General features: G+C 32.8%; 18 protein-coding genes across 18 annotated transcripts; 10 read left to right on the forward strand and 8 right to left on the reverse strand.

Annotated features, from left to right (window-relative positions):
- Positions 1–10,820: 10,820 nt before the first annotated feature.
- Positions 10,821–11,627, forward strand: TRIADDRAFT_56855 (uncharacterized protein; the record flags this gene model as incomplete). The annotated part of the gene is made up of 1 exon (XM_002112603.1): positions 10,821–11,627. The coding sequence occupies one exon, from the start codon at positions 10,821–10,823 to the stop codon at positions 11,625–11,627; it is 807 nt and encodes a 268-aa protein (XP_002112639.1).
- Positions 11,628–16,053: 4,426 nt separating this feature from the next.
- On the forward strand, positions 16,054–18,714 carry TRIADDRAFT_56856 (uncharacterized protein; the record flags this gene model as incomplete). The annotated part of the gene is made up of 2 exons (XM_002112604.1): positions 16,054–16,711; positions 16,952–18,714. 2 exons carry the CDS (start codon positions 16,054–16,056, stop codon positions 18,712–18,714), a joined length of 2,421 nt encoding a protein of 806 aa, XP_002112640.1.
- Positions 18,715–21,763: 3,049 nt separating this feature from the next.
- TRIADDRAFT_24833 (uncharacterized protein) lies at positions 21,764–23,870 on the forward strand (the record flags this gene model as incomplete). The annotated part of the gene is made up of 7 exons (XM_002112605.1): positions 21,764–21,872; positions 22,395–22,546; positions 22,630–22,738; positions 22,876–23,027; positions 23,193–23,312; positions 23,429–23,556; positions 23,681–23,870. 7 exons carry the CDS (start codon positions 21,764–21,766, stop codon positions 23,868–23,870), a joined length of 960 nt encoding a protein of 319 aa, XP_002112641.1.
- A 1,381-nt stretch (positions 23,871–25,251) lies between these two features.
- On the reverse strand, positions 25,252–28,443 carry TRIADDRAFT_26030 (uncharacterized protein; the record flags this gene model as incomplete). The annotated part of the gene is made up of 16 exons (XM_002113030.1): positions 25,252–25,411; positions 25,527–25,615; positions 25,716–25,803; positions 25,883–25,920; positions 26,001–26,064; positions 26,143–26,227; positions 26,308–26,470; positions 26,554–26,658; positions 26,741–26,803; positions 26,881–26,914; positions 27,037–27,151; positions 27,247–27,367; positions 27,513–27,590; positions 27,688–27,768; positions 27,896–28,026; positions 28,383–28,443. Coding segments are annotated over 16 exons (1,476 nt in total), but the record flags the coding sequence as incomplete, so codon positions are not given.
- Positions 28,444–30,326: 1,883 nt separating this feature from the next.
- TRIADDRAFT_56859 (uncharacterized protein) lies at positions 30,327–33,240 on the forward strand (the record flags this gene model as incomplete). Its single annotated transcript, XM_002112606.1, has 2 exons — positions 30,327–32,221; positions 33,213–33,240. 2 exons carry the CDS (start codon positions 30,327–30,329, stop codon positions 33,238–33,240), a joined length of 1,923 nt encoding a protein of 640 aa, XP_002112642.1.
- A 7,419-nt stretch (positions 33,241–40,659) lies between these two features.
- Positions 40,660–44,608, forward strand: TRIADDRAFT_56860 (uncharacterized protein; the record flags this gene model as incomplete). Its single annotated transcript, XM_002112607.1, has 6 exons — positions 40,660–42,018; positions 42,117–42,296; positions 42,552–43,669; positions 44,038–44,201; positions 44,303–44,348; positions 44,551–44,608. 6 exons carry the CDS (start codon positions 40,660–40,662, stop codon positions 44,606–44,608), a joined length of 2,925 nt encoding a protein of 974 aa, XP_002112643.1.
- A 1,509-nt stretch (positions 44,609–46,117) lies between these two features.
- Positions 46,118–49,669, reverse strand: TRIADDRAFT_56861 (uncharacterized protein; the record flags this gene model as incomplete). The annotated part of the gene is made up of 6 exons (XM_002113031.1): positions 46,118–46,554; positions 46,758–46,833; positions 47,284–47,382; positions 47,467–47,510; positions 48,259–48,532; positions 49,559–49,669. The coding sequence occupies 6 exons, from the start codon at positions 49,667–49,669 to the stop codon at positions 46,118–46,120; spliced, it is 1,041 nt and encodes a 346-aa protein (XP_002113067.1).
- Positions 49,670–53,455: 3,786 nt separating this feature from the next.
- Positions 53,456–55,199, reverse strand: TRIADDRAFT_56862 (uncharacterized protein; the record flags this gene model as incomplete). The annotated part of the gene is made up of 5 exons (XM_002113032.1): positions 53,456–53,551; positions 53,736–53,873; positions 53,996–54,118; positions 54,352–54,493; positions 55,120–55,199. 5 exons carry the CDS (start codon positions 55,197–55,199, stop codon positions 53,456–53,458), a joined length of 579 nt encoding a protein of 192 aa, XP_002113068.1.
- Positions 55,200–56,880: 1,681 nt separating this feature from the next.
- Positions 56,881–58,363, forward strand: TRIADDRAFT_17057 (uncharacterized protein; the record flags this gene model as incomplete). The annotated part of the gene is made up of 3 exons (XM_002112608.1): positions 56,881–56,960; positions 57,774–57,903; positions 58,172–58,363. Coding segments are annotated over 3 exons (402 nt in total), but the record flags the coding sequence as incomplete, so codon positions are not given.
- Positions 58,364–66,158: 7,795 nt separating this feature from the next.
- TRIADDRAFT_24969 (uncharacterized protein) lies at positions 66,159–67,085 on the reverse strand (the record flags this gene model as incomplete). The annotated part of the gene is made up of 4 exons (XM_002113033.1): positions 66,159–66,413; positions 66,509–66,597; positions 66,681–66,915; positions 67,020–67,085. Coding segments are annotated over 4 exons (645 nt in total), but the record flags the coding sequence as incomplete, so codon positions are not given.
- Positions 67,086–76,317: 9,232 nt separating this feature from the next.
- TRIADDRAFT_56865 (uncharacterized protein) lies at positions 76,318–80,265 on the forward strand (the record flags this gene model as incomplete). Its single annotated transcript, XM_002112609.1, has 8 exons — positions 76,318–76,479; positions 77,418–77,719; positions 77,914–78,009; positions 78,078–78,322; positions 78,427–78,544; positions 78,649–78,697; positions 78,990–79,064; positions 80,101–80,265. The coding sequence occupies 8 exons, from the start codon at positions 76,318–76,320 to the stop codon at positions 80,263–80,265; spliced, it is 1,212 nt and encodes a 403-aa protein (XP_002112645.1).
- A 14,866-nt stretch (positions 80,266–95,131) lies between these two features.
- Positions 95,132–96,031, forward strand: TRIADDRAFT_56866 (uncharacterized protein; the record flags this gene model as incomplete). Its single annotated transcript, XM_002112610.1, has 1 exon — positions 95,132–96,031. The coding sequence occupies one exon, from the start codon at positions 95,132–95,134 to the stop codon at positions 96,029–96,031; it is 900 nt and encodes a 299-aa protein (XP_002112646.1).
- A 6,823-nt stretch (positions 96,032–102,854) lies between these two features.
- On the reverse strand, positions 102,855–104,069 carry TRIADDRAFT_56867 (uncharacterized protein; the record flags this gene model as incomplete). The annotated part of the gene is made up of 1 exon (XM_002113034.1): positions 102,855–104,069. One exon carries the CDS (start codon positions 104,067–104,069, stop codon positions 102,855–102,857), a length of 1,215 nt encoding a protein of 404 aa, XP_002113070.1.
- Positions 104,070–106,440: 2,371 nt separating this feature from the next.
- On the forward strand, positions 106,441–108,583 carry TRIADDRAFT_56868 (uncharacterized protein; the record flags this gene model as incomplete). Its single annotated transcript, XM_002112611.1, has 10 exons — positions 106,441–106,466; positions 106,603–106,735; positions 106,976–107,013; positions 107,155–107,194; positions 107,354–107,435; positions 107,554–107,630; positions 107,715–107,814; positions 107,928–108,030; positions 108,148–108,292; positions 108,404–108,583. The coding sequence occupies 10 exons, from the start codon at positions 106,441–106,443 to the stop codon at positions 108,581–108,583; spliced, it is 924 nt and encodes a 307-aa protein (XP_002112647.1).
- A 1,283-nt stretch (positions 108,584–109,866) lies between these two features.
- On the reverse strand, positions 109,867–113,311 carry TRIADDRAFT_26010 (uncharacterized protein; the record flags this gene model as incomplete). Its single annotated transcript, XM_002113035.1, has 10 exons — positions 109,867–110,017; positions 110,102–110,227; positions 110,612–110,722; positions 110,853–110,922; positions 111,082–111,181; positions 111,391–111,575; positions 111,657–111,760; positions 111,922–112,033; positions 112,175–112,304; positions 113,189–113,311. 10 exons carry the CDS (start codon positions 113,309–113,311, stop codon positions 109,867–109,869), a joined length of 1,212 nt encoding a protein of 403 aa, XP_002113071.1.
- Positions 113,312–115,287: 1,976 nt separating this feature from the next.
- Positions 115,288–116,941, reverse strand: TRIADDRAFT_56870 (uncharacterized protein; the record flags this gene model as incomplete). The annotated part of the gene is made up of 3 exons (XM_002113036.1): positions 115,288–115,965; positions 116,203–116,783; positions 116,926–116,941. 3 exons carry the CDS (start codon positions 116,939–116,941, stop codon positions 115,288–115,290), a joined length of 1,275 nt encoding a protein of 424 aa, XP_002113072.1.
- A 2,120-nt stretch (positions 116,942–119,061) lies between these two features.
- Positions 119,062–121,155, forward strand: TRIADDRAFT_25641 (uncharacterized protein; the record flags this gene model as incomplete). The annotated part of the gene is made up of 4 exons (XM_002112612.1): positions 119,062–119,168; positions 119,388–120,486; positions 120,690–120,870; positions 121,043–121,155. Coding segments are annotated over 4 exons (1,500 nt in total), but the record flags the coding sequence as incomplete, so codon positions are not given.
- A 1,206-nt stretch (positions 121,156–122,361) lies between these two features.
- On the reverse strand, positions 122,362–125,238 carry TRIADDRAFT_25447 (uncharacterized protein; the record flags this gene model as incomplete). The annotated part of the gene is made up of 6 exons (XM_002113037.1): positions 122,362–122,473; positions 122,636–122,845; positions 122,947–123,072; positions 123,242–123,380; positions 123,552–123,937; positions 124,985–125,238. 6 exons carry the CDS (start codon positions 125,236–125,238, stop codon positions 122,362–122,364), a joined length of 1,227 nt encoding a protein of 408 aa, XP_002113073.1.
- Positions 125,239–144,179: the final 18,941 nt, after the last annotated feature.

The following is a 144,179-nucleotide window of genomic DNA, read 5'->3' on the forward strand; positions in this document are numbered from 1 at the left end:
AGTTTTGGCTATATTAAATAGCTTATGTCCTATATTACAATTAATAGGGTATTGAATGCTATGGAATGATTAAGAAATGTCTATTGATAATATACTTTATCTATTTTACTTTAGAAATAAATTTCTGCTTGACTAATAGACAATGGGCTCTATACAAATTCCATGATAACTAGGGATATAATACGGAATGATGATCAAGCGCCAATCCCAAAGCTTTACCATTTTACACCATTAACAGCAAATCGATTGCTATTATAATACATACCCTTTCACTCATTCCCGTGTATAAATTAGCCGACAGATGCAGATCGCTCTAAATGATTAAAAGCCATCAGTAAACTCCATTATAATCATATCGAACGCATGATAACGTGGCTACAACTTTATAAATGTTGAAGTTATTCCACTACTACATAAGAATCAATTGATATTAAATGAAATAAAAAAATTTTTAATGATCACGTAGTTCAAAATTAGCAACTGTTCTGTATAAAGCCTCTAAAGTAGACTATTATTATATATTGTCCTCTTGACTGCGATAAATTACCAGCTGGTAGGTGGTGCATTGATATAATTTACGCTAGGGATTTTTTCAGTTATTGTCATCTTAGAGGACATCACGCAAGAGAAAACTAATTTCGTGCCTGACTTTAGTTGCATGCATACTGTAAAACAACTTCAATTTATTTAAAGTCAATGATAGATTTACTGTGCATTTATTTGTCGTCCCACATCTCTTTAGCCTTTTTTGTATCATATGGTGATAATTGATAACATAGAAATAAAGAAAGCTAAGTTAATTTAAATAATTTCCGAGCTTTATTCACTGTCCTTTTCACTTTGAATCGAAAAATTTTAGTTGGTATTTTTCTCATTTTTATATTTCAGCAGGACAGTTAGAGCAGCAAGTATGTAGAAAGTAAATTAGTTCTTATCATATTCATGCCAGTATGCAGTTACAGAAGAATGATGATGGAAACAAAATTAACTTCCATATTAGCTTGTTATTACTGCCTTAGATCACGTACTGGTACGGCAATAAAAAATGAAAGCTTTATTGTCAATTTTAACGTTGAGAATCAAGTTCTTGCTACTTGAATTGTTATTTTTTCCTGGGATTAGATTTGATATAATATAGTAAATGGAATACCCAATTTATGAGAAAGAGACCTCAGTGTTTTCAAATCTTCATGCCAGCACCTAATTTTTGGAAAATATATTAATGACAATTCTTCATATATCACGTAATTATTAAGATGCGACTTTATATAACATTAAGAAAATAAAACTTTTACTAAATGTAAATGCGATTGCCATTATTTCATACAGATACCATGCAATAATGTCTAGGTAACAGGATTTGGAATATGATATATATCGTTAATATGCAAATGTGTTCGTCTTAAAATGTATAAAATTGACATATTACTATACAAAGCAATGAAAATACCTAGATAATAGACTTTCAAGTATGGAAAAAAGGATACAAATATCTGAACTGTTCCATCTTAGAACAGATGGTGAAGGAGTTGATCTTTGTGAATATAATCGCGCTCTATCAGTAGGATTTCACGTATGAAAAACTTGGCGTAAATAATTAAATCACACTTTGAAATATATAATAATAGAATTGATGTAGACAGAAATGTCGCAATTATGCTTGAAATAACAGACTTTCGTTATAAATAAATTCGTGTTAATATCTAAATGCGATTGCCTGGAAAATATGATGATGGAATTAATCGACTGCGGATGTAAGGCAATTATACTTAAATAAATTAGTGCTAATATCTGAATGCGATCGAGGTGGAAAACATATGGCAATTATACCTCAATGAATTAGCGCTAATATCTTAATGCTAATATTTAAAGGCGATCGCCTAGAAAATATGATGATGAAATTGATCTACTACGGATACATGTGAATTATACCTCAATAAATTAGTACTTATATCTGAATGCGATCGTCCCAGAAAACATGATGAAATTGGTTTATACGGATACAAGGCAGTATGCTAAACTTCGAATGTTTAAGGATATAATTGATCTATTTGGATAATAGACTAACATGCTTAAATAGAAATTCTATCGCTATGAGTGCAATGGAGTTAATATCGAAGTAATCTTATCCTAGAATACTTGGTGATAAAATTGATCTAGGCGGATACGGAAGTCAGGCAATCACGCCCAAAACAGACTCAATTCACTATAAAGAAATTGATATTGATCTAACTGAAAGAATTCTGACCAAATCAATGGGAAATGCTCTTTTAATGTCACAGCAGATAAAAGAAATACTACAATTTCTATTGCGTTCCGGAGAACCTTGACCTTTACCTTCTTATTCTGGCCTAGATAGCCTAAACGATTCTATTCAGTAATAGTAACTAATATCAGGTAGAAACATCGGTGTAGGCTAAGCTATATTGCATTATCTTAAGCGCAAATTTCGATATTGACAGATAGCACTTACTATCCACAAAGTCTTATTCATGAGGAATTCTTCGCATAAATAATAAAATTTTGATATTATACTTATATGACTTTAGTTTCGATCGTAGTAGAAATAAGTCGATCTTTAAGGGTAAATAGAATTCTTAACTTCTTACTTTGCCTCATTAAATCTAAGTGTTCCTTAATGATTTATCCTATTTCAGCTTCAGAAATAAATGAATAAACTAAATAGAATCAATCCACATGATCTTATCGAATTAAGTGGATTAGAAGGACATAAACGATATTGTGATAGTTTTTGTGAATAAAAATTTACGAAGAATCTCTTCATCTCTTCTTGGTTTTCTAGTCCAGGATCTATATCCTACAACATCCGCTCTAGCAGCTTTTTTCACCTTAACGTATTTATACCCCGGTTAAATTTATTAGCGGCTGAGCACTCTAGAATAAGCGCTATTCCACATCATTTTAACGATGGTGATTATTTGACATTAATAGCATAGCAGTCTATAACTACATTAATCTTAAAGAGTAAATCTGATTCAATTTAGCTTATCATCAGATTATTATAAACATTTCATATCGATGCTGGCTTATTCACTGTTGATCTTTTGACGACAATATCCTAGCGTGTCATGGATTAATCTGGGAGTAATCTCAATATTTCACTTCATCATATATTTATTTAGTTGCCATATTTCAGAATGAATAATTCTACATATAAGCTTTTCACCACTTCGATTTAGTATTGCTATCCATGAAAATCCAAACAAAACAGTTGTATTAGCCGCTTCATGGGTAACTGATTTCAATTCATAGAGATGTTAGGTGTATAAATCTTGACTAAGAGCCCCTTTCATCGCTCTATACTTTATTTATTTCTGGAAATAATCCGTAAAGTCACAAGATACTTATTCTTGCAGGCTGCTCTCTTAATTTATGTAGTATGGCTATTTCTTAGATATGCAAGAATTGATCTTATTATGGTATTGTACAAGATGGATCCTTTCTAATACGAGAAACTAGAAATTTTTCAATCTGATTAGATTTTTTTGCCGTTTTAAAAGTTTATTATCTTAATAGTTACGATTTATGATAGAAAGATACCATGAAATTAACTATTTCTAGATAGTTACAGCAGAATAATCTATATTATCTAAAGGTATAAATATGAATATTCCCTGTAGACAATTTTGACTTTATATAATCTTAAATTGTAATAAGTCTCATTTTTATGCATAAGATAAGTAACAATTATGCCATAGCATACTGTGAAATCTTAAATAATAGTTGAAATCATGGTATTTTTTCATAATTATACAATCTGTAACTATGAACATGCTGCACAATTTAGAACATGGGTCATGTTTTAAACTGTAAACATCAGAATGATAATAATATCTATAGCTATTATTAGACTTTCCCTTCTCTTTGAGTATTAATTTGCCTTGTCATTTGATGCGGGCGGTTATTTACTATACAACTCAAAAATGAAACGCTAAATTCTAAAGATAATAATGTCATTTGCACAAGCCATCGGACAAGTTGAATGGATTACGCAGATATTACGTCGAAGATTAAATGATGCAGTTCAAATTTAATGCAATAATGTTTCTCTTATAACTTGTTTATTATTAGCAACAGCAATAAGTTGGAAATAAAGTTTCCGTTAGTTCATCATCAAAAGCCTTTATCATCATAGTGTGTAAATTATAAAGAATAGCATCCGTCATATTATAACAATCAGTGATGAACAACGCCTCATTCTGTCCTTCAATAATCCCAATATTCAGCAAGCATTTATTTCCAAATATCGAAGAGTTAGTATCAATGGCTGCATATATCTAATATTTACAGGAAAAAGTATGAACGCTATTCCAGGCATATAGAGCTTCCGCTAAAATCAATTTTCAACGCTGAATGTTTCATCTTCCCATACTCCAAGTATAGGATAATAGCTGAAAGAAGTCGATCAAGTGGTATCATATGATCAGACTATAAGAAAATAACTCAGAAATTGTTCATTTCTTAACGTAGTTCTTCTTAATTCAAATATAAATTATTGTATTTTACAAGATCGAAAGCGAATAATCTTAATAAATTTGATCGATATCAAGCCTAATGATCGTGATAATCATCTGCTTGGATTATACTTTATTCATTCCCTTCAGTACAAAGTATTTTTCACCTACTATCGATTTATTGAAATAGTTCCTTATGCATCTGGGCTGTGAAAGAATGATTGGCTTTATTAATTTTAAAATATCATATTACGACTGTAAGATATTAGGAAATGGTTGTGTTACATCAATTCAAAGTTATCTTGTTGTTTCCAGCTATGTCCAATTCTAGACGCTAGTTCTCTGTAATGATAGATGAAATTTTTATAGCCTTAATTTAAATCATCACTATCGTTGTTGACCGTACGAACAGGAAATTGAAGTACAAATTGAACATCCTGCTGTTAATTTACGGCTTAATTTTAGACGATTACTTTCTACAAATGATGGATGAAAAGATTTAATCTTGATTCCAACCGCGAATTTCAATCAAGACTGTCCTCATTGATAGTCCAGTTCAGAAATGATGGTAAGGTATAAACTTAAAGTATCATGTTCTTTCTTCACAGCTTAAAATCTAAACGATTATTTTTAATAAAGATAGATCAAATTTTTACTCTTCCATAGAATGAGACTATCCAGATGGATAGTACTATTAAGAAATTAGTGTATCAATTCAACGTATTTTTGCTATTTCTCTACGGCTCCAATTCGAGATAATTACTTTGCACGTACATGGATAAAATTTTAATCTTTATGAAAGTCATGACTATTCACAATAATACAACTAGCAATCTTGCTATTTTTTAGCGAGAATTTCTCACCAGTAAATCAATGCTTTCCCTGCCGTCATCGAATAGCAATCGACAGAAATAAATTTTATAGAAATGAGAAAACATCGTTTCAATAGCTAATTACTTTTGTACTCCTATTGCGTATCAATTATTTTTGATAGGCCAAAATATCCCTAGTTTAAGTTAATCAGTGATAGATTTATTGAATTGAATTGATGTATCTGAAAAAATAATACAGTGATGACGAGTTTTACTCCATTGCGATTTATTAGAACCCTTTCAAGCTTGCAACGCCTCTATAAATCAATGGATTGATGATATACCTTTTACATTGATGATGACCTTATTCCGGCTTCATTTTCATCTATGCAATAGTATTATAAATTACTTGACAAAAATGAAATAATATTTGTCTGTCAATGAACTCTAGCATGTACAAAGATCTTTGACGATTTGATTGAAAGCTGTAAACGAGAGTAAAATAAAAAAGGCCCGACAAAAAAAATACTGTATCGAAAATTGATACATCTTTTAACTGGTTTTTAACCTTGCTTTTCTTCCCTAATTCAATAGGTAATTTCTATTCATTTCCTTGAACAATAACGCTTGAAAAAAAGACTGGCTGTTATTATTTTGAAAAACTAGCTGGAATGATGATGTCATGAATGATAGTAATATCCATTGCTTGGCCACTGTTATTATTTGTTCGTCATTTGCGCATTTAATGTAATGAACTCCTTCCTATTCCGGCGCTTACTCATGGTTTGCTTAATTTCTTAATTTTCCAATATAATAAAAATCACATCGCAGACGCATTGTCTGCAAAAATCAAACATTACTTTGTTATTATTGTCGAAAGGATGCCAATTTACATTTGACCTATATAAATTAACCTCAACATGAATCACTTCATTAGTTAGTATTGTATAGCGCAGCAGTTGCTAGTCCGTTTAAAAATTTTATTCTCTATTCCATTGGAAATTGAGGAGGTAAGTAAAAATAAAATTTTATCTTATCGTTTGATCTAAATGATTGAAATTGAGAACATGACAGTATGTCGATTCCTTTCTCAACATTTGGATTAATTTTTCAAGACATAATTTAGCTCTATTCCAATAATATTGATTTACAGTATATGAGAGATGTACATTCACTATACTAAAGACGAGAAAAAGACTACGGTACATGTGAAGATTGAGTACTGTATCATTTTTTTCATTAGCTATTGATTGAAAGAAAGAAAAGAAAAAACATTGGCTTGCTCTATTAATATCATTTTTTCGACTGTTATTACGCGATCAACGTTGAAGTTATTCAAGTTAGGTAAAGTAATACATCCAGCAATTAATTGGATATATTTTAATACTTTAAAGTAGGTGTAAAAATAGCAAAATATACGGTAGATTGCTTTTATAATTCCTATTCAAAATTTTTATTAACGATTCATAAAATTGACATATTCATTTGAATGTAATTGAGCCATTCATTGTAGACACATCGATAATTAAAGGAGTTGTTCTTTACTTTGTTCAGTTATTCCTTGGAAATTTTGCAAAGTGAAGTAGAAGAAGAATATTCAATTTTGTCTTAGGTCATCATTCCAAGCCACCATTTCATTACCAACACCATCTTTAGGTCAGTAAACTATATTAGAATGACGAAGTAATATGAGAGAATTCAATTTTTAGCACTACTTCATCTTGCATATCGTGACCTTATTTCATATTGGTGTCAAATTAATATTAAAGATCGAATAGTATGATTTATTTTTATCAAGCTATTGTCATTATCAAGCTGTCAGAAGATTTTAGAACTAAATTTTGCTTCCGTCGATATATTTACGTTTTAAAGGAAGAAAAACTGATAGGAAGTTAAATATTATCCAGAAATTTCGTTCTAAAGTCTCAATTACACTGTCATTATCCGGATTCTACGCAAGCAGGTAACGTAGTCTAAGCAATAAATATATCTAGACAGTTCCACGGGCAAAGGCTGGTACCTGCTAGAATACTCATATCTATCTATTTACTTAAGAATACTGGTAGCATTTATAGGCTCAACCGATATCATTTTTGCCTAGAATCTTGGTATTGCCTTAAAAAAATTGAAAACCTAAAAGTCAAGATCTGGCTCACTTTAAATTTACTTGTTATTAAATTTTGGATCAGCCATTTATGGTATAACATATGAATGTTAATAGTTCAGTGAAATAGGCAATTTAATACCGTTATATCGGCAATTTGAACATCTTTTATATAACTTTTGAAGCAAATGTAATAAATAGTATAAAACCAATTTGAAATATATTTTAGTACTGATAGATAAGATAGTATTTCGAACAGGTTTTCATCATACATAAGTTGTTAAACATGGTAAATTTATACTCATGATAAATCCAATCCTATTTTTGAATTAAGTTTAGCTTCCAAAATTGTTGAGGAAATCAGCCTTTCGATACTATCATTATATATTCAAGCTTTTCAAAGGTAGAAAATTACTAAAAGATACTTTTACCTTTTTGACCTTTTCTTGGCCATAAGACAACAAGTACGTTGCTCATTTCTACTTAACGTCCATATAAGCCTAACTAATTAACAATGATTAATAATCAAATAAATGACAGCAATTTTATAATTCCAAAGCTCACTCAAAAATTTAATATTAGAATTATTTCTGACAGTTCTAAATCCATATGATTATATTGCTAATATTAGAGATATAGATAATCAAAGTATGAATTATCAATTACGATTTTTCGCATAAACCGATTAAAATTGAGCAATAACTTCCCGTATTTCCAATCGATGAGAAAGAGCCATGCTAGGATAACAATAACAATATAATTATTAATATTCTACTATCCAGTCAAAACTTCAATAGGTTATTTATAACACCTTATTATACATAATAATCAACTGTAAAACTATAAATTTATAAAAAGCATCTATAAACCTTCATGAAATATCATTCAAATGTAAAAGGGCAAATCATTATCGTAGTGCACTATAATTATTCACCGTAATGAATTCAAAATTATACAGCTATGCCGCATTTTATTTAATGTAGCAAGTGGAAATATAAATAGCAGTTCCTTATACAAGAGATAGAAGATGCGATACCAGCTTGTTTATGATTATGTAATAAAGTGTTATTTTTTCCTTACTGCATGAGAAACTTTTATTTTATATCCATACAGAAATTTATTTACATCAGTGATGGTCTAAGGTTGAAATTAAATCAGTATAATTATGTATTAAGATTGACTGGGATTTGTTTTATTCCCATCTCATGGTCTTAAAGAGGATTATATCAATTATTACATCGATCATAGCCTAAAGTATAACCATAACAAGATAGATATTTACTCATCAACAGTGTTTTCATTCATTTCCTATCTTCAAGGAATATCGTATCATAAGAATTATATGCATTGATGATAGCTCAAAGTATAACTTCAACAGTATAGATATTTAACGATCGACAGAGTTTTCATTCTATTTCATATCATTAAGAAATACCTTATCATAGGGATGATATATATCGCTGATAGCCTAAAATATAATTATAGTAGTAGATTCTTTCACTAATCGATAATGTTTTATTTCTAGAAAATTCAGCCATGCTTAGGTATTCAAGACGCCCTCCGAATTCGTTAAACGATACATCTTACTTAACAGAATACATAGCTTTAACCATTACTATTATTCTACCACTTATATTTGTGATTGGATGCCTTACTGCTACATTAGTTGGAATACATGTGATTCGAACGACATGGAAGAAACCGTTACTTGTGGATAGACTAATATTGAATTTAGTCGTTATAGATGAGCTATTTCTATTTACAAGGTAAGACATTTAAAATCAGATATGACATAGGGAAAAAGTTTATTCTTGTGTATAAAAATCGAGTTAACTTAAATTTAAAAAAATCAACAACATATCAAGATTTTTTGTTGTACTCAGACGTTTTTTATCTTATTATAAATTAAAGTCATCCTGCAGGTATAATTGATGTAATTAATTTTAATTAGCTTTACATATAAAAGAGGTATCATACTAATTATGCTTATTATAAATTTGATTAATTTGATTAGTATAAATTAGTGTATATGGTGATATAATAATAATCAGGAGGAGCTTAATAAAATTGGCGACTATTCCTTTTCATTACTTTATTTGTATATCATGATGCAATATCGAAAATAACCTAATACTGACGATAATTAGTAATTGGTGCAGAATAACAAATTTTAGTAACCACAAAAGTAGAATAATAACTAATAATAATCAAGGAATACCAGCAGCAAATGATAAGGATACCAATATTAGTGCAAGTTTAAGAAAAATCCTGATTGGCAATGCTATAACATTAATGCCGCTAGTAAACAAATTTGAGAATAGTTTCTTTTTCATCGATATTGTAATTTAGAATACAAAACAAAAGCCGCTATTGTAGAACATGACTAAAGTCAAAATTTAGCTAAAAAAGTCATTTTTTTCATTAAAGCTAGAAGATAGTTAAAATGAAATCTATGATGAGAAGTTGTTGCAGTCAGTTAATGTCCTTTTACATTCATATTGCAAGATCCAATTGATGAAATTTAGATTGTATAAAAGGATTTGTACAAGGGATACCAGATATTCATCGATAGTCGTTATTGACCTTACTTTAAATCATTTCATGATCAATATATAATCCTAGCTACTGTCTGATAAACTACTCAACTTGTTTACAACATCAGAAAAACCCCTTTCTCTTTATCACCTACGTGCAATTGTTAAAATTGATACGCATTGACTATCGGCAATTATATTCCTTTCTCTATTCATTATCAGCTGCAGTTAGGAACATTGATTCCAATTTATTTACGTCGCTAGTATCTGATTTTCTAATAATAATGCCGTATTAATGCTATTATTGTACAAAATGGGATATTCCAAAGCGAGTATAATTCTTCTATATGAGTCTATAGTCTAGAACTTGTTACAGATGATGGTGTACAATTGTGCTCAAATAAATGAGATTTGCTTAATACTATTAAAGCACAATATTCATGCTTCAAATTTGCCTCATCATTTCGTTCTATCTATTTTTCAGTAAATTTAGTTAAAACTTTCAAATTATTGTGAGCAAGTCTAGACAATTATTTAGGGGTTATACCAAAATTTCTTTTCTTTTAGGATGTCTATTATATCAATTGGATAATTTGATGTATAAATTTCGGTTAAATACGAGTTAATTTGAATCCCCAGTAAATGGATCAGTATGTTATTAAGCCTTGATATCGAGTTATATTCGAGTCCACGTGGCTCAGTCATATTACCCTTATTTTCTCTCATTGTGATATTATACAGTAAAAGTAATATTTGCCCATATCTTAAATTTCGCTTTTATATTTTCTATCTCATTTCCATAAAAATAATTGTTGCTTAAAATATTATCCATCTTTTTGGCTCTAATTAACAGCTATCTTATGACTACTTCAGCTTTATAGCAATCTTTCCAACCATGGTTAAGCTCCATCTTCGCCAAGTTCCAATCCATTCATCAAATACATTTTGGTGCCGACTGCAATTTGGTTGGATCATGTACTTACATATAATTATTGTATATAATATGCTCGCTCTATCAGTAACACGTTATTATGTGGTGGCTAAATCCAATCAATTGCCACATTTCATCAAAAATCATCCCAACTGGAGTATATTCATATTCATCTGGTTAGTACCACTGCTCTTTGCTTCACCACCTGTCATTGGATATTGGGGCAAATACACCTATGCTCAAGTTGTTGGATTATGCTATCCAGATTACCATTATCAGCAGAATATCTACCATATCCTCTATTTTGTGACCTATTTTCTATTTGTACCCATCTTAAGCCTTATCGTTATATCTGTTAGTTATCGTATGATCTTAAATGAAACAAGAGAGAAACGCCGCAAAATTAATGAGCAAACACGCGAAAATGCAGTCCGAAGTTACATTGTGGCCAATATATTTCATACATCTGAAGAGGAATTTATCCATTTCAGTCGTGAGAAACATGAAAAATTATTGGCTAAACATTTAATAAACATTTGTTTTACCTGTATATGTTCTATTTTACCTCTTAACATCTTTATGGTAATTCATTTCATTGTTGGAACACCGATAACTCGAAAACTAATTATAATAGGAATCATTTTCACCCAAGTTGCAAACATTATCAACAACTTCTTTTACTATTTACGCAATCGGGAAAATTTCTTCTCATTTTTAACTGGAAATATCAGTAAATCAAACAAGGTAACCTGTGAAAGTGATTTAACTTAAAGCTATCACAGCATAATTAAAGGGATTTTTCTGGCTGCGTATGAAATGCCTTTGTTATAGACAATCAGTAAGTTGCAAAAAATTACTGAGATTACTAAATGGGTTATAGGTTTGGATATTTCAAGCGTAGATTGTCATGGTAGTTCAATTCTTATATTCTTAACGGCATTGGATGAATACTTAAAAATCACGCCAGGATTAATTTTTGAATAATTTTTTCAATTATGTTGTAAAGTATCTATATAGACGTAATTTGATGATTTTTCCATTTTAATAAATTAGTTTGGAATCATTCCATCGTCAAATAGATTAAATATCTGTTATATATTTACGGTATACGAGTCATTATTATTACAAAAGAGAGCAGATAACAAATTTTAAAAATTTTTATCCTCTCTATTAAGCTTAGATCATTTTCTTGATCTAACAGCTTTATTTTGAGGCTAACGCCTTAAAAATGCGGTATAGTTTTGGATTAAATTTATCATATTATTATTGATTAGTTTGAAATAATATGTCTTGCTAGCTTAAATTAATCTTGCTTTGGCATAAAATGGTTCATGATAAATTAAGAAAAGATTAAATCATTATAAATACTAGGCTATTTAATTCTGGTAATTTGTGCCTATCCATTTTCTGAGATTACGCATGTAATCTTATTTTGAATTTTGTCTTAAGTTGATGTCAACACTATCAGTGACCTAGACCTATTTCCTTATTCTTATGCTGAATCTCGTCGTAATTAAACTTTACCTATAGCATCTTGCCTGGAAATTAAGAACAAATCAAATAAATTAGCTCAAAATGAATAATAAGTATTCGCATTGAAGTACTCTAATCCTTGGGGCGAAATATTAAACAGTATGATTTAAGTTATCATAAACGATATTCAGCAGCTACCGTGGCCAATAATCATGCATGTTTATATTGCACTTATTCGAAACTTTATTTAAGCTGTAACTATTAGAAACATGCAGTATAATGCTGATGTCAACTAATGATAGATACGGAGTATCAAAGTACGTGTGCAAGCATAAATTCCTTTAAACACCGAGCTAATGGCTAGTATATCGTTTATAAAGTTACAATACGTTAATTTATATAAAAGTGATAAACTCGGCTTAACTACTACCTAAAACTATTAACTGTACATGATAGACATCGATAAGGCTAGGATAGGGAAATAGTAGAGATACAAATACTCCCTCCTTGGATTAGTTAAATGAATATCACAAAAGCTGTCAATTACTATTAATTGTCGATAGCATAAAGAAATCTCCTCATGTTTGACCTCCCAAGCGGATTGCGAATTTAGTGCCTTCTTTGCCATTAATTGTGCGCAGTACTCTATAAATTGTGAATACAATTTATCGAAGTAGCTTTTAGCTGATTAAAATAGACTCTGTAATGGATACGGGTCGATAAAGATACTAGAACTCGCTTAAATGCTGCTCACCATGCATCTTGCTACCAAGAAGAATATCGCAAGTAATGATAGACCTAAATTCGAAAAAATGTATTGGCAGAGAATCTATAACTGTTGCCTTCGAAATTTAATTTATTCCCATATCAAGGGATAGGCCTTATTTTGTAGAACTACTAATATTTGTATAGCGAATTGTTACACAGTCAAGCTATAGAAAAAGTTACTAGATAAATAGAATACATACAATTGCTGTAAATTTTTCAATTCTTGATGGTGGGTAAATTATCAGCTTTCAAGTGCATTGCAGAATATTTCAGGGAGCAATGTCCAAGAAAATTATATGAGATTATAGATTCGCTTTATCGACCTTGCTCCAAATTTTGGCTTGTAACCTAATGCTATTCTAATCTTTCTATATAGTTCGTGTTTATTAAGTGACTAATATATATTATTGTAAATAATTGATTTAGTCAATCGAAATCCACTAAAACGAAAAATAGTTACCGCACAAATTTCTAGTTGCGTAAAATCTATAATCTAGTTTTGTCTACATTTAAAATAAAACCTATACATCAACGTCTATGATTTTATATCAGATAGTGTCAATCGATTAGCTTAATAATGGTAATTATGTAGTTGGCTAAAGTGAAAAATGGACTGAAAATACCGCTCTAAGAGATCTGTATTTCTGTCATAAACTATGCACATACGTACGCTTTCACGAGTGTTGTTTATGGTAAGTTTTATGCTGAAATAATTAGATTATGAAAAATTAAGCCTTTAATGAAACATAACATGATCTCCATATGGCATGGCAGTAAGAATTTAATAATTCGAATTAAATCAAATTCGACAAATAGCACATCCACAAAACTTAAATAGTTTAAATAAAATTAAGGAAATGATTGACGTTTTCGTGTCGTTGATAAACCTTCAAGTCAAATAAATTGTAATAGACAGCTGCATAGCAGTATGGGTGCCCTTCATGGTTGTAATTTAATTTTAGCTGGACTTTTACAAACTATATGGGAATTTAAAGTCAATTTATCCTCTTTTCAAGCAAATAGAACTAAGTGAATTTAGTAGGTCTTGCCTAGTTATTGATACTTGTTATGAAATTATTCAAAGGTTACAAACTCAGCTTTACAAATTGGCAATAAGTAGCTATTCTCAAAGGTTATTTCCAAAATTGAATTAAAATACTGTTATACCGACTGATTTACTTTCAATCTTGATAACTTTACGTGCAATATTAGGAGCTAAATCCAAGAAGTGAAACATATAGAACTTCTAGTGGAATCAATAGATTTCAAGTTTTAATAATGATTTATGATAGCTATGAAAGAATTTAAAGATATAAATTAGAATCGTTCCTCTATTTTACTGGGCTTTATTATGATATACTTTAATTAATTCTCGAATTTACATTTCTGGTAAAGCCACTCTAAGCAGACCTGAAAAAGGTTCAGTGTGGCTCAATGCTTTTGCTTGTTATACGATTTTAATTTAGAAACTAGCCTTAGGCATTTATTATGTGCTACGAATTTAAATAGACGAGAAGCGAAAAGTTTTGATGCAATTTAATTCTCAACGAAAATTCTAGGAATATTTGCCTATGCCAAATATTACTAATCCTCGTAAGATGTAAATAAAATTTTTGTATCAATCTCCAATTTGAATTTTAAATAATTTTGCATATAAAAATAAGCGTTAAACATTATTAGTTGAGTAGATTTTACATTGAGCTCTATCATCGAATCGTAGTGAAATTTTAGAACGTGTAGTTTTCAGGGTTGATAAATATATCAAGTAATACTATTAATTAATTCAAATCGATCAGACGCAGAAGGTTCATGTGGTAGTAGGTGCTGGACTGGATAATTTACAGGGTTAAAGCATCAGCCAAATCAAGGCAAAGCTGTAATGAAATTGCTAGCGATATCTATATCACTAGTATAAAGAGTCCTGAATCGCGAATAACTCAACAGTTTAAAGGACTCTCGACAAATTTGAAAGCACTAAACTGCTTTAGCTTTCGCTAATCGTGAATTTATTAACCTTGAACGAAAATACTGAAGAAGAAATCGCAACTAGATCAAATTAAGTTACCATATGTTTGTGTTCTTGTAAACGAGATATATGACGCAAATATGCTATTATGTACTTTCACCTTGCCGTTAGATAGCATACCGAGAGAGATTAATTAATGTCTGAGCTATACCAGTTAATGAACGCTATTTTATAATCAAATTAGTTTATTGCTGCTAGATACCAATCGTCCTGTACAACATTGCAGTTACACCTACTATGTTATTATTTAAATCTAGTGGAGAGGAATCATAAACCATACTTATCATAAATTGTTTTCACGAGAAAATGTTTTCATAATAAATGGCAAGTGATTAGCATTATAACATCATCAATTTATAGAAAATTATTTAGAAAGCTATCAGACAAATCTTCTTTTGAATCTTTCGAGCTTCTAAATCTTCATATACGAATATCAAGGACTCTGTAATGATGGCCTCAAGCGGACTCTAACTATAGCATATTTTTATGCCATATTCTCGATCAAAATATACCCTATTAGAATGGGTATAAAGACTCTTTTATAAATATTTTGAAAGAGATTCATTGGCTTACTACTATAATTTTACCATTTGAGGCAGGATTGTAATTTTACTATCATCAACCATCCCTCTTACAGATCAGGTTTGCCGATTATTTTAAATACGACTAAATTTGAAAAAAAATCCTTTCCTGTAGTCGTAGTTTTGATTTATTATCGATTCTATTTGATCAAAATTCATCGTTAATTGACTATCGAAACAGCATCGATTGCTCTAGACAAAAGCTAGCCGCAAATGTAAGTAAAATCTTATAAATGTTTTTAACTATTATTGGATTTCGTCAATGCTACCAGGAATAATGCAAATACCGACAAGCTTTGTTCTACATAAGAAAATTTGTTTGGTTCCGTTTTGGATAACATTTCATATCATGGCTATAGCGGTTAGCAGCCATCAAAAACTAAGCCACTTGAGTTCTATAACCTTACCAGGAGATATTATTTTAGGAGGTCTTTTTGATATCCATCTGAAATATCATGATTTAACTGGTCAATGCCATGAGATCAGTGGCCAAGGTCTGCAGTTAGCTCAGGCTATGATTTATGCTATACAAAAGATTAATAGCGATTCAAAATTATTACCAAATGTAACTTTAGGCTATAAAATTAGCGATTCTTGTAATAGTGTCGATGCCACACTTACTCAAGCATTAGCATTCATTAACGATAGACGAGATCCACTTTATTCCTATGTTCCTTCTTTATCGTTGTGTCCTTTGCATTGCCGATGTAATTCTAAGAACACTGAAAATGAAACGGCAACCAGCAATTTAATCAAACATCCTGTAACAGCTGTGATTGGAACGAATGGAAATGAGCAATCTATAGCTACAGCAACATTGTTTAGCACATTTAATATAGCACAAATTAGTTATGCTTCAACAATAGATAAGCTAAGTAATCGATTAGATTATAAGACATTTTTTAGAACGGTTCCTTCCGATAGCCATCAAGCAGCGGCACTTTTTGATATTATCCGTTATTTCAATTGGACTTATGTTGCTTTAATTGCTATTGATGATGGTTATGGTAATAATTTGCGCAATGAATTTTTAAAGTTGACCAATGCAAATGCGATTTGTGTCCCTATCGTGTTGGATATACCTATTAAATTAACAGCAGAGCAAGCCAAAGGAGTTATTGACGATGTGGAAGAACAAGAACGAATTACTACTATTATTACTATTGCATATAAATATCAAGCTCAACAATTGCTACAAGAAGCACAAAATAGAAATTTAACAGGTAAAGTATTTATTGGTGCAACAGGATGGGGTAATGCATTATCTATCGTTCAAGATATTCAACCATCCATTCTCGAAGGTGGATATGTTATTTCATTGGAAAATAATTATGATCCTCAATTTTATTCTTATTTAACGACTCTGACTTCTGAAAACGATATATTTAACGCACGGTTTGAAATAAATTGCAGTAATAGAACTGGAAATTCCACGCTTAGCGATATGTTAACATGTCATAACGAAGATTTATTCTATCAGAATGATGGTAAAGCAGGATATGTCATTACAGCAGTCCAAGCTGTAGCTCATGCATTACATGCCATACTGAATTGTACTGATAAAAGCTGCGATGATATAAATTTCAATCTATTTCCAGCAGATAAATTGATCCCCTATTTGTATAGAGTTTATCTTCAAAATAGTTCATCACCCATTTTTAACAGCTATGGTAATGGAATTCCATATTACGTGATTAAAAATTTTCAACGAAGTCATCAAGGTGATCAATTAAAACTACTTGATGTCGGTTACTGGAATGGATTATCCGAGGAATGCAATAAAAATAAACAGAGTAAATTGATCTGTCAGAGTCCAAAATTAGTTATTAATAAGGAAAAAATTGCATGGTTTAGTAATACTGCTAAGCCAGCCATACCGTTATCCAAATGCAGCTTTGATTGCCTTGCAGGTACTCGACGAGTTTATGATCTCGGAAATGTTTGCTGTTGGAATTGTGTAGCCTGTGATGTAAATCAAATTTCGAATAAAACGAATGCTGATGTCTGTTTTGATTGCTCAAAAACGGAAGAGCCTAATCCTGATAGTACAAGTTGTATTGCTAAACCAGTTACTCATGTTCAACCGAAAGATGTTTTGGGTATTGCAATCATCGCTTATTGCGGTTTGACAGTATTCATTCTTCTATGCATTTGGATTATTATTATTATCTATCGCTCAGAAATGATTTCCAAAACTTGCACTACATACTATATTTTAGATAATTTCTTATTAATTAGTATTTTAGCTGTTATTAGTAACACCATCACGATGATGCAACCCATTACTGTTAATTCATGCAATGGGGTATATTTCCTATTATTCTTGAGTATAGCATTTTTAACCGTTGTCCTTATGACAAGAATACTACTTTTATGTCGTTTATCACTAGTAAAATCCACTTGGTGTCAGTTATTGAATGATAATTCAGTTGCTATTTGGTTGATGATTATGCTGGCTCTATTAGCTCTGCAAGCTATTATATTCTTTATGATCCAACAGTTTCTCCCAGTCAGTGTTTCCAAATTTGTTGCTTCCCCTCAAATAATTTATAACTACTGCTCTAATAGGCATATCATACGGTTTGCTGTTGCTTTTGCAGTACTAGGTGTATTGATAATAATAGCAATAGTATTAGCTAAGAAAGCTCCAAAGATGGCCGAAGAATTTATAGAATTACGATGGACCTTTAATGCGCTAGTTGTCATCATGTTAATATGCATTGGAATGATGCCTCCTTATTTAGTTTTACGAGGTCCTATGCAAGTTTGTGCAATATCTTTAGGCACGACCACAATGGCATTGATTACACTTGTTATTAATTTTGCTTATAAAATATATCATTTAATAAGAAATTTTAAGAAATCAGTTACCGTTAGAATCAAGCCTAGTGTACTGAACAATCAGCAAAATCACGCAGCCAAATTGAATAGGAATAGCAATATGGGTATCGATAATCACATATTTGTCGTCAATACTCAATCTATCGATTCAGCCACTACTGATTTATAGTATCTATTGACACCAGTAGAATCAAGTAATTGTATGGATAAATGTTTTCCTTGTCTTGAATTAATTCATGTTTAGTAAAAACTAGGCATACCTTTGGCATAGTGGTCGTGATAAAGAGTATTCACGGTATACTTGAAGAACTATTCTTTGTAAGTTATAAATTGAACTTAGCTTATTGCAATGCCATTATTGTCTATATTATTACCTGTGATCTGAGGAACGCTTAAAAATTGATTTCGTCTTGAATTAGCAGGTATGAATGACTATTATATGTCACTGGAATTCTTCTTCTACCATAAAAATGTATTCTGAGATAGCGTAATTTAATTGATCGATTTCAAAATATTAGATTTTATTATTGTATGATAGCAAGTTGCTTTTATGATTTCAATTTGATGATGTATAATTGATATGGAATCAGATTATTTAATATTTTAGTTCAATTTTATATTTTATAATTGTAATTTTTTATGAAATGAGCTTGTTTAGCATCTTATTTAATCTAAAGTTGTTGAAGAAGAAATAATACAGTATATTATACTCTCTAACTATGCAAATATACATCAATATGCGTAGGATAATAAAGAGTGTGCCAGTTATTAATAGACTTTGTAGCCTCCTATCAAATATACCGAAATTGATTCGAAATTTAGTCGGTTAGCTACGGATACAACTTGGTAGAATTCATCGATAAGAGGATTGATTAATATGTACTAAATAGATGATCAATGAGTGCTTAAAGTATTAGGTTTAGGGTTTTAAAGTATCACTTAAATATCTGCATCTTCTTATAATTTCTCTTCCTGTACAGCCTGTTATATCCAATCATGGTACGCGATATAAAACAAACAAAACTTTTACTACAGTATAATTTAGTCATAAATCCTATATAGAGTTATGCCAATAAGTAATAAGCCATCTGCTGTCGATGATTAGACGACGTAAACAGTATATACCGTTGAATATGTCTCCTAAAGTAGTTCCTTCCTGATATTTTATACTATCCTAATTTTCGATAGCAGATAAGATTGCGTGATATACCCTTGATGTTTTTCACTTTTGGTAGCGCTATCGTCAGAGTCTAACTCTTCACTCTGCTCACAAAATTCTACTGAGAGAGCCGAGATACAAGCAAATCTTCTAAGGAAATTCCTTTTTTAAGTATTATGATGTATTCTTATCTATTATAGGAGAGAAATAATGTAGTTATCGTTGTAATTATAGCAAGGCATAATTCAACCAATACGAATGCGGTCATTTCCTATATTTCTAGTACACTATATCACAGCTCTAGTAGGTAATATCGTAGTACTATAACAGTATACCAAGAAAGCAATTTATCAACGACAGTATACTACTACAACTATAGGCAATATTGAATGGTCATAGGGAAATAATTATATGCACATGTTAGCGAATTATTCTATTAAATGGATAAAAGAGCCCATTGCGAAACAATCCTAAAGAACCTTGACTTGGATAATCTATGGGCTTATTATAACTCGTATTGAATATGACTCAATGACACCATATCAGAGATGTACTACTTTAGCTTTGACGAAATATAGCCATTAGTAGAAGTAGAGAGTAGCCAATAAGGCCTCCAACTGTTTGAATAAATAAGAAATAAATTAGCATGCATGAATATGCAAACGAGTAGCTTGGGATTGGCCAGCCATTCCAGCTAGCCTTGTAATCACGCTATTCGAGATCGTATAGTGTGTCATAGAAGGTATCGCACACTTTGATACACTATAGTGCTTTTGTATGCACTGCCGCCACCACCCTCCATTCCATGGCCACGGACGCTGAAAGAGGGTAGAGTACAACCTCGCTGTATGACAGTATAATGTCTTGCTCATGAGGTAATCAATAAGCAATTTGTATCCATTTTGTGATCGGTATCCATGTGGACAGGATGAGATTTAGCTCAGTGCAAGCAAGCAGAATTTATTGCACACAGCTTTGCAAAGGTACCTCAGAAATGGATTGCTATGAGCATTTTCTTCGATTGTATTAACCAATTTGAAAGATAGATATTGTATTATGCGATATTATTAATTGAAATCTTATAATGATACTTTATTTTGTCAATTTTTTTAGCTCTTAAAGTCATCCACTTGCTCAATTGACGTGATAGCATTGATCACCTCTTACAAGGCGTTCAACACTACATAATCCAACTTCTCGGACGTGTATGCAAATCATTTTGGATTGAAAGGCAACGTTATATTAGTGGGCAAGGTATAAGAGGCTCATTTTAAAACCATCCTAGGGTATGGTAAGTCTAATAAGTATCCTGTTATATTTACTATGATCAAAAGTGATCAAATAGAGTATCGACTACTAGCCTATTTGCAAAACGGAGAGTGAGATGCTTCTACCGAGCTTGCAGCCTTCTGTCAGCTTAGTACTTATTTCTCTTGACTATCATATGGATATCTAGGCTGCTACGTACGACTTAAGTTGATAGCTATCCATTAGACATCAAAGTCATTCTATAATTAGTTAATTGTAGTCAGTCGTTTGTAATATAAACTGGTGGCAAATCGTCCATCCTAATGCTGTACCACTCATCAATCGATGGAGTACAGCTGAAGCATTCGTAAATATGACTGCATGAATTTTACTATGGTATAATCCAAGTTACATCTAGAAAACAATGTCTAGCCCAGGCTATTTTAAATTTAGTGAACATACTGTGAGTTAGTTACCTTCAGGATGATGCTGCAATAAATTCTTTAGCCATACTTTAACCATTGGAGAATTTTGCGTGTAGTATGCTGACTTGTACAACTTTTGGTCAGTCAGGAGCAGCTGTCTGCTTATAAACGGGCACAACAGCCATGAAGTTATACGAGTAATCATCATCATCGTCTTTAGAGACGCATTAATTTAAATACTAACCAGTTCTGTTTGCTGCTGTCTTTATAAGTAAATATACTAACGTAAATGCGCTAACAACCATTAAGATAGAATTGTCACCTTCAGAAAGCTATAAATTGAAATGCTGATAATATCTATTTTACAATTATAATGATAGGCATCGATGATACGACTTCCACCCTTACCTACTATTCGCGATCTCATAAAGTTGCATAATTTATCTGCAAGTAAACAATTAAGCCAGAATTTCTTACTCAACTCCAATATAACCAGTAAGTGGATTGCATCATTTCTCATACTCGCCTACATTCAGTTTATGCTTTTTCATTATATAATTTCAACATCCAGAAAGTTTGAATGTCACCTTGTAAGTAACTTAAATAACAGTAGATGTACGTATGGTACAAAATAGTAGAGCAATACATAATCTGAATCTGCCATCTCACTTGAAACATGCCGAAAACTTCACTCTTAATTTCGGTAGCTATTCTGCGGTAGACAGTGGGTTACTGATACTCGTAATTCATTTAGGCGCAGTCTATGACTCGCTATACTCTGCCATTGCAAAATCATAACACTTTAGTATCGGCCATTGCAATTTGTCGTTCATGTGCATAATGTAATTGGCTATCTTAGAGCAGTGCGTTTGCTATATTGAGCTGTAGTAGTACGCAAATACCCTCTTCCGTTTGATATTAAACTAACCTGATGCTTTTACCTGCAGCAATTCATCAGGAATTACCTTATTACCCATTAAACTGAGCTTAATAATTGAATATTGTAATTTCATTTAGATAAGATCGTACTGCTAGATGGAGGAGTAGAGAATCATCAAGTATGTGAGGTTGGTGCTGGTCCTGGATGCCTCACCCGATCAATAATAGCTGGCGGAGCTTCTAAGATCGTTGCTGTAGAAAAAGATCGCCGATTTCTTCCAGCTCTTGATGTAATAATTTCATTCATGTTGCATTTTGATTGGTGATATACCGGAAATGCTAATAATTCTAAGAGTATTCCCATCACTTACAGATTTTAGCAAACGCCGTAGATGGTCGTATGGTTATTGTATACGCAGATATTTTAAATTATGAAATGATAAAAGCTTTTGATCCCGTCGATAAGAAAGCATGGAATGATGGTATGTTAAAAGCAAGCAATGACAAATGATATGAATTACAGCATAATTACTGTAACAACAGAAGGATTAATACTGTAAGACAGCAATCAATGGAATCCATAATTTTTATCCTGACTGCGGTGTTTAATTTTTGATAGAATCTCCAAAGATGAAAATTATTGGAAATTTGCCTTTTAGCATTTCTACGCCTTTATTAATTCAGTGGCTGAATCTAATCAGTCAAAATGCTGGACCTTTCTCTTTAGGCAGAATTAAAATGACACTTACCTTCCAGGAAGAAGTAGCTCAGGTATCGATGTTCATATAAGACAGTCATAGCGATGACATTAATTTTGATTATACCATTATCTAAGTTGTGTTCTGGTAATTTTTCACAGCTATAGCTTAATGTGTATTTATTTTGTCATGATCTATATCAATATTTGATCCGTTTGGATATGATGTAACGAAATAGAGAATACTTGCGGAACCGAAAACATCACAGCGCAGTCGATTGTCCATCATGACCCAAAATTATTGCCATGTTAAACCGGGTTTTCTTATCAAAGGGTCTTCGTTTGTGCCTGCACCTAAGGTAATCTATTTGACATGCTACTTCAAAGAATTCTTGACGCTCGTGTACTGAAGCATTTTACAGAATTTATGCTTAATGAAAGACGATAAGAGATAGAGCTTTTTACCAAACCTTAGGTGAACTCCGTTGTACTCACTTTTACGCCGAGAATTACCCCATTAATTGACATAGACTTTACCACGCTCGAAGTTATTGCAAAATCTTTATTTAGACATCGTAGAAAATTTGTAATCAAAGGCACTAAGTAAGTCAAACTTTATGCTCACGTATTTTCTCATAACGAATATATGTATGTACAATTTACGACGGCTAATTCGATACAGAACGGCATATCAATGAGATTTTTTTACTCGAAAATAAATCAATAGGTACTTATTTCCAACTGATGTAGACCTTTCTCTGAAATTATTTGAAGAGGCAGATGTGGATTGGAAATTGCGGCCACAGCAACTGAGTACGGAAGAAATTCAGAGACTTTGTGCTGCATATAAAAAAGTTCTATTGGATCATCAACTCGATCTGAGCGACGCCATGATTGTAAAAGAAACCAATAAATAGATTATGCGTAGCATGTATTATAAATATACAAGGGCAATATTTATATAATCATATTTTAAAGTTTTTGGCTACAGTTTTATCATTTGAAGTATATTCCGAGATGTAATGTAACATATACATGTGAATAAATCGGCTATTGCCCGGGCACAAATTGAAAGATTAGCAATTTTCGACTTTATTTCTTAGAATGTAATAAATGTAAAGCTAATGCTTCATCATCAGCTAGATTATCGTTCCATAACTCGGCATCTGATTTTATTTTTCGTTTCTTGCTTCGATGGCTAAAGCAGAAGTTAGATATATCAGAAGAAGAGAGTATTTACTTGGCTAGCAACAAAATTTATAACAGAATATGACAAAGTAAAAATAATTTAAACCATTATTTGATAAATATGTAACGATTGTAAAGTAGTTCTTGCCTGGTTTCTTCAACTTCTTCATCATTTGGTGAGCTCTCGTAATTTGGTGATAATGTATCAGGGTCATTAATTACACCTGTTGACAGGGTCGCTGGTTGATTCTAGTTATAACAGGATGAAGGATTAATAATAATTATTATTTAAATTAAGAATTAATGACGAGATTTATATACCTGTCCAAGACGTCGCTCATTTTTTTCTTTTAGTCTTTTTTTCTGTTTTAAATTAATTATCAAATGCGCAGTTTTAATAACGGCATGCATCTGGTATAAATGTGTAAATTAATCATTTATGTTAAACCCTTACACGATGTTTTTCTCGAATCTTTTCTCGGTAACTTTTTTTATCTTGTGAGTCAGCCATTTTAATCATAGCTTTAGATTCCTTCAAATCTATGCCTCCGACTTCTTCAGGTACATTCTTCAAATCGTTGGCAGGTATAATATTGGCTTCTGTAGAATCCACGGTATTCTCCGATGTCTGCATTACTCCAGAAACATGGACAGCCTATATAATAGATCAGCATCAATTAATTTTAACGCGCAAACAGCCACGCGTTATAATACTGTGAAACGTAAATGTATTTGTTACGCACTTCTCCATCGTCATCAAAAATGATCTTCGAGTTCGATTTGATGTTCTTGCGTAAAATTTTCTTTGCAATAGCAGCTTTAGTCTTTACTTTCTGTACTTTAGATTCCTCTTCATCCAGCACATTCTTTTTAAAAATTGATCAAAAGTAAGTTTATTATAAACTATATAAATCTACAATAACAACAATTACAATTATATGCAATTAACGTACTATTTCGGCATGCGTCACATGATGACCGGTTTTTTTTTTGACGAGAAGGTCATCATGTTCTTCTATGTCACTTTCATCCTCATCCTCAAAGTCTGCTATTTTAACTTTATTCGTACTTTCGAAATCGAGCGATGCCTTGTCTGCATTTTTGTTATTATTAGAAGGACCAATCTTCTTTTCCAGTCTCTAAATATTTTAAGACATGTTCATGATGATAGCAATTCGTATTGGATAGACAGTTTATTGAATTAGTATGGTATATTAGCTCCCAAACCTTCATAAAACGTATCCTGGGAGGATTCATCAAACCCAGCGATCTGTGTAATTTGTCGAATATGAAGCTTTTAAGTCTTACATAAAGTTACCTAATATGGATTTCAACACACACTATAAAATCTATCACAGTTGCAAGTAAGACATCAACTAGTTGACCTTGCAAATTCCTCCATAGGTAGCTTGTGCACATCAAAGACATCTTTATTGCCTTGCAGGAAAACGGAGCGAGCATACGAAATACAGCACTAGAAGGGATTTAAAATGGTAAAGTTATAGTTCATACGTTAATCCTTTGATAGCATCAAAAAATTTAACATCGAAATTCTAATTAATAGTTAAATTTACTTTTTGAGCCCAGTGCTTAATTTCGACATCCTTCACGCACAATGCTTCTAACTTTTTACCAATCGACATCAGCTTGCTTGGATTTACACTAACGTGGGAATAAACGAGTAATACTTAGCGTTAGCGCGACAATTTATTGACCGAAAGCATGTCATTATAAATCCAACCGAATAGATGTTAAATTTAATTTTTTCTTTTTCAATTCCTGTAACGACAATAGAAGGTAATTTTAGCATCTCATAAAGCGCTATAAAATTCTCCTATTGCAGTTATTTGTTCATTTACCTCAAGCATACCCTCTTCTTCTGATGGGAGCAAAACAAGTAATGCTTGACCATCTTTTTGGTATCTGTGATATAACAGGAATGTGATTTAGACAAGAAATACAGTAGTGCCGTACAGGAGAAGTATCGGCTTTAAGACAAACCTCGCAGTTCTTCCAGCTCTATGAATATATGTATTTGCATCCTCCGGGCAATCGAGCTGCACAACCCAGTCTACAGCTGGGAAGTCTAGTTACGGTGTTTAAGATTGGAATAGATTTAGTAATATAATTACGTGCCTCCGCTAGCCTTATAATTTAATCATTTACCTAGGCCTCTTGCGGCAATATCTGTTGCGAATAATACAGCTTCAGATCTTCGACAGAATTCGTTGTAAATAGCCATTCGTTTCAGTTGCTTCTGTTTGCCATACAGCGCTAACAGTGGTATACCAGGACGCAATCGCCGGAAAGCTTCATAAACAAATTTTACCTAACAGGAATGGAAATAAAATTATGATAGCTGATATGTAATAGGTATTTAATTGAATTGAAAATTTATTATTGTGATCCTACCTGTTTACAGCTAGACATAAATATTAAAATTTTACTTTTTATATGATTTCTTATGAAAGAAAACAGCAAGTTCATTTTGTCTTGTAACTCACAGACCATATAACTCTATACGAATTATGACCAATTCAAATATAGATAATTTAGGATTTCATATATATATAAAGTTACAACGTTTCATAGAGCTTACCTGCTTTAATCTGCTCGGTGTGCTTGATGTAGAATTCTCATGCACAGATACGTACGCTGGCTCCTATTATTGTAAAGTCGTTATCATTAGTATTACAATTTTTGAATCTCCTGCATGTACTGGGTAATAAGGATACTTACGTTTAAGCTCAACCTTGCTAAATCCTTCACAGATCTATTGTGAAATTATAAACACAGTAAATAGTGGTAATTGTAAAAATTTCTTAACGCTGATTCGATCTAGGACAGAATTAAAATTGATCATTCTAATTTATTGCGAGCAATTAGTAAACTAACTTAGTTTGCGTTGCCGAGAATAATAAAGTTTGACGTTCATCAGGAATATTTTCAAGGATAGCATTCATAGTATCCGCGAATCCCATATCTAATATTCTATCAGCTTCATCCAGCACTATTAATCCGAACGTATTTAAACATATAGCGATACAATGTTAAATATAATATAACTTGTTTACTTATTAAATGATGTCATTGCAAGATTTCTACCTAATAATTGTAAGTTATTGCAATCAAAGTTCGGTGTTTCATCCATGTGCTGCAGTAGGCGACCAGGTGTGGAAACAATAATGTTAGTAGCTATTATGCTACGTTGTTCTTCTTCCATACTCTTTATGAAGTAATAAATTGTTTTGAATATAATTTAATAACTATAAACTCTTAAGGTTATTGAAATTAAGCTACAGCGACTTTTAATACAGTCGATCAGGTGAAAATAATAGATGATATGCCAGCTAGCAAAATCTAATTCTAACCTTTCCACCTATGACTAAGCCAGCAGACATGTCATGTTTTTTACCAATTTTTCGTAAAACCTCGAATGTCTGATAGGCCTATTCACATTTATTAAAATAATAATAATAATAACAATATAAATAACTCTTTTTCAAATACGACTGTTTTACCTATCATCTATAAAGATCTACAAACCAATTCTCGCGTTGGGGAAATGATTATAGCACCAATTCCATCCATAGAAGACCATTTCTGCTGCCACAATAATTCTAGTATCTAGTACAATTAGGGATGATATATTAAATATCATAACATTGAATATACATTGCACGAATTTCACTGTTAACTGGACTATATTTCTTATTGTTTGTATTATTATGATGAGAATTTTTCTATAGCTCACAGGTATGATAAAGGCTAAAGTTTTGCCAGAACCAGTTTTCGCAGCTCCTAACACATCACGACCAGATAAAGCAATAGGTATTGATTCTTTCTGAATTTTTGTTGGAATCTCGTACTTTGCTTCTTTCAAGGCTAGGTATAATAACAGAATAAATACATGAATAGATGACATCGGTTAATTCTATCTTTTGTATAGTTCTTCCTAAGCAACGTTCTATATAGACTATGTAGTTTTTTCGATTTAATTCATATATAATATTTGTGGTAAACTGAAATAGTATGGCCTACTTGAAGCAATTTTCTACTAGGACAGTGCCGTCGTATAGTAAGCAAACTGTGAGGGAATTGCAGCAACGCCATACCATGGTTTTAGTTAGTGAGTAATATATGGTATGTATAACTTTTTCAACTTATTTAAGACGGTAATGTAGCACATTAATGTATACGACATTTGATCTAATAATCCAAGTAGTGAAGGTATTCCATACCAATTTGAGTTCGTGATGAAAGAGGAAAGTCTGTGAATTCTTGAGGATTTTCCACCGAAATCTACAATGGGGAGTAATAGATGTAAAATGATTTATATGAGTTAATGAGAATAACTTAAGATATCATGTTCCATTGATACTGCACCAATGATTGAGATCAAATAAATTTGTGTCTATCTGACATGGACAGATTAGCAAATCCTTACAAACGATAAATATACTGGAGTATCACCACGTTATACAAGTCAATCAGTTTGGAACCAGTAGCATACATGCAAACCCGTCAGAATATTGCTATCATTACTACTGGGGTTAGCTTGCGCTACAGCAGCTACTCCATACTATGGCATCAACTTCGTTTCAATATACAGTTTATTCATTATTATCAACTAGCAATTGATATTATACTGTCCTAGCTAATATCCATTTCACTGCTAATCATTGCAGTAGCTCGTAACATTATCAAATTTAGGAGTTCCATACAGCAGAGATACAGTATTCCTATCTTGCAAAATAATGCCTGTACTCCGTCTAATGGCGTCATTAATGAGGTAGTGATATAACTTTATGTAATACTTGTTAACTTATGGAAATTTGGCTATTGATGATACCTGGAAGTAACAACCTAATTATACGACGTGGTGTTCTACGTGTACAGTAGTTCATTTATGGTTGTATCAATTGGACATGGCAATGCTTGGAGACAACTTCAAAGTTGGGTCATCATTCCAAGACTGTAATCTTGTCCAATATGAATATATTAAATGTACTCGTTAACACGCATTTTGTAACGAATTCATATTACACCAGCTATGATGGAGGAGAAATGCCTTGCTTAACAATTATCTGCATAGCTTTTGCTTATTTAAGCTATATAGCTCGACAAGGGACAATTCTGCATCAAAGTCTAATCATGGATCAAATTGTTTGCATACTTGTGCAATACACTCGTCTAAGATCAGTTTTGCCTTTCTATATCACTATTAGACTTACATTTTTACACAGTTGCGTATATTTTTCGATCTCTTCATCGTCAGCGAATCCCTTTTTCTTCTTGGAGTCCTTCTTAGAAGCCATTGTGGACAAATTAGGTATGCTGCCGAGCCACTTTGCAGGCTGGAAGCCTTGGTGATGCCGGGAGGTTATAGAATACTGTATTGCATGTGCTTCCTGTCCATACAATTCCAACAAGGTGCTAAACTACGAGTCAATACTGTATTGGCTGAACTCATGAATAGGCTACTATATTGGAAAGCGTCGTATACAGACAGCCCGGACACAGGGATGCCTCGACAGGATCGCATGCAGTCTAGTACAGTCAACTTAAAGTGTTGTTAAAGTACAGTAATACATTGGGCCACAAGTACGTGTATCGTACACTACACTGTGGTTAAAGGGATCGCAAACTCGAGGTTGTACCGTAGATGTCATACGACCCCAAGTGAAACGACTATCGCACGAAGCACTGGTAGAAATTACTATGGTCCTCAAGTACAGGTCGAGGTTCTATAGTAAAGCAGTCAAAGCGAACGGGCTGTATGAGCTGCAGAAGACACCCTTGCAAATGACGACAATGCTCGTGCGCAGATCGAGCACTCGAGCATGACAACCGAAGTGAGATGTACAGTACAGTATGAAGCACTGGTGGGTGTCGCTCTGGTCGAGCTGACGCATTTCTTAGCAACCTTGCATCGATTAATCGCTGCAAAGCAAACCGGCGACAAGCTTAAATCCATCATGCGCTCCCTAATCCTGTAAACGCATATTAGATACAGCATTGAGTGTAATCTATGCTCTAAAGATTACTAGGAAATCGTTACCAAGATCGCAAGACTTTGCTGCGAGAAGGGAAGCCGTTATTGCTTCTGGCGGATAGTGAATTGGATTGATGCAAGACGTGCAAAGTAGCTAGCCAGCTCGCTCGCTCGCTCGCTCAGCTCAGTAATGCCAAGGTGTGCGATATGTGATAGCCAATCATTCGAGGTAGTCGACGGATATCACTACTGTGACCTATGTGGAACACAATCTCAGGCTGTTTTTGAATCAGCTACTGGTGATGAAGGCGCTACAGTACTTCTTGGACGAGCAGTAAGTCGAAGTAGAAGATCTCTGGGTGGTATGCCAAGAAAAGTTGTAGATAAAGGTGTGATATGGTATACTAGCGAAGGCTTCACTTTTGTTATCAAAGCACAAGTTGAACAACTTATTAAGTTAGGTGCTGATCCAAAGTTACAACATGTCGTACGACAGCTATGGTTTGGATACTTGAAAAAAATTGGAATTGCATTCCAAGAATCGACCTCAAAGGCTCAACAAGAAACGATTCGTGAATTATATTGCAGAACGAATCGAGATGTCATTCAAGTTACCAAAGACAATCCTATTCCGTTAAAAACTCGAAAAAGAAAACGCAAACCTGCTAAACTCGATGTAATTGATTCAGCTTTTCTGAATTCTCAACTAACTTCGGACGATTTCTATCCGGAAGATGATCCATTTAACGAACCAACAGCGGGTAGTCCAGATAAATCGTATATCAGTAGTGATTCTGATGATGATAACCAAAATGATCCACAAATTAGCATGCCCGATCCGTCCATTATTTCTGGATCAGTCAGTGATTTATTTATGTCAGGAAGTATGCCTAAAGGTAAACTTGCAATGATTTTGCAGATGAAGCAGTGCTATACTATTGTGTTTTGCTGCTTAGGCTTGCGTTGGATAAATGAGCTAATATTGCCGAGTGACGTTATTAATTGGATAGAAGACGGAGCTGTCTCTTATCTCGATGTATCTGATATTCTACCAGCATCTATGAAATTTTCCTCTTCCGATCACTTAACATTTTGTAAACAGTATTTACCTTCGACCACTCTGATTGAAAATTACATGAAGGACCTTGCTCGTGCTCTTGAGTTACCTCCGTTTCCTATTCCTGATTTACAATTGCTGACTGGAAGATTTATATTAGATTTGCAGTTACCTCCAGTCTTTCATCGTTTAGTGAACATCATTATATCCAAGTGTGATATCTTTAAAACAAATAAAAGTAGCAACATGGTTACCATTACCTTTTGCATCAGCACTGCAGCCATGGCGATTGTAATTCTTGTAGTAAAATCAATTTATGTATTGGATGATAATCAAGAGCATTTATTAGCTAAATACAGTGAGAGCGTGGCTGACAATGGTAATCTCAGCGATAGTGTTTGGGTGTGGGAAGAATGGATCAATTTTATTGAAGCTAGAATTTTCAGTAATGCTACAGCTAGTTTACCCTGGTCATTAGATAGTTTAAAATATTTCAAGGATTGGGATCGCTACATTGCATATTGTCGAGAAAAGGTTTTCGGTAGTTGGAAACCAAGAGTGGCCTATAACCGTGACAGAAAGATCATTAATGCTGAAAATATTGAAGCTTTATTATCGGATTCTTCCCGACACTCAGACGACGAACATCTTGATTTAGATTCTAGGAAATATCGATCAAAACTATCCACTTTTCCTGTATCAGGTGGTTCTAATGATCAAAATGCATTTAAGCCAGTTCGACACATACCGCTGTCGAAACTTGATGTTTTGCTTTCGTCAGAGAATGAGGACGGATTTTGGAATTATTACGTTCAATATTGTAGTTTTGATGAGATTTATAAAGTTCGCCCCTTTAAGAATTATAAAAAGGATGTAGTTATTGACCAAAATGATGCGATGACATTTCATAAGTCCTATAATCTTTTATTAAATATTTGTTCTAGGATAATTAAAGTTACTCCTTTAGATTTGCACCGCAGAGTCGCTTATTTCGAGCGATATTTATTTTCGTTATCTGGAAGAAGGTGGTAAATCTTATGCGTAGGTGTTTATAGCAATTTTTGTGACTTGATCTGACGTATTCTATAGATTACTCAATTGAATTTATTTACTGGCAGTAGCTGATAGCTATATGCACTAACTATATTATTAGCTTGTCCATTACTGTGTCCCTTGTATATGTCTTTGTTAATATCGCTGAAAGTAATTAGACTTCAAGTCTCATCATGTTTAATGATGCCTGAATGCAAGGAAAATGTTTATTTTGAAGTACTAACATGAGCATTTCCTGTCGTGTAATAACCCCTATGGATACACTTAGAGAACGTTGGATGTATACAGAAATTAATTCGTCATAAGAATGCACTCGTTAATATTTGTACCCTTTATAATTTCAGTTTAAACTAGCCTAATTTACCTTCAGTGAAACAGCAGGATAATCGAGTGCCGGCAGATTTAAAACTGTGATTATGCAACTTACGTAATGACGTAATGACGTTTTGATCAAGTGATAAATCTTAAGAGTTTTCATTATTCTCGTAATCCATGTCAAATGACGTGCAAGGCTGCTGTGATACTACTGTAAATTGATTGCTGGTCAATCCGTAAAATTTTATTATTATGCAATACCTTACTTTCTAGATGTAAATAACAATTCTTTTGAACTTGCTCTTACGAATCTACAATATGCCAGTTATGAGCTACATAAAGAGCTTTATCAGTATTAAGGTATCTAATTGTATGTATATGCTGTGCAAATATGCAATATATACTAATTAATATGTACGATTGCTATCCATTTTGAAATATCAATGAATGCAGAGTTTCGATTTCTATATCGTTAAATTATTATCTTCAATTTAGATATGAGCTTGCGACTATTCAACATGAACTACTAGCAAGAGATTTATTAGTAGCCCAGGGCATATTGTATATCAGGAATTATATGATTGTCATTAATCTATAAAATACTAGCATATAACGTCGTGTCTTATTCTTTGTGTATAATTGATTCTTCAGTTTACTTACTGGTGTCGAAGTACCATGAATTGCTGGAATGGAACTGACTACTTTATGATGCTTATGTACAGACCTCCTAATGATCATGATGATTATCAATAAAAATAAATATAAATAACACTTCAACGTTCCATCATTTTGCGTAAGAGTCCATGTCTAACATATATTGGAAAGGGAAAGATAATCACTTATAGACTGTAATATCTTCATCTACATATCTAAAGTACTATTTGTAATTCTTATGAATTCCCTCGAGATAGCGACATAAAATTTCATTATTCTGTATAATGTGTGCATGAAGTCTTTACCTGCCATGATCTAGACTAGAAAGGTCTTAGTAATCTACATTATAATACTTATTTAGAACATCGATGATTATCAACTTTGAATAGCATTTAAAGACCCCTTACTAGATGGAAGGCCTTTATATCTGCTTAATTTGTAGTTTGGACTAGGAAGAGAAAGAGATTAATTATTACGTTAGTAATCCTTCCTCAGTTTTTTTAGATTGGAAGAAATTGTAATGAAGTAAACTTTACTACTTATGGCACTTTGGAATTCTTTTATTAGCTATCACAGTTCAATTTTATTGAAAAGATTGACTTGTCTATAGTACTGCTACATAAACATCAATTATGTATGATCGTATCTTAGAAATGATTATTTAAATAGGCATCTATCTAATACAGATATATAAAACATAGTCGATGAAACCGTTTTCTGTAAATTGCAATTAAAGGTCATCTAATGATAATTAAGTTACCGCTGTTATGTAAAAGTTACTTCGTAACAGTAACATTCTATTATTATTCTTTTTTAATGTACGACTCTATGCTGAGCCTTCATTCTCTTATACAGTATATTTTTCCTGATTATCTTACTCATTTAAGGCAATTTTGATCATTCATATATTCCCAGTTATCTAGGATACATTTTTCATTTCAAGTGATGCCATTTGTACTTGCAGGATCCAAGATCACCGGCAACCGATCCTGGCTCTCTATTTGCATATGGTAATTTCGATCATTTTTATATCTTAAATTACTTTGGATGGATTTTAAATAATTTTATTTGCACTTAATGAGCGTTGGACTGCAAAACTAGTAGAGGAGAAGCTCAGCTATCACGTGATTGGCGCCGCGTCTTCTTGAACTTGCCGATATCAAGTCACTTAGGAGTAGAAATAAAACGCATTCAATATTTGACCCTTATACTTGAGTAAGTTATCACTAGAGCGTCTAGATTGCTCTATTAGCGTCTTTTTTATCCAATCTAACCAATGTCAACATTGGCAATAGAAAGATAAGCTATACTATGGTCAGTTTTAATATCCATGATTGCAACATTGATCTATTGGAGAACTTATGGGCAGAATACAATAGATTATTAAATTTACTATTCTTCTTCATCATAGAAGGCGTTGCTATCTGATGTCTCTATTGAATAAGATATAATTCAAATTCAAGCTATTTTATCAATTATAAATGATTAAATCAATCAATCATCGATTATTTCCAATCTATTATTATTTGATTAAATCATCACCCAGTGATAGAGACTAGTGTTGTCAAATGATACAAGTGGAATACTTTGATTGACCGACGATGATGTTATAGGATAAACAACGCGATCTAGTTGATCTAGGATGATCATCAAGGCAGCATTTCCATCAATCTTCTTAATGGTAGTCGACTTTGACTTGGGGCGTTATTCTATTGTTTTCCAAGTTATTATACAGTTGTTGCACTTGATAATCTTTATCCTAGTCATCAACACACTATCTCATGTTTCATCTTGTAATCGCCATTCTTTTTTCTCAATCGAGAAATGTTATTGACTAATATAGAATTCAATCATTACAATTACTCCTAAGAAGAACTGTTATGTTACAAATTCATCGTACTCATCACTTCCATTCCTATACTATCTGCACAGTTAATGATTTGACCTTGTTTGTATTTTTACACTCTTACTCTCCGATCATCAATTCATTGATAATATCCTTCTTGATCAATCTATTTCCAACAACAAGTTAACAAGTAAAGCTTAATCTCCACCATAGTAACTTTATCATTGGATGATCAATTTAGATTGAAACGTTGCACAGCCAAGGTAAACAACTTATTAAAACAAAATACTTGAGAGTAGCATAACGAATAGCTTCTATTTAACGAATAATATCGTTTAAATTAATTTATTCATATTGACAGTCCAACTCTAAAATTAAAATTTTATACGCAATTTGGTCAGATAGTTAGATAGCAAGATCATTGGATAGCATCATTATTTTAGCCCGATCAAATACATACTTTTCAACGTAAAATTATTCTTGTAACACTTTATCCAACCATAGTATCGCTTACGTATTTAGATTATCCTACAACTTTCTATTAGCGTTTTCATCGTCATCACGTACAGTAGATTAATGGCTATTGAAGAAATTTCGCGTAGTAGTCTGAGTTGTATGCTGAGTAATCCATTTAAGATAGGCCCATCGACAGTGCTAGAATCGTCTATACAATAATCTTATCATGTCCATCGGTGATTATCCATTCGGATATTGACTCGAACAGTAAATTAACTAAAATAATAACTATCGATAGTATCCTACATGGCAAATTATAAACATTAATTATCACCTTTGTCTGCAGCTAATCAAGCGATACATTTATACTAAAATAACTTTGGCTACAAACTTGTGAACAATAACGATAATCGTTTCTTACTCCATCATTATCGACTGGATAACTTGTCATCAAAAGTAAAAATTGGTAAGTTCAAGGTACCGGTAGTTTATAGGAATAAATCGTTTTCAGCTTGTTCCTACCGAAATATGCTGTCATGTTCAATTAGAGGAGTAATTTAAAAAATTAACTGCATCGGATCGCGGACTAACTGCCTTGATTAATCGGACTGATTGGATGAGATGAAGATTGGAGTAAATCGATTTAAATTTTATATCAATTTCTTTCCGTCTTGATACCATCTTGACCACGAAATGACACGTTGAAAGTATCATTTGGGAAAATTCCCTTTTCGACTTCATTTGTAATTAGTAGAAAGAGAACAGAAGAGCCATGGTGTATTGTTCCATCATGACAAAAAGCACTCCATAAGGGAATTTTAGACAGGTTGTGGTTTGAGTCGAGGCATGGCTACTTTTTCGTTATTTTCGAATCGATTTTCCTTACGATAATTCGTATAAGCGTGAAATTTTTGACATAATGGGATAAAGTTAAAGCAAAAGTTATCTGTTTGATTAAAGATTGACGTTGAATAGCACTAAAATTTGTTTAAATTCTATAAACCTATAATGCAATTAGACGTAACTGAGTTAGACAAATACGTTTACGCGATGGGCGGCCATCCATCTCGGCATGGAGGACGATCTATTACCGTAATTATTTGATTTATTGACTTTTTGTTGTACGCAGTATAGGTAAACGATGAAAATTTAAATTGAACTAAATCGATCTCATTAGCAATCTTGAGTGTTGTGCTTTAGAAGTATCGCGAGCGATTAGAGTAACTTGTATCACAGTTCATTACGGTAGTAAATAAATGGATCGGTTAAGATCCGGTTATGTTTAAAGCGAATCTTCTCTAACAACCAGGATCATTCAAAGGGGAAGAAGGATAGATGTGGTCGCTTTCTTAACACCTTAGCATTGGTTAGTCACTCTTAAAACAGGCTTAGATTGACTACATGGAGTGTCTATCCCTAAGCATTCGTAAAAATATTTGCCATTTTGACATAAACGTATCGCATATTCACTTTACGTTGGACTATTAGTATAGCATGAATCAATTCTGCCTTAGAGTTTGAGTAATAATTTTAATTTCCTTATATCCGATTGTCAAGGGTTTCTTTCATAACTGTTTGTGGTTAAACAACCCTTCTATAGATTCTCTAACTTGATTATGAGGCAGTATTGAAGAGAGATGTTATTAAATCTATTCTTGTAAATAAAAATTTACTTGATCATTTTTGGATACGCTCCCCTACTTTATTTTTAAAATTCTACAGTTATATTTCAAGCGACTGTCATGATTAGAATAGGAATAACTAATTGAATAGCCATATAAATTCGGCTGACTATCATAGTAAATGTAAGCAATTTAGCCATTCCATGAAGATATGGTACAGCTTTGATTCACAAATGTTCCCAAGCTACTTTGATTTGTTGTACTATCGGTTTATTCGGATACTTTTAGATATAAAGTCGATCGCTTCATTTTATCATCTTTATCTCTTATTTTATGGATAATCCTACATGATAGACTGAAATTAAATTATTGCAAGGTGTTTTATTGCTATTTTATTACTTAGATGAGGCCGTATTTGTAACTTCTTTACTCAAATTACTTTGATTTGTTGTCTAAACAGCTTATTCGGTTACTTTTAGATAAGCAATCGATCATTCCCTTCCATCATTTCCTTCCTTATTTTAGGGATCATTCAACATGATAAATTGTAGCCAAGTCGCTATCAGCCATGACATAATGATAGAGATCTCCATATTTTCAAACTGTGTTCATTACCTTGTGTTCTTCCGGGAAAGCGTAAAGTTTCGAATAGAACAGTGAACTTTATTTATAAGATCTAAATGGTTCCCTTTAGTTTTCTATACATAAGCATAATTCAATTAAAAATCAAGTCAACTCGATAATTTGTGATTATATAATAATGACAGGACGGGTTAACATCTCTTTTATCCCATGCAGAAGAATTATTTAGTCAAGACTTATTTATTTACTTACAGATTAATTGTAGATTAAGTTAAAGTATCATTCCCCGTAAACTGCTAAATCGGAACAGAGTTAGCAAGCTTTGAAGCAATAATGACACTCATCTTTCAACTTCAATGAGTCCAATTTGTAGTATATTTAAAGGCGTAGAATTTATATCCACAAGTCTACATAGACGCAAATTAAAGTGACTAATATGTTCATTGTATAATTACGCCATATATGGCTATTTAATAAGCCTCATTTCATATTTTATCGCTTTAAAGGGCAAAAAATTTGTCAAAGTCTCCGTAAAATTATTGAACGATATTTCATATCAACACTTTTTCTCAGTATCACTTAATTTTGTTTTACTGTGAACACGTTTTAATCCAGTTTAATTTTGAGAATAACACATTCATGAATTGCTTGTTATTTTATACGGTAGTATTGCTATCTAGAAAATTTAACGTCATGAAAAATTAAAATATTGTCGGGATTAGCGTAAGACTTTCTTCCTCTTAACATATTGCTATGCAAAAACTGTTAGAAATGGATTAGATATTATAAAATTGGATTTGTATACCATCATTTCATTTCAATAAGGGCCTTAATAATTAATTAATACTGGTGATTCTCTACTAGACATTCTTCCGCTAACCTTGCTTTATAAAATTTGTTAGAAAAAGTATAGATGTATTTAATCATTCCTGAGCCCGTATTTCATTTCGACTTGAGCTTGGCTAATATTAGTTAGTCTTTGCTAGACTTTCGACAACTCTACTATGTAAAACTGTTAGAAATCGGAGTAATATCAAAATCTATGTTGTAATGAGTAGACTCTCATTTAGTTTCTAAAAGGATTTAATTAATAATAAACAGTCTTTACAAGACTGTTTATGGCAACTTTGTAATTTGAAACTATTAGAAATCGAGATAATATTAAAAAATCCATTTAGTTGTCCATAGACCTTCATCTGCTTTCTTGAAAGAATTTTAATTAATATCAGACAGCTCTAGGAAGATTTTCTTTGGACAATTTTGTCATATAAAACTGTTAGAAATCGAGATAAATTTAGAGATGTATTTGTGTATCCGTATTTTAATTTCAAGATGACTTTAATTCATATTGGATAGTCTTTCCATCGCCTATATTGATTAATCGCCTTAAAGTTAAACTTAAGTCTTTGATAAGCAAGATGGATGGACTATTTAGTCACTTGATTCATCAAATTTAAAGTCATTTATCTGATCATGTATAGCTGCTTTCTACTCCTTTAATTCACTTTAACGGTAGAAATAATAATTGAAGAAACGGCATAGAAATAACTGTTTAATTATAGATTACATTAAAGTGATTATCTGAACGCATTATAAGTTCCACACTCCGATCTGAAAAGTCTTTGCTGTTATTGGCTAAAACTAATTAAAATATAAATTAATTCCAGCTGTGACCAACTTTTAAATCTCTGTTGCTCTTGCCTAATTAATTGCAGCTTAAGTGTTCATTATTCAACAAGATTTCTTTCCTGACAGCATTGAATGTTTCATTTTATTAACGTATTGAACATTGTAATACTCGTAATTAATTAAAAAATAGCCTACAATAAATCGTGTTATTTTTAACTTTAAAATATTAGTTTTCTGCTCATCTGTGGCCTTACATGGAAAGTAGAGAGACATGAAAGTATTTTAATTTAATGCTTGGACTCTTTCCGTAACCGTTAAATTAAAGCGCTGTCCCGAAATTCTTATATTAAAGGTTTTGGTAATGCAATTTAGCCAACTGGCGAAGCTATAGTATTGACCGTTTATTATATATAAATTTCCATCATAAGTTGTTCTATATCTATCCTTAGCCAATCAGAATAAATTTCGGTCAATATTGCACTTATTTCAATTGGCTGTAAATTGGTAACTTGAAGGGACTAAATCATGCGAATATTTAATCTTTGCTGATGTACTCATGCGATTATTACAATATATTATTTCAGTCAAGTTATCTCGGCTTCTCTATAGTTAGTGGGATAAAGTTCAAGTTTATATCTATCTATTCAGCCCCTTTTATTCTCTATTTTCCTATTTATACTAAGCGGATTTCAATGCGTAAATCAAATAACCTAACAAGTATTTTTCGAAAATTGTACTGCTATCGTCAAATTATCCTTAACGACCGATATTAACTCGAATAGAGCTAGAAATACGAGTATAGCCTTTACTAAATATCTAAGTATTCTACTTCAAAATACGACTGAAACATCTCATAAAAAGTAGCGAAAAATCGAATTTCGCCGGTGATTGCAATAAAGAATGCGCCATCCATATACTGATTCTGATCGATTTCTCATCCGAAGTGATAATAATTTTATATTGCAATGAATATTATTTATAACAATTCTGTTATTTCCATGCAGAGTCGGAAAGATTAAACGCCCTTGAAACCTTTCTACTTACTGAAAAGTCAAGAAGAAAGCGGTAAGATATTCTTTATGGTAAATATTCTATATAAACATATGTTGGTATGCTTGCATCCTGAAGTATCTGTATTTTGCAATCTTAATGGATCACAGATTTTGTTGGCTATAATTAAATGTGCTTCTCTTTTAAATATGACAACGAAACACGATCGCTGTATACTTTAAAATTAGAAAAATCAATTCAAAAGTTCTCTATCCTTTCAGTAAACTAGAATGAGCTATTTTATTGTCATTGTAGAAAAATGTCCTCCGGTGACAACGTTGATATTAGTGAAATTTCACCATCTTATAATCCATCTAATGGCGACGTTAAACAAATGAAAGAGAAGAGCACCATTAAAGTGTATAAGAAAACGACTTCAGCTAGCAATCCATTCCTAAAGCAAGCTCGTTATCGTCGAAGTACTGCTTCTGCCAGCGATACTTCGAGCACAGATGATTTATCACCGACTGCTTGTGATCCACCTATGATTACCAATCGATTTATTGGACGTCCACGCCATGTAACTCCCTATAGAGTAGAAAATGAGACATCCAATGGCAATTATGGCCATCAAATCTATGTCAGACAAATCAATAATAGGAAAAAGGAAACGATATCGCCTTATTCGGGCAATTCAGAAAGCAATACCAATTCATTATCGCCGTCTCGACATAGCTCATTTTCATCCTTTAGTACTACAAGTACGGATAATGCTGAAAATAAATTATCCGGCCATACGTTAAATAGTCCTGTTAGTGACAAGAGTGGTTATTCACCATCAAGTGAAGGCTTTAATGATGATTGGAAAGATAATCTTACAGCAACATCAGTGACTCCATGTCAAGTTGACGAAGCATTAGCATTGGAAACCGACAGCAATCATACATTAAGTAACGATTTATCAGAGTCTCATCATTATAGTAATGGCTATACCGATCCAGAGCCATCAATTACTGTCAATGGTAATAGTATTGATAGTATGAACGGCAGTTCTTATTTAATTGAAGATACTCTTGTTAACGGTAGCCAAGAAGTAGTAGAAAATGGCCAACATCATGATCATCCTAATGCGAATTATCACGATCTTGGCAATCATCGTGATGAAAAACATGATGTTATTGAGAATGATAGCCATGGAATAGATTCCGATGATGAATATGAAAATAAAACTATTGTTGAGGCAGAAACGATGGAAACAATTGTTGATTTGAATGGTGATCAAAATCATCAAGATAATCCAGCCCCTGATCAATTGATAGGAATAATACAAGATCCTGCTGAAATAGTTGAGACACAACGACAAGATCAAGAATTAAATCAACAAACCGCAATCGAAGATCAACAGGAGAACATGAATAGAGATTCTTTACTGTCTTCTATCAGCCATGGCGAAGATATGATAAGCAAAGGTGACCATGATGAAAGTAATGCCGAAAATTATCCATCTACTATTATAGATCAAGTGGAAGAGACTACAAAGAACGATGATAATTCTACAGAAGTTCATGTGGAAGCCAGCGAAGGCGATAATTCTTCTGTTGTCAAAGTGGATGTTAGTTCAGATGCTATATTTACTGATCGGAATAGTTCACCATTGCTGCAAGATCTTAACAAAGAGGTTTGTCCTAATCGATGGACTAATATATTGCTGCACGTGAAAAGTGTTTTTGAATTGCACTGATTAATTTTATTCTTGATGATGTTTATGATTGATAGTTCGATCCATTGACTAAAATTGATCGCCCAAATAGCCTGACTGCAACCGAAGATATAACACCAGTTTCCGATCTGATTTCGTATCGTTATCATCCAACAGAATCAATACTTCAACAAATTTATGATTTAGAACAAAAAATAATGGATGTTGCTGTAGAGGAAGAGCAAGAATTGCTACCGGTAAATAACTATTAGCCACTATCAATAGATAATGAAAGTGTTGTCAGTGTAGATTGGATTTTTAATTTTAAACAACATCGGATTATCACTACTCTACGTCTTTGCATCAATTGCTGAATCATGAATTACTAAATTACCATTTGGTTTTTAGTATTCCTCAGTAGAAAATTAAAGGATGGTTTACATTGTTCTCTAACGGATCAATGCTTAAATTTATAACTAACATCATAAAATTATCCCTAATTTCTGTTATAGAATGAACAAGACGATTCTGATATGCAAAATTCTACAGCACCTGAAAGCATGAACGAAGCCTTACTCCAAATTAACAAATTGAATCAACAAAATCGTGAACTACGTCGAAGAAACAACGCTCTTGCTGGCCATATTAAAAATAGAAACGCTCAGCTACATCTAATTAGACGAGAAAATCTATTACTACTTGCTGAACGTAAAAAAATGATCGGTCGGTCGTCTAATGTAGGCATTGATATCCATTTAGCATTGGAAAGAACAGCCGAGGCTTCTCAGCTGAAATATACTAAAGATGAAATTAATCGCATGAATGATGAAGGTATATTTCAAGATCATGCCCATAAGAATCGATGCCTTGAGTCTGCTGAAGCTTCGAATGTTGATAAATTGATAAATAGGTCGTTTTCAAATGAGCAAATATTAATGTATCAGGATAATGAGCTGCTGAAGAAAGATTCTAAAATAGATCAAAAATCGAACACAGATAGAGTTGTGCCAAATTCCGTGGAAAGTTTTGATCACAAAAGCATAGTTTCATCGGCTATGAATTCTTATGGTTTAGAGGATTTAAAATTTGATAATAACAATTGGCGTACCGCAATAGATGTTAGCAGAACCGTCAATTCTTTAGAGAGTCATAATCAGGATGATGTCGGTAAACCAATAAAATTTCACGAAGATAATCGTCTTCATTCTAACCAAATTATGGGTTCGAAATCATCATTTCATCGATACTATACAGATTCATCAAAATTTATGCAATCTTCAATCGGAAATAGTTCAACAACATCTGTTTCCAGTAACATTTTTGATACAAGCTCTAATATTGACGAAAAATATTTCAAAGCATTAGCAAATGATAACTTAAGCTATACTTCATCTAAAAGGGACGAGAGAATAAAGTTAGCGGAGGATAAGGATATACTTCTCCCCAAATCCTCTAATATTGGGAAATTTACCGATGATGATGAATTTAATATAGATCTTAGTGGTAGTTTACACAGGACTGATTATAGCACCTATGAATCACCTCGGTACCGCGACAGATCAAGTTATTCGTCTCCTCGATCATTAAAAGTTGGAGAAATAACATCCAGTGCTAACACTGATTGCCCAAGGTAAAAATTACTCCTACTTCAATAGACTAGCGTAATATATGATTATTATGTAACTATTTTAATAGCATTAAGCATTTTCTCAAGCCAAAATATGCGAGATTTACGATAGATAGCATACGTAGCATTAAGCAATTTGTCAGCAATGAAGGATATGAATATTTAGAATAAATAGAATAAAACATAAAGCTTTTTATCCTTCTTAATTCTCAAGTATATTTTGATAACTAAGAGTTCTTCTTTTAGACAAATAGCCTATTTAGTAATGCCTACAGCAAACGATTACATCATCTATGTGAAATACATTTATCATGTAACCTTAAATGATATCCTGTGCTGCTATAATATATCAGTCGTTTCAATACTTACAGAGGCTGGCCTAGCAGTCCGATGAATGAAGGTGAGATCAGGGTTGGATCCGTTGTTAGGATTAATTCCGTTACAACAAGAAAATCAGTGGTTGGAACTGTAAAATATAAAGGCAGTATAGGTGGGAAGGCTGGTGTACATTTTGGAATTTTATTAGATACTCAAGGTTAGTACATGGCTATAACGTTAGTAGATTCATTTAGTTGAATACTTAGACATGGAATAATAATGATCTACTACTTTATTATCAAACTCTTCTTAATGTAGATGGAAACAGCGACGGCAAACATGATGGCAAAAGATACTTTTACTGGTAGGTGAAATACTTATTTATCTTTCATTAGATAGTATACTTTCATAATGCATTATATTTTGTTGCTTCTTCTGGCTATACTATCAATGCTGTCTTTTCAGCTATTGGTTTTATATGCATAAGATTGATCTATCTTCTTTGAGTTTCAGATAAATGATTATGATTTTTCTTCAATAATTGTATCATTTCTTACTGTTTTCAGTAAATCTGGCTATGGCATTTTTGTACCTTTTGGCAAGATCGTCATGGTTTTCAAATAACTATCGTAATTATCTCACGTTTTTTAACACAACTCAAAACCAATCTTCTATTGAAATGTAATTAAACTGCGTTTTATCAGGATTTACTTTGATATATATGTACATTCAAGGATATATTTATACTTGTATCTTTTTAAACTTATTATCCAGCTGTTTATTTAAATCTGATTGAAGATTTTATATTGTTTCTAATGAAGTTTGATGGAGAATTGTGTTGCGTAACTAACGACATCGTATAAAATCAATTTGTTTAGATTCGACTAAAGATGTTTATTTATTATTACCTATCATATGTAAAAGTATACACTGTTACGCTCAGATCAATTCTACATGAGTGATCGTACTCATGTCGCATAGATACTATAACTAACTTTCACTATTGTGATATATTACAATCTTAGACCAATTCAGTAACTGTAATTTCTCATTTGCTTAACTATTTACAATTATTCTTATTTTATGTATTTGCATATTAGTACATCTATTTATGTGTACTATGTATAAAAGAACGAAGTAACTACAGATGATGTACCATCATTTACTATGCTGTTACCATTTGTTAAATATGAGAAATTAGTCAACTTTTTATAGCATTAATAACCGTTAGCAGTGGTTAATATCTGAACTATCGATTCTTTCGTATTTTTTTTAGAAGTTTTGCTTTACACGTAGATATTACATATATATGCAAAGTACACTTGTGCCATGGTAGCTGCATTAATAATGATTATCATGCAAAACAAATTACGTAGCATATTTATAGATAAAAAGTCGCAAATAATCATTCCTCAAATGATTGTCAGTATCACAAAGATTTATATATCCGCCAAGTATCATAACAAGAGGCTTAGACGTTAACATACCGTTACACAGTAGTCGGTTACAACATTTTTTGAAGCATAGAATAGACCATAGCTAAATATATCACATCGGCGCAAGCACGTTCTCATACTCAAATTCTTGTTGATTTTTAACAAGGATCATATGCTATATTTCAGTAATTTTAATAAATAACTTGTGCTGATGCTAAGTAGCCTTACAATCATTAATAAGTGCAGAATTTCATAGTAAACTGTACACACGATATACGGTATACATAAATGCATCAATTACACCGTATATTGCTACAAACGCAAATAAAAAATCATTTTTAAAACAATCTTAAAAAACTTGGTTATATTACATTACAAAGGTTCAGCAATCCTGACGGATAAAATGTATGTAAATCGATATTATTGATCACTGCTTCCATTTCAAAAGAAGCTATATTTACAATTTAAAGTACTTTACAGGTGTCCAATCTGCAACTTATAGAATCTGTATAAAATCTTTTTATACTAAAAGTATCAAAATGATTTAAGTTTAGTTGAGTATCAGTTATAAACATTCCTTATCTAACAAAAAGTAGGCCTTCGAGTCAGATCATGCCTATGACTGCAGATTGGAACTTTATATTTTAAGTGCGATTCTTTGCAAAAAATTTAATACGCTGACATCACCCTAATGCAATCACCTAGTTTCATGGAACGAATTAGCCCGTTGATATTGGGATCCGTACGTATAGCTAGCTGAAGAATTACTTCTTCCATAGTTTGCAGGGCGATGAGATTGATTATTTTGAAGTGTACTTTCAGAAATAGATTGATGTGTAAAAAAATTTCTCGAGTTTCCTTGATGATTAAATTCGGTCCCTTCAGCCGAATTGGCTGGAATAAGTGGAGCACATGTAGGTGGCGGCGGACTAGGAGGAGTATAGAATTGCCGTTCTTGATAGGGATAATGTGGTTTATCCGAAATTTGCGGCCTTGGCGGCCTAGGTGGTGGTGTTGACGGGATTGTTGTACTAGTCTCGTCTTCGGGATGGCGCGGCTGCTCACACATTTCGCACTTTACCAAACTATAATCATTTAAGTATGTACACCTGCTGCATTTCCATTGTGGAGTAGCTAACGGATAAGAAACAGATATACCAATATTATACGAAAGGGAATCAAAAATTGGCATCAATTACTTACTATACAAGCTATTCCTATGTATGAATGGGTATATATATAATCTAAATGTTAATATTAGTATCGCAGCGCCAGTAAATTGCCGTTACCATCAATACCCTAGAATTGTTTAATAAATAGCGAAATTTTAAACATACTTGGCCTATCACTTAATAATCTAATTGATCGCTGCAGAGAATCGATGTCTTCTTTCAATATGTCAATATTCTTTGCCTGAAAATTAAATAAGACAGCAAATAGAAGAAAGTTAATATCCTACTTAAAGACTTAGTCGTACTAGATCATCCAGATTTATGACAGACTAGATGAAGGCAAAATACGTTATCCAGCAGACTTTTATACAGTACCACACATTATACATGAATTGAAATGTTCAAATAATTTCAGTCAATACACTGAATAAGATCAATGTCAGAATTAATTATAGTTCCAATCAACACATTTATCGTTATGACTATATGTATCGTTACATATGAAATTTTTCTTTTTTGTGATAAAGCATAATAACAATATTTGCCGTAAAGTACACTATAAATATTGACAGACATACAGTGCAACATATTAAAATCATAAATCTTAGGCATTATTCAAGTAAAGATGGATTCCTATTACTTATTGATAAATAACTTAAAGAGATTGATGAAGGAAAATAGAAATTCTTACTAGAGCCTTAGCTCTTTCATTCGATAATTGGAGTTTTTGCTGTTTTTCTTCAATAGCAATTTTCAGTTGTTGTAATTCTTCTTCCTTCCTTTCGATGCGCTGTTGTATAATGAACAGTCGTTAGTAAAACAAACCTAAACTAAATCTCATACTAAGTATGCCATCGATGTAGACATTACTCACCTTTTTGGTAACATTTAAGCTAAAGAGCTGGTCTCTGATTCTATCTGTATATCAAATAATGAAAAATTTTACTCAATCTTTAATATCATTATCAAGGCAGGCAGTATCAATGTCTAATTATGATATGAAATAACATTGCTTGTTTATTCTACTGACACAGGCATCTAGATCCTAATGTCTACAGCTGTTGTTTTGAAGTACGACTGATTACTGAAAAACAGTTACTTCAATGACGTTATCTGTACCGGTATAAATAAAGTAATGTAATCTAAAAATTACGCTGTCTTCATACTACCACGAAAACATATTAGCTAATTTATCAATATCGATATGCTCTTGTGATCGTGTCATGATTGCGAAATGATGATAGTATATGTTCTTGCAGGATTTAACTTATAGCTTCAATGTAATTTCCAGAGCAGCTACCGAAGCGCTACTTGTGAAACTAACTCTTATAAGCATCAATAACTATATTTCATTACACTTACGAACAACGCTAATTATCAAAATTCAAAGGTCAGGACATGGTTTACAGGTATATATTGATTACTCTACTACCAACGGTATACTTTCGTTGCAATAATGCTAGTTGGTGATAATTTCTATTGAGATTAAATACATTAAGATAATCTATTTATATCGAAGCAATTGATTTGTAAATCTGTAAAGTATTCTTTAAAACTACTATCCATTGAGAGATAATTCCAATGTTGTAGTATTACTGTATAAGACTAAATTGAAATCTCGTTGCTAAGGAGTAAACTAAAAGCTTAAGATGAATAGGCTACCTACTTTGCGACTGAGCATTCAATGTACCCGATTCGTCTTCACTGGTAGTGCCAGATGTTGCGTTACTCCAAGGACTTCCGTCATCGAAAGGAGATACAGATGGGATAGGGCGCATCGTATCCGATGGTGTCGGTGTTGAGGGTGGTGAACTGATTATCAAAGAATGAGAGAAACTGATATGTAATCTATCAGGCCGAGGAGTTTCAGGATTTGGTGTTGGATCACTTTCATGATCTCCGCTTAAAATTTGACGGCATAATGCTAAATTGTTACCGCTCTGTTTAGTCAAAAAGTTCCAAAAATTAGTGATTACGAAAGCAGTTCTTTGGATAACTTAATATGTTGTTTACAGATGACACAACTATGGGAACTAGTGCATAATATCAATTTTGCCTATTGCATTTTTGCGGCTACATCAAGAATAATGTGAAAGACGAAGCAAGCGCCATTTTATCTAGGATTTCATGGTAGAAGGCGTCAGAACCAGTCAGCCATGCACTACAAAGTACTTACTATCGACTATATTTAGAGTATCGCTAAATGATTCTAATTCTAAAGTTATGTAGCAGCACAAATTGGCATTTATTGTTAATGCAGCATTCAAAACGTGTTTATGTATTCAACTTAAAAAGTTTCTGTCACTTGATATCGTTGTACACTCTTTTAAATATATAGTGTAACTACTATTTACAGCAAATCACTACGTAATAAAAACATATCATTCTGAAGTTCTATATATGCACATATGTAAGGCATAGGCTTCAATTTTATATCTCTATCATAACAAGAAGACGTTCGCTTTTTGTACTATTTCATCGTCATAAATATCTGCACCCAGGGAAAAATATTACAAAAGTATAAAAAGCAGCAATAACTTTTACAGGTTGCATGTCAATCTTGACACTCTGAAATAATTATTTAGTAATTAATCAGCATAACGACATCATGTCCGTCTGTCCACGACTAGACACGGTCCGATTGAGGACATAATCATTTGGGGGGCATCGTATCGCACGATACTGTGAAAGCCATACTAAACTATGGAAAGAAATCTTGCAATAATGAATTCTACGGCGCTTCGAGATTAGAGAAAAAAAGGGATTTTACCATTTTACCATAGAGGAAATATTTTGAAAAGCAATCTTCAAGTATTCCTTCGTGTTTTTACTTTTAAGCTATATTAGTGCTTTTAATTTTATAGCCCAAAACAACCAGACATGCTACTCGATACTACGTAGGCTCAACCGACTGACGTAAAAAATAAAAATAGCAGTTACACAAGGTTTAAGTTATTGATATTTACCTGCTCGTAACAGGCCAAAATCGTTGCTGGATCGACATTAGGAAATTCTTTAATTAGTTGATCGGTTGGGGACAACTCTATCTTCTCGTTTTGCGTATTCTCGCTCGCCATGAAAATAATGTTAATTCAAACAGCACTGTAGTAAACCACAGGACACGAATGGCGTTTGCCCTATATAAGTTATATTCATTATCTCAGTAAAGGTGATAACTCAACATGAGTTGTATGACTGAAGCAGTTGATACTGGAAATTGGAACTGCTAATCGATTCCATTTTGGTAGCTATTATTGTAGTGGTCAATATGCATAGCTAGAGATTTATACTCTATTGCATAGAGCATGAGAAAACATGATTTTGTGACATTCCATGGTTAAACGTATGTGAAATGAGCATGTTTATAAAGTTGTTTTGCTCTTACCTGTGAGTAAATGTTAACACAGCACAAGTGCACTTTGGGTCAGAAAGAGAAGTTGGGAAATTATTCTATATTCACGTTACCACTGCAACAAGTTAGTGGTAGGAGTATGACGGTGTTCAACCAGGCTACTGAAATAGATTGAGGACAAACAGTCTTATGATTGCACGACAGCAAGATCAGTGAGCCTATATAATAGCAAAAAATTCACTTGATTAAAAAACGGTGCTATAGAGTCTATTGGGCAGCTGAAGACACTACTGCTTGTGGTGGTGAAAGTAACGTTCAACATGTTTCTACGGCGTTATGGCGTTATAGAATAGTAAGAACAAACTCAAAGCAGTCGATACAATCGTCAAGAAAGTTTCAAAAGGCGAGCAAACAGATATGACAGTTTGCTATCATGGAACTCACAGTCAGACCATGCATACAAGGAGAGATGACTAACGTTGTATCATAATACTATCAATACGTATGTTTTTGCATCTCGTAGTGGTATTTTCCAACCCTGTTACTGAATTGCATACTGTCCACTAAAGCAAGTACATTTAGCCGTACCTTCCAATTGACTTTGTCGAGACAACAGATAATCCTTGTCGGCAATTTCTTGCAAGAAATTTCAAGGCCCAACTAGTAGAATAAACGCTTGTCCCTAGCTGTAGACGACCACCTTCTCCACACTGATTAATTGATTAAATTATCGATTGAATCATTTATTGAAAAGATTTCCGTGGCTAGTTACAAAAATAAAATCCAATTGCCTACACTACTATGACCCAATTGAGATTGCTTACGGCATAAAACGGGATAATACTGTCAAAAAGTGGAAGACCAGCAATGGGATAGTCTTGAATATAGTACTGTAATTGGGATTTTTTTTCAATAACAAGTGTAAATTTTTCTTTGAAACTCTTTGAAAGTGCAGCTTTTCCTTGTTCACTGCTGGCCCCGAATGGCTATTGTGTTTTTGCTTGTGACGATCGACGGAGATTGTGTTTGGTGGTACGTACACTTGTACAATGTATAGTACGACGATTTGACCACGTCCAGCACCGTATCACGTGACTACTGTTGAGTACGACAGTACAGCATTGCACAATGTACTGTTACTGCACGTCTCGTTTGCGTTCGGTTGTACAGTATGACGCTTCAACCACGTACTACAGTACTAGTATGACGTGAGTCACGTGACTGCGACACTACAGTACAGTATGGCACAGTGCATCTCGTTTTGGATGACGGCGGTACTGGTTGTACAGTATAGTACTGTAAGTGGGTCAGAGATTCAATTGTACAGTACTGTAGTGCCGGTTGGGTGGGTTGACAGTTGATCTGGGCTGTGACGTGCGGTCATTTTTCAGCCACTTTTTGATAACCTTTCCTTCTAGAGTGCTATACACTGTACACTGTACTGTACAGTGGAATCTACGCATTGTACTGTACTGTGGAACAAATACCTTGTAATGATGACATCATGCGTAAAAATAGCTACTAGAAGTTCCACGTTTAAATAACGGAATACTCCTGCAAATAGCATGCTCGATGGATTTGCATTACCCTAAGAAAACTTTAAAAAATGATAAATACGAGCGACAGGCCATTGTTTATACAATAGCATAGGAGTATTGTATGGCTGCTCAAATTATGACAAATATACATATTTTACTGCAGTAGAATGTAACGATCTTATCATAGCTTGTCCCGCAGCCCAACTCTTTCCATGATGAATAACTCTACCTATTGCGCTATGAATTCCATAAGCATCAAGTGATTTTGTACCCATGCCGTTTACATGGGCTATCTTTCGAGTTATCATCCAATGGTACGCCGTAGTAGCAATTTACAAATGAGATACCACATTGGAATGAAAGTTAAATTGATTCACGCTGTGTAATACTCCTAATTCATTACTACAGTACTGTGTTGCCAGCTAGCTTAGCACGCGCACTAGCAGACCGGCTTACATCTCGCACATAGCATCATATAATCATACTGAGATTCGATTTATTTAAGGCTTTATTGATGTCTATGGAACAAATGTATTGCTTTATTCTAATGCTACAGTATAACTGTATAACAAATACCGCTATAGGATCAATACTTGGACAGTTTCCTCATACATACAATAGTACGATATTGTTTGCAATCGAGGTAATGGCGGGTGGATGCAAGTATGTAACTCTACGACTACAGTGTTGCATACTAACATCAATAGGGGACAATTTCTCGACAGAAAGCTCACGCTCAAGACAGCATCATTACATTACATTAAAACAGCGACTAGAGCATAGCCGCTACATTTACTCATACGAGTCATTACCGAAAGATTGTAAATACCTTAAACCATACGAATGTTGCATATTGTACAAATGAATACGTATATTCGCGTATAATCCTACATGAAAATATTCCTTTTGGAGGTGTCAGTACAACCCATGCTAATAAATTTTCATTGTCAATAGAAGAAGATTCGGTATACTGTACTAGTTAGAAAATTTATCTATACAATTTTTACTCTATTCTTTCCTAAATTACTATACGTACATTATCTTGCACAGATTTTTAGTCTAATGAAAACGTAAAATAAGCGTATCAATAAAAGATATCAAAGTGTTTTTAATCCATTTTGTACACATATCTTGTATAATATTTATGCCTTAAATAATTTTCAAATGATACAGTAGGATCATATCTTATAAATGATCCATTCCGGCGCTAATTAGAGATTAATTGATCTTGTAATCACTGTAGAAAAGTACATTGTATGCCTTTATGAGTTGATTCTCCTGCAAAAGAAAAGCGTTAGGGTCACCTAAAATATTAACCCGAGCGATTAAGTTACATCGATTATAATGAAACTTACCCAATAGAGGTATTTATAGGTTATAGAACGATCGCAAAGTTATTTCGTGATTTTCCTGTTCTTACATTGGTTTTAGGGAAACTACATTCATAATAGGATCGATCATAACGGTGACTATTAAACTTTTGAATTAAACTTGTAGAAAATGAAATACCTGCTACATTTCGGGTTTTCAACTTGTAGTTGAAATACTTTATAGCTTAACTTTCGGCTAGAATGGCTAAATAAATTGATAAATCCCAAAGATTCGAATATCTGATGTAGCAATTTATCATCTAAATATCTTGAATTGGTCACACACGCTACAGGGACAATAAACTGGACCAAAATAATCCGCCAATGTATTAGAACCAAATCATGTTATGTTGTGATATTTATGTTGAAATTACAGATAACAGTTATAATATTGTACTACTATAAAAAAAATAAATTTGACAGAATAACTAGAATTCAATTTAAAGATCTTACAAAGACATAGCCACCGAGCCTGCACAGTTTACGGCACTTTTTTAACATATTTCCTAGTAAGATTTCAAATGTTAAACAGGAATGATCATATACCCATCATAATGTTTAATAGTTAGGTACTAACAAGGGACAAACAATCTTTCTAAAATCTCACTTAAAAGTAATCTGTTGGATACCTCTTTCTGCAGCATTACCAATAAAATTTATAACCAGGCTTAGTATAATCACCTCGAATTTCTTACTTTCCTAAATGTTATAACATTGAGTCATGAATGGCTTAGTGATTGTTGTATGAATAGTAGAGGTCAGTACTAAGTTTCTGTAGTAACACTGTAGAGTTAAACGAAGATGTTACTCTAATGCTGCAATCAATTACAAAGGTTAGGAAATCTATTAGAAATTTAATTGTTATACTGGCATTAAAAATCACCGTAAATGTTAGGAAATCAGCTTTCTGAACAGACTGATCACAGGGATTTATGTCAATGGCTGTGCAGTCTATCCAAGACTTTTGATTAACATAATTATCTTGCAAAGCACCAACATCGAGCAGCTTTAGACGTTCGTCCTGATGATAAATTAATAGTTCATTGTAATCAAACAATGTAGTAGCCAAGAAAAGAAGATGCATGATGCAATGTAAAGTAATCTCATCGCTAGTTTATATTCACAGCATTGTTATATATTGACCTTTGTAGATGGACGTATTGTTAGTTTATTCATTTGCTTTAGAATCCATTTAGAGGTATTTTGTTGGCCGTGGTGTTCTTCTCCTAATTTTGAGGCAGTCTGATAGGCCTGAAATCCGCCACACTAATAGTATTAATGGCATAGTAAGGACGAAGTGAGTCAATGAATATGAGCTGCATCAATGATAAACCAGTAAACAAGGTCCCAAATTTGTTGGTAAATCATTATCAACATATTTAAAAACAATATAATTTGAAATCGTTCATCCAATGAATATAGCACCGGCAATAATTGCCTACTGGATACAAAGTAAGGCTAGTCAATATAGCAGCATTAAACCAGTTAAGTAGAACTACCTCAATAAGCGTTTTCTTCAGATCGCTCAACTTCGTTCTTTGCTCTGCGCTACTGATGCTGGTATCGCTCTTGACTTTATCCATCATTTTCATTAAATTATGAATTTTTGATATTAACTGGCCATCTTTTCGAATTTGGTAGCTAAGAGAATGGTAAACAATAGAATAGCTTAGCTATTACAACATTATACTGCAAATTTATTAATTTGTTTTTCTACAAATCAAGAACTGAAACAATCATAACATTGAGATTTTGTAAAGATTCAATTGGCCAATACTCCGTTCTGTACAGTACAGATACTGTACACTTGTGCAGTGAAGTCATTTTATTGACTTTATTTTTCCAAATTCTCTCACGAGCTAATGAGAAAACTTGAGCATGCTGCAGTCAGGTCCATACAAAGCAGTTGCATTTACTCTACTGGTAGAGTGAAGTACTACCAAAGCAGTTAGTAAACGAAGGGATAATTTCTGTACAGAAATACCTATATTAATCACTATTTAATCAGGGACTACTAAAAGGAGAGACATCACCAATTTGCTCTTGAACGGTCGATTTCTGTCTCTCTCTTATAGAGTAATCCCTGATTTAATAATCATGCTGATAGACCAAGCGTTGCTGTAAGGCAGTAGACTACTAGCTAGCATATCAACTATGCGAATGGAACCATTGCAGCTGCACAATTCCGCAATGAGGTATCTGCATCAACTCCTGCATCACCATATCAGGCCAATAGTACAAGAGCTCAAAAAAAGGTCATAACCAACCTAGATTCGGTAATAGGTCTTGCATTCTTTTTCTTTTTTCTCTTTTTCCATTTCTTCTTCTTATTATTGGTAGTATCCATGGCTGGTGCTTTCATCCACACCTTCAACCACGAAATCAGGCTGACGTTATTTGGCTCTACAGTACAGTACTTTGATGTAATCATCGAGTAGTCTTAGTACTGTAGACTGTAGACTGTTGGCCGTACTGCACAGTGTACTGTACAGTACAGCACTTACAATGCATAGTACCGTATTGTAGAGTGCACTGTACTCTACTGTGCTGTACAGTGTACAGTGTACAGTACAGTCAATGAACTCAGATATACTGTACACTGTACACTGTACCAGAATGTGTACTGAACACTGGAAAGTAGAGTAGGCCCATAAAAATCGATCTACTGTACTGTCTGTATTGCGTTACTGTGCTATATTTTAAGCCAGTAACGCAAAAGAACATCGATCTGTCAATGCTCCAAAAGCAATACATAAAAATGAAAAGAAATCAGGCAAATAGAATAAAGTGATTACGACAACAGAACTAAAACAACGGTCCCACAATTACCTACTACAGTTACAGTCTAGTATATTGCAGTAATTGCACCGAGGGTTGCACCAGGGGCTACTCAAAATTCCACTCTAGAGGCAGAGGTGAAATCTTACGTTTTGGACTGACGGACATCAGTCTGAACAGGCTCTAGTTCTGACAATACTCATCTGCTATTAAAGGTATCTAGAAATTGATGACACTGTTCCGAGCGCAGCACTCACTAGAGATCTGCCAGGGATTACTCGAGTAGTCTCTGGATCAGCTGACGATTACTAAATAAAGCTGAAAGATATTCTTAGTGCATGGAGTAGGAGAATAAGAAGACTTTGACTTTCTATCATAGCAGCCTTCATTAAAGAATGGCGAGATCTTAGTGTACACTGTACAGTATCAAGTGTACACTATTGTATCAGTATCAACACAGCGAATAAACCAAGACAGAGAAAAGCACCCTGAGTTCGCAATCGAGCTAAATATAAATGGTGATAGGTTGCCATAGCGACCAAGACAATATTGATTGTTCTCAGAATGGATCGGCGAACATGGCTAGAGATGAGCTCGAACAACGTTGATTTTAATATGGATAACTATCGAGAAGTTGAGGAGGATATAGGTGAGCGTATATTAAAGGCTGATGATCCCATTTATATTGATAGAGAATCACTATCATCAGTCATTATACTTGCAGTCAGTAAAGCAAAACGTGAAGGGCAAAATCTTCCAACTCTGATAAGATAATATTATTATAGAATATCATCATCAAGCTGGTTGGCTAATTATCGAATAAAGTAATCCTGATAGTAGTCTACTTGAGAGGTAAACACCGCAATCGCTAAACCTATGCCAAAGACAGCGATGACAGAAATTTTTACAAGTTGTTTGCCGTGCCTTGGTAGGAGTAATGGATCCAATAAGAAAAGGTAAGGCGCAATAGATGATCGCTATTTAAAATCATCGAAGGAATGGAACAATACTGCCGTTGACAAACTGACGCTATACTTTTACCATCATATCATACTAAATTAAGCCTACATGATCATATCCACTTGATGAGTATAGCAGCATCCAAATAAATAAATTATCCGAGTGAATAGATGATACTTCTTTCACAAATGGTTATCTTATAAATTGGACAATATCCTCTTTGGATAATATATTCATTACTGCAGTGATACTCTTTCAAAGCTAATGTTACGATTAATATTGCCATCATTTCTAGTGAAATCACTCTGCTAACGGTAGGACTAGATGGTGCTGGTAAATCAACTATTCTACGATGCTTGCAAGGAGGTATGTGTGTGATCGTATATTTTTGGCAAATTCAAATATACATAAAAGGCGTACACTTTTACATGTCTACTTGATTTCAATAATGTAAAATTATCTATTCTACTTTAGTAATAAGATATTTAATTCTGTACCCAGTTTTAAATTGATTTGAAATTGAATCGGAAAAGAGGCTATATCAAAATTACTTTTTTTGAAGCACGTATCTATTTATCATGTCATTGCTATCAACATAATTGCGTAGTGCATCGATGTCGAGGTGGAATATGCGATAGTGCTGTAGTAAATAGCACGAGAAAGTATGTCTTAAATTAGATTATTTTTATGTATACATCCCTGGCTATTAATTAAGATAGAGTAACAATACGTTATGAGACGGTATGCGACATCGATGATTGGTAATAAGAAGATGAAAGGAATACAGCTATATCATAAGTATATAAAAACTGTCTTTCCCACGATCGCATTGTTGAGCAGTAAAATTAGATGAAACTACAATGTTTCCATTAACACTATAAATCGTTGATTTGGATTTAGACATTTTGCTATCAAGAAGAGCGTGATAGCTTTCATCTGATATAAATGAAAGTCATGCGAAATAAACTCCCATAGACTAGTGTCCTGTTATACATATTTTTAGAATGTCAGCATAGAAACAATTTAATTTCGATCGTATCATTACAAATAGACCTGTAATCTCTATTCTCAAGCAGTAGATTTTTCGTGACTGCCGCATGATATTTATCAGTTAATAAACAGAAATTGTTATTATTTAGCACATCATCTTATTTTTTTATGTTTAAAATTATTCTTTAGAAAGCATTGAAGGAGTTTCTACCACAGTAGGATTTAATAACTTTTCACTGCAATTGTATGGACGTAAAATTATAACTTATGACGTCGGCGGTGGGCCGAGAATTCGTGGTATCTGGAAGAATTACTATCATGATGTAAGTAAATCAATTTATTTTCAGAACTTTATTGGCTAGTAAAGCAGTAATTGATAAAAAGCTTAAAAAAAGCATATATTTACTGTAGAATTAATCTATATTTATTACTAGAGAAAAAAATCTGAAGGTAAATACGTACTAGCGACTCAATTTTTTTGTCATTTACGACCAAAACGTTTATATAATGCTATTAATACAGTACAATCGACTGTAATATATTGTTATAGAGATAAATAGCGTTTTTATTTCTTATAATTATATATTCTAGGTTCATGGTATCATTTATGTAGTCGATGCAAGTGATCATAACAAATTAGAAGAAAATCTAGAAGTACTAGAAGAAGTTGTCAAACATGATAAATCAAAAGGAAAACCCATCTTGGTGTTAGCTAATAAACAAGATATACCCAATGCTATAGACAAGGAAAGATTAGTCAAACAGCTACAACTTCATTCGTTACTAACAAATAACCAAAATCCATATCGAGTGGTGAGTCAAAATCTCCTCGCATTTCTAGCTTTATATCGATGCTCTTTACAAAATTGTGTGCAGTTTTTGTAATGAATTCATTAATGGCAAACTTTAAACTAGAATTTTCCGAAATTGCAACTTAATAAAGATTACCGTAATGTTTTTGTTGTATGAAGATTGATTTCCGTTGCTCTTGCAGGGCTATAGAAATAATTACGTTTTTCATATCCATATTATGATTTTACCGCTATTGTACCGTAGGCAGTCATCGCATTCTAAATCTTTTATTGTAAATATCTATTGCAATAATATCCAATAGCAAAATTTACTGTTTTAATATGAAGAAGTGTGTTCCGGTTATTGATGTCAGACTTGAAAGAGTGTATAGATTGTCGGTTTATTGTCAAATTAATATAGAGTCTAACATATTCTAATCGTCTATAGATGAGTTGATCATCAAACTCTGCTATACATTACTATACTGCAAACCAGATGGAGTAGAAGTAGCCTAGAGAATAAATGATATACATGATACAATAGCTTTCATATTGTAGCAAGTTTTTACGTAATGCATATATTAACACTTAGTCTTTGCGATATTATTATAATTTCGCTTATTTATATTCAAGATCGCACTTGCTGTAAAATTGATTTTTGGAAATTTAGTCTACACCTTATTAATAAGTATTTAGAAAAATTCAATTGAAACAACTCCTTTCGCCATGTTAGTATGTGGCATCAGTGAAATGTTAAAAAATACGCTGATAGTTTACTCATTCGGTCTAAATTCACGTACTTTCCTCTATCCCTTTTCCAAAACAAATTTCTAGGAAGGATGTATAGCTCATAAGGGAACTGGATCTAAGACGGATAAATCTATTAAAATAGGTAAGTACTATTACAGCCAACATCATTTACTACTAATATCCTATAAGGAAGAAAAGGGAAAGTTACAGTAGTGGACAAAAGAGACTGATAGTGCAGCTGTTATCTGCCAATTAATTTAATAATCTATGGTATTAGTTGAGGATAAATTAAAAGTCTATAACGTACTGTGAGTACGCTTGCTCTGTCTTTAAATGCTGTTTTTCATACTATTTTCTATCCATGAATTTCTTATAGGATTTAAATGGTTAATTGATACCATCGGTAAGAGTGATGCCTTAATGAAAAGAGTAGCAAAAGATATTGCTAATCAAGTAAGTAAAGAATGACTTTAACAAAATTTGATCTAATCTTTAAAATTTAAGACGTTTTAGTACTATATCAAAATTTGGACTATTCATTATGATATATAGTTTTAATTTGCTTCCAATTTTTTTGCTTGAAAGCTTTTTCTCAATTGACAAATATCCTACACTGGGATTGAAATACGTACCCTAATTACAATATCCTAATTATAGTACTAGATCTACATAATTTATAATCCTTCACAAAACATCCTCAAAAGCTTACCTTGTGATAAAAAGCGTATTTGAATTAATAGATTAGGTTGTTCTCAATCAATTAGTACGACATTCCGTTTATAATTTCCTTGGGAATTATTAGTAACCATTACCATTTACATTATTTCCGCTGGAGTAAATTGCCGTACTTTCTATATAAAGATTTTTAGTAGATTTACTAACTCTGAAAAAAGCACATACCAATCTTTCTTTCGTAGCCACTGTTTGAACTTTAATCATGATTCTACTGTAGCAGCAGTGAAAAGACTAATTATTCCAGCGTTGTTAGAGTATTCTTTATTATGTCAGTTTGAAATTTAGATTTGGTTCAGAGATAGTTACTATATAGCTACCGTCATAACTACATATACATCAATGTTGATAAGATAGCGGCAAACATGCAATTACCCGTAATCGTAGAGGATATATGTCAAACTTTTGTCCTAGGTTAAAGTTTGTGCCTTGTTACAAGAGCACTAGTAACATACGACTTGGGCCACTTATTTCTAGCCCATTCGACAAAAGCTTAGCCAATTAAATTTTAAACATGTCGGTAAAACACTTGATAAATATAACAGCTTATGCAATGTTATTTACGTAATTGCTATTAGAAAGAGATTGATGATCGAGAAAATAAGGAAAGACGAGCTAGAGCAAGAGCACGCCGAGAAAAAGAGTAAGTTTTTATCTAGTGTTGTACTATATTTATGGAAATGGGGTTCAAGAATAAATCTTAGCAATATACAATATATATATATATATAATACTATATTATAGCTTACATTGCACTTTAATACTAAATACTATGTTATGATTGTATTTTCTCTAATAGGGAACGTGAGAGTCAAAATCGCGATCAAGTTGATGTAACACAATCTGGCGATCCATTTAAGCGCGTTGTGGTCACAGGAGTGAGTTGATTAATAATTATAATAGGACATTTCATTTCCAGAAAACCTTCATTTTTTGCGTTCTTTTTGCAATTATTGAGGACAGATGAATGACTTTAAATTATTTATTGCTATCAGAACGAAATGTATATCGGCGATGATAAAATTGAAGGTAAAAAAGGGAAAAAGAGTAAGAAAAGCAATAGAGTGTCTGCAGATCCGGAATCACCATCGAATAATCGTCACATTAATAGCCACAGGTTTAGAAATAACAGCGACGACGACGATGATGAAGATGATGATCTTGTTATAACGGGAAACAGTAGTAAAAATATCCGTAATAATAATATTAACGTACAGCCACCAAGGGGAGCAACAAACAGAAAGGAAAAAGCAGACTATTCCGATAGTGATTCAGATGATGATACCATAGCAGTTGGAAAGGTACATCAACAATATAATTTAACTCATATTGTAGTTGTATTCACATTTTCTGAACTATATTAGCAGCTAATTAAGCAAATGTGTATTTTATTAATGTTAAATAATTACAATTGCTAACGATTATATATGCTTTTCGAAATAAAAATTGATAGAGCTATCATACACGTCAAGAAGTGACAACAAAGAAGGCTAAAAGTAGCATCCGTCGATCATATGGTGGAAGTGAAAGTAGCGATGAAGAAGTTGATAGCGATGTCCATATTAATAATAATAGATCATATAAAAAAATAGAAGAAAGGAAAGTAGATAGAGAAAGACTAACGGGAGACAGACTGAATAAATTAACACGATCTGATGAAATTGATGAAGATGATGATGACGACGATATTGTTACTACAAGGAAACATATTTCTTCTAAACATCGACATGATAATAATGATGGTATTGCACGTGATAATCAAGTAAATATTAAAAAGAATGGTAAAAATCGCAACAAGCAAAAAAAGAAAGGAAAAGGAAATAAAATTGCGCCTATTGGTTCTGACTTGTATCAAGACGAGACTCACAGTATGTTATCCGAAGGTAATCCATGGAATAAGTCCGTCGATTCAGCTCTCAGCGATTCTAGGCCAAGAAGGCTGAAACCTTTAGATTTATCTGGTGGTAATAAATCAAGAGCATTTCGTGGTCAGCCAACAAATACAAACACATCTGTTGGAGATGAGGTAAAATAGTAGTTACCGCACTATTATAATTGGTCAAGCAAATATCCATTTGCTCGAGTAGTCTATTTAAGGGGTATTGATATTAATCAAGTATACTTTTCATTTATAGATGGATCTTACATCGAATTGGAGAACTAAGCCTAATGCAGAAGAAGATGATATTGTTATGTAATGCAAGACGTACTATCATACCTAGATGAAATGCTTGTATTTCTAACATGCACATAAGAATCAATATTATATAAAAAAGAAACAGTCGATATTAATCTCATAATATCGAAAATTTTTTAATAAGAATTTATTATACGAATATCATGCCACCTTTAAATATTTTGATCATCATGTATATTTCATTATTCCGCTGACTTTTTTAAACATTTCCTGAGTAGTATAGACAGATCTGATGAACAAGGATTACCATTGTCTTAACTATAATTCAATTTTATTTATAACGTTATTTAATAAGTACTCAGGCTCATGTTTTAATTATGGACTAAAGTTCACTCTTTATGAGTTAGAATTAGTTAGCTAATAATATAGCAATGAAAAAGCCGTATTCGTTTCAACTTTTTTTATTTTATACTTTCTTTTGAATGTGGTGCAAATGCAATGGATATAAAAGATGTTGAACTGATCAACAACATTTTTTCGTGAAGATAAAGTTATACATTATCTTAATTACTTATCTTGATCATACCTTCTATTGCTCATACACTAGTTGCAATTGCTAAAACCGACAGTGCCATAATGAATGATCAAACAAATATCAATGTTCAGTTAGTAACAAAATTCAGACAAGATTATCCATTCAAATATTATTTGAAGAAATAATCACTATGATAACTTATAATCAGATTTTCTTTTATTATCCATGTGTTGTGGGATATGCTACATGTAGCCAGCAATTTGTAAACTCCCACTATTATTTTGACGACACTTGCGCATGTATTATACTGCACGAAAAATTTTAAAATTTATAAACTTTTAATACTGGATTATTATTTCATCGCTAAAAGTTATGCCTATGTATTATACTTGTACGTTCCTAACTGTATATAAGATCTTTTCAAAGGATGTATTTGTACAGGGTTTTCTATAGTAATATGCAAACTGTCTGTCGATATTACCAAAGTTAGTGTCAACCAATTCAGTGCGATATATTGCACGTACAAGAACGCTCTGATGTGAAAATAAAATATATAAAATTATCGTCATACGCGTATGATCATTGATAGTGCTTGACGTGAATCTGCTTTAATCATTACGAATAAGCATCATTGCTTACGTGTCATTTAAAATTTACGGACTCTTCAGTGCATGTTGAAAGAAAAGGCGAAAATTTTTTGGAAAGTTGCTCTTTATTCCAAAAGTTATTTAGCGACATTACATCTATTCCGTTTATGACAGTAAAATAACTGTCAAAAGTGATTATACTACACCAAGATACGTCACTTCCAGCACATTGAATGAAATCATGATGAAATGAACTTAAAATAATTATGTTCGTTCGAGGTGTAAACTCGTATATATATATATTTAGCGATGATTACCAAAAATTAAGATGATACTGTTCATATCATATTTAAATTATACAATTGTGAATTCAGTAAATCAGTTCGGTACCTAATGAAATACTTCCATCATATGACAATGATAAAACTAAAACTGCAGTTGTAACGGACATTACCTATCAGCGTATGTATAAATTATATAATTTATTCCATCATCACGTTATCGCTTTGTTGCTTTCGTTCAGGACTAATGACAATTAAAATGCTAAAAACGAATTGGGATGTACAATTTGAAAGAATTCGACATACTTTAATAGTTATGTTTAGTAAAAACTATCAGCAAATAATAATAATATATTTATTTAGCACGCATTTTAATCCCACACGCTCTATTAGTAACAAATATTATTTAAAGATAATTGATGCCAATCCATTTGTCGATTATGGGCACTGGCTAATAAAACATGGAACTCATTATAAATATCCAAAAGGAATCGTAGTTGCTTTATCTCTCATGTTATTCTTTGTTGATGTTTGCAGAATAACAACTACGTTTGAAATCCACGTAATAAGCCGTATGAATAACATAATAAAAGCGAATGATTACCAAGACTAATTCGAGTCATATTATACAAATTCTACTATGCGAGATTAAAACTTGCGCAAATTCTAGAAAATAGTCTAAAATACTGTATTACGTGCATATTTCGGTTTAAATCTTAGCTCAAGGTCAATGCCAATGATGCATTTTTTTCAAATACATGATTGGCAGTTTCTACCAATCGTTTAAAACCTACACATAAAGTGGATTTAAAGTCCAGATGATTTGATAAATTTGATAATATGGTACAATTTTAGCGCCGGACCTAACTTTAATCCCATGTAATTCATTAATATTTCCCGCTCCAAAAGCAGCAAAGCTTTCCCATCAATTTCCTAGAAAAATTAAGATATGAGGTTATGTCCTCATACTGTGAGACGTAGACAACATAATGTTAACTATAACAAATAGTAGCTCACGTTATCGGAGAATAAACGAGCATAGTCCAACATTTCGGTTTGGATTATAAAATTAGCAACATCTTGAACACTCCAGTTGCAGACTGTGCCATGAATATTGCAATACTCTTCTAACATTATCCTTAAAGGCTTTCGAGATGAGAACGAACTTGACATACTAGTAAAGTTAAGCGATCCTACGTGATTTGGTGGTTGAGTCGATCCTTGACTTTGAGAAGCTATACTTCTAGGTGGTGGATTTTTTTCAGTTAATGACATAGTTGGTGCTATTTGAATGTTTTCTTTTTCTTTTTTTGGGACGACAGGTTGGCGTACTTTTTGAGTTAAAAATGCTAAAGTAAAGATTAGAGAACAATTTATAGCTATTGCAAACCTTGCTTCATATTTTTATTCCATAGAGTTAAGTAGTAATTACTCAGCACATCTTACAATAATTTTAAGTAATGTAAGACCATAATAAAAATTGCCGTTTTACCTGGCATCCGTAAATCGGGTCTAAAGTCAGTAGTTGTTCTAGGTGGAGTGGGCTGTAATTGTTTGTTGGACGTAGCTACGGTACTACTTTCTGATGTGATGGAAAAATAATACTTTAGGTTTTGTAATGTTCTCAGTCATCAACTATCACTAATATATCAAATGAAAGCCTTTGAAATCGTAGCAGATCATAAAACATTACCTGCTTCCATTGTATTGAATACTCTTTTAGAATCATCTATTACGGATTCAACATAAGAAAAGCTATAAATAATGCCTTTACAGTACCGTACGAGCATTTTTTTAAATTATTTCAATTACCTTCGTTGGATGAATCGCTATCCATTCCTCTTTTTAACGAAGCACGAATTCGCAATAAATCAGGGCAGTGAAGTTTATCTTGTAGATTTAATATAACTGATTGCAAAGAGGCTACAGTATTTACTGTGGGAAGGCTACAGCGAAAGCTAATATCACTAGTAATTCTAAATTTACAGACTTCATGACTATCATCTTCTTTAATAAGATTTATTATTTTCATCGGATTTGTAGCAATGCTAACAAAGCCCTGCACAATTTGATGTAAAACTTGTTGAGCATCAGCAGGCCCAAACTGGGATGTTAACAAGTCTAGTTTATTTTTCGGTAATAAAGGCCCAGGATCACAATCGCGATTTAAATATACTATAACTATTTTAAAGAAATATAGCATTATTTCGTTAACAGGAAGCAGTAAACTATCAAAATTATAAGGATTACAAGTTAAATAAGAATATAGTTTGTACCTTTATCACTATGCTTAGTTTCATCTTCATTGTTGATCTTACTCACAACTTGATCATTTGATTCTATGTTACAAGAGTTGGATGATTACTCAAAAGATAACATTGTAACGTAATAATTTTTTTTAATATTCTCAAAATGGTAGACTTTACCGTTATCATCATCACTCTGTTTTGTCGATTCAAGATTTTTAGGGGATCTATCAAAAAATTTTTCTTCTATTTCAGGACCCTTGTCATATCTAAAAGAAATGTAAGGTATGAAGCATGCAATATAATATCAATTTGAACGCGAATGATATTAGTAGTCTATGGATACATGCTAAATTTAGGCATTGTACTACATACCTATCAAGTGGTGATGATTGTGACAAAGGAACTACAATAGTACAAAAACACATCATGTTACATGGAATGCTAATAACATACGCGTATCATGCGTATTACAATCTACTAAGGACGAATTGCATTTAAATTCGTAGCATAAATTTTTCACATAATGTACATACCCTTAGCTGTCTGTAAGGGGTGTTTACTCTTTTTACACCAACCAACAGGAAATATATCCCTCGATAAATAACTACACCAATAGTCACTGGTGTTATTCCAGCCATCGAAACTAATTTTAATTTTGTCTTTGTCAACGTTAGCTACAGTTGCCACACAAATACATTGGGGATTTTTATTGTCAACAGCTTCAAGTTTCATACCAACTTCAAACATATTCTTTTCTGGTGGTGTTGGAGGCTACATTAATGGAGAAATAGTACAGTAATAGCATAGATGCGTTATTCTTGTGTACTAAGTACTGTTAACAATAAGACTAACGCAATACTATGTACCGTCAAAAATAGCTCCGACGTCGATAAATCTGCTTTATTTAACGTTTTCTTGACAAACTCGCTCCAATTAGAGGGGTTTTTCAAACAATCTGGAAGTAAAAATATGAGAAGTTGTTATTAACCGACACTTGAAGTAATTGATTGTACACGTATTATAGACGGTTGTAAGTACTCAATGGAGGCTGGATCATTTCTGAATTTGATTCACACCATCCGATTGGATGTATATCTGCCGAATCGACTTGACGCCAAAAGTCATTCTGGTTATCACATCCATCTAATCGGAGACGTATTCTACTTCCCAATGTATCTACAACGGTCGCTAGACAGGTACATGCAGGACTACGTGGATCTGCAGATTCTAGCTTTAAGCCGATTCTAAATTTATTTACAGGAGGCTCTTCCGGCTAAATAAAAGTTATATTGCTCAATAAGTTGTAATCAAATAAATAGAAAAAAAACAATTATAGAATAATTCGATAATCAATGATCAGGTAGAAGTTATAGCAACCTGATTGAAAAGGTCTGGTGGTGCAGCGATCGATCCAGTTTTTTCAAGGTAATCTTCCCATTCGAATAAAGGATCGACTATCGTGCATAGATTGTTATGTGATTATTAGTTGTGAGCACTACAACATATGCAGTGCCTTCAATTAACTTTCATTTCTACTTTACTTACCTGACTGAACAAACCATCCTTTTCTGGGTTTACGTCGTTTATTTTTATGGTAGGAATTATCACTGAGAACACTTGCTTTATCGGAATCACTTATATTTGACAGTAATTGTAAAGAATTGCTAGAGTCATCTACAGCACTTAACAATTCCATTGATGATGTTGGCTTAAAATCGGCAATTAATGAGGAATCCAGCGTATCCAACTTTCGCTTTAAATTAGTTTCTCCTAATAATTAATTGAAGCAGCAATAACATGAAGATTAAGTATTTGTAAAATTATTGATGGATCGCCTCTGTTAATTGTCGATAACCTAGCAAGATAGAATAAATTATAAATATTACCTAGTAATGGCTGACCATGTCTATCGGAAGATTCAGTCAATTCATTGCCATTTGTGATAGATTTATAATTACCGATAAGAGGAGAATTTGTTAAATTAAGTTTACTAGCATCCAGTTGCGGAGGAAATGTTAGTAAATTATGACTACATTTTGAACATTGTGGTAACACTTCTTCCCATAATAAATCGTAGATAGGTTTGCGAAAACATGGGTAATATTTTGGAGATAATAATCGATATATGCCATCAGCAGTTTTATGATCATCAAGATGGCAGTTACGTATTAGTTCTACCATTTCATGACGAGTTTTGCATTCCAAAGGAGATTTATTAGTTGCATGCTCTGCTTTAAAGTAAAGCTTATTGTCGGAAGAGTTGAATTGAAAATAATTGATAATTTCCTGGTAATCTTCCATTTGCAATCCATTTACCCTTTCCGATATATAGGATAATAAATCTGAAGGCGTTAAAGAAGGATCTTGTACTTTCCTTCTACAGACCAACAGTATCACGTCATAATTGTTCCAAAATTTTTGTGAATTAGTAGCAAATGATCCTTCCACTGTACTAAATGTAATGACATTATTAGGACTCAAAGGCGATGGCCCTTGTAACGTTGGTTCTATGCTGACATTTTGTTTAGCTTCATCATCTACATATGAATTATAAATAATGAATGTTGAGAGGATGCCCAAGTCAAGAGTTGTCCTTAATTACAGTAATAGTTTTTGTAATTCTACTTACCTCTATTATCGTCAACAGATGGAGTAACTTGCACTAGCGATGTATTCTGTAGTTTAGACAAATTAGCTATTTATTAGCTTTACATGAGTATGTAGACGTATTAACGTTACAACGTCAAGTGGATACAAAACATTCCTTTAAGAATTGTAGTTTGCAATAACACGAATCTAAACTAATTTCGTATCCAATTGAGTAAAAATTATTGATGCATTGGTTGGTCCAAATAAGAGCAAAGTAACGAGGGAACTGTTGTTTTGCAGGTGATAATATGAAATTTTGTATTGCACAGTACTACGCACATAAGCTAAGCTAATTGTTATACTGTACAGGATGATGAAATTGCTTTAGTGTCGATAGAATAACTGGAGGGAATGTCATCTAAATCGGTTTCTTGACATTGTGTACTACTTTGCCAATAACGTGCAGTGATGTGTTGATGCAATTTGTACTAAGGAATGCTTGCTTCATTATTATTTGTAGGCAGCTTATAGAAGCTATCATGAATCATACTACGACACTACTAGATACTGTATGATTGGATGGAAATGTAGTAGAATGGAACCAATATGTTGCAAATATAGCAATACTGGTATGAAAGCATAGAGTAAGCATCTACGTTCAATCTTGATCCTAAAGTAGAGTAGATTTACCAATGTACTAATTAAGAGTATTGTATTTGTCCAAAGTTGTGTATAGGATAATACATCAAATTATTTGTAAGCCAATTAGTCATTCACAAGTAAAGTAAAATACAACTGTGGTACAGAAATGGTTCACTTCTTTAAAATTAGATTAAGATTGAGCTTATCATGAGCATTCTCTAACAAAATAAAAATTAGCTGGACTTGGCTATAAATCAATCCCATAGTTATCTTTCCTAATTGCAAAGACAGTATCAAAGCAATGGTTTATCAAGATGTCTTGATGTTGTAAGCTACGAATAATATCGATCCGATCGTGTCAGATTTGTATTACGGGGTATGATTTCGTCCAGCACTGATTTCGACGTACTGAAATAGGGATTCTTTATGCTATCTTGAAAGTTGTATTAAACTCCATTTACAAGTACTATCGCGATGAAACATGAACCGTAATTAGTGATTCTTGAAATGAATCCATTGAAAACTTGTATTTAATCAGGAATACTGCTCATTCATGCTAATCTAACAACTACTATCCATAGAGTACAAAGCTGTTGTTACGTAAAATAGAGTTCATTGATGTATGAGGCTGGCTATACTATTTTTTAGATCAGTCTATTGCAATATATCTATCGATATCTGTGATCAGTGACGATGACTAGGTCAGGATAATCGACCGTGGTGGATAAGAGAGTCATTGAATGAACAAAGCTTACGCACAGGAATTGGAGCAATCTTGTCTTGTACTTTACTCGGAGGAGCTTTGATATCATATCGGTCACCAGTTTTAATCAAGTTTAGCTTGAGAGTGCCTTTCTCCATGTTGAATCGTTGAAGTCGATTCTATAACAAGGTGATGATGATGGATTATTTACTTTGTTGAAAATATTCAAGTAGACTATTGTCACAAGGCTACTATGCATCATGTTGTACAAGGTGTTATTTGACTTTGGAGTGTAGAAATGAACATTTCAAGATGAGACTAGATCTACCAGTAGAGAGAAATAGTTTAAATCACATTTTATTGATAGGACTAGGTGAGAAATTGGATAGGTAGTCTCATGGTTCTCATCCATGGTAGCTAGAAAGTGCCATACTCTATTGCCATCCAAATGGACATCATCTGGCACGCATTTCCAATTTTTTTTTTGGGGGGGGGGATCTCGTTTGTATATGGTGTTATCCATATTGTATATCGGTCTATACAGTCTATACAGGCTTGGATTTGAATGGATGCCTACCATGGTTGTTGTAGATACTGTATAGAGCAAGGCTGTCGATTGTACTTTTGCTTACACCATGGACGAGAAAGTACATTATCCAAGCGAGACTATTCCTTAGATTGGCAATCCACAACGCTATCCTATTTGACTAGCTGGATTTTACACTGATATCAACTCCACTCTCCTTACCGTATCAATGGCTAGTCCAAGATTGAGTAATAACGCGCCAAGAGTGTCCAAAGTCAAATGCTCCACTGTGAGGGTCTACTTACCAATACAATTGTCTGCCTGTATTGGAAATTAAAGCACAACTGGTCTCAAAATCAAAGGCATGACATCGATGCAGGCCTCAATCAATTCCCTTTTGGTCATCAATCAATTTCCTTTTGGCCATCAATCAATTCCCTTTTAGGCATCTATCAATTCCCTTTTGGGCATCTAATCAATTACCTTTTGGTTCAATGCGATTTCACTGTCTACCAGTGAAATTGGAAACTCATTGGTGATTGCATTTTCAATGGCGATGCAGCTGTGTCGAGCGTTGTGATGGAGGACGTCGTTGGTGATTGACGCTAGTGGTTGATTGAAGCGTAGGCAAGAGTGATGTTTCAAAGGATGACGAGTGGCATCAACACCACGGTAGGGGACGATTGCCGACAACCCGGTCAAAGTACTGTATTCTATGGGCTGGAGTGGAGGACGCTCGCTTGCGACTGAAGCAACTTTGGCGTCAAAGCGCGCGGACGTACTCTACAGTAAAACGAGTGCAGTTGCAGGCTTGACCGACTGCCAGTGGCCACGGACGTTTTGAGCAACCGTGTGGATAGACAGAGGATATCCGAGACAATCGCACAACAATGATAACTGCAGTTATCAATGTACAGTACTGTGACTCTTTTGTACCGCAGTAGCGTACAGTGTAGACTACAGTGTTGTACTGTACACTGTACACTGTGCAAGGGACCTGGAAAAGCTTTTTCTTTCTTTTCTTCCATTTTCAGCTTTGCTGTACTCCTGAGCAGTGTGTAGTGAGTACAGTACACTGCTGTGCCTCACTGTACAGTATACAGTGTACAGTACTGTACACTGTGAAATACAGTATACTGTACTGTACTGTACTGTACTGATTTCACAGTATACAGTACTGTAGTTGGAAAAACTTTTTCTTTCTTTTCTTTCATTTTTAGCTTTCCTGTAGTGAGTACAGTACACTGCTGTGCCTCACTGTACAGTACAGTAAGTTGAAAAAGCTTTTTCTTTCTTTTCTTCCATTTTTAGCTTTCCTGTACTCCTGAGCAGTACAGTGGGTACAGTGTACTGTACTGTACAGTACAACTCTCTACAGTACTGTACAGTACAGTACAGTACTTCAAACAACAACACTACTGTACAGTACAGTACTGCAAATGCTCTGTTAAGGTCTTCAAAGGAAGGTACTGTACACTGTACAGTATTGTTTACCTTGGTCCAAAGCATCGACTGAGAGTGCGTAGATCGCGTCATGACTCAGGGTTCTACAGTACAGTACAGTATTTTGAAGTGTGTTTTATTGTACTGTACTCCTGCTTGATTTGAAATCTTGACAGTGGTAATATTCAAAATAATAAATAAACTCCTAGCATGTGCTATACTAGTGTATCTAATATTTTAAATACTCAAGTCTGTCCTTATGATACAATGACTCGTGGAAGATTGAAGAAAATCACCCTGCAATTAGTCATGATCCATTCTTAAGCGGAGTAATCCTTCGATAAAAAGTGACGATGAGGATTAGTCTACAGTACACTTGTACAGTAGTCAGTGTCTGACCACTGCATTTTGGGAATTTCTACGGTACTTCGTACTTAAGCACTAGATAACTAGCTGTGCAATACAGTACTGCACTGTACACCGTACAGTATGACAGATCGAAGATGTGGATGGAACTACACTACACTATTTACAGTACTTTTATCGCACTGTACTGTACACTCTACACCTACAGTACTTGCAACACACAGCGTACTCTACCCAATACGGTACTTGTGCAGCGCAGTTGGTGTTATACTGTACTGTACAACACAACGAGTGCGTTGGACAAACCTACTGTATAGCATTACCTTCTCCAGTGCCATACACTATAGTCTACTGCAAAAATGGCTACTGCGCAGAATCCGAACGTCTTCCGTATGTTTTGCAAAAACGCTCCATCCAAATTTCTACATTTCAAGTTGGATCTTTCCTCCATACCATAGTTGAATTCTGAACTAGAGAATCATGTCTTCCCCAAGAAGGCCAGAAAGTTATGCCGGCATAATTGTAAGGAATAAGCCTTGTGTATACATACGTACAATAATTCAGAACGAAATAAATACTAAAAACTCCACTGTTAATTGAAATGATGTCAAAAATTATACGGACTGGATGCTCATAACGCTCTCGTAAAACATGCTCAAGTTTGACTTTTGCATACTGTACAGCTAAAACAATTGTGCGTGTAGCAAGTACTTTCATGCTCCATGAAATTGGGATAAGTTGACCAAAGTTGAACTATGGACAATATAACTTCATAGACAATACATTTAAAAACCCTTTCTGAACCGTCAATCACAAATCTTGTAACGATGGGTACTTGAACTACTTGTAGTTACTGTAGTATTTGTTGTACTGCACTGCTACCAGTATGGATAAAGAACGGATGGTGTGAAGGACATTAAGTTGATAGGATTGAAACTACACTTGCAGTCACTAATTCAATAATAGCAATACATTATGTCTTATAGATGAGAGATTTGCTATGTACATGTACTATCGATGAAGAGGACTTACTACAAAATGACGCTATTTTCATTCTCTGTCGGTACCCGTATCCTTTGCGATAGACACATACTGTTAACTCCAGTCAAAGCTTTTACTGTGCTCAGTGTATAAGTGCTAGATAATTGACGTTTTGGGCCATTGTAATCTTTGCTCTTCCTAACGTTACACTGATGATGTAATAATGCTCAATTGAGCTCTTGTTAGAATTATTTCCACCAATTTCTGCAACTCCTTTGATGTCAATCTCCACTAATATTGGTCAATCTTTTTTCAATACGATAGCGCTCGGATGCTATAGATCGATGGGGTCACTATCGTGAAAACACGTACCATTTATTTAAAGTTAATACTAGAACGATCACCACTCTACTGATATTTGGAATTGGCATTCCTGGTGCCCTTTATTACTATACCTCGAAAATTCAAGTTAGTATACAACTGTTTCTATCTGTAATGTACTCATGGCGTATCTCTACCGCATAACCATCAATGGAATTTCATAATCAATTCTCCTGGTCAATGTACAGTACATGATAATCATGAATGGATATGATTGTGACTTTTCTAGTATACTGTATATAGCTTGGCTTGTCTATTACCGTTAGGCTTATCCTGTAGTGTTATCAACACTGTAGCCCATGTTGATGTACAGTTGTCTACTTCATGTAGAGCTTTGCTACAGCTTTTAAAATTGTAATATATGATAGTTTGAAATGCATCCAATAATTATTCGTGTATAACCGGTAAGAATCAAAAGTAATATCAATATGATCGTATATCAATTTGCAGGCTAAGCATGAACGAATGGTTGCCGATAAAATTGCAAAAGCAGCTGCGAATAGAAACTAGCAAGGATGATGAGACAACAACGATGAGAAGATGCGTTTGTGACAGACAATTTGCAATCAATTCATTTTAAAACAAGTAACAATTTCTTGAAAAGAGTAATATGAACTAGCTCATGAAGAAAGAGATCGTAATATGGACAAAAACTTGTCCTTTGCTTATTTGAATCGCATGATTTATAACCTACTGTAAGTAAAAAGGCTATTTTTGGCGGGCCATGTATCTTATTAATTCTTGTATAAAGTGCGGTTACTTTTATGACTGTGCTGCTTGAAAGTATTTCAATAAAAAATTTGAATGCGATATTTCAATGGCGAGTTTTTCCAATTGATTGTATGTCAAAAATTGGGACAACAGTACACCTATCATCATACAATCATTTTTTATTCCTACTCTGCTTTCATGGTATTATTTGGCGTAATCTCTATTTGGCTGGTTCTATTCTCTAGATATATTGCCACCAGATACAGTAATAACATCGTAATCATGTCTAACTTTGTCTACTTTCTATTTTGTAGAAGTATTTTATTCTCCTATTTAGGGAATCTACAGTTATGCAGTGGAAGTTACACTCAGTAATGCATATCTTGTAGCCCTTTACGGTACAAAGCGTATATATCCTAGGGCCTATTATTATATTATTTGAGGCATTTACAACATTGTGAATGATGACCGTTATTTCTCCAATCATTTTGAATCGCCGCCACTCTTCACTACTAGAGGTATTACTACTACACGAGTCTGTTGTTGTTGTACGACAAGTGTCGTTCTGTAGTTTACTGTTCCTACAACAAATTTCTATGAAGTTAATACTAAACCTACTTACTGTTCATACAGAAAAGCAGATACCTATATGCTGTATGTACAAAGTATTGATATAGCTATCTGCATTTTATATCTGCGTCGACATGTTGCCTACTGTATATCTTTATCTGGAATCATTCTACTGTACTGTGTGTATCTAAGCAGAGGCTTTAGAAGTCCCTGATCTGAGGCTGGTCTGCCTCAATTTCTATGTCGAGTCACAAGTGGGTACAAGGGCAATATGCAACTGCATCCTGATTGGAATATTGGATTATAGATCAGAAATTGATTGTAATTTGTAGTACAGTCTACTGGATTAGGATTGAGTATAGTATACCAATCGCACTTTTGGTCTTGAACTTAATCTCATGATCACATCTGCTCGAGCTAGACTGCTAGTGTAGCGGTGTGTTTATTTTGTTTTGAGATTGCTTAAAGCCTTCTGGAGATACTTTAAATAATAAAATGATCTGTAAATTTCATACCAGTGTGTAGTATACTGTATAAATTGTCCATTCTATATATTGAAGTAAAATTTCATTTCATAGAATTTCGAAGTCGTAATATCGCAATAAATCGGACGTTTGGCTACAGTACAAATTCAAATTTACGAAGCATTTATTTTCAATGTTGGATATTTTATTCCCATCAATTATCATAATGGTTCCATTTAGCAAAGCATTGCCTACGGGTACATCTAATATTTACTATGACTACTACTTAATATAGTCTGTTCAATTTATTTATGAATAAGATTCTGAAAGCAAAATAACATGGCTGAGTGATCCACTTTATGCGCATACTCGGATGGCCTTCTCCAGTACTGTACAGCGCATACTCGCATGGCCTTCTCCAGTACTGTACACTGTACACTGCGTACACTATACTGTACACTACAGTACAGTGTACACTAGACAAATCATTTGTGATTTGAATTCAAGGACCATGAGGCAGAGGCTGGGCCTGGACCTCATGCTAACAGATTTGTTTGGTACATTCATACTGTAGACTCACAGTACTCAGTACAGTACAGTACAGTAGCCCCTTTGACCCACTTATGAGGCTCATGAGGTAAACCAAATTCCATACTGTACCGTGAGAGTCCATAATCACTGACATGGTAGCGACGGGAGTTTGCACTAGTCTATTTTATATAATCGGTATTTCATGCCAGCATGGCTAGATTATGATCACTGACAAGGGACTACAGTACTCAACTGTACAGTACAGTACACTGTACTGTAATTTTCTGCAAATGGTGAGGCAAAAATTGACTTGACTACAATACTTTACACTGTAACGTGATGAGGCTCATGAGGTCCAAAAAAATTCCATACTGTACTGTACCATGAGAGTCCATGCTGACTGACACAGGACTACAGTACTCAACTGTACAGTACTGTAATTTTCTGCAAATGGTAAGGCAAAAATTGACTTGACTACAATACTTTGCACTGTAAAGTGATGAGGTTCATGAGGTCAAAAAATTCCATACTCTACCATGAAAAGAGTCCATGACCATTGACTACCTGGCATGGGACTACAGTACTCAACTCGACTGTACTGAAAGTGGACTTCAATTTTCTGCAAATGGTAAGGCAAAAGAACCTTAACTACAATACTTTACACTGTAAAACACGCTCGACGGAGCAACCGTTAATTTAACATTTCCAACGCGGTTTGGCTTTGCTCCAGTGTCTCTTTGTTGTAGCTGAAGGAGAAGTGTTGCTCACATGGCGTCGTCAATTAATTCCAGTGGCCATTACCGTTGTCGATTATTTGTTGGCAATTTGGCCGATTGCGATGAAAATGAAGTCCGCCAACTATTTCAGCAATACGGCCAAGTCCTTGAATGTTCAGCAAGCAAGGAAAAGAGTTATGCCTTTGTTAAAATGGTAAGGTCGATCAATTGAGTTGCATTTTTTTTCTTGGATGAATTGACGCTATTTTCGACTTGTGCTACTCAATCACCAATCATGATAGCATACTGTCCCTGTTGAAAACGTGGACCGATAGGTTTCTACCTTGCATGAAAACCTCCTCACAAAACGACTATCCATTCTTTGTCTTTTTGCTATTTTGAAAAAGTCGATTAAGTTAAATGGATGTTCAATCAGAATAGAAGGAACAAAATTAAATTGAAAACGATTTGATAGTCTAGTCATACCGAGTACTGCACCCTATCGGTATCCGTCAACCGCCTTGCTGACGCCATTGAAACCATTTGCCATCTTGGCCAGTCCTGCAGCATGGCTTGAAAAATTCCCTTACCTAGCTTGGGTAGTTGTTCCTTTTCACCCGTCTAAGACAGTTTTCTTACAAATGGCTTTCTCATAGCGATAAATCTTGTTAACAACGTATGATTGTGGGAAAATTGATGAATTGGATCATGATACAGTTGGGTCTACCTGTATATCTAGGTTTGAACGACGAAAACAAATTTTCGCCAGTCTGTGACCCTTCTTTGTAGCCCTGCACAAAGAAGACGATTTTCCATCTTGCTTAATGCACGATATACTTTTCAGTAGCATGTAGAGTACGCTATGACTGAATAGCGGCTTTGTATGCGTTCGTCGTTATCCACACTAACCATTAATCTAGATAATAACGCATGATTGGTAGAAAAATCGATTAACCTGGTCATGGCTCTACCATAGAGTGTTCTGTATGGACAACGTTCAACCGTACAGTGCACGACACTAATATAGGCAACTTTGCTGAATCGATTCGAAATAGAATGTAGAATAATAGCAATCTTCAAATGATTCATGCTAGAATGAATAAGAAATATGTGATTCGCTTCGTTCTTCTCATTGATATTATATTCCAAAAGGACACTACTGAAAACGCTAACCGTGCTAAACTTGAATTGGACGGTAAAAAAGTGAAAAATCGACTTCTTCGTGTCCGCTTTGCTTCATCCAATTCAACGATTGTTGTCAGCAATTTAAATCAATACGTTACCAATGAACTATTACGACAAGGTTTTGAAAAATTTGGTAAAATCCATCGAGCCGTCGTTATTGTCGATATGCGTGGAAAGTCGTCAGGTCGCGGTCTAGTCGAATTTTCACATAAAAAAGAATCCATGGCTGCTATTAAAGAATGTACAGAAAATGCCCTATTACTCACTAGGTACGTCAAGATAATATAGTAATCTTTACTATTACAGTGGAACCTTGATAACCATCAATTAGGAGGTATCACTGTACATCTATATTTAACGAACACGTGGATAATTTGCATAAAATATTTTGAAACATTCTAATACACCTAGATGGCCGCAATATCAATTTAAAGGATGCATCTTTTTTTCTTAAAAAACGTAGATCTATGAGGCCTGTAACTGTAAGAAGCCTCGAGGCTGAAGACGATGAAGATGGATTACCAGAAAGAGTCGTTCGCAATAATGCTGCTTATCAAAAGTAAGGCTGTGATAGCGGAATTGATCGACCATTACAATTCATAATTAACCAATTTCGATGGATAATAGGGAATGGAGTGTTTCACCTAGAATTGTAAAGCGTAACTCTCGAGAGTGGGAATTTATACAACGATGGAAGGATTTAGATAAAGATCTTAAAGAACAAAGACAAGCTGTCGATACTAAAATGAAAACGATGGAACAACAACTTGAGCAAGAAATCGATGAAATTCTAGCGAAAGAAAGTTATGAACTTCAACAACAACAAAAATTACGAGAAGAACAATTACAGCAACAAATGCAACAACGCTTCGGTAACGATCGTATATGTCATTCTCTTAGAAAGACAATTGTGCCACCAATCTAATTAGAAGTAAGTTATATATTATTAATACTCGGCAATATTATAATTTATTAGTTCCTCCTCATCCGGGCATGCGTATGGGCCATCCTCCAGAAATGCCTCTCATGCCCAAACCAGATATGTACCACGGTGGCGGATCGCCAATAATGAGAGGAAGAGTTCCACCGGCAAGGTTTGCTTGAATAATGTCATTATTCTTACTTGGATCAAAATACGTTATTTCAATCATCAAGTGATTCGAGTGAAATCAATATGTGTAAAATTGTTTCTTATTAGAATGCCTTTTAGAAGTGAACATGAGGAAATGCCTAATCAGCCAATGATGGTAAGACCTTTATTACTGTACCCGTACGGATAAGTTGATTTCTTAGTATATCTCATAAGTTCTACGTTATATTACTAAAATGGCTGTTAATTGCTCTCAGGATAATCCAAGGCCTCGGTATCGAATGGCTGGACCAGACCCTTATTATGTATGATAATGACATCAACATACAAATCGTATTTATCATCATCATTAGTTTTAACTCGATAAATAATCTGCTATTAAAAAAGACGCATCGATCAATCTTGACTATACTAGATTTTCGTTTATTAAGCTCTGATTTAATTGATAGGCTGATATGTGGAATAGTGGAGCCCCTATGATGGATCAGAGGGTTCCTCCCCATCCTTATCCTGATCACCAGCAGGTATGACATAATGTCAAGCATTATTACGTCAAAAACTTAATGACAATTGACTGATCCATATTACAGCTATATAAACAACTGGAGACTAGGTGATTCTTGTCACTTCAACTATTAACATTTTATTTCGTTTGTGAGTTGAAGGAGTTAACCTCCGCAACTATCGAGCTTACAGAAATTTTATAACTTGCAAAAGTTTAAAATTATATCAGTACATTTAGACAATCGGATTATAGTTTACCTTTTTACTTTTGCTAAAGATTGTAACGTATACTCTCGGAAGTAGATATTAAATCTATTTTAATGTATACAGTCTTATCGTTATAATAATATACGGTAGCATTTGAAGTAGAAATTAACGTAAAAAGGCTTAGCATGATTCTAGTCCAAGATAGAATGAAATAGTTTGTTAATAAATATACCGTATACCGTATGGTGTGGCATCAATTCTAGCAATAAGTTTCCATGTACCATATATGACGTCATTACGACTACTTTGACATGCATATGTATTGTTATCAATCCCATTTTTTATCAGAATGGTGTAAACGTAGAGGTAGTACAGTGTTTGCTGAGTTTGTTGTTATTATTATTTTGTAAATTAATAGCTATAGATTTGATGCTAATATAGGTATTCAAATCAATTGAAAGATAACAGCAAATAATCTATAAATTAGTCAGTTTTAATTTCGCACGTTCGTAGGAAATTGCTGTTTAGAGATTGATTATACTTATAGTCATTAGTATACTATACTTGTCCTTTATATTTAATTCGAAAAATATGAACGCTAAGTAATGCACTGAAACACACTTTTGAAAACGAGATATTTTTTATCATGTCAACGTTGATCATGGCTCACTTTTTCGTGCTTTTCTTTTGTACTAATTATATTGATACAGGTATATCTGTATGTATATACTGTATATATGTGTACATAATTAATTATACAGATACATATCTTGGTGATTCTAACATGTAATATGTTCATTTTTTATTCTGGACTTTAAATTGTATGAATAACTATTACGTTTACTGTAGAACATAGTAGGCAGTCGACAATCATCACGAGATAATACTCCAAGAGATGACAGGAAAAGAGAGGCTTCGGGCTTTAGTAAGGGTCCTGCAGCTAATGCGTATGACTATTATCCTAACAACGAACACGATCCAATGTTTAATCCAAAACGATTCCGCAGAATGTGATTTTAATTGTTAATGCAAGCCAATAAGCATTTGCTATTATATTAAAGTAACTAGAAAAGTACCGTATTACTTAATATACTAGTGATATATTGAATTAGCATCTATATTATAATTAACTAATGTGAAATAGTAATATGAGACCTTTAGCTTTTAACAATAAGAAACGATCTGCTTATCTGCACATTTTAAGCGGAATCGAAGACGTTTTGAAGACTGTCATATAAGTATTATTAATAATTAATGGTTCCCTCTAGATATCCGCTTCTGTTTATCTGTGCGTGTTATAGTTCTCATTTCGACAGATTTACTCGGATAGTTACGTGGATATTAACACTTTTAAAAAACAAAACATTTCTTATTATAAAAATTGCTGTTTTACTTCCTATCGTGTACTTAAAGTAAAATTACACGCAGTGTTCAGTAAGTCAACATGCAATCATTATTTTAATTAGGAATAGAATTCTTAATTTGTTCACATTCGTATATAATAATAATAATAATATTAATGATAAAAAACATTCCTTCTAAATTGTTGAAAAAGTAAACTGACTTTAACCTATTGATCGCGTTTTACATCGCAACCGCAATTCTTAGCGAGAATAGGTCATATTAAACGTTAATGTTTGTTGAGAAGTAGCTACAGATTAATTTTAATCCATTGATTAATGACTGTTGCGGCAGTCTTGGCTAAAGTAAAACTTCATGTAAATGTTACTAGATATGTAATTGTTAACTATTAAAAAAGTACGTGTTGAAGAAGTTGCTGATGACATTGTTATTGGGGAGCTGCATTACGTTTAATTCTATCTACTTAGAATTAAACAACTAATACAGTTAAACCTTGCCTAAGTGAACGAAACCGTGTGTAAGTAACTTTCATAACATATGGACAACATACTAATTAGAAAGTTTAATTAAAAGAGTGAAGACATTAAAAATTTTAAAATACTTGAATCCAACATTTACATCATCTCTTATTGTCACATATAAAAATGATAATGTAATTTGAATGTGTGTTAGAGAAGTGTTCGCCAATGATGTTAAATGGTAGTCCTAGGAAATATTATTATAACTTTTATTCTGTTAGTTGTGTTAGTTTGCACCTGTCCTAATTAAAACGCGTATTGCTCGTAAAACACGGCAAGGCAAAAGTTGTCTGAAATTTTATGGCATAAATGTATGCTAAAATGATCATTAATTAAACATATATAATAGATGTGAGACAGAATACGTTATCAAGTAATATCGCTATTTGAGTTAACAACTAAATAAAAATATAGTAAAAGAATTATATGATATGGACAATAATAGTATGAATGATAAACCAATTGCAATGATACATTTTGTCACACATCAATAATATTGTAAATTGCTATTCGTAACTCTCATTATACTTGTACGGTTATTGCACTGAGAGCATTGACAGACACGTTCGTTGCATAACTGAAGAGTGTGATATAGATATTACTATAGTAGTAAGGATTGTATGATCAGCAACCTTTGCAAGCATGCTAAACGTGCAACACTTTGTAAAATAATGGGATTTTTAATCACTCCTTTCAACTGGGCATTATCTCATTTAGATCGTTTTTATTATAGGTATACTAACAATATAACATTGTCTGTTAGCCCTTGCTACCTGATGGATTAAAAGTGATGTGAGTTTTTACCTCTGCCCAGAGAATGGCTATGTTAATATAAACACTGGTTTTAGTATTGTGATGAAATACTTTTAAAAGAAGTTGGAATTACCGGATGATGCTAATTCGCTGCATATGCTTAGAACCTCTTATTCTGATTTAATCAGTGTTGAAGCTTGATTTGTGTTAGCAATATTACCATTACAGAAAGTAATATAATTATGTTTATCCTTTTCGATGTTTAGGTGTATAATTTTAGTCGGTTGCAGGTAATGATTACTCTCAATACTCAATATGCTTTTGGAAAGGGACTTGTATGTTGAAGGTAAGCTTTTACTATCATTTGAAGAAATACAAATGACTGAAGGTATATTGTGATGATCTCATTGTATCATGACGGTAATATCTGTAGTAGATCCAGAACATGGATGAACCCACTATTACGATATTACTGGAAATGATAAAAGTCTGCAGTAATGCTGTCTGAATGCCCAATCTTAAATTGTATGAAGACATTTACTGTTATGACTGCTTATAATGACATAATTTTTTAATTTTACTAATTAGGCAATGGTTAAGGACTGCGCCTGTCTAGTTCCCAAATGACGATTCTAATGATAGAGCTTTACCTGCATTCCCGATAAAAGACTTATTCATAGCAATGGTCGGCCTTCAACATCTGGATAATATAATAATGTTATCACCAATTACCATTTCTGGGACACGTATTTATTTAGGAGATGTACATAATTATTGATTGCCAATCAGTATTATATGTTAAATGTTTATTTGTACTGTATGTACATTACCACACCTTTACAGAATTCTTGTACAAATATTGAATACTTTTTGAGTTTCTATGATGTGATTGCGTTATAACATACTTCTTACATTGACTTTAAAAATAAAGCCCTTGTTCAAAATTCTTTTCTTCTTGCTTAAATTGCAACACTTGTAATAATTTTCAAAAGCTGAAAACCGAGAAGGCACTATTTATTTTACTTTTATTGTCCTGTTTACGACGTTCTTTACAAGCTAGTAGTTACGATGCAGCCCGCAAGTAGATTTGTGATCTAGCTTGATACTGCAGAATTATTGCAAGGCTATCGTCATAATTGATCAGTACATTAATATTTTACAATTTGGGAAAGTATTTCACCATTTTGATTGTAGAAAACTTAAGAATTGAGTGTCACATATCAAAACATCAGTTATAGTGCTGTGTGAACACTTCACCTATAACGCATTTGCTGTTTGCGGAGAGAAAGAAGGAAATTTCGGAAAAAGTAGCGTAATTGTAGGACTGCAGTATCATCACGATTTTTCATAATTTGAAGATAACTTTAAGTTGCTAAAAGTATCGTATGTTTTGACATCGAAAAATTGAATAGCAATGCAATACTGTTCATAATTCATGGAAAATTTGAAGAATATGAATACTTGAAAATGAGGTTAGTGGTATCTTTATCAGTAATTCACAGAAAACTGATGCAATCTAATAGCTTTCTCGTGAAGTTTGCGTCTATACTGAGAATAGAGGATATATACGATCGGTTGGAACAATTTTAAAATCATTAGTAAATATAATAAGCAATGTAATGCTATTGTATTGACTAGAAAAAATACAAATATAAAATCTACTATAGTGTTTACAGCAGATAAAATTATTGAAGGATGCAAGTCAACAGATTACGCATTGACAGCACCGTAGCTTTTGTTTATAGTATTAAATATCAGCATTGTTGCTACTGAGTGCGTGATCGATAGTATATTAAGCACTATTGTTACCATAGGAATAAGAAATAATCGTAATAGTGCTAATGGTTTGAAAGAAGTTAATATACTCGTAATATTGACGATGATGATGCAGGTGGATTGTAATCTCTCGTTTTAGGACAATTAATATTGCATATCACGAAACTAGATAAGGTTATTATTCAATATTACAGAATAATTTAATAATAAATATTTTAGGTAAAAAAATATAAGAAAATGATTTATTTTTTAGCCTTTGTAAAATAGTAGTACAGGTGTGAATTCAACGATATTTATAAATTAATTAATATGGATTGTAAATATTGAGAGATTGATATTTGCAACAATATTGAAAATAGCTAACTTTAAATACACCCCATATGAATATTTTTGCAAGATGGCGCCCTAAGGTTATCGAATTATATAAGTCATTTACATACGAGTATAACATACGATTACTATTTACAGAATTTTCTGGTAGATTTTCAGACTTGGATATAATGAAATTTTTATTCCAGAATATATCGTACGCCATAGTTGATAAGCTTTATCGCAGTAATTAATTTAGATAGTTTACAACTATCTAACTAGTGAAATATCCCAGTCAGTAAACAAGTATGCGAAATATCGCGAACAGTAGATTCTATTAGAAAATATTGATAAAACAAACTTTTAACATGCCTGTTTAATTATCATTCATAATTACCTTTGGTTGCCTAAACATATAAAATATTTAACAACAAAAGGTCGATCGTTTTTTATTTTTAATTCGTTACTGTTTATGTAGAATAAATGTTCATGCCAAGCAATCTTAGCATTATCAAATATCAGCATACAATAGCAGTTATACTTGGTTAGTATTATTCAACTGGGATTCCCGTATAAGCAATTACATTGTTGCCTTGCACGATATTGTTACAAGCATCATTTTTCTAGACTACAGTAAATTTCCATTGGCGGCATAAAATTTGTGGACTGTAATAACATTCTATAAATGTCAATAGCAACGACAACAAAATCGGATGTTTAATATTTAGAACTACAATTTTGTTCTGCAAATTAAATTAACAAAAACTGTAGAATATTTAGTCATGAAAAGTATTTATCATTCGTGCTTTTTGTATCTTTATAAAAATACTTATACTATAGGAAATGAATTAATCCTTATATCAAACAATATCCTTAGCGTAACGGTCAGTGCAGATAGGAGGCAGAAAGTTATAGGTAATTGCTGATACGTATCTCTTATAATTGCTTACATACAATTTCAAAAAATTTTCTTGCTGTACATCAGCAATAGCATTATCCTAAAACTGTTCTTATCGATAAAGAAGTGGATATATAATTTTGGATATATAGGCATCGTTTGTAATTATATTGGCTAAAAGTACATAGAGTATGGAGCAAAGAACTTGTTTTGAATTTTTTACTACCACCTAATTAATATACGAGCCTCATTACTATAATACGCATTTAGATAAAATTAATTAATCTTGATAGTAACCAGTGCTACTTTTTTAGACACTCGCAAATAGCCACTTTTTGGAGTGTATGATCATGGAAACATCTGGGGTAACTTACGTACAGCATCAAAATATTTCGGTTAATGTAAAATTCATATAAATCTATCGGCGTTAACATAGCCTTGTAGTCCTATATTGTCAGGAAACTGTAGTTAAAATCGATAAAGGATTGGACATTTGCCACAGTATCTATACCATAATTAATTAACAGTTAGAATTAGCGCAGCTACATTTGTAGCCTGTTTTGCAATAAATAAAGTTTCTTTCATTCTCATTCGTATAAATTTATTATACACGTAACAGAAACTTAAGTAATCATGATGATAACAAAGCTACTGTCTTCAAAATATTGAAAATTACGCTAGAATTTTGGTGAAATCATCATAAATATTCTATGTTAATTAATGTTGTCCTAACACCGATGAAGAAATCGCTATTTACCAATATGGGATATATTATTATCAATTTTAATCAATTTAACTATTCATAAAGAAGGTCTAGCATAGAGCCGCTCTTTTTATTCCTATTTATAGATAGAATATACAATATGCTATACTCAAAATTAGTTAATCTCCTTTCTAAATGAATTTATTGTCATCAAGTAGCAATCTATGATACGCGAGTAAAGTAGTAGTAACATTAAGTAATTCCTAATACAGGAGAAAATAGAAAAGTATTGGCATAATAGAAGGACTACACCATGTGCATAGTCTGCATATGAATACCTCATCCTTTCATTACATTCATATCACAAAGTATAATAAAATTTTTTTACTTCTAGTCATAATCTATTTATTGATATCAAAGATGTCCTATTACTATCATCAGTATTGATGAAGAAAATAGATATTTATTAACACTAAATCATTACTATTAGCGTAACTCAATGTATACTTTCTAAATATAATCGATATAGTCTATATCATGTATACGCAAAATTAATTAAATCTTTATACTTAGTAATTGGCCGTCATTGAATATTAGCGTATACCACGATCGAAATCTCAATAGATTTGGATGACAGATTCCGAATTTTCATATATATATATCTACTATTTTATTCACTATGATATAAACGTATCTCAATATTCATCCGTGATACAATTACAGTAGTAGTATGCCTTGAAGTTTATTTCATTCTTATATGTTTGGTACGTACTTCGTCTACACAATATTAATTATCCACCACGTTAAACGATGCTACAATCATTTTGTATTAGTCAGTCATAGGATAGAAACCGTCACAAATTAGCTGAATAGTAGCCAGATTTTATGTAGCGAATTATATCACTTTCACATGATCTTATTTCCTTCTATGTTACTGTGACTAGGGAAATCATGATAAAATTTTATAGAAGCATAGTCATATATATCTACATCTGGTTTATATCATTGTTCCCATAAAAAGTAGATGCTCGTATTTAATCAATGGTCACGATTCCTTAAGATCGATTTGGCTGTAGGTAAAGAATAACGCGGGAAAAATGGTTCTCAAAGATCATTCTTATTTTCGCATGCAAAAATACTCCGTATATATACCAAAATTAAATTAACTTTCATATTAATTAAAGTAGTGCACACATGCTTTTTTATATAACATAGACATTGTCTCTATCAATCAATAAAATTATATCGTAGGATGGAAATCCCGTAAATTATTACGATACAAGCCAAATTAGTACGGGTAAATATCATTTCTTCTTATAATACTACCTTAGATTAGCTATCCTTCTATGCTGCAATAAATCATGCAATAAAAATCTCTTTCGAGGATTATCCATATTTTTACGTATTGTTAAAATACTTGTTACACGTATATATCAAAATTAAATTAATTTTTATATTAAACTGGTGTATCAAAACATTTTATGTAATATAGATATTGTCCCTATCATTTTTAATACCAGTATATCGTAAGATAGAAGTGCCATAAATTATTACACTACCGGCTAAATTTGTAAGGGTCAATATCATTCCTTTATATGATATCACCTTAAATTAGTTATCCTTCGATAATGCAATAAATGATGGAAATCATCATGAAATTCTCTTTGTACGCAGCTATATCCATGGATATCCAATACATCATAACCTTTATACTATAAACGGGTTACTAAATCATGACCAAATTTTTCTTAACAAACAGTTATATTTATGGATATCTAATTTATGTTATCATTGTCATCAACATCAGCTAAGAAATAGATATTAAACATAGGATCGCTATTCTGTATAATTCATCTGATATTATTAATAGAGTCCTGAGGAATAATAATTCCTTTCAGTCGCTTCTATTTATTCTTGCCCCTTTATGTTACAATGAATACTTTGAACAGATATAAAATTAACTAGTCTAGATATTAAAAAATGTTATCATTCTGAATATAATACACTACGACGTAGAATGCAAATTGACAAAGGCAATTATCTTTTCATAATATCGATCCTGATAGTTCATCCTTCCATACTATAATTAGTTCAACACTACTTAACAAGAGAATTTATCATTATACCTATCTGGTAATATCAATATTTATCCGTATTTTGTCGTTCACATAGATAAAGAAATGGATACTGAATACAGGATAGACTGTTATTATTTACAATTGGCTTGATGCAACGGCTAGAGTAGCTAGCATAGGAAAATATCTTTTTATCTTTTGTGTACGTACTGCATATAGAATTAATTAGTCCTCATATTGAGTAATTTCATTATCGTTCAACATCGATCGATACTATGATAGAAATGAAGGTAAATAAACATTTTCTGAGCCGTGAACTACTATACTAGATCGACTTAGTGGACCACCTAGTAGTCCATGTCTAAGTATGATGGAGATGGACAGCTAAAGTCATAAAAATTTAAGTTAAGCGATTTATGATAGGCATTTCATTCTCTTCTATCCAAGTTTGCGGGATAGAATACCCTGTAATTGTTTATATCGGCAACAATGTCCATTATATTGACGAAAATAGAGAGTATTTATAAAAGACTGAAAGTAGTAATCGTCATTAAAATAGGATATTAATCATTTAATAGTTAGTTATGACTGGATAGAATGTCCGCAGTTTACGCCCTCAACTCCCTCATTCTATTGATCCACTTTTTTTTCGTTGATTGAGATTTAATATTAGCTATACCATGATGGCTGATTTAGCATTGTATTCTAGCTATTTGGGTTAGAAATAGCCTTGATTTTGTGCAAAAAACGTCCAATAAATTCTATCGTCTATTATCATCGAGAAAGGATAGTATTTATTTTTCGCTTCCATTGATCATCCTCTCTATTAGAATACTTTACGTAAGCTTGATGAACGATAGAGAAGGCCAAGAAAGAAGCTAATAGACCAGCCTATCAAGTATACAGGTGCTAAAAAACAATACTAGCCCTCTATCATGACAAAGAAATTCTAATACTCCATTTAGGCCATAAATAAAGATGGACCAGTTATCAATGGAAATCAATAACAATCAATAATTCAACTTCAATCAAAGGTGAAATGAACAAAAAACAATTCGGATGATGGAGGAAAATGCAATCCATCTATTGTTGCAATCATAGATAGCTCTTTATTCCCATTGCATAGACATAGTTAATCACGATTAATGAGTTTAATAACTGTAACTATATAATCGAATATGCAGAAAGTGAGAGAAAGAAAAGAGAAGAGAGAGAAAAAAACAAAATATAAAGATTCTGATCATTGTACTCTTTCAAAACAAAAGTACATCTCCTACTAGTAATTTTGTTGTCGAGATTGTTCAAAAATAGTGGTAACATCGTCATCATTAAGTTATTTTTTCAGATCCTATTTGTCTGCCGGTATGATTCTTGCCTAGCTTAGTGATTTGGAAGCAAGCTCTACCTCGATAGAATAAAGAAAACGACGTTACAAGATTAAGGTGAAGAGTTATTATTTTTTGTAATAAGATGGTAGATTGAGAAAATTATAACATGATCATTCGATTTTGGATTAAAGTGGTGGGTAAGATAGTTGGAGGATTGTGATCTTGGATTGAGAATTCTACTGTTTTATTGCTACTCTTACTTTGCAATATGGGTAGGCGTTTCTTCTTCTATCCATTATCACTATTGTGTTGATTTACAACACCATTTTATATCTACTATCTTACACCTTTGTATCTTTGCCTGTAAGAAGAAGAAACACTTTTTTCTTATCCATTTATCTTGGTTAAATATTCACCTCTATGAGGATACGATTACATGATTGTAAAATATTAATATTCTACAACCTTGTAGTAACGTTGTCAAGAGTAGTGAATCAACGCCATGACTTTTAAATACTGTCAAAGCGATCATCGATCTTTAAGCACTTCTCGTGAATTAATCGCCTTATTTTAGTTTATCGAGATAATTTGTTACATGAATCCACTTAGACTCTTATTTAAGCCAAGTCTTTTTTTCATAACGAGTCGATGTTGGAAGATGATACTTGTCGATTTTCAACTTGATGGCAATGCTATTTTTACAGGATCGAAAACTGAAACTCCTAATGATGATCTGTTATCATTCATAGCCAAACCGTTCTCGAAAGTCTAATTTTAGTTTATCCAGTTGATTTGTATAAATTCTGTGATACTCTTTATTTAAGCCAAGTAGCTTTTACATGATCTATCTAGACGCACGAGGATTGGAAAACGATAATTCCTCCAAATTTTCAACTCCTTTACTATCCTATTATTGGCACGGAATCAAAAACTACAGTTCCCAATCGTGATCATGTTAAAGCAAGCATCAATCGTGAAGCAATTCTTGGTAGTAAAGATCTTGAGAGGATAATTTCAGTTGATTGAATTAATTTATAAAAATCTAGTTATGCGCTTATCTAAGCTAAGCAACTTTTACGTGATCTATCCACATTTACGAGAGTTGGAAAATGATAATCTCTCCAAATTTTTATCTTGGTAGCGATGCAAATACATAAGTGAAAACTACAATTCCCAATCGTGATCTTGTTAAAGTAACCATTCATTTTTAAGTAGTTCTTGAGGGTATAAATTCAATTGATTAAGGTGATTTATATAAATCCAGTGATACTCTAATCTGAGCCAAACTGCTTTTGCATGATCTACCTGCACTTACCAGAGTTGAAAAAAGGATAATCTCTCCTAATTTTAATTCAGTGGCGATGCTATTTACTGAATCAAATGCTACAATATCTAATCGTGATCCTGTGATCCTGCTAAAAAAATATCAATCATTAAGCAATTGCTGGTACTAAATATCTTATGAGAATAACTTTAGCTGATCGAGTTGGTTTGTATAAATCTAGTGATGCTCTAACCTAAGTCAGGTAGCGTTTACGTGATGAATCCATGTAAACAAGAGTTGGTCTAAAGTAAGCCAAGCTGCTTCTACATGATCATTCTACATAAATCAGTGTGTCAAAGTGATGGCATCCGTGAATTTCCAACTCAATGGGAGTGCTACTACCAGTTCAAAATCTACAATACCCAATCATTAGTTGTTAAAGTAACCATCTCTGGTTAAGCACTTCTTGATGCAATTCTTTAGATCATTGAGCTGATTTACTAGGATTTATTTAGGCTCATTTTGTGTGTCAAATATTTATTACCAGTACATTATAAATCTGTGCCCAAAAATGAGGACACTACCTACAAATTTTCGACTCGATGGTGGCGCTATTACATAATTGTAAACTAGGATACCTAATCGTTTTGAGTTCAAGCCATTAGCCGTCAGAGTGGATTTTGCGATAGAGAAACTTTGTAGAATAAGTTTTAACGTCAACCTCTACTTCTACTTTAGCTAACTGGTTCTTAAAATGACAATACCTTTCTAATTCGATTTTATAATGATGCTTTTACGTTATCATAAACTATAAATCTACAAAGTATTGAAACTATTAGTCATCCATCGGTAAGAATTTCTGAATAATTTAATTTTCTTGTCTGGATTGGTTAATATGGATTGATCTGTGCTCTAGCTTATTGCATTTCATGATGAATCCACGTTTTCGAAGGATGTTCACTACAGATCTCAACTCAGTAGCAATATCCCTACAAGATTGTAATTGATCAAAGCCCATTCTTTATAATTTGGCGTAGGACAAGACATAATCAGTTTTATATTTCCCGTCTGTAGGGTCAATTCGATCTCTGATTCTGCTTCGCCAGCTTTATAATACGATCATTTTACCTTGGAAAAGTACCTTCAATATTCTATGTTTTAGCTGTATTGGATTTGATGATGAATCCATGCTTTTAAAGTATGTTCATGATTGACTTCAACTCTGTAGCGATATCCTACATGATTATAATTATACCCGTATAATCAATCATAGCATATTCATTGTAACTTGGATTGGAATTAGGCATGATCAATTTCATATATTCCGTCTGATCTTTTATTCTGCTTAGCTAGCTTTAGTATGATCATTTTATCTGGGAAAAGGATGCCTTAAATATTTAGCACAGTAAAGATGCTTCATTATAATGCCATGCTAAACGATATTAGTATACTTTAATCTCAGATGGGTTTAAAAATTTAAATTCTAAGATCATCGTACCGAATTATAGTGCAGTACATGGAATAATTTCTCTCTTCTTCTACCTACATCGCCATCACTTTTCATAGTCAGCTTGATTTCGAAAATAACACCATCCATCTCTCTATCATCAACTTGGATAAATTATCATGGATCTGTATCAGCCAGAAAAGAATATAATTTACCCTCACACGATGAAATTGTCTTTATAAATGATAAATCATCAATCCGTAAAAATTTGTGGATATAGGTGGCATATTGCCACAATGGATTAATACATTTAATATAACTTATCTGATTCTCTCTGTCGTTAAATGAGTGGATAATATTGATATTTTGATTCGTCTAACAAGAAATCGGATTGATTATCCCATGAAGAAATTGAAACTCTAAACATTGAATCATAAATTCGTGAAAAATTCTAGATATCACCCACTTAGAATAGAGATTGCTTGATACATTTACTCTTACCTATCTTAATCCATTCCGCCGTCGAAGCAAATACCTAACGTTAATATTTTGATTTACCTAAGGAGAAAATAATTGGATTGGCTATCCCATGATTTAAATTCTGTCGGTACTGTAAACAGCGAATTATTAATCCGTAATAATTTCTTGATCTACCCAGTTATAGCCGAAATCGATCAATACTTGTGCCCTTAACCTATCCTATTTGTTTCTACCATCCAATCTTGGTAGATATCATTACTACTTGAAATTTTATTCGTAATGAGTAATTCATTAACCCAAGAAAAATTTTTAGTACTGTTAAATTAGAATAATTGACTATACCGCGTGCTTTCTAGTTTTGCCTATGCTCGTTGATTAGATTATCATATGAAATAGTTATGATCAATATTTTATTTGGAGAGAAATAATAGGATTGGCTATCACACAATATCGTTCAGGTTCCAAGGAGTAAATCAGTAATCCATGAAAATTTCTTCACATCGTTGGCTTATAATTGAGATCGTTCTAAGCATTTACTTTAGATTAGTCTTGACCGTTTTCATCATCAGTTTCAATAGATAATGATAAAGCTTTGGTTTTCTTGGTGAGCAAGTAATAGAATTATAAATAAATCTTGAGTAGTATTACCAGATTTATGTTTCAAATTTCATCCAAGGTGAAAAATAATCATCCAGCTTAATGCTTCCAATTATATTTATACCATTTAACTACTCACGAATGGTGTGTGGGTTGACATAATTCAGGGTTAAATTACAGGTAGTGATGGGTCTTACTTTCGTCTTTAGCTATACTGTAGTATTTTAAAGCATCCATTTGAATTGGCAATACGTATATATACAGCTAAAACTTTTGTGAAATGAATAAACTTTTATACCATTATAAAATATGGAAATTGACTCTATAGTAGCATTGCTTACGGTTATAAACAGGGGTTCGTTATTCCGTAATCGGTTCATGACATGATCAATCAGAGAAAATCTTGGGGTTTCATTACCACTGGAAGGTAGATAAACTGATTAATGCTCTTACTTTGAGGTATGAATATCTTTCTATCATCATTCATTTTGGATGGATATAAATATTTAGCTTTATCATCATGGAGTGGATACAAATTAATTTCCTATAGCATTATCTAACCTAGTCGATGTGGATGTAGATATTTAGCTCAATCGTAATGATATTACGGGTGCAAAATGCAGCCATTTCCAATAGAATTGTCCAGCAGAGTAGATGATTACCTTTACAATTTCTAGTGATCCAATCTTGTACATCTTAGTACATCATTGCCTTTTTGCTCTTTTTCTTCTAAATTGTTACCGATATTATGATTCAGAAGTTCAATATTATATATGTATATCATACATATATGGGGTTTTGTGATATTATGATTCAAGGATGCAATAATATCCTATATTTTGCTTGCGTTCCTAGATTTTGACTCATACTGCAATTGCTTTAGTAGTAAAATATCCAAATTTATTTCACTCTTTAGCTTTTATGTTCACAGTTTTAGGGATTCAATAATAAATATCTTCTGCCCACAAATAAAAATATTAATTCCTTTTATTGATTTTCTCGTACAGAAACTTTTGCTACCATTGCATTACTGTACTCTGATTCTCGAAGAAAGCTACAGTATGATTTAGTAATTGAATAAAATTATTACCATAGAGAGAAATAAAGTAACGGGCCTTTACAAGCATTCCTACGCTAAATTTATGCTGCAATTGCTGTTATATTTATTCTAGAACTGACTACCTTCCTTCCATTCCTTTTGCTGTTATGTTTACAGTTTACAAGATTCATTCATTAATATTTTCTATAGTAAAGACTTGGTTTAATAATATTAGTTCCCGTATATACGCATTCTTGGCTTGAAAGTTTCTATTGCTATTATACTTATAGTAGAAGTGATTGAATTAATTCCACAAGTTCAGACTTTATAGTCGAGATTTTAATAGCTTATATCCATAATTCGACAATGAAATCTTTCCAAATCCATTTTTTTAGACGTGTATTCATTTCTCACCCTCGTTGAACTATATTCATTTTTATTAGTACCAGCATTGCATTCATGTCAAAAGCATTATAGGTAATGTCGACATTTTCTTGCATTTTTAAATTGTTTTTGTTGTTGTTCTTTACTCTAGAATCATAGTTTTCGTCTACTTTACCTCCTTAATTCAATCACTGTGTTATTATCGATGGATAATTTTCTTCCCTCTTATCTACTACCCACACCTTTCTATTCTCTGCCAAATGCCCCCTTTTATGTGGATGATTCATCGACAATAGCTTAATTTAAGTTAGGCTAGATCAGCTTGGCTCTATCTCATGCTATATCGATACTTTCTTCTATCGATTAATTAATAATATGATATTGTATACAAAATAGGAGTATTGTTCAACATTGAAACAAGAAGAGGAGGCATTTTAAAAAGAGTTCTACATTCAATTCAAGGAGAATCAAGAGCATATGCCGGAACAAGCATATTGAAGGAAAAATAATACTGTGTCATGGTTGATTTTTTACTTTTTTCAATTGGTATTTCTCTTTATTCCAATCTTTATTGAAGTTGATATAATCTTGTCTGGTTATAGAACTCTTTTGTATATTCCTTTCCCAGTTGTATTCTTTCCTAATTTAAGGAAATTACCCAATTGGATTATCGTAGCAAAGGAAGTAGAGAGTAAAAGAGAATAGGAATATGATGACATTATTGAGCAATTTATGTTACTTTATTACTTATTCAATTCCTCTTACTCTCTAACTTATTGTTGAATTTATAACGTCTACTTCCAAGATTAACCATTTGACTATTAGCAGATCAAGAACGTGATCTATTGATTCGTTGGATTCTTATTTAAATCGATTTATTTAAGTCTATTCAAGTGATTCTATTCAACCACTGTGTAAATCAATACTAATCAGGAAAAATATCCAAGATGAGCCGAAGAACAAATGTGGCCATGAAGACTAGAATAGTCAACGGAGCTGCTGATAAATTACTACAGCTTAAAGTGGATAAATTAGAATTAGAGCAAACTAATTCATTAGATGTCTTGAAGAAACAACAGCGACAGATTAAAGATGAATTATGTCGTGCATTAAGGATTAATAAATCGCCTCAGACGAGTATGACTTTACCCGTTCATAAGCAAAATATTAATCGTCGTCGAAGTGCATCAGCTATCGTGCTCTCATCAGATATGGAAGAATTTCATCATAGTCAAGCTGAACAAGCTAATCCACACCATAGCGGAAATCGATCTCGTGCTGAAAGTATGAAACCAATCTTAGCTTCTTCCATCTCGGTACCTGATCATCGATTATTCAGTTGTACAAATGAAACAGCTAGCCATCAAGAACCAACAACAACTCCAACTTCAAGATCAGCATCATGCTCATCATGGTATGGGCAAATCGATGATGATGATGATGATATCGAAGAGGAAGACCATCATCATCATGGTTGTAGCCATTCTCCAAAAGGGATAAAAGGCAATGCACGTAAATTACCTAAGCCAAATGTTAAGATTTCGTTAGAACTCGATGGCGGCAAGATTGGAAATCGTGCTACTCATCATCATTCATCTTCTCATAAAACTTCAAGTCAACGATTAGAACCTTTATTTAATAATAAAAATTCATTTTTATCCGTGGAATTATCAACACAAGTCATGACTAACGGTAAAAAAGGTGGAAAGCAAAGTCGATCTCTCACCACAGTGGACGGTAGAAAGTCCCTTGACCGTCAACAACATCAACAGCAATTAAGCCTTCCACCTATGAGGAAAGCATTGTCAAGCGGGTCTATTAATTTAATTTCCAATAACAACAACTAGAGAAAACGTAATGGATAGCTACAAGATTGAGTCTTTGTCTCCTAAACATTGTTAGTGTAAGAATACTTTTCCAAATTCTACTATTACAGTACTCCTATAGCCCGCACAGAGAATTTTTGAACCAAAAATTTGGGAGGAAGCTTAGCCATACTTTATGTTAACAAATATCAATCGCAAATCATAGCAAATTGATGCGAAAGAATACCACAAAAAAGAGAAGATCAAGGCTTTATTACAGCCGATACATAAAGATGCAGAATCCATGATTAAATTGTAACAGTTTCATAGCTACTCATATAAATAGTTAGGAATAGTCCTCATAAAGTTGTATATACATATACCCGTGCATGCCATGGATATAAGATGGAATATAAAGTTATTCCTATTATAATGAAAAATCACGTTTGAATGTTTACAAATGATATTTGTTTACTGGCGGATCAACTCGATTTATTGCAGTAATCCATCATCTATAATGTCAATATTAACGGACGATGGCGGATAGAATTGGATGGAAACCTGTATCAAGATTTAGAAATTGATTTCGTGATCAATTCTCTGACAGCCAGTTCAAAGTGCATCATTATATGAAATAAGAATTCTACAGAAAGAAGAGAATCAAAAAAGGCTTTTGGAGCCATTTATTCCCTACTCTTTAGTACAAATCCAGCGTCGTTATGTATCTCGCACATCCGTTTACTTATGGGCATTTATCATTGATCACAGAATAGCGGATAGAATTGGACAGATGGCCTTATCAGGATTTAGAAATTTATATTACATTAAAAACAAGGCCCTATTAAAATTGATTAACTCAATATTGAGATTCTTCTGCACCATACGTATTTGACAGCCAGTTCAAGATGGAATAAAAATCCTGCAAAAAGAAGAAAATCAATAAGGTTTTTAGGATCATTCCTTCTCTGCGCTGTAGTGCATATCCGACATCATTATGTGTCTTGGTTGTGAATTTATTTATGTGTATTTGTCATTGATTATAGATGCATGGTACTAAAATAATATAAGATGTTATAAACAAGTCGATTCTATAGTCTATTGTCCAAGAAATGAAGATTTTGGAAGAAGATAGAATTAGATAAAAAGCCCTATATCTTATTGATTATACATTTTTAGACAGTGGTCATAGAATTACAGATGCAGATGTTGTGATATTGAAATCTCGCGACGGAGAATTTCTGTATTGTTATACATCGATTGATTCAATCAAAATCAAGTCAAGTTTACAGCTTATTTCCTATCAAATCAATATTCTACAAACCAGATAAAATTGGATATAAGCTCAATAACTTTTTGCATATATATTCATATACTGGTATCGCAAAATGAAAGATGAAAATACGATAGATTAAAACGTGTAACGATAGAGCATTTAGCAACTACTATACATGGAATTGTTCATATTTGGAGTAGCCATTTTTGTAGTCTATTGCCCATCTTGGTAATACTTTAGAACCATAGATAAAATTGAATACATACCATATCTTCTAACTTATACAAGAGCATAAAGGTTACTACGAGCTTATGGATGCTGATATTGCAGTATAAATTACTAGAATGGAGCATTTCGCTACTAAGATACGTCGATTTATACACTAGTGATCAAGCCAATTTTATTGTCTATTACCCATCATAACATCAGTCTAAAGCCTAGTCAGTATCTAGAATTCTATAGTAACAGTAAAATTCTTTGTTTTACTTCAACGTCCAAAATAAAACCAGTCCTGTCCGTATATTATCGTATTAGACCACTGACTCTATTCTAACGATATAATCTAATGGCATGTATCTAGAAAGAGAAAATGGAAATTCTGATTTTGATATTTAATTCAATTATTAAGGCATTCATTTGATAACAAGACCTCCTTTTCGTACTAATATTCGTGGGTAATTATCTCAAAAATTACAATTGTAAGATAGAAAAAGTACGTAATTATAAAGGTTTGACCAGATGCTTATTTTAACTCACGTTAACTTAAAGAATTGATGGCCATATAACAAGGTTAATTAATTATGGATATCAGGGTGAATTTGGATAAATATTCTGTAAAGATACAGAACTTATTGTTTAATCTGGATTTTATACTTTTCCAATACCATATCTTTTCCATAATGAAAGCCTATTCAAATTAGTGACATGCCTTTGCATTGACTGTCAATATATGGCTACAATGCCACAGAATATAAAACTATATGATAAAGAAAATGATTATAATGATTGTTTGTTCGTATCAAGAAAAAATATACATCATTTTTTTATTGGATAGTAGAGGACAAAACTTTTAGTAAAAGTTAAAGACTTTAATATATCATTATAAATTATAGTAGATAAAGATTATATGAACTAAAATTATTATGCTATACCTCCACGATGGGCATTATTATTGTATGTTTTTGCGCAGAAAATCGATCATACAGAAAGAAATACGTGAATATGTATAGGTAAATTTACCAGTCCCATGCTTACATACGTATGGCCGGATCCATTTATCTACAGACTAAAATTTACTGCTCTGTGACATATAAAAATTCCTAAAGACAGCCAATACAACATCTCATTTATGGAATAATAAATACTACCAACGTAAAGAAAAAATGTCAAAGTTGAATAAGCATTAAGTATTGGATCTTGAAATGATTATGCCTCCACGAATTTCAATTTTAAAAGTATCAATCAATCATATTTAATGAATCATAAGGATATTCTACAAGTATTATAAGAGACCTGAGATAATGTTTAAAGTTTTGATCCGTAGGAAACTATTTGCATAAATATTCATATTTGATCCTCGATAGCTTTTTAATTTATTAAAAATAATTCTTGCAAGACTACTGTGCAGAGCATCTACATTAAAAATTTAGTTGAAAATTTCCCTTTAGAAGGATACTAAGGTTTTAAGATTTTATGCATAAACTATAGAAATTAATGGTTTAATTAAGCAAATAGCAAATAGTAACTAGCCAGCAGAGTGCAATCCTTAATTTTATCTAAAGGTTTAAATGCTAATACCGCCAATTTAGAATTTTATAATATGACTCTACTATTTTATACGTATTTGATCAGGGTATATATCCCAAATTTATAATTTAAAATGATCTACTATTTTGGTCGCTACAAAGCCTAATGATATTATAAATGATTCTTTTTCAATTATCATTTTTGACATCATTTTGTCCATTATCAGTATTATCAGAGGGCGACTACTAACATAACTTATAATAATAACATAGTTGGCTAGATTGTTATCTATAATTAAATCTAAATCATTTTCAGTCCTTGGTGTAATTTTGTCCCGTTGCCTACAACAATTTTTACTTTACTTCATTGGGTAATAATAATGCAAATTGCAATTTCAATGAGTAAATCATACTGTATCTGTTTATCTGACACTCTTCGTAACGCACATAATTAATTTAAATATCGGTTAAAGAATAGGTAAAGATATGTAAGAAAATCAAAATGCTAAAAATACATTACTTATTTGATCTTGCCACTAGATATCTATCAATGTAGATCAAATTTTTTTTATTTCTTCCTATTTACTACGAAGTTGATATTTCATGGCCGCATGATCTCTTTTTGGTAAGAAAAGAATGTATAGAATTAGCTTGTTACCTTGCAAAGAAATTTAATTTATAATTTGGTGTTGAAAGAAAATGGTTGCATAGCAATCTGAAACAAATAGAACGCATCATAAAATTAGTTTAATTATTTCTATGTCTATATCATACTTTCAATATAATAATTTATATAATTTATCACTTTAAAAGTATCTAGCAGCATTAATATTTTAAAAATTAAAAATTTGATTATGAAATGTTTAATGGTAGCACAATATAAATAATAGAAATTCTCTAATATGTTATCCATCACCAGTAGATTAAATCATATATCCTGACACAGTAATTTGCTGCAATTAGCCTTAAAGAATAACAAATTTAACGGTAATATTCTAATTTTTCATGTCAATATTTATATCATTAAGATTGATTAAATGGTAAAATATTAACGCGTTATTGGAATAAAGCTATGGATATCTCGGATATTTAAATGTCTATTTTTGAGTATTTAAACTTAGTATTTAAATTTTATGGAAAGAAATCGAATTTGATATAGGCATAAAAAACTGTAACTGCAATTACTTAATAATTTTTTATTTACAAGTAAATTTATTATGTTCTCTATTAGCTTATATTAGGAATACTATCATTAAATCCGTTCTAAAAATGGACGCTGACAAAATAGGGTACTTTAGTAATACTGCATTAGCTTACTTCGTAGTATTTTATCCAATTTTAGTCGACAGTAATTGATTAACCCTGACTCAAATCCCCTAACTCCCACCTTAACTCGTATTAGGAAGTTCTACTTGGTTACCATGGTAAGGGATCTGAAACAAGATCTAACCTGTGATTTTCATACAGAGAATATTATTCTTATAGAAGATGTTATGTACTAATCCGGTATAATTAGAACTACATTAGAGCATACTTTTGAGATAGCAACTTGAGATAATAATGAAAATATATTAATATAATCTTTCCTTTTTTAGTGTCTTATTGCAGCTTTCGGTGATTCTCCTACACTTAATATTTCGAATAGTAACTAAGGAAGAATGCCTGTCAATAAAAATCATCTATAATTTACTCATATCTTGTTTGCAGCTATTGTGCTGTACTGTAATGATTTCAATTTTACTGAAATATTTCCAACACCAAAGGAGGTCAGGCGTTAAGCTTTTTGCTTTGCCCGTATTTATTAAAGATTGCTACTATAATTGAGCACGAATATACAGTAGATTTATAACACCTGCGTAGGCACAAGGAAGAATCTTTGTTCGAAGGTTCTATCAATACGATAGCTATAACACATCAAATAGAAGATAATTGATAGCTCATTTTTAATTATTAATTAATAATACAGATTATTGACTGGAAGCGCTGTTTTTTTCTCGCTAGATCAAGATACTTACACCGTGATCATAATACTGTTTTTTAACATAACGGACCTTAACCGATGGCAATTTTTTACTTTCTAGTTATCTCTAGTGGCAATAGCTGTTATCATCAACTGTCATATATTCTGGTCCGTAGCAATTTCACTCTGAAAAGTTACTTCCTCTAGCTTTAGTATTATTTCTAAATTTATGATTTACACGGCTAGGATTAGGGTTTTGCGGGTATAGTAGATCACCGACATTGATCCTGTATATTGATATATACACAGTTTATAGTAAAATTTACCTCCTTGATTTGAGAATTAGAATTCAACTTTGTGAGCATTCCTTTACGTTCTTAGCTTTACAAATGTTTCTTCATCGTTAGCAGATAGTGCTTTGTACATTTGTAAAAGTTTGTCGTTGTATCATTTCTAAGAAATTTTACTTAGAAATGATACAACGATATTTTGCAGTGGTAAAGTATAGCTTGATAATTTGTAAATGAGTTAAAATTACACAACGAGTATATTATGTATTAGACAGTTCACTAATCTTATTTTCAGTCATTGAATACGCCCATAATTTAAAGGAGTTTTATTCGAACATTGTCGTGTTTATGTCCATAATCAATCGCATTTTATTCTTGGTTTGCTAAATTTGACGATGTCAATTCGATTTCAATTTCTTGCAAAGAACGTTAGAACTCTTAGAAGTATAATTTTGATAATTACGTGCATGATAAGTAAGTAAGGTCGTATAATGGCAATAATGAATAATTTGATAGTTTTATGATCGATAATGCTATATATTAAGAACAGGGAATGAATATGGTGGATATAAATTGGTAAATACCGTAAGGGAATCAATTGCTACTATAAATATTTTCACCACTTGCATATGTATAATCTTACAACTATTTTATCATATTTGCTCCTCAATAAAACAGCAACAATAAAGCAATTCTACATGAATGTCAGAATCGCTAAAGGCAGTACTAGGTACTCTAGGAGAAATAATTAACTCCAGCATTTCAATATTTATCTTAAGGCTTATATCAACTGATGCTATTCAAACGGTTATAATGGTATTTCTATCATGATGTTAACAAACACTATCAATATGATAGCATTCACACAACTGTCTTTATTATCGTCAACAGTTGTCAGTTTCTATGTACAAATATAAAGTGTAAAATATATTATACGAGGAGCCGCTATTATAACGGAATCATAAACTCATTTTTCATCGACCAGTCGATAAAATGTGCGCAAGTCTGTCGTTTTTTGGAATCAGAAATCTTTTCAGCTATGCCATTTAACTTATAAAAATTTAGTTTCCCATTATAAGGCAAGTACCAAAAATAGAGTACATCAATTTCGATTATGATTATTTCAATTCTATTTACAGAATCTAGTAGATTAAAATTTATAAATTTACGAATTCTGCTAGAAGATGCAAGCATTACAGGTTACTATCTTAAACTACAGTATTGCTTAAGTGATTAGTCATAATTATAATCGATCAATGCAGTTAATGTCCTTCAACCTTGGCAGAAGGAATTTGTTATTCTACAATAATCAACAAGCACTTGAATAAATTAATAAAATAAAAATGAGAGAAACGCCTTAAGGATATCCACTTTTCGCAAAGAGTTTCACTGGAAGTTGAATACCGTGGCTCATTTTATACGGCTTTGAATGAAATTAACAGATAGAAATGATAGTAACGATTACAGATGGCTGAAATATCAATAACGCCATGCTTGACATACAGGTTTATTAGAACCACCGATGAATGTAAGTGTAGCTTTGCTCATCTGTCGTTGAGGGAGAACAGATGCAAGTGATGTATTTTATTACTCCTTATCACCACAGCGATAATGATCGTTTCAAGACCGACCAAACACTATTGGATAATTGCGATTGCACCTTTTTATCGGCTACTACTTCTTGACATACATGCTTGCCTAATTCAATGGATTGATGCGATACCACATCAGATGCAATGACATCCCTTAGTCCAAGGGCAACAAAATCCTTAGTTTGTTGACTTCCAATGACATTGTTCAAAACACGTTGTAGTGTTGCTTGTGTATTAGCATCTTTCATCAGCATTTCCATATAACTTAATAGTTTGTTTTTTGTAACTTCATCTTGCATTAACTGATCCAGCACTTTCTTTGACAATATTGTCAGTTGTTGTAATGTGTGAGGATCGTTGATGACATAGATTAATAATCTTTGTAGAGCTATTTTTGTCTCTTGTTGCTCTGCTAACTGAGTAATAAATTTAATAGCGGCATTTTGTGTTTGCTCATCATTCAAGATATCTTGTATCAATGTTTTGGAGATGATATTGGCCTGATTGACTACCTGAACGTCGCTTAACGATCGACTGGCCACATCGGCCACTTCATCAGCCATATTTTCACGTATATATTCGCGAAAGATGTAGACTGTTAGAAACAAAAACATGGTAATGCCAATGGTTAATTTAAATGCCGCATTTCCATGAGATCGTATGAAATTTTCGATATCATGTCGACTAAGGACGATTGTAGTATGTTGGCTATGGCTAGAAGATTGTGACATATTGACTTTCTTATCTGGTTTGGCCATCGTACTGAAGGAAACGTTTGATTTGAAGCGATTTAATATTGAACTGTTGAAGATTAGTGGCTGTTTCAACCCGCCATGACCGTATCGATCAGAATTGAAAGTGAACCACTGTTGGCTCCCTTTTGGACTATGTATCATCATCATCGTTCTCCGAAGTAGAAGTGAACCTAATGGAGGTGGAACGATCAACGATTGTGCTCGTATGGAAGACGGGAATAGTAATCTTGTTTGCATGATGATTGCAGATTGATTTGCTGTAGGTAGAAAAGATGGATTAGCAGTTCTTGCTGCTGTACATGGAACGATACACGATTTTACGACTGACTGGGATAGAAATGTTGTTTGCATGGTGGCCATAAGTTGATTGCTTGTTGCAACAAGAGATCGATTACCCAATGTTGCAGCTCCCCATGAATTCAAAAAGCATGGTTTATATAATTGAGACAGTAATCTTGCCCACATGGTGATTTGTGATGGATGAGATCTACAACCTTATTAATGATACATCGATAACCTTTTTCCGATCCAGTACTAGTTTGTGTTTCCAAAGTAGGAAATCATCATTGAGTTATAGACAATGACGATTGATCCGTTGTAAGATTCTGTTGTCGTTTTTAATGGTTTTTTTCCTTTTTCAATCCTCTGATAGAAGATAGGGTGAGGACTATGGAGGAGAGCGGAGTGATCATCCGTATTCCTTGATAGACCTTCCAATGAATCGCGGAGAAGTTTTCTACTCCAACGAGCAGAAAATGACGCAATCGAATGTCACTATTTTGCTATCAATCAATTATGAATGGTTGAAAAGTAATTTCATCGACTAGAACATCGATAAGGTAATCTTGGATAGCAACGAAATGGTGATCATAACATAGTCAATATGGAGTTGAACAGAGGCAAAAGATTTGTTCTTCTTTTCGATGATTTGCCATCGCACTTTCAGATAAACATCATGGCTAGAAGCCTAGAACTTAGAAGTGATTCCGTGATTCCTGCAAGGATGGACAGACCGAAAGGATCGCTTCGCCGGCTATGGTACCGTACCGCTTGCAGCTGGAGTACTGTACACTGTAGCCAGTGTACTGTAATGTTTGGAGCCGAATACTGTACTGTACAGTATAATGACTACAGTATAGAGAGAGAGAGAGAGTTTATTTCATACAGAAAGAGTAGAATGATTGGAAAATCCTAGCAGAAGAAACAGAGAGAGTCAGCATGATATCGATAGCCTCCGTTGGTACTGTATAACGTGGACAGGACCTTTTCTAGCCTTTCAAAGGTCAGGTATTCAATGGGTTTAGTCTAGTGTGACAGACAGGCGGACATTTGTACATTACTGTATTGTGCAATTTACTGTATTGTACAGTACTGTACACTCAGTGTACTGTACACTGTACACTGTACAGAAAAGGAAATGGTACCGTTTTTACCGTTATATAGGACTACAGTAGAGAGAGAGAGAGAGCTTATTTCATACAGAATGAGTAGGATGATTGGAAAATCCTAGCAGAAGAAAGAGAGAGAGTCAGAGAGTAGCAATCATATCGATAGCCCGTTGGTGTAACGTGGACAGGACCTTTTCTAGCCTTTCAAAGGTCAGGTATTCATTTGGTTTCATTTGGACATGACAGACAGGCGGACACCCTGTGCGTCATCATGTACAGTGTACAGTACATTTTACAGTACTGTACACTTCGTGTACTGTACACTGTACAGAAAAAGGAAATGATACCCCTAGAATGGTACTAGTAACACTGGTGATGACGACTTGGCAGAACTAGCAGGGACTACTGAAGGCCGTCTTCAGTTCGACTTGAATACTTTTCTTCATGACTGTACAGTCTCGATGAGGGTATAGTGAACTGCAGTTACTCATAACGTACCATGTACTAGTACTAATGTAGCCATCGGCGATGCCTCTTCGTCATCTACACTGTCTACGATTCGCTTCCTTGAGTACTCCTTTACTTACAGTACGATACAGTGTACAGTGTACAGTACACTGAATGTACACTGTACTGTACACTGTACAGTACACTCAGGTCTAGACTACAGTACAATACAGTACTGTACAGTATGTACAATACACTACTATTATATTATACTGTACGCTATCGTTGTTCGATTGTGCCAATGTACAGTAATACCGTACTACTGTATAAACTTGTAATGATCATGCGCTGTCAGTGTGAACGGCGTACGTATATACTGTACTGTATAGAAGCCGCCGCTTTTCAATGCTATCAAGAGAGAGCACAGTGAGTAGTTAGTTTGGCAATACCTCCAACGACGTCTTCAATTTCTTGTCTGTATGCTAAGTGAGAGTAGTACCAACTTTCAATACAGCTATCGTGATACACAACTACTACAGTATATGGTACTGTAAGATGGAGTACTGTACACTGTACAAGTACAGTACTGTACAGTACTCCATGACACCGACACTTTACAGTGTACAGTACACTGCACCAACAGCAATACACTGTACACTGTACATTGCACTGGACTGACAGCAGGAGGACAAGAACCTGGCTGCGCAGTGCGTACTGTGCGCAGCCAGCGTGATTAAGCAAGCAATCATTGAAAGTAATCCTGCTCAATTAGCCTTGCAAGCTCTTGCAACTTATTCATCATTGATACAGTGGGTGCTTAAAAGACTTCTTTTACTTATTACAGTGGTAAACCATTGCATTAGCCAGCTATTGCGTACTTGTAATTCATCTGGATTACGGATAGTTGCCAATCAAGTGGCTAATAATAAGCTTGACTAGCTTCTCTTTCAATCCATACTGTGCAATATTCGTGTCCATTGTGCAACGTTGAAGGAACCGTCATGGTCAAATCTTCAGATGATATTGTGTAAGTCGATGCCGTTCCGTGTGCTATAGGACGTATTTTGCATTGGATTGCTACAGCAATAAGAAATGCTTTTCCAAAGAGGATTGTAGCCAATAGAGTGACTGACCTAATTCATCGTGTATCATCTTTTCCTTAGCAAACCCAAAACCAAGCGAGGCAAACGAGCCTTGGAACAACGAGAAGCTAAAATCAATGAAAATGCAAAGAAAGCTTTATTTCTACGCGGTACAAAAACAAGTGAAGTCGTCTCGCAAGCCATGAAAGATTGGGTAGGTCTTGTGGACTATTTCCAAAGCAGCCGTATGAAATAATGAAATTATTACATTGTATGATAGGCTAACCACTCGGATAAGCATGTACAGTCATAGTACTAGTACGATACAATACTGCACAATCAAAATATCCTGTATAAAAATGGAAGGCGCCCGAGTAGCGACTTGCTGTAATCTTGAGCACTCAATAGCTAATAACTATACTATCCTTTTTATTCATTACAATTGAATCTGCAGTTACAACTGAAAAAACCCTTTGCTATATCTTATCAAAAGTAAGTTTACAGGTTGTACATTTGCATATCTTGGCACAGCGATTGCTTCTTGATTAATCTTACCTTCAATCGATGTTATCCCCAAGGAAATGACTGTTGTTAATATTGTATCCATTTTTTTGGACTACTGTATCTTCACAGGAGAAATGAAATTAGACCTTTTGAAGACCAAACATCTCTGGTATGTCTTGTTCATTTATTCTACTTCATATTTTCCATGGCTGCCATGGACTTCATTAACGTATCAACATTCTAGCAATGAGACACAATGCAATGTAGCAAGACCTCTCAATGGCAAAGTATTAATATTTAATTTCTTTCCGATCTCCTCTGTCCATAGGAATTCTTCTCCAAAAAGTCAGACGCTTCATTATTCGTATTTGGTAATCATACTAAAAAACGCCCGCATAATTTAATCTTAGGTATGCCATTTTCCTCCATTTCATGATCAAAATGCAATCTATCAATCAATCAATAATTATTATAAACGTAAATTCTGGTAATTTCTATCTTGAATACTGGTATATGTCAAAACTATAGGAAGAATGTATGATTACCACCTATTAGACATGTTTGAATTGGGCATTACACAGTTTCAAGCTCTGCGAAATTTTAAGGTATATTCTATAGACTACGAGACCTTTGTGATATTGAGTACATTCAAAAATAATCATTCAATGTCTCTCTACCCTTTCATACAGGGTATTAAGTCAACCCTTGGATGCAAACCATGCTTAATTTTTGCTGGTGAAGCTTTTGAAACTCAAACTGATTATATACGTCTTAAACATATGCTTCTTGGTTGGTTGAATTCCAGTCACTCTATTTTAATAATAATGAATTATTTCGTATTCATTCTAGTGTTTCAACTCTCTCAATTTCAATGATCGTAACTTGTCGTATATATCTCGTAGACTTTTTTCGAGGCCCAAAGGTTGACAATATTCGGTTAAATGGTTTAGAACACGTTATTCACATCACAGCTTTGAAGGAAAAGATTCTGTTTCGATGTTATAAGTGAGTTTTACTCATTTTGTAATCAATACTAAGTTGACTTGAGCTAGCTGCTCGGCCATTGCCCTTGCAACATAATTTCTAAGTTAATTACACGTTATTACCCTTTCTTGTGGTTAGAGTTTTGCTTAAAAAGTCAGGTACTAAGACACCGCGTGTCGAATTACAAGAAATGGGACCTAGCATCGATTTTGAACTTAGAAGAACAAAATTAGGTTCAGAAGAACTACTAAAGGAAGCCAGAAAAGTACCCAGAGTCCTAAAGGTATAGTACTGCATAGAATAGAGACCTGTATACAAGAATTGAACACCTTTGATGATTGTTCATCTATCGAGAGGCTTACCATTTTCTTTCAATTGAATTCTATTAACTTAGCCGAAAAAAGAGAAAAATATTTCTCATGATACATTTGGAGCGAAACTTGGCCGTGTACATATCCAATCACAAAATTTAAGTTCTATTCAAACTCGTAAAATGAAGGCATTAAAGCGTAAGAAAGAAAAGGATGTTGCTAGTGTAGACGCAAAGAAGGCCAAAAGTGCAGCAACAGAATGAATAAGCACCAATGCAGTTTTAGATAACATTTTTTATTACTGATAACACTGAGGCCTGGCCTGCAAGGTGAAAATAAAGTTTTGTTACTTTATACTTGACCACCTCTATTATTTGTGTAAAACTACTTACATTGATTACAGAATCTTGTATATTACAATTGCTATTAGATACCGATCATTGCGTTGTATATATATATATATATACAAAGTAGAGCTACTATAGCTTGTAATATGGCATGTAAATTGCTAGATTAGAGGGAGTCTTCCACGTTACGCTGATAATTATTAACCTTAACTTCGTGATAATCATGAGAATAGATATTTTGCAAAGCTTTTTCAATTTTGTACAAAGTAGACTAATCTCCAATGTACCTGACGGCAATGATATTCAAGTTTAACTAAAATTGAGTGTCAATGATGGCAAACATTTTATAGTGTTTCAGAATAATATAAAAATTTCGGAGTAATGTCAAACCATGTTTGTATTGGTGTAATTACAATAACGTATACATCATGAAATCGTCTTGAAAGCTACTCTTCTAGGAGTTTTAGTAGGAGATATACTTGACTGAGTACTCTGCGACAACGTAACTTTATCGCTTTCTTCAGAACTGCTGGTGGTATCACTGGATAGTAGTTCGATTTTATTTGCGCTGTACTGATGCAGGTCTTCATTTTTTGTGCTTTCACGTTTTTCCTTGTTTTGACATGAATCGCCACTTTCAGAGTTGGTATTTTTATTAGTCACCGGTGAGAGAGTAATTAGAGTTGCCCTTTTAGTAGTGGTCACTTTCGGTGAATCATTCGCTACTTGATTCTCATTACACTTAGTGCTTGAAGTAGGCGATTGCCCGTTTAGGGTACCAAGAGTAATTAGTTTCGCTCTCTTTACAGGCTTAACCGGGGTATCATTTAACTGCTGATTACTCGTCGGAGACTTTGCTCGAGAAGGTGTATCATGTCTTGCAACTTCTAATTCGCTATTTCCATTCATCTTTAGGGGCGTCTTGTCTAATTCTTGATCAGATATTGACGAATTAGGAGACTTTACATCATCAGTACATACGAGTTTCCTTTTACTTGCAGATTCTACCTGGGGCTGTAATATAAGAATAGAACATACAATCAGGAGTAATAATGAGTAGTCCAGCAAGACACCATTATTCAGACTATGCCAATTTCATCAATGAAATATAACAGGACGGAATGCATGTTAAGAGAAATTGTTTAATTAGCGATAGTATATCCTATTACATGTATTAGTTTGATGCTAATGCTATAACCCTAGCTCAGAAGGCTTTCAATATAAATACAAACCTGAGGATTATCGCATAATTCAAGTTGACGTTTAACACCTAATTCGTCATCGGCAAAGGCAATAAGTGAACAATATCCATCTGCTGATGAAACAACCAAGAATTTTGCATCATGTGACCTAAAAGCAGAGAAAAAATTTCCGTACCATTGTCAAAGGCACGTGAATTACGTAGAATGTCTACCAAAGATAAAACCATCTTACCAAGCAATATCAGTTAAGGCTGCGTAGTGGATACACGATATATATGCAAATGGCAATTTCTGTTGAGTATCGTATAAAATGACAGAATCTAAGGTAGCGACGGCGATAATCATCCGGTATGGCAAACTAATCGTTAAGAGAATTCAATAATAATATTAAGTCGTACGCATGCTATTCCATCATTGGCAAGTCATGTATTACTGCATTATCTTATCGCTACTAAAAAGAGTAGTTGAGAAGAGCTTAGAGAATAATTTTATAACGTTTTATCCTAGAAAGCCGAAACCATGAATGTAAGCAAGTATTAACATAGTTATATTTAGCTGAAAGCAGCTCGATTTGTAGTTTTAGTTCAGTCCGTGAATGCTATTGCGACACTTACTCAAACATTTCTTGTTCCTTTTCAGTTTCAGTATTGCCATTATCTAGTGGGAAAGTCAATAAAGATCATAAGCGACATAAAGCTATTTGATCGATATTGCCAATGTAGTAATCTAACAGTATGAACACTTGAAAGTATTACCACTTGAGGCTTCCTTCATGTCTCGCTTTTCAAATAATACAGGGCAACATCTAACGGCGATAGAGGCTTTTTGACCTGATAATAAGCACACTACGGGTCTAACAGATACCAAATTGAAAAAAAGAAAGTTGTAGTTCGGTTAGCAAATCAATGCTTATTATACAAATCTTTCTAATTTATGTAGTACATTATGACATCTTAAATTTAGGCTTGCAGTTTCTCTCATACTTTGACATAGAATTCCTAGTAAATATAAATGTTGTATTTTTCATATCGTCTTTGTCTTCAATCTGGCCAGCTAAAAATGAAAATAATATCTGTTAGTAGTTGCTCATACCGAACAGCATAATGAGATAAAACGCGTGTATACAAGAATGTAAATTGCAGGGTGTAACTTAACAGTAATATATACATTTATCATACTCAGGAATGTCTCTATATACTTTATTTGAGTTACCTGGAACTACCATAAGCTTTCCATCAGGAGAAAAGTTAGGCCGTCTAAAGAACGTTTGTAGTGTTTCCTCATGGAATATTCTGTAATACTTGCGTTTTGTCTGTAAGTGAATATGTAGAAATAGTTTCATCTTTTATCAATATGCGTATAATAACGTAATCAGATACAAAAGTATACATCAAGACTATATCTTTTAGGCTGTTATGGTCGCCAACGCTAGCATCTATATTCTTGATCGTCCGAGATCGTATACGAGTACAAGTCAACATTAAAAAGTATAAGTTGATCAATTACATCTACATTTCATACCTCTCCATCTTTTAATGGACGAGATGAAGGCAATTTGCTGATATTATACAAAGATCGTTGTTTCTCCATTGAATATACACGACAGCTACGATCGCTGGATAAAGTCATAAAATACTGATTTAGAGGGTCCCAAGATACTCCCTGGACATAATGTGTGTGTTCTTTTAAAATGTTTAATTTTTGGCCTATCGTGACACAATGAAATGGATTAGAATCCTGTCTATGACACCATAATTTAGAAAAAGTCAATCTAGTTATCTTCTCACATTTATCAACATCCCATACAATGGCTGAATTGTCTACTGATCCAGAAATTAGCCTAGTTGCATCGCGTGACCATGCAATATCATAAACGTCTTCCAAGTGTCCTCTGTGATACCATAAAGCCAAAATTAGTCCATTAGTGAACATTGTATTATCAAGCTGCAAACTGATTTAGCAGCTTCCACGGTATGATGATATAATGTATATAAATGGTTACAGTATTAATGTTTCTTTGATTCATACTCATAGCATATCTGGGATAATAACCTTAAGATTTTACTGACTGTCCAGCTTTCGCGTACTTCTAAATCCTCCGATTCAAGATAACATTTATCACTACCATAATTTTCGGCTAATTTCCAAATTATAATCGTTCCATCTAAGTTTATTTAAGATTAGAAAATGGAAACTAAGAAGAAATTCTTCCAAGTTAATAAGTTAAATTGCCGTTATTCCTTTCTAATAAATAGAGTGAATTATTATTTGTTACGATTAATATGTATGGCTAAAAGTGTCTTACCGTCACTTCCAGAAGCCAAGAAATCCGTTGTTGAAAATCTGACGACGTTGACAGTTTTAGTATGGCGAGATAAGTTAGAAAGAAATTCTGTAGTAATGTTGCCATCTTCGTCTTGATCTACTTTCCATATCTAGACGAAAGTAAAAGTATCATTGGATTAAAACTATCGCAACGACCTGAATCTCCGTTATGGTTCCATAGTTATTCGGTTTGGGTAAGATTAATCATAATAAAGACGCATAAGAGGCAAGACTGTAGACTATCTCTACTTCAACAGACACATCCAATTACGGGACGTTATACTCGTATGAAATTTCTTCAGAAACTGCAAGTTGCTATGGCAATCATTATAAAGATATAGTAGACAACTACCGTAGCAGTTGAATGATGTCCATTTTGCATAGCTTTTCGCTGATAGCCGAATGCAAAACTTTGCATTGGTTTTAGAAGGTTCTTTTGATCGCAGTAGAGTGCAGGGATAATAACTAGGCTTATATACTTGAATCAATGAACCGTAACCAATGTTGCCATAACACTAGATGACTTTGTATTGGCAATTATATAAGGTTCTACAGATAGTAGATCATTACATTGAATATTTGTGCTATAGCTGTGATATCAAGAGTTCATTGTTAGAGTATATATGGATAATACAAAGTGAATTGTATGCTAAGCGTAAGGCGCATCAAAAATAAATCATTCCAACAGGAATAGATCAGAACAATTTAGTATCGAGAATCAAACACTTCAATGCTGTCTATTTTACTTATGCATTCTTATATTCTGTTATTACTCATGCAATAGAATCAAGCCAATTGTACATAATACACTGACAGTTGATGTGTGCTAATTCAAGAGTGGCTTTCAACTTGTATATCGATTGGATGGTGAGTAGTGAAAAAAGTTGCAGCCATGACATCACCACTGCTAGCCGGGATAGGATCTTGTTGATCAAGATGCTATTATCCCTTCCAATAGTCTTATAAAAATCATTTTCCTTCCCACCATGATTACCTTAATATCTGCATCCCCTCCAGCCGATGCTAAACGCCATAAAGAATTGCTAGCTTGACTAAAATCGATACTAAAGATGGGCTCTTTACCATGCCAAGCAATTTCTGGTGTGGAAACCTTCATGTTGTTTTCCTATCTCACATTCTTTCTGCCTTGGTTTATTTCCCGCCAAGCGCTTTTATACCCAGCCCTTACAGTACTTTACACTTTCACGAAGGAATCGAAGGACTGTAGCCAGGAGAGTACAGTATATAGTACTGTAATTTTCGGATCGTTTGGCCTAGAATACAGTTTCTATGGATTAGGGAATGACTGATGAAATGAGTCTTGTTTAGCACCCAATATTAACTGCAAGGTTGCCTTTGCGCAGTATGGTAGTATGATGCACGGTTACAGTTATAGCGTATAGTAAAATGACCAGTTAAAATAGTCAAACTATACATTTCTAATTGCGGCATAGCAAGCCTGTAAAATGGCTGAAAGAAGTGTTGCTATACTGCAGTATTGCCTTCATGAATTAAATGATATCTTTCAAATTTGAAGAAGTCTGCTTTAAATTGAGCTCAAATTTCTCGCAGACAGATCAGTATTACAGAGGCGTAGAGAACCCTGTAGAATGGTTTGCTATACTGCAGTATTGCCTTCATGAATTAAATGATATCTTTCAAATTTGCAGAAGTCTGCTTTAAATTGAGCTCAAATTTCTCGCAGACAGATCAGTATTACAGAGGCGTAGCGAGCCCTGCAGAATGGCTTGCTATACTGCAGTATTGCCTTCATGAATTAAATGATATCTTTCAAATTTGCAGAAGTCTGCTTTAAATTGAGCTCAAATTTCTCGCAGACAGATCAGTATTACAGAGGCGTAGCGAGCACTGTAGAATGGTTTGCTATACTACAGTATTGCCTTCATTAATTAAATGATATCTTTCAAATTTGCAGAAGTCTGCTTTAAATTGAGCTCAAATTTCTCGCAGACAGATCAGTATTACAGAGGCGTAGCGAGCACTGTAGAATGATTTGCTATACTGCAGTATTACCTTCATTAATTAAATGATATCTTTCAAATTTGAAGACGTTTGCTTATAATTGAGCCCAAAATTCACGCAGACAGATCAGTATCACAGAGGCGTAGCGAGCCCTGTAAAATGGTTAAAAGATATTCAGCTATACTGCACTATTGCCTTCATTAATTAAATGATATCTTTCAAATTTGAAGAAGTCTACTTTAAATTGAGCTCAAATTCTACTCAGACAGATCAGTACAACCTTAAGAGTACATGTTATATAAGATCGTTGTTACAAAGGCGTAGCGAGCCCTGTAGAATGGTTAAAAGATATTCAGCTATACTGCAGTATTGCCTTCATTAATTAAATGATATCTTTCAAATTTGAAGAAGTCTGCTTTAAATTGAGCTCAAATTCTACTCAGACAGATCAGTACAACCTTGAGTACATGTTATATAAGATCGTTGTTACAAAGGCGTAGCGAGCCCTGTAGAATGGTTAAAAGATATTCAGCTATACTACAGTATTGCCTTATTATTGTCATCATGTAGTACTTAACATATACAACATACAACTTGCATATTCCTACCTGTAAGCATATTGAATGAAAATTAAATTTCCAATAGTAAAGAATAGTTCAAAATTGTCAATCATGCATTGTGTTTCCAAGCTTAGTTGTTAACGTTGGCACAAGGGACTTTGATACACTTCACTTAGTACACGTGTCTTTTTATAGCTTTATTTTCCGATACAAAGTAATCCTTATACTGTAATTAGGTATATCATTACTCTACATCTTGGCTGATTGTATATACTTTTAAAAGTAGTAATCAATGGAAATTAAAACTGCTAGCAAGCGCTTCACAAAATATCTTAGATTGGAGGATACTGTTATGTAGATATACTATGATTAACAGATTTAATAGACTTGTAATAGCATAAGATAATACAGCTTGCAATAATACTGGCAATGGGAACAAGTAAGCCTTAATTAACAGCGCTTCGTAAGGTAAATATGAAAATATTGCCCGTAGAAGTACCATATTATAATTATGCATGAAATAGACTCGAAGGAGGGCATCCAGATAGATTTAAATCGAATTTGTGTCGGCCTTCTTTATGTGTAGCCATCTCTTTAATCGCCTACCGCGAATGCATCCCCACACAAGATGATTGCTGATAGCCAATATCTGACCAGCCATTAAGGCTGCTCCATCTGTATTCAATGAGGTACAACAACCTAATCCACTGGGTAAAGTTAGCGACGACCAAATGTCATCATGATGCCCTATCGGAGGGCAATTGATAACAGGGATAGTTGTATTTCCAGCCATGACAGGACCTAAGCCGTTGCTGCGGCCTGCTACAGCGATGAATACAGTTGGTATTTCAGTGCTTTCATAGCTAGCTAAAATACTGAGCAGTTCTTCGGTACTTTTGTGAGCTGAACTCACTCGAAGTTGATAATCAATGTGCATCTCACGTAGAGTAGTTGCAATCTTCATGCAATGTTCTCGATCGCTTTCTGATCCCATGATGATCATAACTTTGCACGATGGACTTTTCATCAATTGGTCAATTTTCTTCGCTACCCATGCATAATTGCCACGAATTTCTTCCATGGCTTGATCGGTAACTTGTTTTAGATCCCGATAAGCTTGTTTATCCTTTTGCAATCGTTTATCTCCGCTAGGCCATAATCTCCAGGAATCATTATCGATCACATCTGCAAGCAGCAATGTACCCGATGCTGAAACACCAAATTCAACCTGCGATGCAATATTTTGTCAAATATCAAGTCGGTTAATCATTTTGCTGCAGCTAGCGTATACCGATTAAAAATAAAGTATATTACAAAGTTAAAATTTATTACATTTGTAGAAAATACAGTAGAAACTTGGAGTAATTACTTAATCTTTTAGAGTCTGAAATAGGAGGACTGCACTATTAAACTTATATCTTAAATACCAAAATCGATCAATATAACAAGTTATATCAAGGCTCACCTTTAAATCAATCAAATTGCAATTTAATGTAGACCAAGCTCTTTCTAGAATCTCAAAAGTGGCAAGGGCTACTTTGGACATGATATCTATTTCATCTTTACCAATAACGACTTTGCCAGCAGTTAATTTCATATGAAGAATTTGCTCAATACTCACTAATGGGTCATGTTGAGCATCATCTTTGTAAAAGAATTCTAATTTTAGAGGTGAAAATCGATAGCCTTCTTTCACACCTTGATGCCTCTTCAGGAATGATCCTGTAGCTATCCTTCGTACTACTACCTCTAAGGGAATCATATTGCAGAAAATTGCTACAAATGAATTCTCATCATAGTGATAGCGATAATGAGTAGGAACGTCACAGTATTGTAGTAAATCAAATACGCCACATGTCGTCGCAGTACTATATTTGCCTTTAAAACTCATTTCATGAGCTCGTTGGCCATCAAAAGCAGTTATGGCGTCTTTTGAACGTAATACTACTAAATTGCAACTGGTAGGATCATCGATAGCAAAGACAACCTTAGTTTTCCCTTCGATGATTTTTCTACCAATTTTGATTTCTTTTTTGGCACAAGTATCTAGAGCAGATGAAAAGTTTTCTCATGAAGGCAGCTATGGTTCATGTACTGACGAGTATTTGTTGATGTAATCTATACCAATAATTTACGCTTAGCTATCCTATATCTAATTCAAGATAAAACATATCCTTGAATTTCTTACCTGTATCTGAACTCATCACGTCTACTGGACGATTTAATCTATTTCACACTCTCGAACTTCTTTTCTCTGTCTGCTCTCAATACAGTCTAGAACAGGTATAGAAGGGCCTAACTGATCTTTGCAAGACTCTAAATATTATTCTCACTTTGGGCTTAAACGTTCTTTCCAACTACGCTCGGTAAAATTATTACGTTAGTAGTTACACCAATATTTATGTACTTTTTGCATGACAAGCTATGATGACTTTGCTGCTTAATTAAATGCGTGTTGGTATCTGTTAGCTTAAATTAAAAACGAGAATATTGTGTACGCAAAGTAAAATTCTTAACACCAAGTAATGTCATTGTCAAGTTGAATATTATTATCACTAATTGTAATTAATAAATGACACAAGGCGGTGCCTTTTGAAATCTATCGCCTATTTCGTGCAATTTACTTTTACTGATCATTTATTGGGATATTAGAGAAATATTTGATATAGCAGCCAGTTTTTTACAGCTTAATACAGTGCAACAGTAGCACACATATCATCAACAATTCACGAAGCTCTCTATCGAAATACTATACTTATAAATGATGGAACTAGACGGCATTTGTAGTTTGCATATTTATTTATTTACAACAATAATTGGTTACTACGCTCCTTTATTTGATTGAATTTAATTCAGAGCAATTACCTAAATTATACTAGGCTTAGCAGTTACTGATTTCTTACTAGCTTTCCCAGAAGGACTGAGAATAAAATACTATTGTTTTGCAAGCGAATAAAATAGAAGAAAAACTTGGATATGATTCTCAGCTAAAAGTGTGTAACTAATCTGCACTACGAAGGATTTTATGATAGCATTTATTAGCTAAAATTTCAATCAGTGACTTCTAACTATTACTATTAGTAGACTATTAAAAATAATAAAATAATTCGCCATTGCCTATTAAGTATGATTAAGGGCTCAGCAAAAGCATGCATTCGGAAATATATAAGAATAAGAAAAATATGCGTAAGAATATCATAGACTCATGATTGGTATAGATGAAAAAAGTATATATATTCAATAAGGTGTCGATATATCCCGCATTGCATCTATTCGTCATTCACACCTTGGATATATATTATTTGAGCTAACACCTTCACGGATTTTGAGCATTAGTCCCTTTTCGTAAAAGCCTTATTTACTGGAGCTACATTACAATATCAATCTATACTCTCCTATACATGTTTACTATCGAACATAATAAAAGTTTTGTATATGGCGATATAAGGCAATCAATTAGATTCTGTGAGGGTTTATAATTACCAGGGAGAGTTAAAACCATCTCGATAGGACCGTTTACTAATTACCCCCTCCCCCAAAAATGTCCTTTGTAAAGCATCGCTCATGAAGTTAAGGAAGCATGAGAGAGCAGCAATAGGTATTATTTTGATTGTCACTATAAAATATTATTAGTATAAGATTTTTAAGTCTTACAGCATCGATGCATTGTAACTTTGCTATCACCTATTTCGATTCTGTATAGAGCCATCATCAATTTTTTTACCATTAATTATAAGTAACTATTTCATCATATTTCGCGATATTGTTTACCTACTTGACAGATACTACACCACATTAAGTCAGAGAAAAAGGACGGATTCGTTGGCTAAAAAAGGATAAATCGTATTAACTGTAAACTTAGATTTGTCTTTTGGAGAATTCGTTTTCCTAACGTGAGTGCACATAGAAATCTAATATTCTCAAAGTAATTGTATGTGAATATCGTAGTTTTTGTTCATTGAAGTGAATTACTACATAGCTAGATTGAAAAGTAATGGCTGCCATTAGAGAAGATTAGTCCACTATCAAAATCATACTATTTAGTCAATGTATTATAGTTTACTGTAAACTAGAAAAGGAAACTGCAGCCTTCAGAAAGAGATTAGATTCATTATAAAAATAAAGATTTTATTACATCATGGATCAGCTAATCATCAATTACGGAATATGAGTATGGTGAATGATTAATTAAGAAAATACAACCTTGTAATAGTGTTATATAATTATGAAATACTACTTAAAATGCTATACTTCTTTAACGTTTTATATTACTATATTATATAATAATAGATAGTTTGATGGATTAATTTCAGGATTTATAATAGATATGGAATTACACGAGGCTTGCGGTGTATTTGGTGTATTAGCCAAAGAGCCTTGCGTAAAAATTGCTGAAGTAATATATCATGGACTAATTGGGCTACAACACAGGTAATGGAATTACTTTATTTCTCAAATTTAAACTAATGCCTGAAATTAATAAACTATTTATGTAAATAATTAGATTGCAGATTTTGCTAGCATTGACAGGATGCTTTCTTCGACAATAGATAGTTATGTCATTTAGTATCTGCGTGTATACAAACGGCTAAGCTAGAAAGAATAATTCATAAATTACATAGGATTATCTTATATTGCTAATGCTTATAGGGGTCAAGAGAGTGCGGGAATGATTATTAGTGACGGCACAACCATGAAAGAAATCAAAGGAATGGGTTTGGTAAGTCATATTATGACTGATGAAATGATGGATCGACTGTCTGGAGGGAAGCTAGGAATTGGACATACACGTTATTCCACGCAAGGTGCTTCAGATCTAGCTAATTGTCAGCCAATATCTACGGAGACATTTAGGGGCAGAATTGCTCTTGCTCATAATGGGCAACTGATCAATAAAGATCATTTGAGGAATCAATTATTATCGCAAGATATTAAATTAACCACAGAGAGCGATAGTGAAATTATACTGAAAATATTAGCTGCCATTATGCTGAAATATAGCAATTACGATCCAGAATCAGCTGATTGGATGAAAGTTATTGAAGAATTTATGAACCAAAGTGTCTTGTCTTATTCTTTCATCATGATGACCCGTGATCGTTTATATGGAGTTCGAGATCCTTATGGAAATAGGCCACTTTGTATTGGAAGATTCCATGCTGAAGGTGATACTACTAGAACGATGGGGTGGATTTTATCATCGGAATCTTCACCATTTCTCTCCATTTCAGCCAAACTATGGCGAGAAGTTCAACCAGGTGAAATTGTGTGCTTACATCTAAGTGATAATGGCGACGAGAACTTGATATCTCATCCAAATCAAAATTGTACGAATAAGTTAGCATCGTGCCTTTTTGAATATGTATATTTTTCAAGATCTGACACTATTTTGGAAAATCAAATGGTCTATTCTGTCCGATTTCGATGTGGTCAGTTACTCGCTATAAAAGCTCCAGTTTATAACGCTGACTTGGTTAGTTGCATCCCCAACTCTTCTACACCAGCTGCTCTAGGCTATTCCATACAGTCTACAATTCCCTATGTACAAGTTTTGATCAGAAATACGTATGTTGGTCGAACTTTTATCCAGCCAAATCATCAAACCAGACAATCCAGCATTAAAAGAAAATTTGGGCTATTAACGGAGAATATTTTGGGGAAGAAAATAATCCTGATTGATGATTCGATAGTTCGTGGTAATACGATTATTCCATTAATTCAAGCATTAAAATCAGCAGGTGCTAAAGAGGTGAGACAGAATAATAAGCTACGATTTAAAAATTTTGCAATGTTAGTTACATTAATCTACAAAATTATTGTAGAATTTTGAAGACTTTTCTAGACATGTCGTATTATATAGGCTATATCTTGTCTAGCAAGTCAAAGCAGTCACAAAGTATAAGATGTTTAAACTTTACAATTGATTCGATATCTAAATTTAAAATAACACAGATCCATATTCGTGTTGCTTCTCCACCAGTCCGCCATCCTTGCTTTATGGGTATCGACATTCCTACTCAGGATGAATTAATTGCTAATAAAGTTGCTAGCTTGACTCAACTGGCTAAAAAACTCGATGCCGATAGCGTAGAATATCTCTCATACCAAGACTTATTGCTAGCAGTGCAAAACGGTCAGCATTCTAAAGGCGAAATGTAGATACTTTATTACTTTAAGTGAGTAGTCAGTGAGCTGGCAAATAGGTAGTGATACTGAGTATGCCTACGAATATGCTACAATAACCAGCGTACTTTACTTTAATACTTGAGTTAGAGTTACATTTTAGAATTACACATTACTATTAGATATGTACTTTACTGATTGCTTTATCATCAAAGGTATTGGAGATAATAGTCACAGGCGCGGATATTGCAGTGCCTGCTTTACTGGAGAATATCCCGTATCCTTGGATTGGTGAAAATGGAGATGCTACTTTTAAGATAAGCAACTAGTCGATGGCAAGAATAATAGTCTGGCTGAATGATTTTTAATGGGACTCTAACTGTGATTGGAATACAACGAGTCTTTTCGATGTAGCTAGGTATAGCAATATTAATTAAAAGTATAATATGCTCAAAAGACGCCGTTTTACCGTTCTTCTTCCAGCCAGAACAGTCACATTTTCCCTTAATTTATCGCAACAGTGATATATAACCCTCATATACGTTAGAGTTAAGTTATATTAATATACGAGATTAATTCCTACTGGTAACATTGCAATCTTAATTCCATGCATTGGTACGTAAAGGGTATTTATTGAATTGATATATTGGCTATTGTCTGATGGTTTTTATTACTGTTTCGTGCTTGATCGATGATATGATGATGCTTGATTGTTAATCTGCTAATGATTTGAAAATATGGTTTTAATAATGTAAGTAACAGTATAACCATTACAAATGCAAAGCCCTACTTCAAGGTATCAAGATATGTAATTGAAAACGCTTACAATAGAAGTGATGCTATATCATAATAACTTTATATCTGTAGATATCGCTATTAATAATTATCGATTGTAGGTCAATGTTTCAACCTGTAAAGAATGCCAAAATGGCTTTTTTTTAAGCAAATATGCATAAACCAAATTTCGATATGATTGATACGCGTTCGTAGGATTTTTTGCATGAATTAACACTGAATTTATTATGTTACTTTATAGCATCGCATATTAAGGACTATAAATTGATATTTTAAGATTTAGATATTGCTTCAGAATATATTAGATTAACTAAAAAAAGTTCCTACGCTTAGATTACAAAGGGACTATGTAAATACTGAAAGTGTTTGTGAAATATGTACAGCATTTAAAATTTGCTAATACCAGTATGTATATCGATAAGAATAAATGTCAGATGCAATTAGTAGGTACAATTGTACGATAAATATATGTCACGGGCGATACATATTGTACAATTTGTAAAATTCAAATAAATTATAATATTCCATATAGGCATTAGTACCGTATGTCCTAGTACATTTCTTAAGAAAAAAGGCTAAATTTTGTTATCGTACGGCGTTAGCAAGAATAATATATTAGCTGGTCATATCTGCTCACTATTGCCGTGTCTTTTATAATACAGTACATACATTAAATCATTCAATAGCTTCCAAGAAAATTAAGTAATCATATTTCATTCGCGTTTTTGACGGCCATTTCCGGCTCGTTCTTGTAGCACATTAAGTATCCTTGAAGTGCAGCCATGCTAACATTCTTCTTTGCAGAGGTGACATTTTTGCTAAAATGAGTAAAAATGTAAACGTTCTGTCAAAAAATAGCCTATGCAAATTCAACGGATCAAAGATTGATAATTTTATTTTCTAATTTCATTTGCCCTCAATTTAAGGTTAACGAATAAGTGTTTCGCCACGTCAGTGTTACCATTAGCACGTATACTTACACAAACGTATTTGCCAATTCTCCACTATCGGGAAAGAATCTATTAAACATTCGAACCATTTGATTTGCATCTGCGTCGCCAAGATAGCATTTCATATCGACACGTCCTGGACGAATAAGGGCTGGATCTAGTCTATCGATATGATTTGTGGTCATAAAAACTAGCCTCTGTTCCGATGACGCCACACCATCAAGAGCGTTCAATAAGCCGCTTTTATGTATTGAAAATGAACACAAATGCAATGTCCAAGGTTACATCATACAGCCACATGGTAATTAGTAACTAGGCCAAAAAGTAGCAGCAATACATACCTAAAGGTTACACCCGTTACAAAGCCTTTTGCAACGCTAGCAGCATCTCTTTTCATGAATGCCACGTCAATATCTTCCAGGAGTACAATACTTTGATGTGGAACCGTACTAAGCGATTGAATCAGACTAAGGCAAGATAAGCAGTTTAGAGTTATTAAAAAATGAATAAAACGTATACTGTAGATGAAAGATAAATCAGATCCATTCACTACCGCAGTATGACAAGATTGCGAATTACATTTATAGATTAATGAACCAAGTTTATTTCTGATACATATTTGCAACAAGTACTCACCTATCATCCGTCAAGCCACGCTGTGAGAGATTTAAGATACAAATATTATAATCTAATTCACCAGCAACAGCAGTTATAAAACTAGTTTTTCCACTTCCAGGTGGCCCATAAAGTAAATAACCACGTCGATAAGGGATCCCTACAATTATCGATTTCATTACAAGCGCACTAATTGAACAGATGTATTCCTACACTAGTTAGGCTTTATGTTATAGCTAACCATAATATCAGATTAAGAATATACCCATACGTATATTGTACAGTCTCATAAGGAATCACAAATCTCAACTAAGCCTACTGATTTTTCTACCTCTTGTACGATACCAGTTTGTATTTGTTAAAAAATCGTGAATATCATCCATGATTTTTTCAGCTAGTCCATCTTGTAAGATGACAGACTTGATATTTCTCTTGAGCCTTGGAAGACCGAATGGTCTCCATTCTGTGCCCCAGCTAGTATAAATTACAGTCTTGCCTTCATTTAATGACTCCGCTCTAAGTTTAGCTTCGTATAAAAAGTTCTCAAATAATTTCAAATCTTTTCCAATAGCTGTGAAAGTGACCGTTTCGAATGGCACACCATTTGTTAGATCAAGCATTTGCTTTTCTCGTATTCGTTCTACACTTAACCAATTGCCTTTATAACGGATGAAATGTCTACCAGGGCAAGGTGAATATGAAAATTCTGTGCTAAAACTATAAGAGAAAGCGATCTTGAATGTTATGTAAAAATCTTATTTGTCCTATAGCATAGCAGGTATAATATGCTAGCCAGAACTGTAAACAATATTATTTTTGCCATCTATACTGTTCTATCTATGAAGGGTTTTTTAAATTTCAATAAGCAAAACTACTGTCTATAGCACAAGACTTATAAGGTATGAATGCTTTACAGAAATAGAAGTCACAAGGGCATTGATTATCCTTACTCTAAATCAATAAGCAGTCAGTGAGCGTGAATTCTTAGCAACTCTGCAAATCCTTATCTTACGCCATTGTACAATTTTAAGCAAATTTACAAATTCGAGCAACCAACTGCTATTCTCGTGGTAGGGTAAATAATGAAGGAAACGCGCTACGTAAAGTCGAAGAGCTGATAGGTTATCGTTTCGGTAGATTACTAACCAAGTTCTATGCAAGTTTCGCATTGTACAAGTGCCTGAATCTGGCGATAATCATGGAATCTAAAGATAATCATCCATACCGTTGTGTCTATGAATGATTATGCATGAGTTGACAGAATGATAGAATTACTACTATCTTGGTATAGCAAATTGTGAGCTAGATGAGTTGATAAGCAAGATAGTAAGTAATAAGGTTTACGACATCGATGTCCATCATGCATGCAAATTAAAATCTATACTGTCGTGTTCGTTGCTGATACATCACTATTGATTAGTTTGAGGCATCCCCAAATTATCATTACTGTAGATGCATCTACGGCTATATTTACTCATTAGAAGAATCACTAGAAATATTACTCTTTCAAGTACACACACGCTAATGCATAGGCATTGAAAACTATCGTAAAAGATGGACGAATTGGAGAATTGATTGATGTATTTTGTATCCTTGCAGTTTTCCATCACAAGCATAGGATAGTATGTATCACCCTTGGAAGAATAGCTAATTTACATGATTGATTGGTTAACATCACCGTACGATGAGATAAAGTATTGGAGCTACATAAGCTAAAAATGAATTATATCCAGTATTTCTACATTCATTTCTACCCTAGCTTACCGTCCATTAGCTAGTTGAATCGATTTGGTTTGGACAGTAACATGTTGAGTTTTGCTGCCTTGCTCAGTAATCCATTGCAAAACCCATGGGTAACTTGGATCCTTACTGGTAACTTCAAGTGTTCGCAATAGATTTCGTTTGGCCAGTACTAAACTTCCTTGCAATCCTTTCCTCAACATTGTAATGCCTAGACCGATTCCAGCTAGGCCAAAACCTGCTGAAAAATAGGGATTATCACCTAAAGCCTCCAACATGGTGGTGCAGATTAATGAAGAAGAAGCTCGACGAGATGACTGATGCAAGCTTGCACAATCGCCAGTCACAGTTATACACAACCGGAACCAGATTCTGCCAGTCTGATTTATTTACCGTATCAGTGTATTGCGCTATTGTACTCTATTTTGACTGGGATTCAATCTTGTAGCGCCAACATCTACTTTATTATTACTATTTTATATGACAGTGCCCTGCTGTCGGTGGATTTGTATGTGCCAACAGACTACTGCTATACTATATCCTTCTTTCGACATCAGCTTTAGCAATATAGTTTGATATAGAATTCATTTGATAGGTGTTGAAAAGTATGAAAGAGGTCAAGTCATGCTCTAACTTAGGAATCGACGCTATATCCTTATTTTGACGTTAGCTATAGTAATATAGCTTGATATAGAATTCATCCAATAGCTGTTGAAAAGTATGCAATGAGGTCAAGTCTTGCTCTAACCTAGCAATCGACTCTATATCCTTATTTTGACATCAGCTATAGCAATATAGTTTGATATAGAATTCATGGAATAGGTATTGAAAAGTATGCAATGAGGTCAAGTATTGCTCTAACCTAGCAATCGACTCTATATCCTTATTTTGACATCAGCTATAGCAATATAGTTTGATATAGAATTCATGGAATAGGTATTGAAAAGTATGCAATGAGGTCAAGTCTTGCTCTAACCTAGCAATCGACGCTATATCCTTATTTTGACATCAGCTATAGCAATATAGTTTGATATAGAATTCATTTGATAGGTGTTGAAAAGTATGCAATGGGGTCAAGTCTTGCTCTAACCTAGCAATTGACGCTATATCCTTATTTTGACATCAGCTTTAGCAATATAGTTTGATATAGAATTCATCCAATAGGTATTGAAAAGTATGCAATGAGGTCAAGTCTTGCTCTAACCTAGCAATCGACGCTATATCCTTATTTTGACGTCAGCTATAGCAATATAGTTTGATATAGAATTCATTTGATAGGTGTTGAAAAGTATGAAAAGAGGTCAAGTCTTGCTCTAACTTAGGAATCGACGCTATATCCTTATTTTGACATCAGCTATAGCAATATAGTTTGATATAGAATTCATTTGATAGGTGTTGAAAAGTATGCAATGAGGTCAAGTATTGCTCTAACCTAGCAATCGACTCTATATCCTTATTTTGACATCAGCTATAGCAATATAGTTTGATATAGAATTCATTTGATTGGTGTTGAAAAGTATGCAACGAGGTCAAGTCTTGCTCTAACCTAGCAATTGACGCTATATCCTTATTTTGACATCAGCTTTAGCAATATAGTTTGATATAGAATTCATGGAATAGGTATTGAAAAGTATGCAATGAGGTCAAGTCTTGCTCTAACCTAGCAGTCGACGCTATATCCTTATTTTGACGTCAGCTTTAGCAATATAGTTTGATATAGAATTCATTTGATAGGTGTTGAAAAGTATGCAACGAGGTCAAGTCTTGCTCTAACCTAGCAATCGACGCTATATCCTTATTTTGACATCAGCTATAGCAATATAGTTTGATATAGAATTCATTTGATAGGTGTTGAAAAGTATGCAATGAGGTCAAGTCTTGCTCTAACCTAGCAATTGACGCTATATCCTTATTTTGACATCAGCTATAGCAATATAGTTTGATATAGAATTCATTTAATAGCTGTTGAAAAGTATGCAATGAGGTCAAGTCTTGCTCTAACCTAGCAATCGACTCTATATCCTTATTTTGACGTCAGCTATAGTAATATAGTTTGATATAGAATTCATTGAATAGGTGTTGAAAAGTATGCAATGAGGTCAAGTCTTGCTCTAGCTTAGGAATCAACGCTATGTCCTTATTTTGACGTCAGCTATAGTAATATAGTTTGATATAGAATTCATTTAATAGCTGTTGAAAAGTATAGAAGGAGGTCAAGTTTTTGCATGCATCCAGCTCTACTATGTTATGTTTTAGAAATGAGTTCACTTCGTCAATAAGATTTGTAACTGCAATTTATTATTAATGATCGGTATTGACAGCTACATGAGGTTGCACCTCGATACCATTACAATTTATACTTCGCACTATAATTAGTAAATTATCAGTCTGCCTTTTACAACGGTAGCACCTACAGTGTCACAAGTACTACCATACAATTATCAGATAGGTACATATACTGGATAGTGTTTCTAACTAATTGTATAACATACTAGCTACCGATAAAATTTTACTCCAGAATCCTTGTACATGATTGCATTATACGCTAAAGTTTCTGCATAGATCTAGCTCTTCTAATTAACGATAAAATTGTAACTTAGGCCATAGATAAGGAAATGTTGTTAAACTCGTTTACTTAAGAGGGCAAGGACGAAAATGTTTGAAAGTCAAAGTTTCTGCATGCATAGCTCTACTAATTACCGATAAAATCTTATTCCAGAATCCTTGTACATGATTGCATTGCACACTAAAGTTTCTGCATATCTCTGGCTCTTCTAATTAACGATAAAATTGTAACTTAGACCATGAGTAAGGAAGCGTTATTAAATACGTTTATTTAAGAGGGCAAAGAACGAAAAAATTTGAAAGTAAAAGTTTCTGCGTATATCTAGCTCTACTAATTACCGATAAAATCTTTCCCCATAATCCATATACATGATTGCATTGTACGCTAAAGTTTCTGCATAGATCTTGCTCTTCTAAATAACGATAAAATTGCAACTTAGACCATGGGTAAGGAAGCGTTATTAAATTCGCTTAATTAAGAGGGCAAAGAACGGAAAGGTTGGAAAGTAAAAGTTTCAGCATACACCCAGCTCTATTAATTACCTATAAAATCTTACTCCATAATCCGTATACATAATTGCACTATTCAGTAGCTAGTCTGCAGGAAACTGGTGCGATACCGTCGTAGTTCGGCAATAAAACTATTTATTTATTTACTAACTGATCTATAAAGGTGCTGGCAATTACTGTAAATGCTCATGCTGCGACGTAAGATCGCAACACATAAAAAGCAGAAAGGCTTAAAATCATATTAGAATTAAAGTTGCACTGTACATCTATTATATTATTATTTAAATAGATGATCAGGCCAATATTTGCACAGTGTTATTAATACAGTACAGTAGATTAACCTTCTGTTTAATTCGAAATCCAATACTCTGAAGATAGGCAACCAAAAATCAGTGAGTTACAAAGAGCAAATACTCGTATGCCTTGCAGAATGTCGTTTTCAAAATAATATTATGAAATTTAGATAATCAAGGAAACCTTGCAAGGTTACAAGGTATAATCTTGTATGAGGTTCCTCAAATTAGATATACTTCATATAGGAATGAATAAGCATCAGGTTTAGATCTTTCAAATAATTAAACTAGACTTTATTTTACTTCGCGGATAAAAGATATGTACATAGAGAAGATTTTTTGCTCCTTCTGCACATGCGAAGTGCAAAATTAAATTCTAACAATAAACACAATATCGTTCGTGACTGAAACATGATTACATGTGTATATATAGTCCAAAGATATCCTTATTATCGTTTATTATCGGGGTATGCATTGTAGATAAAAGAAATATCAACGGCTTGGAGCTGTTATTCTAATTCTTTCTTTTAGCTTTTCTAATTCTTTTAAATAGGTTGTCACTTGCATCAACTGCCTTTATATGCAGGTAACTATGAATTTTACAATTAATTACCTTATCATTGTTGCACGATCCATTTTTCCGCTTTTAATCCTTCCGTAAGCATATTAATAAATAAACAGATAAAAACATAGAAATATGACTAGATCAGTTATAATTGCCATAAATGTAATTAACGCGGCAAGTTTCTGATAAAATTCGAGGGAAGGAAATCTTTTATCCATTTTAATTTGACGATACTCAAAAACTAGAGGTCTTTTATCTGATAGTTAAAAAATTTGTTGACTGCAATTTAATTCATAAATTAACGGCAGCTGAATATTTATCTACAGCCACGGGTTCAAATAAGTTACGTAGCTCAGCATGAAGAGTAGATCTATTTCGCGATACTCATATTTATTTCAGAAGAGCTATTATTCAGTACGTGACTAACCTCTACGCAGTAAGACTGTTCTACTATCATGACCTGAATGTTAATACTCTATCCAGAAGATATGTCAATAGTTTGTCTAGAGTTAGTCTAATTAAAACTTAGACTAGATTACAGTCATACTTTTAATCGTTTAATATGCAATTGATGTCTGCTGCACTAGCATTATAATTGGTTGGATAAACGTTCGTATTAATTGTTTTACATCATATTAAATTAAATTATTCTCAACGGATGAAAAAGAGAATTGGTTTGACCTTTATCTATGATGCGGAAATTAAATTAATCAAGTCACGATTCCTAATTCGATCGGTTAATTAGCATACTCCCCAATGTTGTTACAATAATATTTTATGCCTTTTCGTGACCGACTTGACTATGATATAATATGTTCTGTCAATTTTATTTTTGATTGTATTGTACCGATTAACAATAAATAATAAATCAGATTGTAAACAATATGTTATTGAAAATTGATCAAAATACCCATCACACCATAAAGTTGCCTCATAAGGATCTTAAGTGCAATCGGGAAAAATTAAAATATATAAGATTTATTAATCTTATTTTACCATTGCTTCATTACATTTATTTTTATATATTAAGGAAATAAAATTATAGTTGCAAATTTAATATAGCCCATCATTCTTAATATGAAAATTATTTCAGCTTTAATTGTGATAGGGCTGTCTTCAGTTACTTGATCATAAAACAAATAGTTGCAAAGTATATCAACATCTATATTTTCATTTAGAATACTATCAGAAATTTGATTGCATTGAGCAACTGCTTTATTGCAATTACTGTAATTGAATTTATCAACATATCCCTTAATTTTTTTGTTTAGTTTGATTCTGGCTTATATTTTAATTAAAAGATATAATTGATCTGTCTAATAACTACTTAGAAATGAATTATAATATTCGTTTATCAAATGCTAATCAAATTTATTGGATCTTGATTGTCCTTTTTAAACAAAGAATTGAAACATTAACGGTAGATTAATAGTTTGAATTTATTTTATAGTGTAAAGTCTAAAGTAATTAATAGGAAATTTTTCATCCTTTTAGATTTGGACATTGGTTTAAATAAGGTTTCGCTTTAAGTTACCGGAATGCGTGACAATATATTAACTTTATTTTATTATTTTAGATTTAGATATTATATTCAAGAAGATGTTTTTTTTAATTTATGAATTTCCTGACAGTTACTCATGGTATTTTTATCACTTTAGGCTTGGATATAGTGGAAGGTTCCTTGTTGAAATATCATAAAAATTAATAATATATAATTATCATTGATGCATTGTATGAATAACTATAACACACAGGTAATTTATTTGATCCTACTTAATAATAATGCGGTTCGTAGTGGGCAGGATTTACTAATTTCGGCACGATAGAATTTATTTTGGTTAACGATAAATCAGCGTTTAAAATCAAATCAAAGATTTAGTGGCCAGAAAGGAAAATTAGATCGTATCTCTACGGATGACAATTACTATTAAGCATAATTTGAATTTATAGCATATTTAGCAATCAGAGCAACATTATCAATTTACCATTACTGCTGTTATTAGTAATATCTAGAGATATTGTTATAAGTTCCTCTATTGTATGGACTATAAGAGTCGAAAGAATAGGCTTGAATTTGTCATTTCATTATACTATGATCAATTTTTTTTATATTTACCATGTACGTCTAACTATTTATGCGCCTATATCTCAATATATTATGAAATTTTATAAAGCTAGTTCTCATATATGACCACTAAATTTATATTCATTTTTTCGTTATACGCTTACTTCCAAGTAAGCCTCATCTTCTTATAACTCAAAACGTATTAAATCTTGTATTTGCAAAACTGTATTTATCGTTAGTTATTATGATATATAATTTATTGGCTTTAATGGCATAAACCTACCCTAAGGTGATTAACTTAACTATAATGCAGCTGTCTCACAGTTCTAAAGGGATATTCAATTATAACGTTATCATCAAATTTAATTTCACAAAAATCTTGAATTTCTCTCATCATCTATTAACTAATTTTAAATTTTGATGAAAAATATGTTTTTTGTTCACTGTACGACACAATCTATTATTTTAATCTATTGCCATCACCTAACATGAACTATATCGGCAGGTAGAGTAAAAAGTAAAAATAAAAAGCGATTTTAATTTGTTGTATATTACGCTATAATATTTCGCTTTGCTACCATATAAAATAATTACTGGCCAATTCAAAATTTACTCTACCATATTACTAAATAGCATCCAAAAGGATATAGTAATTAAATTACCTATTTATGACATAGTTTGAATTGACTTTATTTCTTATACGGTATTTAATCCTATCGCCTTGTAATGTTTCTTTAACAGCATTCTATTATGATAAAATTTTTAACATCGGTCCGATAATAATTAATTTTGACAAAGACGGCATCGTTGTCTTAACATCAATCTTTAATCACCAATTTTAGTAAGATAAAACAAATAAGTTTTTGTTATGAGTTTATTTTCTATAAATACATTTTAATATTATTAGGCAATTGAGAATTTAATTATTTCGTCTTTTTTATTACTGCATGCCTTGCACTAATTTTCCAGTAAAGATTTGTAATTCTATTTGCGCCTACAATAAATAAGATCATTTATCGGGTAAATAAATAGAACATTACTTACAGTATTATGGATTCAGCGGATCTTTATCCGCGTTTTACTGAAACTCTATTGCTGACAAAAAGTTAAGAAATTATCTAATAAGAGCCTTTATATCATATAATCTATTGCAAATTAGCGAAATGTAATACCAAATACAGACGTAAATCATGGAATAGAATCAATCCTTTTAATCTTATAATTAGAATTTAAATCAAAAACAAGCCAACTAAATTAAGGATGATAGATTAGTAATCTGATTAAGTTTATTTAAGAACAACAATTTTCATAACTGTCAGTTCAGTAGCCTTGTTACCGTCCAAGTACGAAATCCAGTCAATTCGCGAAATACCTAGTCAATTTGCAAAATGTCATACATATTGCATTATTAACCGATGCAAATGCTTTAAGGCTAATGTAAATGTTTGGCAATTACTTCTGTAATGGCAAGTTACATATGTATTGATTATTTGAATCAGTCTACTATTATTATTCTAATCATCAAAGAAATATGGATTCTCTGGTTTTTTTAGTAATATTACTGCATGAATGAAGATAGTTTCTCTGATTTACGTGTTTTGGTATTTTGCAGTTTGCGAACTGGCTAGGCATTTCACAAATATACTGAACTTCGTTCTCAAACAGGTACAGCTTTATAAAGATTATGAAATTTTCGTAATTAAGAAATGGTTAGAAAATGTGAAGCAAAGTAGTCTCTACTGTCAAATTCTTTCCTTGAACAATTATTAAAAATTTAAATATCTAGAATAGGTCTATAATAAGATAAACAATCTGTAGCTCCTTTCTTTATGATTGCAACTTTCAATAATTATATAAACTCAAAAGAATTACTTTGTGAATGCACTAGCGGATGATTAGAATGTCAGAGATAACAGATTTTATATGTAATAACTTAAGTTATAATCATCTTAATCTGTCACACATTAACATATCTCATCTATGCCCACTATAGCTTCTAGGGGAATAGAATTTGATTTATACGATTACCATATCAAGAGCTACAAATGCAATTAATTGAGTTTATAGTCATAAAGCTGAATTATGAAGCAGTCCATTTCTATTATGCGTGGCATAACTACTTTGAACATCTTATAGCTAATTTAGAAACACTAATAGATACATGAGAGAAGCAGTTGAATCTGATTAATATCACAATTTGCAATTGATGTAAAACTATCTTGGTCAATAACAACTATTTTCGATACTATTTTACAATGTTGTTATTATAGTATATTTTACGTGTATTATACGGCAACTTACAGATCTTATTCACTGTTAGAAGTTATTACAATGATCAAATGCTTATATATTAAAGTCTGTTGATGGACAAAAAATGAAAATCATATTAACATTATGTGTAATACATTTCCTATCCAATCAATAATTTCACATACTGCCAGCTAACAATATGAACGTCAATTCTTATACTGATTTGAGTGTGATCAATTTTGGAAGCCCTATATTACTATGATATCAGAATCTTTCTTTAGTATATCATGCTGTACACAATATTTTATGATAGAAATAGTAGTTGCAGCTGTAGGTAGGAATGCTACAATCAGTCTTTCAATACTTAACCGCGCAGTTTCATATTGAGATATCAATAAAGTTAAAAAACTTTATCTAATTTTCTAATAGATATTAAGTGAATCAATCTGTGGCTTTATTAGAAATACTATGCATGGAAAGATTCAACCAATATCAACGCTTTAGCTCAATTCTAATGAACAAAGAAATGCTGTTTATCTATTCAACTGAATTTATCATTTAGGATGTTTATCCAACACTATGATATCTACTCTTCTTATTTTTTGCTTCCTTCCATGTGAAGGTTATGATGTGTTTTAAAAGATATTTCAGGAAATCAATTATTATTTAGATTTGTAAATCATTATGAGGGATTTCTCAAATGACTTATGAATAAAATTTTTAACCTCTTGAAGAATTATTAGCTATATAAAGTGTAAGCTTTGATGCTACTTTCTAACTTGAATACTTTGGCTACGAAAACATATTACATATAAGCCTATTTGGAAGCCAGAGGTGTTAATTAACGCTTCTTGCTGTATCGAAATATTCATTTATAGGTAGTGATCTTGAATTGGCCATTAAAAGTTCATTTATATATGTTTCTTGATTATTATACTATTCCTAAGAGCGATCATTAGTAGATTGATTTTTACGTGAATAAGAAATTGTGCAAGAAATGATTCAATATACCTTTCGATATCCAATATTTGTTAACATAAGATATAAATGTCCGTATCTGGACTAAATTAAACAAATAGCTATGAGAAATAACATCCTTTATGAGTTATTTTATGCAGAGATTTTGACGATTATGCCTAATGAAAATTTTTAATGATTGTGATTTAATTTCATACTGTGAGCCTTAATTCGCATATTTTTATTAGCACAGAAAGCGTTTATAAGGACAATAGCTAATAGGTACTTTTTGCATCATTTAAATCGTAGATAATACTTTTCTTTTTTCATTACAATTGTAAATTTAATGACTGTTGCATGATAAAATGTTAGTCATTATGGGCGAGTAGATTTTCAAGCCAGTTGGAAATTAAGCGCGGGTTTCGTGAATTGCTCAGTACAATTACTACTGTTATTAAGATATATAATTTTATAGTTGGTATTTCATTGTAATAGAAAGAACTCTTGAGGATCAAATAGCGATTTCGGCTACTGACACATAAAATCTTTATTAGTATATAAATTTTTTTTACTTTATTAAAACATCATTATAGCAGTCGTTAATAAACTATTTTGCGCTCCTACACGATAGAAAGAATTGCTATACATTGTTACCGGTATATTTCAAGATGTCTGCTACGATCTGTGTTGTACATAATGAAAAGCAATGGTAGGCAAAGCATATAGTGTAAATGGTTTTTGTTTATTAACTTAATTTCCACTGATCGATAAAAAACATAAGGAAGTTCTCGATTACTTACCAACTCTAAATACCAGATTTAAATATGTCAATTCTGTCGGAAGTTTCTTTAAATCTGATGACTACTTCATGTAAAGGATCTTTATTATTATATTATAATTATAATAGTCATATGGAGAAATTGGTCGAAATACGCATACGTTCTGCTCTAATTACTAGAATCTTCTCCGATATAGATTATAAGGAAATGCAGTTACAACAATTAGAAGATCCCTGATTGTATTAACTAAAGATTTAAACAGCTGTGTCCAGCCGTATATTTCCATGAATTTGAAAGCAATTTACATTTAGAGATTATAATATGAATATTTATGTTGTCATCTTATTAGTTTAAGATTTAGAAATAACTGCCTCCGCTGAAAGTTTCCAAAAATATGAAAATGGTAATATTTTGTGAATTTTCGTTATAGTAGCGGACATGCAGTCTTTTTGTGTCAGGTTTAGAAATCTAATGAGCAGTTGGTAGTTAATTAAAGACAGTAGTTACTTTTTGAATGATCTTACCTTTTTGTAATAAAAACTATAAGAAAGATATATTTATTAATGACTATAGAATAGATTGTAACGTAGCATGTTGTCACGGTACGAACTACCGTGAAGAAATAGCCATCTAAATTTGGTTAATATAATATAGTGATAATATATTACAACTAGTTACTTACAGTAGGAATTACTCTAATTATAAATGTGTTACAGTAAATTTAATGCTGTGCTGTAATGTGTACTGAAATGATTCTGTGAATGGACATATTGTAGTCCGACTGTGAAAAATTAGTTAGTAGATATTCTCACCTAAGAATTTTTATAAGATGGCTCGTGAATGTTAGCTGCTGTAGAAGGGATATAAGCCCGCCAGATAGTTGAATAAAGCAGTTCTCGGTTGTATAGTTGTTTTAACGTAGAATCAAAGGCGTCTAAATTCTTGTGAGGTAGTTAAGGGATACTGAATCCCAGAGACTATAGTAATTTAGAGATTTGTTTTACGTTATCCTTGTCACGAAGCTGGTTTGTGACACATGTTCATAGAAACTTTGATGAGAGCTCATATTATAGCTAAAATCACAGAATTTTAAGTCTATAAGAACTGCAAGTTTCTGTAAAAAATTTGAATACGTAATAAATCAAACTAGAGTTTGAATTTATTTAACTAATGCCCTCTAGTATAGCAACTTATTTTTCATACAGAAAACTATAATTTATTATATTACGAGAATGAAAATAATTGAATAAATCTTTGACTTTTAAAGTACAATTCCGTGATTGATCCAAATTAGTTGAATTTTTGCATTTATTGGAAATAATTTCCATCTTTAGGAATGGAAAATCAAACCTATAAAACTGTTTCCGATCCAAAAAACAAAAAAGCTATTTTAACATTGCAAACAATGGGAGAATATGAACAGATGCTAATTAGATAATAATAAACGGCAGTTTAAGCGAAAAAAACATTATTTATAATCTTGCAACATTAATGAAAGGAAACAAATATGAATTATAACATACTGAGCGAAAGAAATTTATTTTTCTTAAATTTATTTATTATAAGAAATATCAATAGTATTTTTCTTACGGGCTATAGATTCAATCGAGGTACATTCAAGTTTCATTGGCCAGGGAATATTGGTTAAAGAACCAAGCTTAATATGATGTCAAATAGAATAATAAGCTCGATAATAGTAGGCCATGCCAAAGTTATGATAAAGCCTGAAAGACGGAAATAAATTGTGATACCCAACGGTTTAGAAAAAGTGTTTGATGTTATCCAATATACTCGTACGCCTATACAGAAATATTGACCATGATGCAGAAACTATTCTATTCTTGTCTTCTAATTGATTATTTTTTGATGATGAATACTATTTAATGGAATTAAATCATAACTAGCTTAAAAATATTATTCTACTGGGATTGTAAGGAGTAAAATTATAAAATTCATTAATCTTCATTTAATTTCGCTTTTTGGAATAAATAGTCAGAAATAATTTCAATCGATTACATAAGAAAATATGGTAAATCAATTGCAGAAAAGTAGTTTAGAAAATGCAGAAAATACTCCATTACTGTTGATAAAATGAATGCGCGGTTTTGATGCACTGCATACTTAATACTCAATACATAGCCAGAATAAAGGCTTCAATCATGGTTAATTAAAGCTGGGGTATTCATGATTTTTTCAGAGGTAACTTTGAAATAGATGTTAGATTAAAAGTATGATTTCTATTTGATGGATTTCTCTGATAAGATAGAATAGAAAACTTACTTCAATTAGTAGCAGAAAGAAGTAATAATTTAAAGCATCCTATAATTATATTGAACTTTTTATCAATTGTGTAAACAGAAGCACTTATTATTGTAAATATTAATTATAAACCTTAATCCATAGCTATGACAAAGGTACTTTTAAAATTAAGACTAATTTAGCGTTGTGGCTAAGAGAAGTGCTACTATGAAATATGTAAGTGCAAGTGGATTAAGGATATTATCTACGTTTTCAATGAATCAATTTCACTGTTAAAATTGTACATAAGATTAATTTTAATTAGCAAGTCAAGAAAAAGTCTTCTGATCAAGTATACAGGAAAAGTTATGTATACACAGTAGCTATTCTGTTGCCCCTGGTGGAAAAAAATTTAATATTTGGTATTCTATATAATATTGAATTTGATCTAAGCCCAGGATGAAAATATATTTCTAATACTGGTAAAGGAAATACTGCTATAAAATACGATAATTTCACTTTAATAGAGTATAGACATCACGTCATAAGTGATTTGTGATTCTCTATTCTAAATCTCGGATGTACTATAGAAATTTAGACTACTTCATTGAAATCTGCTCTTAGTTCTGTCGTTACAAAAGATTAGTTTCCCTTACTGTAACGTTAGCCATAAGTTGACAGCCAAATTAAAAAGTTTGAGACTGGTATTTATTCTTCTTGCCTTAGTGTAGCGAAGAAATAGCAACATCAATGCATACTTCTAAAAATTCATGAAAATGAGATCAAGTGAGTTTATTCAGATCAATTGTTGAGTATGAAATAAGTACCCTGGATATTAGCATTCTTTTTATATGGAATGCAGAAATATTAAATCTAAACTCTCTACAGGTAGGAACTTTGACTAATTCCCTTCCTTTGATATCATGCATAGAATTTTTACAATTCATTTAGCGATAAATTAGGAACAGTTTATCTTCTCATTTGCAGCCCTAATAATGCAGCAATGGTCATACAAATATTTTGAATCTGTTTAATTCAATTTCTGAATATCAGTCAGAAAATACATGAAGATTTTGCCTATCAGTATAGCGTATAGCTCACAAGTAGTTATCTGTTTCAGCTAATACTGGTCTACACATTGATAGAATTTTACACGAGTAATTACATAAATTCTGATACGTTTCTTTATAGCATAGATGATCATAGATTTGCACATTAGAAATATTAATGTTAGGGATGATTAAATTTCTGAATTTTTAAAGATCAGCCGTTATGTAGTACAAAGCACTAATTAATGAATAATTATGGATATTGCTGTTACAGTGTTATATACTGTATTACAGTAGAAATTTCTATGTTAGGATAATTCTATTAGACTATCCTTATTTAGTTAACTTCTGATTTGGATATACTGTGTTTTAATATAGCACTGACTTTTTATGACAGTGACACTTATACACATACTGAAATTAATAGTTATAATAGGGAATGCAAATCATCTACTTACAGTTCGAATCATTGTGATTGTAATTTACTTATGGTAGATTGTAAATTATCATGGAAATGCTCCGTGATAGGGCATATCGTAATCTGACTATTCTGTATTAGTCATTACATGTCTATGTTCTTAAATACTGTTGTCTGCTTTAAGGGAGCAGTAGCTAAAATTAATATCTAATTCAGTAAATGATTCTAATGTTAATTGTATTAACTATGACTCATGAACTATTGAGGAGTAGTATATAAATGCAGTATATCGTGAAATAAAGTGAATTCTCCAACTTAGTGTTTAACGTAAAATACGAGGCGTTTAAGTCTTTGCGTAGTCTGCTAGTAGAGCAAAAGTGTTTATGATAGTGCAGATATCGTTCCTTGATACGTGGTTCAAGGAATTGACTTATTGATCGTATATTGCGTTATCTTGTTGCAAAGCTGGTTTGTGACAATTGCTTTCCTCTAATATAAAACTATATTGATGCAGAATAACATAATTAAAAAACTATAATTTCCTTATTTTTCGAGCTAAAGAATGAATTTAAGAATTTCCTTCTAAGCTCTCGTCACTTAAGTTTTGATAATAAATGATATTCAAATCCTGTCTATAAATTATTATTTCTGCCATTTGTTAAAGCATTCGTTTATTAAACTGATTGGAAATCTACTATTTCTATGGGAAATTTAAGTATCCATTAATATTTCCATGGTTCCAAGTTAAACAAGCTATATATTAAGACGCAGTACCGTACAGCATAATCTCTAAAACCTTATTATCGAGGTTATTTTTATTCAAAATTATGGAATTTCCTTATTTCAACAATTTAAAGAGCTTCCATCTATCCATATAGGGGACTACTCAATTCCGTCGGTGTTAACTTAGATATAACATAGTATCTAAATGTCATCAATAAACTATGCGATATTTCCTTATCGAGATTGTTATTTTGTACCAGCATTATAATCTTGTGGGACGCACTTTACTGCTAAAGAAGCTTCCATCTATATTTTAATCATTGTGATAATATAGTGCATGGACGTAACTAGTAAATCACGAAACAAACTCTTGTTTAGGCTATGAAACGCAATTACTCGAACTAGCGTGCCTATGCAAAATATTGTTTCCTAAATTTTATTTATTTTTTATGAAAGTATGACATAATAAATATCCTATTCTATAGAACTATTTTTTATAGATAAAAGTGGATGTAAATCAAGCGGACCGTAATGTACAGGATGCTGAATATCATTAATATAAACTTTTAATACTGATAGTTAGGGTATCATAAATTCCGGAACGACGATTATAATGTTATTTTACTCAATATCAAAATGTAAAAATACTATCTATCACTTTTTGGTCTTGTTACCGTCCTGTAAAAAGAGAGAATTGTAAATTAGAGCTTGTTTGATTTCAGTTGCACGTCATCAATTAGAATATAAAATTAGTCATTCTATTTGATGCAGCCGGATATTTACATAAAAGCAAGTTAAATTGTAGAGTAAATGTCACAAAACAGCTTTGCAACAAGATAACGCAATATACGATCAATAAGTCAATTCCTTGAACCACGTATCAAGGAACGATATCTGCACTATCACAAATACTTTTGCTCTACTAGCAGACTACACAAAGACTTAAACGTCTCGTATTTTACGCTAAACACTAAGTTGGACAATTCTTCTTTATTTCACGATATACTGCATTTATATACTATTCCTCAATAGTTCATGAGTCATAGTTAATACAATTAACATTAGAATCATTTACTGAATTAGATATTAATTTTAGCTACTGCTCCCTTAATGCAGACAACAGTATTTACGAACATAGACATATAATGACTAATACAGAATAGTCAGATTACGATATGTCCTATCACGGAACATTTCCATGATAATGTACAATCTAGCATAAGTAAATTACAATCACAATGATTCGAACTGTAAGTAGATGATTTGCATTCCCTATTATAACTATTAATTTCAGTATGTGTATAAGTGTCACTGTCATAAAAAGTCAGTGCTATATTAAAATACAGTATATCCAAATTAGAAGTTAACTAAATAAGGATAGTCTAATAGAATTATCCTAACATAGATATTTCTACTGTAATACAGTATATAACACTGTAACAGTAAACTATTTGCGCGTTTTACTATAAATTAGATAAACGCGCTATGTCAATAAGTATCCATCAGCCTCAAGTAGAATGCTTAGATATTGTATATGAAATGGTAAAATGTTAGCGACAATTAAGTATTGGATTAATTTCATTGAAAAATATTGAAAATTGATTAGCTTTCTATTTTTAATTATTGCCACAAGTTTAATTTAATATCTTAACATAATCGTAATAATTTTCTGTGGAAAAGCAATTAGTTCAGAAACGTTATTTAAAATAAATAGAATTCAGCGTACCATCTAGATACATAATTTCTACTGCTAGTGGTAATTATGGTATTGTAGATGAACACAATTCAATCCTTTCAAATATCAGAAACTAACTGTATGAGAGGTAGAGACAATTAGCTAATTTTAGCTTTAAATAAAGCAATTCAAGATATAACTACATTATATTGCAAATGACTTTTTCAATTAAAACTATAGTAAGGAAGCTTATAAATCGATTTTAGTTATAATTAATTTTGAAATATTCTTAAGATTGAATCGTTTAATCTTTAACAATAATGTTAAACTTAAATCATTTCACCTTTAAACGTGAGATAATTAAATAATAAAAATTTTAATCAGCATAATATTTAGTTCACTAATATTTCAGAAATTACAACTATGCACATTATTTATTGATTTATAGGATTTAAAATGCAAGTCGATATAAAATAACGATACAAATTTTAATGAATATTTAATGCAATTGATGACAGGAATATCTAAATTAGTGGTATTTCAAAAATGACAGTTATTTACTAATTTGGCCGTAGTATTTGACTATGGAATAATAATGCAGAAAATCTCCGGTGTATTTGTTTTGTATTAGATGAAAAATATATGGATTGACGAAATCATCCATTATTGTAGATAGGTAATATTAATTTTAATACCGTTGCTTTTTGAGGTAACCCATCTGTTTCCCAATCTTAAAGTTCCACTTTCTTCCTGTACTTAAAATGATTCATTCCATAGCTCTTCTGACCATGAACTCTAATAGAATTTTCTAGTATTATTAGCTAGTACAGAGGTATACTTTTCCAGCTAAAACAATAAGGGATGACAGAAGGATAAAATATCATTGTTATCATTCTTTAAATCCTCACGTACGATATGCAAATAGAACTGGTAAATCATTAAATCAGAATTTCTGTATTATTGTTTATTTTCTGGGTGGAGGAAGTTGATAAAAAAAAATATATTTAGATTGTCAAAAATAACTGATAGACACTTAATGATAAATTGTATCCAAGCTATAACGTTATTCCTTATGGAGACTACTGTTTCAAACAGATTGCCCTCGCCATCAAATTACGTGATGCCTGAAGACACTAAATAGCTACCGCACTTAAAAACTAATCTATTATCTCCATTCGATACTATATAAGAGAAATTATTAACGTAACATTCAGACAGAAAAATAAAATGCAAACTTTTAAAATAAGATATTATCTGCTTTTGACACTGTATATGTGAAGTAACCGTAGAATAGTTTTCTTATGCTCTCAACAATATATAATAAGTAATCTAAGAAAAAAGAAAGTTGAATCTTAATCGTAGCACTTTATGCTTCCTTGCGTGATAGGATAGTTTTAAGCCTATATGTTTCATGTGCATAACGTAAAATAAAAATTAAGACAGTGAAATTCCATCATAACTAAACATTCGATTGCAATCATAAAACTTTTGGAGCGGTGAAATTAATGCAGAGGGATATTTTCACTCTACTGCAAACAACTAGATAGATAGTTAAGATTGTTAAGTATTATCTGAATTTGAATTTTTCATCTATTTCTTACATATTGCAAGAAAATTATTGTAGAGGGCATCTTTAACAAGCTAAAATTGCATGAAAGATTATTAGGATAGCAAAGTATCCTCGATATTAGAAATCTATCATTGCCTTACTTTCCCGCAGGAAGGAAATCGCCCTGGAAGAGCATAGTTTTACTAACATAATATGGGATGGATGGTAACTTAATCACGATTGTAAAACTTGGCGCTAGTTGAAAATTTTTCCATTACTCGCTTCTACAACGGTACTCGTATGAAGAAATATATTGCGAAAGATACTGTCAAGCAGCCAAAGCCACGCAATATATTCTTGAGAGAGTAAAATTCTACGTAAGTTGAAAGTCAATCTAGTATATTTCATATCTAATCCAGTATAAGAGGGATTATAACAGGCTTGAATTAATTCAAACCTAAATGGCAGATCGTTAATCAAGAATTGAAAATTGTATCTAAATTCAATATTGCTTCATTATCAAGCATTTTGTATTCTGTGTAAAAAATTTACCACGGAAGATATCGTATGTATTCAAGCCAGTTAGATCGAGCAGTAGGCCTTTCGAAAGAAAAATCGTCTCAAAATGATAAACTAATCCATTATTATTCATTTCATCTATATAGGGAATTATATTGTAAGAACAAGTATAAACCATCAGAAATGATGGGGATCATTGAGTAGTCATCAATTTCTATATAGAAATCTTGCCTGTCAATATTAATCCTCATACGAAGGAAGTTTCTTACATGGCATCATTCAAGCCTTGTAAAAGCTACAATAGAAAATAAGGATAATTTAAAGCCATATCAAAACTGTTGATCTCTATTCATTCCTTACGTGCAGGAAACTGATTCAATAAAACACTTTCAAGCAGTCAGAAGTTGTAGATTGATAATTCATATAGTCCATACGTAACTTGAGAGCTTGCTAATTGATTATTATTCTTTCTGCATATAAAGGAAATTGTTAGGAATGGAATGAAATCAGATGCAAATTAAAATTGATATGTGCTATCAACGGCCTGAGATCGCGTAAGAAAGAATTATATTAAAATTTGCTAATAAGCTGAATTTCTCAATAGCCAATCTTGTCAACCTATTAATCGATGCTATTGGTTGACTTCAATGATGTTAATTAGAATTAAAAAACATAATATAAATAATTACAGATTCAACTGCTCCGATTTGGTACCCATACACACAGTATATATTATATTTTAAGTAGTAATTATGCTGAAAAGGTTTGTTTACCAATTGTGGTACCGGCAACGCTTTATTTTAGATGAAATTTCGCTTTTAATTCATTTTTTACGTAATATCGAATTTACTACTCTTGAATTAAAACATCATTCATCTGCATTACTTTGTTTTCGATCAAATTTCATTTGTTAAATTCATTTTTTAAAAAATACCGAATTTGCTCCTCTTGAATTAAAACATCATTTACCAGCATTACTTTATTTTAGAAGAAATTTCATTCGTTCGATTCTTTTTTTATAGAATCTCCGAATTTGCTACTCTTGATTTAAAATATTATCTAAG

This window comes from Trichoplax adhaerens, genomic scaffold (genome assembly GCF_000150275.1).
Source record: "Trichoplax adhaerens TRIADscaffold_5 genomic scaffold, whole genome shotgun sequence".
NCBI classification, from domain to species: Eukaryota; Metazoa; Placozoa; class Uniplacotomia; order Trichoplacea; family Trichoplacidae; genus Trichoplax; species Trichoplax adhaerens.